Genomic DNA, 120,144 nt, shown 5'->3' with positions numbered 1-120,144 from the left:
CCCGCCCCCGCCACGCCCCACCACCCAGAGTTTTCCATTTCTTCCTCTTCTATTCATATACAAATATACACACACACACCAAGGACAACTGCAGGAGACGGCTGGGAGAAAGTTGCCAATCCTTTGTATAAAGCCTCAGTCTTTACCTTTTCATCCGTCCTTCCACTCTTCTTTCTCCTGCCCTGTCTTGCCATTCTTTCTTCCAATCCCTATTTTTCTCCTCTTGACCTCTATCTTTCAAGATTCCCTTTATTAATATACAAGAAACTGATATGGCTGAGAGATCCCATGGGAAGGTGATAAATACAGGACTGCCAAGTTACGCAACTCCAAGGCCACAATTGGTATCATATGTGATGCTGTTGTTTTGTACCTTTTGATTTTTCAACCACATAAATGTGTAGTAGCTTTAATATATATTTAATTATATATTTAATTATATATTTAATCTTTTTGAATCTGACCTTGGTCCCCAACGGTAGACCACTGTTTAATTTCATGGTTACACTAAATAATAAAATGAAGCAGTTCTAGACCCTGCCCAGTTATAAATCTCTTATTAAACAGTGTTTTAGGATCAATAGAATAAGTTCAAAAAATACTCCTATTGTGATTTAGATTTTTCTCTCTTATAGGAACTTCAGAAAGAATACCATAGAAAAACCTAATGTTGTCAGAACTAGTTTAGGATGGAAATTTTAACTTTTCTAAATACAATAGAACAGTTCCCTTTTGTAGATTTTGGTTACTTAATTGTACTAAATGTGTTACATTTCATTTGGTTTTTTGTTTTTGAGATGGAGTGCCCAAGCTGGAGTGCAGTGGGGCAATCTTGGCTCGCTGTAAACTCTGCCTCTCGGGTTCAAGCGATTCTACTGCCTTAGCCTCTCAAGTAGCTGGGAGTAGAAGTGCACACCACTATGCCAGGCTAATTTTTGTATTTTTAGTAGAGATGGGGTTTCACCATATTGGCCAGGCTGGTCTTGAACTCTTAACCTCAAGTGATCCGCCTGCCTCGGCCTCCCAAAGTGCTGGGATTACAGGTGTGAGCCACCGCACCTGGCTTAAATGTTTGCATTTATTAAAGAAGGTACAGGTTTGCACTGCAGGGAACTCTAAAGAAAAATGAAGTCTGTAAGGAAAGTCATGGTACTTGAAAATTAATTTGGGAATATTTCAAATCCTTAACATAAATTTTATGAAGTCAGGGAACTGGGAGAAAGCTAATGGATAGAAACCGACCATTTTCAGAAAAATAAAAATAACCTCATTTACATACATGGCTCTGAGCCATAAGTCATTTCTGAAATTTCTTTTCTGGACATGGTATCTTTGTCTTGGCTAGCTCCCAGGGTGCAGCCCCAGGCCACCGGCTGCTCCCACTCTTGGGACCACTCTTTTCCTATATCACCTGTTGAAACAAGTAAGAGGGAGGACTTAATTAAGATGTGCTTTATTCTTGTGTTCTTGTAGACTTGTTCATTGTAAAATAGGATTTTCTGCATTTCAAGTCTTGTTTATTTTACAATGTTGTGGCATTTCTCCTATTAACTGGTCAACTTTTCCTTATGACTTGAATTTGGCACGTTAAATGTTCTCACTCCTTTAAAGTAGAATTAAACTGAGTCCTACTTGAGAATGGCCATTATTCTGTTTTTGAAATGTACTGTCCTTTGTAACTACATACAGAAATCTGCAAACCAGAAAATGTTTGCCCTTATTCTTTTTTGTCCTTTACCTTATTCAGGGCAAACATTTTCTGGTTTGCAGATTTCTGGATGTAATTACCTTGGTGGTTTAGTGGGCTTGAGTTTGTTTCAGAAGCTAAGTCGAGCAATCCTGACCCCTAGTTCTCCCAAACTGCACAAATTATTTCTAGTAACCTTCTCCACTAGACATGTGTTTATTTTGTAATTAATAAAGGGTAAAGAAGGCCTTAAAGGCATTTGTGCTTCAGGGCACTCAATGTAAATGAATTACAGTGCTCTTTGTATAACATCTTGGTTGATGGTAGACTAATGATGCCCTTTAAAGAAAGAAATGTGGGAATCATGAATAAAAATACTTCCAGAAATTATCAAAAGCCACATTATAGAAAGAAATTTTGTGTCTCATAGAACACTGATGGATTACTACTCATTGGTCACTAGTTATTTGAATAAGGCGACCAAGGGATTTTCCCAAATTTAGAAGATTCCTATGACTTACATATATAGACCTTCAGAGGGACTGTTCCTGAGTCTTTGAGAGGCACAGCAATGTCCTCAGTGATGTGGCTTCAGTGAAACAGTCATACAACTTAGGAGACTCCAACACAAGCAATTCCACTTTTGGGTATAAACATCAGAGTAGTGGTCTTCAAACTGGAGAAATAAGGTTCTTAGTTTCAAGAGAATCAATTCTGGATCTTTAACTTCCATATATGCTTTCTTCTAAACCTGATGTGCCTGAGAACTACTGTAGTCAAGTGGACCTAGTAGTTCCATGTCCCCATCTCCCCTTTCGCAGTGCCCTTTATCCCACTTTAAAAGGGAAAGGAATACCCCTCTCCATCTGAACACTGAAATGATGTACTGCCTGAAAGTGTAAAAACCTTCAAGGAGCTAAAGAGATCATCTGCAATAATGATATTGCTGCTAAGTAGCTGAATAATGTATTAACAAACCCTTTTAAAAGTTAACCTGTTTAATATTAATTTTTTTTTCTGGTAAATTGAAAGAGAACCTATTCAAACTATTCATTGAAAAATCATTAAAACTAAGATCACTAAGTGATGTGTGACATATAATTTGGGAAGCTTTCAAATAAATGAGTAACATTGCTAAAACAATTCCTCTCACTCACCATCTACTTATGTGAATAATATTACTCAGTGTTTACAATATAAAAGCAAAAACTAGGGATAAATGATCTAATGCTGAACTTGTCTCCTTCTAGGAATATGTAAACTTCATTTATGGTATATAAACCATTTTTTTAAGCCCAGTTGATTTTTTTATGTTTAATAATTATCAAAATTTAAAAGTATTTACTTGATTATACAAAAATACTAATGATAATTTGGAATAATTTTTAACACTGAGAAGCATTATGGTCAAGAAAGTTTAACACAATTTAAATTTTTATATAAAATTTGTTGCACGGAAATATGATACAGTCATCATCAATAAAAGATATCCACACATAATATATGTTATATCCAAATAAAAATCTGTATCAGAATTGGAAAAAAAAATTCAAGTTCAAAGAGACAAAAGAATGATGTAAAATTTCCCATTGTAAAGAAAGCATGTTCATTTTTTAAATGTTTTGATGGATAATGGTAACAAATTACTATGGTATTTATGAATATTGGATACATTTAAGAATTCTACTTTAAATGCTACATAGGCCAGGCACAGTGGCTTACGCCTGTAATCCCAACACTTTGGGAGGCTGAGGCGGGTAGATCACCTGAGGTCAGGAGTTTGAGACCAGCCTGGCCAATATGGCGAAACCCTGTCTCTACTAAAAATACAGGTGAAACCCCGTCTCTACTGAAAATACAAAAAAATTAGCAGGGCATGGTGGCAGGTGTGTGTAATCCTAGCTACTCGGGAGACTGAGACAGGAGAGAATCGTTTGAACCCGGGAGGCAGAGGTTGCAGTGAGCCGAGATCGTGCCATTGCACTCCAGCCTGGGTAACAAGAGCAAAAACTCTGTCTCAAAAAAAAAAAAAAAAAAAATTACATAACTAGGAAATTACTTCCTTTGCACCTACTTAAACTTACAATAAAAAAGTTCAATTCTAACTCGACCATGTGTAAGGAGGAAAAGTTTTTCCAAATTGTTTGTGGGATAAGCTAACAAAAAAGTTTAAAGACCCTTACTCTAGCAAAACTGTCATATATTGAAAGCAGAAACACGTATAGGGAAATTCATGTAAATATTATTTAAAACAGCAAAAAATTAGAACCTAAATGTTCCATATAGATAAATCAAATGTGATATTTTCATATGATAAAACATTATACAGCAGGTTAAACAAATAAATTAGATGAATTTATCAACATGGAAATATTGCAAGCTTTATCAGATACTAGTTAAATCTGATTCTCAGAATTACATTGGGCTCATCCTTCTTTCATTTCTCATTCTTCTCATGACAGAGAAACCCATCCAGAAAGTAGAATAGGCGTGACATTGCCCAAACTTTGGCCCTGAAGCAGAGAACTCTGAGTGGGTATGTAACATGATCATATCGCAGTTCTAATCATGGAGACTTCATCATTATGTAAGGTATTTTAATGACTACACTTGCTGGGAGTGGAAGGGAGATTAAACGGCTCAAATAACCAATTAGGAGGAAAAGGATTTCCTCATCATCTAGTCTTGCGTGACATAATGACGTTTCTGTCAACAACAGCCCGCATATGCCAAGGCAGTCCCATGATTATAATGGAGCTGAAAAATTCCTATCGCCTTGTGAACCTAGCCATCCTAACGTCATGAAGTAAGCATTACTCGCAGTTTGTGGTGATGCTGGTGCAAGCAAACTTACTGCGCTGTCAGTCATATAAGAGTATGGCACATTCAATTATGTACACTATGTAATACTTGATAATGATAACAACTGTTACCAGTTTATGTATTTACTATACCATACTTTTAATTGTTCTTTTAGAGTGTACTCCTTCTACTTCAGCTCTATGTATGTTACTAACTCTGAAGAGCTTCCGGTGGACAAAATGTGGATGTGGAAGACAGTGATACTGATGATCCTCACCATGTGTAGGCCTGTGCTTACATGGGTTTTTGTGTCTTAGTTTTTAACAAAATAAGTTTAAAAAATTTTTTAAAAATTAATTTAAAAATAGAAAAAAGCTTATAGGATATAAAGAAAATATCATTGATATGTAATAATAACTTATTACTTTGTTATTATTTAATAACTTATTGAAGAAATTTTTTATAAATTATAGCCTAGTGTACAGTGTTTATGCAGTTTACAGTAGTGTACAATAATGTCCTAGGCCTTCACAGTGACTCACCACTCACTCATTGACTCACCCAGAGCAACTTCCAGTCCTGCAAGTCCCATTCATAGTAAATGCCTTATACAGGTATACCATTTATCTTTTATACCATATTTTTACTGTACCTTTTCTATATTTAGGTATATTTAGATACACAAATACTGACCATTATGTTACACTTGGCTACAGTACTCAGTATAGTAGCATGCTGTACAGGTTTGTAGCCTAGAAGCAACAGACTATACCACATAGCTTAGGTGTGTAGTGGGCTACACCATCTAGGTTTGTGCAAGTACACTTTATCATGTTTGCACAAAGACAAAATTGTCTATGGATTCATGTCAGAACAAATCCCTGTTATGTGACACATGGCTATATTTGGAACCACTGCTTGCCTGGAAAGAGGAAGTAAGGTACTTATTTACTTACATATGAATGATGGATAAAAGAAATATTAGTGATTTCACAAATATCCAATGGCGAGATAAGTGAAAATGACTCTTAGCAAGAAATTAATTATATACTAATAAAATCAGTTGTGGAGTTATTTTCTGTAGGAAAGCAAAATCCATACCATAATGCCCAGTAGTAACAATTAAATTGTTTGCTTATTCATATGAATTCTATTCTACTCTTTCTGTTTAGGGAAATCTGCTTAAACATTTGAGTATTATTTTATTGTCTTTTCTTTTTTTTTTAAATTAAAGGTCGCTTACTAGTCTGGTTTCCATTAGTGGCCATAACCAAGGGAGAGGAACCAGCTGGCGTGGGAAGGGGTCATCTCCATAACATTCCATTTATACACAGAACTAAACAGACAAGCACAGAGTCACTGTTGTGGTTAGAAGTTGTAGCATGGGAAGGGGGAGGAACAGGTGGAGAGCGGGGTTGTTTTTAAAATATATATATAGGCCTTCCCCAACTGGGGTTCCTGGGGGAAGTTGGTCTGCTTCAACCCAAGAGGAAGCAGAATATCCAAGCAGTTTGGGAAGGCCAGAACTGTCAGGGATGGAGAGAGGAGGAAAATCCAGGGAGTTGGGGGTCTGTTTGGCAATGGGGGTAAAGGGAGTGCCTTCCCTCTGCTGGGATTCCCCCAGCCCCTCCAGTCTGGCAGGAAGGGGGCAGCCTGCAATCCCTGAGGGCAGGTCTGGGACTACTAGATTCTCCAGGAAAGGGACTGGAGGGGATCACAAAGGTTTGTCCTCCAGGAAGATGAGGGTGCTGACCCCTAGCTTCTTCTTGATGGTGTCCTTGGAGCTGGCATAGATCATTTTGCTCTTAGTGGATGCAGACTCAGAGGCCCAGAAGACAAACACCAGGTCCTTCTTCTTGCTGTCCTTGGTGGCATCATAGGGGGCGTAGGGCAGTCCTTACCTGTCAGCATCTTGACAAAGGTGGTATAGGGATCATCAATGGTTTGGTCCACATTAATTACCAGGATCTTGTTGGCCTCTGCGAGAATGATGTTCTTCTTGTACTCACTCAGGCAGAAGAGCAGCAACTTCTTGCGCTTCTTCGCCTTTTCTAGTGTTGAAGACTTGCACACTTTCATGTCACTGAACAACTGGATGACATCATCAAAGACAGCCACATGGGAGCCCATGTTTCCAAAAGTGAAAAGGAAATGGCAAGGAGAGCCGCTGCAGCTGCTGCCAGGATCTGACTGGACATTTAAATATTTTGAAAATGAAGTCTTATTTTCTCAATGACCCTGTTAAAAAATCAGTAATAACATAAAATGGGGCTGTAATAAGAACAATAATGATAATAACTATATTTATTATTACTAACATTTGTTGATAACACTTAATGGAGTCATTAAAGGGTATGTATGGTCTTATGAAGCCCTCTGGCATGTTTGCATTTTCTCCCCAGGTCTCTGCAAATATGTTTCTATAAGGACAGTGTGGGGTAAGCACTGTCACACAAGTAATAATGAATATTTATTAATTGTATACTACTACTAAATGACCTACCGGCATGATCTACTTAAATACCTCTTATGTATCTCTTAAAATTTGCTGCTACACTGCTTCTCTACCAAAAGTACTAAAGCCATCCTTCTCTGATAGCAGCTGAGGCTATATTATAATTTCTGCAATTTTCTACCTTCAGGAGTTTTCTCCCTAAGGTTTCCAGTATTCTGAACATACTCTCCTGGCAAACTCCTCCCATCAGCTCACCAGACATGCCTAGACAAGTTCTAACCTCAACTGTGAATGCAGCCTTTATGTGAGTACTCTACCAGAGGAGGGAGAAAGGGAGAAAAGAAATGTTATCAGAATTATTGTATTCATTAACGTTCATAATATATATGTGAAAGGAGGATACAGTGGAATAAGGATTGTGGCCATGCACATAACATTAAACTAGATTGCTATCTGTTGATAAAGATTTCCAATTTCTTGCTACATTTATTTTTATTTACTTTTTATTATTTTTTTAAGAGACAGGGTCTCACTATGTTGCCCAGGCTGGTCTTGAACTCCTGGGCTCAAGTGATCCTCCCGTCTCAGCCTCCCAAAGTGCTGGGATTACAGGTGTGAGCTACTGCAGTGGCCTCTTGCTACATTTAATACTTCACATTACTCCATTCTTTTCTTTGGAGCAGACTGAAGCATTCCTTTTTTCCTCTTTTTCTTTTTTTGAGACAGAGTCCCACTCTATTGCCTAGGATGGAGTGCAGTGGCACGATCACAGCTCACTGCAGCCTCAACCTCCCAGGTCCAAGTGATTCTCCTACCTCTCAGCCTCGAGTAGCTGGAACTACAGGCATGTGCCACAACACCCAGCTAATTTTGGTATTTTTTGTAGAGAGGGTTTCGTCATGTTGTCCAGGCTGGTCTTGAACTTGGGCTCCAGTGATCCTCCTGCCTCAGCCTCCCAAAGTGCTGGGATTACAGGTGTGCACCCCCGGCCTCTGAAGCACTCCTTGAGTCAGATATGCCTGGTGTTGTTTTACTCAACCTGAGTCACCTTTTGGTTCCCTATTCACCACTACCTACTGCCTTACCCTTAAAGGGGAGGTACTTACTATGTATACTCAGATCATAAATTCCTCAGGAAGCTATTTATCATGAAGTTAAAAGTACAGTTTCTGGAACAAGATGGTTTGTTTTCAAATTTTGCTCTGCCATTTACCAGGTGTGAGATCTTCGGCAAGTTACTTAATCTCTGTGTACCCAGGTCCTCATCTGTAAAATGGAGATGATAATAGTAGCCATCTCTTTGGGTTTTTAATTTTTTTTTTTTTTTTTTTTTGAGATGGAGTCTCACTCTGTTGCTCAGGCTGGAGTGTAGTAGCACGATCTCAGCAAGCTGCAACATCCCCCTACCAGGTTCAAGCGATTTCCCTGTCTCAGCCTCTTGAGTAGCTAGGATTACAGGCACCTGCCACAATGCCCGGTTAATTTTTATATTTTTAGTAGAGATGGGGTTTCACCATGTTGGCCAGGGTGATCTCGAACTCCTGACCTCAAGTGATCTGCTCGCCTTACCCTCCCAAAGTTGCTGGGATTACAGGCATGAACCACCGCACCCGGCCTCTCATTGGGTTTTTATAAGGATTGAATGAGGGTGTATGCGTGTAAAATCACTTAGGACAAGCCTGGCACACAGAAAGCACTATATAAGTGTTAGTTGTTATTATTATTGAGTGCAGGTACTCTGTCTAACTCAATTGTACTCTCTTTGCTGCCCTCTCTGACACCTGGCATATTGTTTGATATATGATAAGCTTTCAGTAAAGGCTGAATGAGCGATGAATAACTATCATCAAATAAAAGATAGGAGATAAGAAAATAAAGATTTTCTTAGTCCTTTGAGATATCCCAGTAAAACAGTACTTTTGAAATAATTGTATATCTTTTATTATAATTCTATGTCACACCAATGTTTCGGTTGAGAGTCTAAGAAGGCTGCATTTGCCTCTGAATCGATCTATGGTCAAGGCTTTGTATTGTGGGAACAGCTCAATCATATTGACCTGGCACATGCTTCTCTGAAGTCACATGTCCAGCATTATGACATGAGCAAGAATGCACGTAACCTCTTGATTCCACTCATTCGAAGTTCTCTGTGGGGACTAGGTTCAGAAGATGTCAGCTCCCCCGTAGACCAGCTTCCCAGAGAATGTCGCCTGCAAACTAGAATGATGCTAGTCCCAGCTTAACTGTGCAAAGAGAAAACCAGAACGGGCTCCCCAAGAACCAGGTTCATTCATTCACAGTTGTCAGAAGGTACAGTAACATTTAGAATCAAAACTTCATATAGGCTCTAGTGTAAAGCTTGACAACTCCTAACTACATCTTAGCTTTCACTTCAGTGGAAGCATCTCATAATGCTAGCAGTATTTTTAAGTATCAGAGAGATGCTCAGTTAAGTTTGATACGCTCCATGACTAAAAGACTATATACTTTTTCAATTATAAACAAACATACAAATAAAACTTATCAGCTGGATATAATATAGCCCTGAGATAAAAATATCATCATATATTACTTTACATTATGATGTCATGTTATGTTCTTTCTACGCTTTCGTGTGGGACATTATGTATGTTCTTTCTACACTTTGGTACAGGACATTATCTGGAAAGACCTTAATCACTATTTATATTTTAAGTTTTCCAGAGGGAACATCAAGAGAGGAAATGTCAAACTTAAGAAATATTCTGTTCCCTGAAGCGGGGGAAAAAAGGGATATGAGGCCTTGTTAATTACAAATCAAACATAGTAATATACCTGTTTCCTCAGTTGCAGTAGAAATAACCAAAATTCCCTCAAATGTGCACTCCTAATTTTGTTCAAGAAACTAATGTTTCTCTTTCAAACAAGTTCTGATGAAATTATCATTTTCTTTTTTCTTTTTCAGAGACAGGGTCTCACTCTGTCACCTAGGCTGGAGTGTAATGGCGCAATCATGGTTCACTGCAGCCTCAACCTCCTGGGCTCAAGTGATCCTCCCACCTCAGCCTTCAAGTAGCTGGGACTACAGGGGCACACCACAACACCCGGCTAATTTTTTTACTTTTATTTTTAGAGACAGGGTCTCAGTATGTTGCCCAGGCTGGCCTCAAACCTTTGGCTTCAAGCAATCTTCCCACCTTGTCATCCCAAAGTGTTGGGATTATAGGCATTAGCCACTGCATCCAGCCTGAAATTATCATTTTCTAATATTTCTCTTTTAATATTCCCTAAGAAGGAAGTAGCCAAATCACAATTAAGGTTTAATTTCACAGAGTATCCTGATTAACTCTGGAACTATGTAATGTTTTAGTAAAATTATAGTGTGGGAGAGAAAAACCACAGTATTTTTATTCTAGAATTGAGGTCAGTAATAATCTTTTTATTCCTAAGTGACTCAAACAGAGTTAATTCATGTCTCTGGCCACTACTGGCAGGGCTAAAGCCTGGCCATGAAGTGAAGGACAACATGGAAAGGTGGAACAGGAACAGGAAGGCAGCATACAAGGAAAAGATGGGAGGTGTTGACAGATTTTTAAAAAGGATCAAGGATCAGCAGTTTCTTTAAATCCCACTACTTCTTTAAATCTACTGATTAATCTAGGTTCACAGATATAAAAACTGTGAGGAAGAGAAAAAGAAAAGGGAATAGATGAGATGGAAAAGATTACTGGGGTGTGGGGGAAGAAAGAAAGAAATCCATCTGGTGGAGAGCAATAGAGCATAACATGAAATTGCCTTAGGTACAAAGCTCACTGATCTATTCTAGAGTCTTCGTCCCACTTGAGACAATAGCCTAGTTCTAGTCCAGTTCCACTCCAATTATAAGGACTTGTCCTTCTCTTTTGATGGTCAAGAATTACTCATGTTCGGTTTATTATTAGGTAAAAATTTATTTAAAACTACTATCTGCAGCAGACAAGCAAATTGCTTTATCTTCCTTCTACTCATTTATATTTATTCAATACGATCCTCATTTCTTAGAGTTTAACAGGATGTATGTGAAAGAAATGGACTGTTGGCTCCTAACCAAAAGTTCTCTTTGAGGCAAGCTTCTCAGAGATAAAAATAAAAATAATTGGCCCAAACAGGACCTAGGTCACCTAGCCTTGAGATTATTTACAGAGAAACATCAGGCAAATTTAGTCAAGGTGACTGAAGACCAAACAATTAAGCAGTAAGTTAATTCAAAAAAGACATATCAAAATATATATATCTGAAGTGTTACAACTACATGACACAGAATTATTGGATCTCTAAAGCTACCCATCTAGTTTTGGGGGATTTGTTTCTCTTTCTGTCTAGAAATTCAGCTAAGTATAATTTGTTATAAATCTTGAAGAAAACATGTACAGGTAGAATTATGAGGAAAAGTAGTGATTGATTTGGAAAGAATGACGCAATATGTAGTACCAAGAATTTTTTCATAAATATGTTGGCAATTGTCTTCGTCTGCTCAAGGTGCCAAAACAAAATACCATAGACTGGATGGCGAAAACAGCAGAAATCTACTTTCTCACAGTTTGAGAGGCTGGGAAGTCCCGAATCAAGGTGCCAGCTGATTTAATTCCTGGTGAAGCCTCTCTTTCTGGCTTGCAGACAGCTGCCTTCTTTCTATGTCTTCACAAAAAGGAGGGGCAGGGGAGAGAGAGGGAGAGAGAGGGGGAGAAAGAGAGAGAGAGAGAGAGAGAATATGAATGAGCTCTCTGATGTCTCCTCTTATAAGGGCACTAATCCCATCATGATGCCCCACTCTCATGACCTCATCTAATCCTAATTACCTCCCAAAGGCCCCATTGCTAAATACCATTACATTCAGGGTTAGGGCTTCAACTTGTGCATTTTAAGGAGACAAAAACATTCAATCCATAACAGCCATTTAAAAACAATGTTCCATTCCAGCTCTAGGTAAGATGGAGTAAGCACACTCCATCCTGTCTTTTTTTTTTGAGACAGAGTCTCACTCTGTCACCCAGGTAGGACTGCAGTGGCACAATCTGAGGCTACAGGTGTGCACCATCGCACCCAGTTAATTGTTGTATTTTTAGTAGAGACTGGGTTTCACCATGTTGACCAGGCTAGTCTTGAACTTCTGACCTCAGGTGATCCGACCACCTCGGCCTTCTAAACTGTTGGGATTACAGGCGTGAGCCACTGTGCCCAGCCCACCCTGTCTTTATCATTAAATATAGTTATAAAACCTAGATAGAATGCATGAAGCAGCTACTTGAGGACACTGGAAGATAAAAAGTAGCAAGTGATTTGGGGAAAAAGACTAGAATTTAAAGTACTACTGAACAAGCAGTGAGTTTTCTGTTTTTGTTTTTTCCCTATCAGAACCTCAGTCTAGAAATAAGGCAGTGTGAAACTCAGAATAGGCACAGACAGACAGAGCCCCAGGAGAAGCCCTCTAGTTCTGGCTCAAGGAGCAGGAAAAGCATCTCCTAATACTCAGAGAGTGTGGGAGAAATCTGCTAATTTCTTTTCTTTTGTTCTCCATTCTCTAGTGCCCCAAGCCCCTAGAAATCCGGCTAACCAAGCAGTGGTAATGACTGCAATGTCAGCAGGTGGCCACAGGCTCCAATATCTCTGAGGGAGGGGAACCTTCTTCTGTGGAAAAGTTGGGGCCTCAGGAGGGTGGGATAAACACCAGTTGATTTTTTCCTCTCTGTCCTTCCACTGCTGAGCCCTGGACATAGTGTAGTCCCAGAAAGTACATACCACAGTAGGGTAACTAAAGCACTAGATTTCTGGCTGTGGGACTGAAAAAGGAAGTCCTAGGAATAAGAAAGTACTAGAGACCATGAAGAGGGAGGAACTCAGGGAAGTAGTAGTTAAGTTTATTATAACCTCCTAGACTCACCTTCAAGTTGCACAAGGATGGATCTGATTGCAAACAGCATAGGTACCAAAAAGACTTTGAGACTGAACTAAAGGACACACAATTCCATCACCCTACCACTACTGACTGGTAGTACACATAGAGGATAGATCTAAATAGCATGGAAAGCAAAATATTCTTTTTGAAAATGGAATTGACATTGAAACTACAACTGACAGAAGGTTGGTTGGAATTTTTGGCTTGAACCAAAACAGATCTATTACCTGCTAAAACAAAAATATCAGTATTCTCCATATGATTTAAACAAAACCCAGAGTCTTATAATATATTAAATGTCTGGGATACAATTCAAAACTATTCAGTGTAAGAGAACCAGGAAAATCTCAACTCACATAAGAAAAGACAATAGAGACAATGCCAGGATGCTACAGATGCTGGAATTAGCTGACTATAGCTTTAAAACAGTTATTAGACAAGTGTACCAGATCGTAAGATAAAAAAGTTCCTGAAAGAAATGCAAAAAATAATTTAAAAAAACAATGAAATTGAAATTCAGAACTAAAAAATATAATAACAAATAAAGAACTAATTGTATGGGCTCAATTACAGAATGGAGATGAGAGAGGAAATAGTCGGTGAATTTGAAGATGAGGCAACAGAAATTATCCAATGTGAACAATGGAGAGAAAAAATATTGAGGAAAAAAAGCTGTGCCTGAGGGACTGGTGGGACAATACCAAAAGATCTAACATTTATGATACTGGAGATCCAGAAGAAGAGAGGAAAGAATACAATGTAGTAACGAATATTTGAAAGAATAAAAATTTCTTGAATTTGGTGAAAAACATAACTTACAGATTCAAGAAACTCAGAGAACACCAAACAGGGTATAACCAAAGAAATTCATGCCCAAACACATCATAATCAAACTGCTAAAAACTGAAACAAGAAAAATTATTGAAAGCCAGTAGAAAAAAATGATACATTATTTACAGGGGAAAAGCAACGTGAATGTCTGTAGATTTCTCATCAGAAACCATGGAGGATGGAATGAAGTAGAACAACTTAAAGGGCTAAAAATAAAAACCTGTAAACCCAGAATTCTATATTTAGCACAAATATCCTTCATGATTAAATCAGAAATAAACACATTTTTAGGGGAGGAAAACAAAGATAATTTGTTGTCAGCATACCTGCTCTAAAGAATTACGAATGGAACTTCTTCAGACAGACGGAAATGACATCATAAGGTAACCTGAAACATCAAGAATAAAGGAGGAGCCAGACATGGTGGTAGTCTTAGCAACTTGGAAGCTGAGGTAGGAGGATCACTTCTAGTCCAGGAATTTGAGGTTACAGTGGGCTATGATTGTGCCACTGCTCTCCAGCCTTGGTGACAGAGCAAGACCCTGACTCTAAACAAAACAAAACAAAACAAAAACAAGGAATAAAGAAGGAAAAACAGAAATGGTAAATAAAATAAACAATTCACCTCTTAAGTTCCTTAAAATTTGTTTCATGTTTGAAAGCAGAACTGATAACATTAATGGGGTTTTCAGTGTATGTAAATGCAATACATAAGACAACTACAACATAAAGAGGGAAAGGTAATGGGAGCTAAATGATTATAACATTTCTATATCCCCCTTGAAGTGTTAAAATATTGATTCTAAGTAGGTTGTGTAAAATTAAATATTTATATTTTGATCTCAATTATTAAAAACTTTTTTAAAAAGAACATATAGTCAAAAACTAACAAAAATATGGAATTTTAAAACATATACAAACGCCCCAAAAGAAGGTAGGAAAGAGAAAACAGATACATGAAAGAAAATAAAAGGAAACAAATAGAAAACAAATAAATAAAATGGCAGGCCTAAATCTGAATATATCAATTATTACATTACGTGAGAAAAAACCTAAATATACCCACTAAAACAGACTGGTAAAATGTATGCAAAAACATGACTGAGCTATGTATGTGTTGTAAAAAAGAACTCAATTCAAAATACATTTATATAGGTATGTTAAAAATAGAAAAATATATGCCATGCGAACACTAACCAAAAGGAAGCGAGAATAGTTACATTAATATCAGAGAAAGTAGACTTCAGAGCAAAGAAAATTACTGGAGATAAAGAAGGACATTATAAGATGTGTGAATCATAACCTGATAGAACTGAAAAGAGAAACAGACAAATCCACAATTATATTTGGAAACACCAATACTCCTCTCTCAGGGATGGATGGAAGTAGTAAACAGAAAATCAGCAAAAATATAGAAAAATTGAACCATACCATCAACCCAACTGTACCTAATAGATATTTATAAAATACTCCATTCAACAATAGCAGAATACATGCTCTTTTAAATGTACATGGCACATTCATCAAAACATAATCCAGCCTAAAAAAGAATTGAAATCATATAAAATATGCTCTCCAGTCATAATACAATAAACTTAGAAGTAAAAGTAAAATCTCCAAACATTTATAAACATTATACTTCTAAGTAATCCATGGGTCAAAGAGGAAGCCAAAAGGAAAAAATATTTTGAACTGAATGAAAATGAAAACACAACATATGAAAATTTGTGGAATGGGATTCAGCTAAAGCAATGCTTAGAGGGAAATTTATATTTATAATATGAAATATTGACATTAAAAAAGAAGAAAGGTCTCATGTCACTGATCTTTAAGAAGCTAAAAAGTTAATAATAATAAAATAAACCCAAATCAAGCAGAAGGAAGAAAATTTTTAAAAGCTAGGAGCAGAAATGAATGAAATTGAAAACAGAAAATCAATAGAGAAAAATTAATGAAACTAAAAACTGGTTCTTTAAGACCAGTGAAATTCACAAATCTCTTGCAAGATTACAAAGAAAAGACACAACTTACCATATCAGGAATGAAAGAGAAGATATCACTACAAATGCAATGGTATTCTAAAAATAAGGAAATACTATGAACAACTCAACACACATAAATATGACAACCTATGTGAAATAGACTAATTCCTCAAAATCAAACCACCAAAGCTCACATAAGCAAATTTAAATAACCTGATGAATCCTATACCTGTAAAGAAATTGAATTTAGTTTAAAACCTTTCAAAAACTTTTTCCAAGCCCAGATGGTTACACTGTCAAATTCTATCAATCATTTAAAGGTGAATTAATACCAATTCTACACAAATTCTTTCCAGAAAATAGAGGAGGAGGGAACATTTACCAATTTATTTTTATAAAACCAGCATTATTCTGATACCAAAGACAGGACAAGAAAAAACTATACACCAATATCTGCCTTGGATTTTGACACAAAAATCTTCAACAAAATATTAACAAATTGAATCCAGCAGTATATAAAAATATTATATACCATGTCAAAATGAGGTTTATCTTGAAAATGCAAAGCTGGATCAATATTCTAAAGATCAATCAATGTAATCCACCGTATTACTAAAGAGGAAAAGCTACATGATCATGTCATTTGATACATAAAAAGCATTTAACAGGTCAGTCTTGGTGGCTCATGCCTGTAATCCCAGCACTTTGGGAGGCTAAGGCGGGCAGATCACCTGAGGTCAGGAGTTCGAGACCAGTCTGGCCAACATGGTGAAACCCCTCTCTCTACAAAAAATACAAAAATTAGCCAAGTGTGGTGGCGCATGCCTGTGGTCCCAGCTACTCAGAAGGATGAAGCAGAATTGCTTGAACCTCGGAGGTGGAGGGTGCAGTGAGCCAAGATTGTGCCACTGCACTCCAGCCTGGGCGACACAGTGAGACTCCATCAAAAAAAAAAAAAAAAAAAAAAAAAAGAAAGAAAGAAGGAAGAAAGGAAGGAAGGAGAGAGAAAGGAAAGAAAGGAAAGGAAGAAAATTTGACAGATTTCAACATCCATTCAGATTAAAAAAAAAAAAAAATTCTCAGCAGACGAGGGTAGAACGGGATTTCCACAACCTCATAAAGGTTATGTACAAAAAGCCAACATCTAATATCGTATTACATGTGGTGAAAGACTGAATTCTACCCCTTAAGGTCAGGAACAAGGTAAGAATGTCTTCACTCACCATTGCTATTTGATATTATATTGGAATTTTATTCAGTGTAATAAGGCAAGAAGATAAAAGACATACTGATAGGGAAGGAAGAAATAAAAATGTCTATTTGCAGATGACATGATTGTTTACATAGAAAACCAAACAAGTGATTTAAAAAAAACTCCTAGAACTGACTTTAGTAAAGTCATAGGACAAAAGGTAAACACACACACATTTTACATCCATATACCAGCAATGAACAACTAGAAACTAGTATTTTTTAAACAATACCATTTACAATAGCTCCAAAAATATTGAAATACTAAGGTACAAATTTAACAAAGCATTAATAGAATATGTATGCTGAAAACTACAAAACATTAATGAAAGCAATCAAAGAAGATCTAACTATAAATAAATGGAGAGATATACTATGTTCAGAACTGGAAAAATCCCAGGTACTCAGGAGTCTGAGGAAGAAGTGCTTGAGCCCAGGAGCTCTGGGCTGTAGTTCGCTATGCTGCTTGGGTGTTGGCACTAAGTTTGCCATCAATATGGTGACCTCCTGGGGGGGGTACTCCAGGTTGCCTAAGGAGGGGTGGACCAGCCCAGGTAAAAAAGGGAGCAGGTCACAATTCCCATGCTGATCAGTAGCAGGATCATGCCTGTGAATAGCCACTGCACTGCAGCCTGGGTAACATAGCAAGACTCCAATCTCTGGAAGGAAAGAAAACTGAAGACTCAACCCATCAAACTAATCTATGGTGTAATTCAATTCCACTAAATATCTCCACAGAACTCACAAAACAAAATTTTAAAATATAGCAAGCTATTCTAAAATTAATAAAATTTTAAATTGTATTTTAAAAATTTATACAAATTATAATTTTAAATTTTAAAATACAGCAAGCTTATTCTAAAATTAATATAGAAATCTAAAAATAATTAGAAAAATCAAAATGTTTGAAAAAGAAAAATAAGGTTGAAGAATGAAACTACCTGATTTTAAGTTGGACTATAAAGCTAGATTAATCAACATAATCTAGTATTGGTGAAACAATAGACACTTAAGATCAGTGGAACAGAATCAACAGCCTAGAAACAGACCCACACAAACACGGCCCACTGCAGCCATGTTTTTTTGTTTTTGTTTTTTTCTGAGATAGGATCTCACTCTGTTGCCCAGGCTGGAGTGCAATGATACAGTATGGCCCACTGCAGCCTCAAACTCCTGGGCTCAAGCGATCATTCCACCTCAGCTTCCCAAGTAGCTGGGACTACATGCATCGGTCACCATACCCTGACAATTCTTTTTTAATTTTTTGTAGAGATGGGGGTCTTGTTATGTTGCCTGGTGTGGGGGTGCTGAAGCAGGAGGATCGCTTGAGCCTGGGAGGTGGAGGTTGCAGTGGTCACTGTCACTGTACTCCAGCCTAGGTGAGAGAGCAAGACCCTGTCTAAAAAAAAAAAAAAAAAAAAAGCCACAACAATCTATGTAACAGAAAATTTTGGGAACAGGGCATAATGAGTATGAATACAGGTTCTAAAATTAGATAGCCCCGGTCTAATCCTGGCTTTAGTACTTACTATTTGACCTTGAAAGAGTTACTTAACTTCTCCGTGCCTCAATTTCCTTACCTGAGGATAATTATAGTACTTACTACACAGGTTTGTTATGAGAATTATATGAGTTGATATATGTAAAGCACCTAGAACAGTAGCTGGCATATATTAAATACTATATAAAGTGTTTGTTAAATAAAATGCACCAGGTTCTTAACCACCTGTCAGTCACATTAACTTATGGGTATGCCATATGACATTATAACTGATTAAAGAGCCAAATTATATTTGTTGTATCATAAGGAATTTAACATTTATTGATAAATATGACACAAATTAAATTGTAAGGCTCTACACTTGAGTCTCTCCCTCAAAATTGTGACTGGTACAGCATGCAGGACCCAAATTCTAGTGAAGAATAGGCTTTATGAACAACAAATTCAATAGTTATCAAAAGGGTGGTTACTAGCAAAAGGAAGATAGTTCGATCCTAAGTTGTGATGATAAATATATAGTATCTACACTGGTCACACCACTCTTGATGCATATATTCCATTCTAGTTTCACACTTAATTTAGTCACATAGACTTAATCTGTGTAGCCTCACTGGCAAGAATGAGAATAATGGATGAAAGTTCTAGGGGAAAATATTTAGGCTCAGTAAAGGGAAGACGTAACACTGAAGGGTTCTCTGAACATGAGATGGCAACTGGAGCAGTTCGTGAATCCTATGTCACCAGAATGTTTAAGTTAGTTCAGTGTCCACTTGGTGAGATAATTATGATGACAACAAACACAATCATTTCTAAAATGTTTATGGTGTCTGTCCTAGTTCCTTTATGTAGAGTATCTCCAATCTTCTCACCAACTCTATAACGTAGACACTATCCCTATTTTATAGATGAGAAAACCAAGGCTCAGAGAGGTTAAATAAGTCACCCAAAATGTGCAGTCATTAAGTGGTAAAGCTGTGATTTGATCCAGGACCTCTAATTCCACAGCAAACATTCTTTCTAATCCAAACTGCCTTTGGTTGAAGACTCAATAACATTCAGTATTCCTTTTAATCCTGAGAGTCTGTGATTTGTTGAAATTACATCTTTCTAGACATAGATATAGATTTTCCCTAGCCATTTCTATCCACTGGAACAGGTGTCTTTCTCAAGAAAAAAAGAGGCATGTACCTTATTCTTTTTTTTTTTTTTTTTTTTTTTGAGATGGAGTCTCGCTCTGTCACCCAGGCTGGAGTGCAGTGGTGTGATCTTGGCTCACTGCAAGCTCCGCCTCCCGGGTTCACGCTATTCTCCTGCCTCAGCCTCCCGAGTAGCTGGGACCACAGGCACCCGCCACCATGCCTGGCTAGTTTTTTTGTATTTTTAGTAGAGACAGGGTTTCACCATGTTAGCCAGGATGGTCTCAATCTCCTGACTTCGTGATCCACCCACCTCGGCCTCCCAAAGTGCTGGGATTACAGGTGTGAGCCACTGTGCCCAGCCTTGCCTTATTATTCTTAAGTTTGAGGTTGGTTTGTTACTTCTATGAGAGAAGTGTTACAAGCCAACACACTATTTACTATGTTAATAGACAATGAAATTAACAATAAATTGGATTATGCTGAATAGGTAAGGAGTTTATTATTCCTGAATTTACTTTCCAGAGAGTGGTATTTAAAAACCAACAAAAAAGAGGTAAAATGCTATTATTCTTGATAAAAGTAGTAAATGAAAACATAAATAGAGATAAATCTATGTCCTTACTGCTCTACTCTTCCCCTTAGCTAATTCTCAATTAAACATGATTCATTCAGCACCATAAGACAGGGGGAAAAAAACATAACATGATTCATAAGAATCTATGTAAGTGTTTCAGAATTTGTTACAGTAATTTCTCACCAATTGAGAGTGGGGATGATTACATTCCTAAAAGGTGCCATGTTAGGTAAAATCTCCATTGGCAAAATTCAAGAAAATGCGGAATTTGTAAGAGAATAAAGCAAGAAAGTTGGTAATAAAGCAGAAAAGAATCTTCTTCAGTTGTTCATGAGCTCATATTCTGAAAAATCATGATTGGTGTGAAAGATAGGATGTATTTATATTAACCATACTTCCTTTTTCAGCTTTTGATCTGGCCCTTACTTTACTGCTATTTCATGCTGCTTGCATTTGCTTTCTGACATTTGCAAGCCTTGGCAACATTCTTAATAGTCAGCCGATCCTTCCACAAATGAAGGGCATTATTTTTCTTTAGGCCCAGTGTCCTACTGTTATTCCCCACTCACCATATGTGGAGGGTTGGGGGTAGAGGCAACATTTGATCCTTCCTTTCAGAAAATATTTCTCTGCAGTATGTGATGCTGTTTGATAGCATTTCACCCACAGCAGAATTCTTTCAAGATTGCAGTAAATTTTCTCAACACTGCCACTGCTTTATCAACTAAGTTGATATAATATTCTAAATCCCTTGTTATTTCAACAATGTTCACATTATCTTCACCAGGTGTAGATTCCATCTCAAGGAACCACTTTCTTTGCTCATTCGTAAGAAGTAGCTCATCTGTTCAAGTTTTATCAGGGCATGGCAGCAATTCAGTCCCATCTTCAGACTCCACTTCTAATTTTAGTTTTCTTGCTATTTATACCACATCTGCAGTGACTTCTTCACTAAAGTCTTGAACTCCTAGAAATCATGTAGGAGGGTTGGACCAACTTCTTCCAAACACTTGTTAATGTTAATATTTTGACCTCCCATGAATTATGAATGTTCTCAATGGCATTTAGAATGATGAATCCGGGCCAGGAGAGGTGGCTCACGCCTGCAATCCCAGCACTTTGGGAAGCTGAGGCCAGTGGATCACGAGGTCAGAAGATCGAGACCATCTTGCCCAACATGGTGAAACCCCATCTCTACTAAAATACAAAAATTAGCTGGGCATGGTGGCAGATGCCTGTAGTCCCAGCTACTCGGGAGGCTGAGGCAGGAGACTTGCTTGAATCCGGGATGCAGAGGTTATAATGAGCCGAGATCACGCCACTACACTTCAGCCTGGGTGACAGAGTAAGACTCCGTCTCAAATAAATACATAAATAATAAATAAATAAAATAATGAATCCCTTCCAGAAGGTTCTCAATTTACTTTCCCCAGATTCCCCATCAGCAGAATCACTATCTATGGTAGCTATAGCCTTATAAAATGTATTTCTTAAATAGTAAGACTTGAAAATTGAAATTACTCTTTGATCCATGGACTGCAGAATGGATGGTGTGTTAGCAGCCATGTAAACAACATTCTGTTATACATCTCCATCAGAGCTCTTGAGTGACCAAGTGCATTGTCAATGAGCAGTTAACATTTTGAAATGAATCATTTATTTCTGAACAGTAGTTCTCAATAGTGAACTTAAAATATTCAGAAAACCATGCTGTAAAAAGATGTACTGTCATCCCAGTTTTGTTGTTCCATTTATAAAGCACAGGCAGAGTAGATACAGAGTAACTCTTAGGGCCCTAGGATTTTCAGAATGACCAATGAGCATTGGTTTCAACTTAAAGTCATCAGTTGTATTAGCTCCTAACAAGAGAGTCAGCCTGTTTCTGAAGCTTTAAAGCCAGGCATCAACTTTTCTTTGCTAGCTATAAAAGTTCCAGATGGCATTTTCTTCCAATAAGGCTGTTCTGTCTACACTGAAAGTCTGTGTTTAGTGTAGCCACCTTCATCAATGATCTTAGCTAGATCTTCTGAGTAAATTACTGCAGCTTCTCCATTAGCACTTGCTGCTTCACCTTGTACTTACATGTTATGAAGATAGCTTCCTTCCTTAAACCTCATGAACTAACTTCTGCTGGCTTCAAATCCTTCTGCAGCTTCCTTGCCTCTCTTAACCTTCACAGAACTGAAGAGAGGGACTTGCTCTGAATTAAGTTGTAGGAATGTGGTTGGTTAGATCTTCTACCCAGACCATTCAAAACTTTCTCCATGTCAGCCATTAGGCTGTTTTTGCTTTCTTATCATGCATGTATTCACTGGAGCAGCACTTTGAATTTCCTTTAAGAACTTTTCTAGGTCAGGAACAGTTGCTGATGCCTGTAATTCCAACATTTTGGGAGGCCAATATAGGAGGATGCTTGAGACCAGGAGTTTGAAACCAGCCTGGGCAATAAAATGAGATCCCATCTCTGCAAAAAACAAAAAAAAATTAGCCAGGCTCAGTGGTGTGAACCTGTAGTCCCAGCTACTTTGGAGGCTGAGGTGGGAGGATTGCTTGAGCCTGGGAGTTTGAGGCTGCAGTGAGCTATGATCATGCCACTGCCCTCAAGCCTGGGCAACAGAGTAAGACCCAGTCTCTTAAAACCAATAAACAAACAAACAAACAAAAAACCACTTTTCCTTTACATTCATCACTTGGCTAATTGTCTGACTCAAGAGACCTAGCTTTTGGTCTATTTCAGCTTTCAACAAACCTTTTTTCACTAAGCTTAATCATTTCTAGCTTTTGATTTAAAGTGAGAGATGTGTGACTCTTCCTTTTACTTAAACATTTAAAGGCCACTGTAGGGTTATTAACTGGTCTAATTTCAATATTGTTGTGTCTCAGGGAAAAGCAAGCCCTGAGGAGAAGGATAGGGATAGGAGACTGACTGGTTGGTAGAGCAGTCAGAACACAACATTTATTAATTTCACTGCCTTACATGGCTGTGGTCTGTGGTGCCCAGATGTTACAATAGTAACATCAAAGCTCCACTGATCACAGATCACCATAACAGATGTAATAATTTAAATGTTTGAAATATTGTAAGAATTACCAAAATGAGACACAGAGACACGAAGCGAGTACATGCTGTTGGAAAAATGGCACTGACACACTGGCTAGATGCAGGGTTGCCACACACCTGCCATTTGCAAAAATCATAATATCTGCAAAGCACAATAAAGGGGGAAGCATAATAAAATGAAGTATGCCTGTATTTTCATTTCAGAGGAGGAAACCCAGAAAGGCTACCTGACATGTGACAGGCCAAAGAGCTGGTACCTCTCATTGAGTACTGTCATAATTTAGAATTTCTCAAATACTGCATAAATACTGAAACATAATTTTATTAAATTATTAAATATTTAGCATTATGACATTATATAAACAGTATCATATTTAGTAACAGTAAATAATAGCATATTAAATACTGAATAAAACAGCCATAATCTGCATCCTGCATGCTTCAAACTACTTTGGCAGAGACTATATTTGTTCTTCACCTCCCTGGCACTCTATGCTTGATAAATTTCCTGTGTTGGGTTCAGAAACAGATTTTGAGAATGATCTTTAAAATGAAGTGTCATGGACCCCATCTTCCTGTAGAATGAGGAGGAAATGGGTACCACCAGAAAGACTTTTAGCTGTCTTCTCTTTTTGGCCTATGAGTGTGCGTTCAGGTGCTGCAAATCCTTATGATTGATTAAACTGAAGAAATATGATTAGTTATCAAAAACAAGACAAAATACAATCACTGTATTTCATGGCTTTAGACATCATTCATTTAAACTCCTTCACCTGTTTATTTCCAAGGGTCCCAAGAAGGCGTGAGAGAAGGACAGAAGAGGTTTCTTAAACACTAGCCTGTGAGGACACTATATATGGAAAGCTAGTTTATATAACATAAGTAGGATTAAGTGATGGAGGGACTGTAATGTGGAAGGTGGCACACGGTCCAGCCAGAGGTTCAACAATATCTGGACAGAATTCTAAAGCTGCTTTTAGCCAGCTAAGAATTATTAGCATTTCTTCAGCTTTTTACAAAACACTATAGAAGAAGAAAACATGACTAGGGAGTCAGTCTGTTTGTCTACTCTCCTTTACTCTCCCCTTTTCTGATCTCTCATTAACTTGAAAACTCAGAAGGCATAAAGAAATGGGTGGGGGCATGCCTCTAGCACTAGGCCTTACTTGGGCATTCAAAGGTTTCAGAATTGCTGGTATTTCAACTGAATAAGCAGCAGGCTAGAAAGTAGAAAGGTTTGTGAAAATCTATCAGGTATACTATTTTGAAGTTGAATGAGACTTTCATCCCTGCCAATTTAGTATACTTAGTTTCCTGTACTTCTGTAAAACAAGTTATTTGATTTTTTTCCCCTTTTGTTGTTGTTGTTGCTGCTGCTGTTTTCTGGTTCCAGAAACAATGACAATAAAAGAGGAAGAAGGGAGATTTTTAACATCAGATTGCCAGTGAACTGCTGCTGGACCCCTCTAGGTGAAAGAAGACCTAGTAGATATTTCAACCTAAAACACTTAAAATCAGCCAGCTTTGCCCTGGCCTTTGGAAAAAATACATTCAGTGTCTGAACAGGATATATCATTTCTTTTGCTCAGTAAAGCTCCTTCAACTTTGGGAATGTTTCTATGAATTACCCATAGTAAATTAAAAAAAAAAAAAAGTGTTGGTATTTGGCCGGGCATGGTGGCTCCTGCCTGTAATCCCAATGCTTTGGGAGGCCAAGTTGGGAGGATTGCTTAATAAGCCCAGGAGTTTGAGGCTGCAGTGAGCTATGATCCAGTCACTGCACTCCAACCTGGGCAACAGAGCAAGACCCCGTCTCTAAAAGTTAAAAAAAAAAGTGTTGTGCACAAATAAATAAATTTTATATGTAGAATAATAGCTCTGATGCTGTGGTTGTCCCTGAGGTTAATAGGAAGGTTGTGATTTGCAGAGAAAAGATAAGACATGCAAAGTATTGACTTCTCAAATCTCAAGGCTTGTTCAGCATCTCACTTTCATCTACTAAATTAACTTCTTTTTCTTGTGCAAAATCCACTCAGCAATCTAAGTAAGGAAAAGCAAGCAACAAATGAAGGAATGAAATATAGGGCAAACCTCTAACTTAAAATCAACAGCTATATGAGGACTTGCATTTTTATAAGATGTTTCAATCTTTAGAAATTCATAAAAGCAAAGAATGTACACTCAATAAATGGTTGTTACTTGACAGATGGGAATAACAGCTAATATTAATGATGGTCTTCAGTGAACTGAGAAATATCCATACAGTTATTTTCATGGATCGATAAGTATGTTAAACTTAATTATATTTGGGTCATAAGGATGAAATCTTACAGGTTTTATATAACTATCATAAATGTTTTATAGACTACTGATCAGTAAGACTCGGCCAGAGGGGTGTATTAAGAATAGGAACATGAGAACCAAGAGGTCAGCGGGACAGAGAGGCACAGCCTCTTCACAAGTCAGAGAAGGTAAACATTTCAGACAAGATGCCATGGTTGAAAACTGGAGAGGTAAGGTCCTCATGCAAACACAGGGGAGATATGAAAAGATCATTGTCCTTACAGAATCTAGGAATGAGAGAACATCACCTCGTCGTATAATGAAAATATCATCTGGGGTATTACACCAGCATGTTTACTGAGTACTTGCTAAGTGCCAGGCATTGAGCGCAGCACTTTGCACGTATTGTCTCATTTGTTTCTTAGTGCAAATCCATGGCATGTGTACTGTTACTGTTCCCACATTAAATATAAGGAAACTGAGGCTTGAGAGCATAAGTAATTTGTCCAAAGTAACAGAGTCGGTAAACAGCAGATCTTAAATTCAAACCCAGGTCTGTAAAAGTCCACATTTTTACACCCTATAGATACGAAGACTCCCCCGATTGGACAGTTTCTGATGAACACATCAGGATAGGGCAATCATAAAATTATCATCAGTAAAATGGTTTGAATCGTATGTCATACCTTTGGACCACTTGTCTTTCCTCTCCCTTCCCTTTTTTTTTTTCTCTTTAGTAAGGTTAAATCTATACCTCTCCTATGTCCTAGGCATCCTCTTTTCTCTCTGGTCAGGTTAAATCTTGTTAAGCCTCTCCTATGTCCTAGGCATCCTCTTTTTTCAAGATGATAATATCTTATAGGAGAATAAAGACTTCAGCTATAATTCTGTGAGCTGAGTACTATGGCAGTGCTAAACAAAGTGAATTACAGGAACTAAAAGAATGGACACAGAATTCAGTGTACTTGTGCTTAGAAGATAAAAGATCTCAAATTATTTTGTTCATTTTAGTTTCACATATTCTTCAAGGTTATCAGTTATTCTGGCTATTAGAGAAATGGGTGGGAGAAGGAAGGTTTTATGCAATCTTAATTTTTAAAACATTAAGTACTGGTACCTATTATTTTCCAAATACTTTCAAGGGCCTTTTCCTAGAATCAGGTAAATGAGAGCAGGCAAGTGACCTACTTACAGCAAAAATTGCTCTGGGTTAGAAAGGATGGGAAGCCAAGTGCATCCTGAAAACCATAGCATCTGGTCTTGTTTTATGCATCATCTATCAATCTGTTGTTACAGGAATTGAGAATTAACATTTCAACTATTGTTTCTTCTATTTTAACTAATGCATTTATATCTTTGTTATTCTTACCCAATCCTTCCCACCTCCTCCCCATTTAAAAAACCATAGGCAGGGGCATTATGAAGGTGCCAGTTGAATCCTAGGGAGATCACTCTTTCATCTATGCCTCAAAACTTCTGCTAATGAGGCTATATAGTAGGGTTAGATATCTGAAGCAATTCTGGTTTTGCTCAATTCCGATTTTTCACAGATAGTATCATTTGAACAGTACTTATTGAAGTTAAATAAAATATTGTGGATTGTAAATTTCCAAGTTCTAGAAAACATTTTGTGGTAGAAGTTTTTTAAAACTACACTTGGCAATGCTGTTTAAGAAAAAGGTTATGTAGAAATGCAGATTGTGGATTAGTACTACCCTGATAGCATAAGAAAATTATATATAACTTCTTTTTATAGATACTCATTTAAAATTATGTGTAAAGTTTAAAAACATAAAAGTATGGAAAGTAGATTTATAGCAATATGTTCTTTGAACTTTGCTGTTGTTTTTTTTTTTTTTCTAGTTCTCTCCTTTTTACAGAATGGAGTTATCAATTCATCTTTCTACTACTTCCAATCTTTTGAAATTTTAAATTTCCATTTTTTTTCCTTGATTCTATCTTATTTCTTCTTATTATTTTTTAGTTTAGCTTTTTTTAATTTTTAAAACAAGTTTATGGGTACACAGTAGGTGTGTGTATCTATGGGGTACATGATATATGTTGATACAGGCATACAATGCGTTGTAATCACATCAGAGTAAATGAGGTATCCATTACCTCAAACATTTATCATTTCTTTGTTACAAACATTCCAATTATACCCTTTTAGTTATTTAAAAATGCACACTAAATTATTGTTGACTATAGTCATCCTGTCATCAAATACTAGATCTTATTTGTTCCATCTAACTATATTTTTGTACCCATTACCATTCTCACTTCCCTCCTACCCACCACTATTCTTCCGAGCCCTCGATAACCATCATTCTACCCTCTATCTCCATGAGTTAAACTTTTTTAATTTTTAGCTCCCACAAATGAGTGAGAACACGCAAAGTTTGTCTTTCTGTGCCTGGCTTATTTCACTTAATGTAATCTCCTACAGTTCTGTCCATGTTGTTGCGAATGACAGGATCTCATTTTTTAAAATGGCTGAATAGTTACTCCATTGTGTTCTATATTATTCTGTCTATTGTAGCTTCAAGTACAGCTTCAGGTATAGCTTCATATTCTTGCTTTACTTTTCTTTCTCCACCCATTCTACTTCATTTACCTTATCAAAATAATGGTTCATATGATTCAGAAGACATGATTTAAAAACTTAAAAAATAATAATTGAAATTATCCTTTTATGATATTTTTAAAAGAACCAAGGTAACCAAGTGACTTATACTGGCATAATTACTGCTACAAAATTTTATGTATTTGTTGAAGTTCTATCCTTTCTAAATCACTGTCAAGTGAATTACTTCTAATGAGCAATGAATAGAGTCAGGTTTACTGTGTTTACTTATTCAAAGATTTCAGATTTGTTTTTCCTTCCAAAGGGGTTCTATCCTGAATCTCGTCATGAGGCTTCCTTGCCTTGATTTCTTGATGTATTCCAGTTGGGTTAAAGGTTCAGATGACCAGATAGGCCTTTTAGGTTGAGGTGATGGAGATTTTTGCAAAAATACATCTACAGTCTTCATTCACTAGGGCAGAGTTTCTCAAAATATGTTCTAAAACTACCTATATCCCAATCAGCTCAGATGTTTGTTTACTGATTTATTGATAGTCTTAAACAATAGAAATTTATTTCTCCCAGTTCTGGAGGCTGGGAAATCCAATATACTGGCATAAGCTGTGTCTGGTGAGGGTACCCTTCCTGGCTTGCAGACAGACACCTTCTTGCATCCTCACATGGCAGAGAGCCCAGATGCTTATTTTAAAATGCAGATTTCTAGGTCAAAACCTAGAACAGTTGAATGGGAGTCTCTGAAGACTGGGAGCCAGAAATCTGCATTTTGTCAAGTTGTACAAATTAATCCATATACAATGAAATTTGAGAACACCTAATTTTATTTTATTTATTTTTATTTATTTATTTACTTTTTGAGATGGAATCTCACTCTGTTGCCCAGGCTGGAGTGCAGTGGCATGATCTCAGCTCACTGCAACCTCTGCCTCCCAGGTTCAAGAGATTCTCCTGCCTCAGCCTCCCAAGTAATTGGGATTACAGGCACCTGCCAACACACCCAGCTAATTTTTGTTTTTTTTTTTTCAGTAGAAACAAGGTTTCACCATGTTGGCCAGGCTGGTCTTGAACTCCTGACCTCAGGTGATTCACCCACCTCGGCCTCCCAAAGTGCTGGGATTACAGGTGTGAGCCATTGAGCCCAGCCGAGAATACCTAATCTAAGGAATTATTTTTTCCCACCAAGTATCTGGTGCATTAACTTTGGTTGCAGAGCAAACTGGCTACACTCCATTTAATAACAAAAATGGAAAATTTAGTACCATTTTATGGCAGGGAAGAACTGCCATAACTATTTTAAGAGGTATTGATAAAGAAAACACACACACACAAAAAACCCAAAAACTTTCTACAATAAAGTAATAATTGTTTTTAATAGCTTGATTCTAACAAAGAGCAAAGGCCTAGAAAGTCTACAGTCTGCTCTAATTTCCTGATTAATATTATATATAATGAATTATTTATTGAGCCCCTACTGTGAGCCAAATATGGTATTTGTGTTGCCAGGGATTATATAAAGCTATCCCGGTATGAAAAGCATATGTTCACTCTGCTCTATTCTGGAAGAACCTCATTGATTTGATGATTGCTGAAAATGAATGTACTTCACGTCTTAGGCCCAGACATGGAAGCTTTCTTAAGGATTCGCTAAATGAAATTATTAGGTCCAAAACACACAGGTGTAGGCATTTGGTTTACAGCTGAACCACTGGAAAGGGAGTCAGTGAGGTGTAGCACTTTTCGAGCTTGTGGACTCTTTACTGTCAGCCTTGATGACTTTATTTAAGAGTTTCCTTTCCTGCGCAATCATCCCTCAGATATTAGGCAGATGAATTGAAACTAAATGTAACCATATTGGGAACTCCATTTCATTGTAGAATTCATTTAGGATGTCTTTAGTAAAGTGACTCATGATTTGCCTGAGACTTTCTCAGCCAGTCTTATATCCCAGCAAACCTTTTAGTCTCATGCAAACTGAAACTGGGTAGGCTGGTCACCCTGGTCCTTAGAGGAGGGCGGGTGAGGCTCTTAGTTGAACCAATTTCACTCAGCAAATGAATGAAAATCCATTACCACCTTGAATTTCTCAGCTCATTTTCCTTACCAGTAGGTATAATTACCCTATTGGGGCACAAAACCTGTTTCTTTCCTTTAGTGGCCATTCCCTTTTAGTCCTGTCAAACCATGTGCCCATGAGCCTCCCAAACAATGATTCAGCTTGGGATCATCCAACGACCCAGTGGAGAGTCTCTTGAAAGTCTGCCGAGCACTGATAGCCTCTGTTTTTGTTTTTGTTTTTTTTTCATTGTTGTTGTTTGTTTTTAATGAACATTGTCCTGGTCTCATAATCTTCCTGTTATTCTCAAAGGTCTATCTCTCTAAATAATTAGTCTAGCAATCCCAAACCTAGCTTCACATCAATTTTTTTTAAAATTAGGAATGTAGGCATGCACATACATAAAAGCCTTAAATACTAAAAAGGCATGGGTATAAAACATGAACCATTTACAGTATTAAATTCCATTCTGATTCCTGTCCATGAACTTAATCACAGTTTTCAACATTCATGCATCCCTTTCATCCCTTCCTTTAAAGCTTTGTGATTTTGGCATTTCATGGTCTTACTTTCAACTAGATTTTAAAGTTTAGCTCATATTAAATTACTATCTCAAAGAGAAAATGTAAAGTACAAGGTTTGAATTAGGCAAATCTGTGTCTCAATGAAATTGTTGCCTTTATTTCCTAAGTATATGAACTTAGAAAAGTTTCTCTAAGCTTTAAAATTTGCTCATTAGTAAAAACGGAGAAAATAATAGCTATTTTAGAGGATTTTGGGGTATTTAGGTTATGCATATAAAGCACATGGCAGCATATTGCCCCATCCCAGCAGACATTTACTAGGTATTATCTTTACCACATTATTACAAGTTTGTAACTAGTAACATTTGTTAACAATCAGGCTGCAAAACTGTTATTATTATTGAGACAGGGGCTTGCTCTCACCCCTAGGCTGGAGTGGAGTGGCTTGATCACTGCAGCCTTGATCTCCCGGGCTCAAGCGATTCTCCTACCTCAGCCTCCCAAGTAGCTAGGACTACAGACATGTGCCACCAAATCCAGCTAATTTTTAGGTTTTTGTTTGTTTGTTTGTTTTTTGTAGTGACGAATTCTCATTATGTTGTCCAGGCTGGTCTCGAATTCCTGACCTCAAGTGATCCTCTCGCCTCGGCCTCCCAAAGTGTTGGGATTACAGGCGTGAGCCACTGCGCTGGCCAAGTTGCAGAATTGTTTAGCCATCAAAGATGATGCCTCAAGTAGAAAGGCACAAACTGCCTTCCTGAGGAACACAGGGAGAACTCTCATTACATCATAGTCTCACCGACTCTATCTGAAGGAAGTGATGCTTCTTATATCTTCGGAGTGTCTAACATCATCTGGCCCCCTGGCAGTCTGTGTATTCAGGAGGTTCTGGCTTTCAGGTTTGCTCCCTTGGGACCTCTTATGTCACGTCGCTCGTTCTGGAAAGGGAAACGGGTAAAAGAAAAAGGGAAATCACCAAAATGCAAAATCTGTTGCCAGTTGCCCTATTCCGTCCCAACTACTGGGGCTGCTGGCGTGGGCTGCTAAATCTTTTCGCGGAAAGATTTCTCAGGCGCCACCCTCAGGTGTTTGTCAGCACAGAGATGGGGGAGGAGGGCGAGCTCACCCTAGAATTGAAAGGCAGGTGGTGAGGGATGAGGGGTGAGGTGTGGGAGGTGGCCATGAGCTTCTGCGTTTTGGCCAAAGTACAGACACAAAGCCGCGGCGTGAGGGTTTGCAGAGTGGTGGGAAGGAAAGAATGTCTTTGCTGGGTACGCAGAGCATTTCTGCACTCTCAAGAAGGCTGCCCGATTTGTGAGGGTTGCGCCCGGAGCCCGCGAGAAGGGCAGGGACTTTCTGTGATAAGCGCCTTCCCAAATGTGGTGTCTGTTACACTCAGAGCCTCAGCGAGTGCTGCTGGCAGACACGCCGGCTTCGCAGAAAGTCTCCGTCCGGCAGGTAGCAGGTTAAGCAAGCATCGGGTGCGCGAATTTGCTCTCGCTCACCATTTCTAACCCTGGGAGCACGCCGCATTCTCGCCGGCGACCGCGGGTCGCGCATGCTCCTTGCGAGCGAGTGGGTCGGGGCTCCCGCCGGAAGCGTTCTCTCCCAGGCTGCATTTCCTTCCTGTGCGAGGCCGGCTGAGGGCATTTGCTCCCGCTGTTTCTGCTCCTGGGTGAGTAGCGGGTTCCCGTGGGGCCTCATGGGATGGGTGTCGTATCCTGCTGAGGTCCTTTAAGGACCGTCTCAAACCTGGGAACCCCCGGAGGAAAGGTCACCCCGGTCTTCTGCCACGCCTCACCTCAGTGCCGCCCCCAAGCGCCCCGCAGCCCTTAGTCTCGAGAGGATTAACCTCCAAGGGCGTCCCGGGCCTCGCCTTGGCGTCCGGCCCGGCCTGAGTCCTTAGGGTCTGCTTAGCTCCTCCCCAAACTCGTGCCATTCCCGAGGGAATCTTTGTCGGCTTCCTGGTCACTGTGGGTGTTTGGGGTCGTCCCGGAAGACTTCAGAACCAGGCGAACCTAGACGAAGGCGGCTAGAATGAACCAGCTCTGATTGTCGCACGGGCGACAATCACCTTGTGCAGACTCGAAGGTGCTTCTTCAGGGCCGGGCACGCTTTCGCAGAAGATGGTGATGTTAATAATAACCTGCTCTCTGTGGATATTGGCAGGCCTTCATTGTCATAGCCTGTATCCGTAGGGCCTTTATGTCTGCAAAACCGGGACTTTTGAGTTTGAGAATCCATTTGTGAAATACTGCAATGAATTAGGAGAGAAATGCTACAGTGAATGCTATGCTATGAATGCTGTACATGTAAATAAATTGCTCATAGATGAGACAGTACGATTTCATAGTTTTCCACTCGGAAATGGAGAACTTAAAATGAAACGGCCTGATACCATATTTGCCTAGCAAATAACTCTAGGTTATAGTGTTTTAGGATGTTTCTTAGTTGCTTACAGCATTGTCATCGTATATGTACATATTTGTGTATTCATTTTGTTGAACTTAATGTTTATACAGGATTGAAATACACTCTCTGCTGTTGTATGCACATGCAGCTTTTATTGTATGTTCGCTCTAATGCTATTGTTGCTGTAACAGCCTTACATTGCAGGTATATCAATACCAAATGAATGGTACATGAGTGTACAATAAAGTATATAGTTACAGTCTACAAAACAAGTTTCAGTTTCATTGAAGGATTTTGAAGTAATTTAAAAAGATGGACTACTATTTTACAAGTGGCCTTAGTAGACCTAGGTCTTTACTACATTAAAAATTTCAGAATTGGGAAAGATATAAACGGGTTTTGTATCTTGAACTTTTATGGGATTAAAAGTTGTTACTATCTTGATGACTGGGATGTGTTCATAACAGCCCTAATTTGTTCATGTAGTTCAATGAATATCCAATAGATGACAGTTTTATCACTCTACCCACTCTAAACAAATGAAAATGTTTTACTGGAATGCCACCACTTTTCACATATCAAGTTAATAAAACCCTTATCTTGTCTAAATTATTTTCATCTGTGAGTATACCCCACGTAGTGATATAACACGTTTCAACTGCATTTTCAACTTTGTGGAATAAAGACTAGAAAAGTCAGTTTTTTACTTCCTATGAGAAGTGAAATATTGTGTAACCCATTTTTTTTGGAATCCATGCTGATTGAAGATAGCACACTTTGATTTGTTCCATGAGGAGAGATTTCAGTTAGGTGCCTTCTCCTGTTTGGCTTCTTTTGCTTTCTTTATAATTAATATAATAGCCGGACAATGTGTTCTTTGAATAAAGTGGTGATATCTTAACAATTATTGTATACTCAGTATATAGTGGGCGTCATATATAGATGTTCGGTAAGTGCTAATTGAATGAATTAAGTCACTTAACATCCCTAGGTCAAAGTTTCTTCCTCCAAAATGAACGCTTTCAATTATTTAGTTGTGAAGTTTAAATTAAATATAATTATTGTGAAGCGAATGGCTCCTAATAATGGAGAAATGTGGAACGTTTTGGAAATCCTTCAGAAGTCTGACAGTGACTCTGTTGGAATGATTGGGAGTTTTTCTTCAGTTGCAATTTATCGGTTGAACAGATAATTTTTGAATAGCCTCTGTGTGTGGCAATTATAAAGGCCTGTTTTGTGCATAACAGTTATAAAGGTACATAAGATATACATCTTGTTTAAAAGGATTTAAATTCTAGTTGAGTAGATATCTCATAAGGTCAATAATGATTAAAAGCAAGACTTTTTTAAGATATTATAATAGGGCAAAATGAATAATACAGAAAATTCATGTGATTTGAAAGGATTTATGGAGCAGATGAAGTTGATTTTTGAAGTTAGGATAGAATTTGACTAGTTTGAAGGTGAATGAGGGTAAATGGCCCATGCAGGGTACTAGACAGATATCCTGAAGGGAAAATATGTGTGGGATTTTCAGATACTAGTGACTACAGCTATTTAGAGTCCCTTTGAAAAGGGGTGAAAGATAAAATGCTTAAAATTGACCCTGGAGCTAGATTCTAGATTAGAATAGTTTTAAATGCTTGGGAATCCTGTAAAGGGAATACTTTGGAGTCTTTTGATTAGAGAGAAGAAGTATATATCCTTGAGTGGAGGTGAGGTGTATAAAAGGAAATAAAAAAATTTTGGAGCTATTCTAGAGGGAGGAAGGTGAAGAGGCTCTTTAATTTAGTAGTAGTGAGAGGAGAATTTTAGAGCTGGAAGGACTGTGGATATTTATGCAGTACCTAATTTTTATCTGTGCTGAGCCATACCAATTCTGTTTTTGTCATGTTTATGAGTGCAAATACATATTCTCTTTTTCTTATATATTCCATAGCATTCAGCACACTCCTGTACTGAAAGTATAATGGCATTATTTGAAGCTAAGATCCTATCTCCCAAAATGTGATAGTCATATCACCCCTAACAAGCTTATTCTTCTGAGTAGTTATTGCCGTTGACAGAGGAGTGTATGTCTTCTGTAAGCCTAGCTTTGATTGATGTAGCTGTTCAGGGATATATGCAAAAGTAGGCACATTTACCTCTTTTTTTTTCTCTTTAGCTTGGGTGAGTGCTGTATTCTTGTAGTAGTTGTCTCAGTTCAAGATTTTTCCAAGTTCTATTGCTTCCTACTTAGCTGGGTTGTTGGGAGCAATAGTGTGACTCAAAAAATTTAATGCCACTTATTAATTGAGAAAATGGCATGTTTAAATTTAAGCAGGCCTTGAAAACCTTTAAAAGTAGGTATGAGGAAAAAGTGAGTGAGTTCACAATTTGAATTTCACTCAGAAATTACCTGGTGTACATTACAGTTAATAGAAGAAATTCTTACCATCACATTAGTATTGTCGGGCCGCCTTTCTTCAGTGGGATTAGTGTTGTAGTCGATACTTTCCTAGACTCTGAAATAGTTCTTTAAAGCTGTTTGAGTAAATACCTTAAGATATTTACTGTATTTTTCAAATAAAATGATTAATTCTACCAAATAAATCTGAGTTTCTAGTCTACTTCTAGTTTGCAAGAGGAGCTTTAAATGTATTTGTTTACTTAACATTTAAAAATCCATTTCTCCTTAAAATGAAACACTTTGTTTAAGGTAGGTAATATTTTAATTTGACTAGAAGTTAGTTTTTCTTGCTTAGTTTAAGCTACTTTGTTAGTCTCCCAATTTTAATAAGTATAGTTATTACCTAGTGACATTTCTGTTTGTTTTTTTTAAGGTTAACAATCAAGATGGTACATGCTGAAGCCTTTTCTCGTCCTTTGAGTCGGAATGAAGTTGTTGGTTTAATTTTCCGTTTGACAATATTTGGTGCAGTGACATACTTTACTATCAAATGGATGGTAGATGCAATTGATCCAACCAGAAAGCAAAAAGTAGAAGCTCAGAAACAGGTATGATTGAAATGTCTGAAGATCACTTTTCTTGTGGCTAACAAATATTTTCCCCTCAAACTAAAAATTTGATAGAGTTAACAAATTAATGAGAAATGCTGTAAGACTCACATGAAAATGTATTGGTACTCGTAGTTAATTTTATTACTCTTACAAAGTACTAGTTTATTATGACATTATTTCAAGTCATTTTTACTATAGAAACAACTTATCAGAAGAAGAGAAATGAAGAATAAAAATATAATATTGTGAACATGTTCATTAGAATATTTTTGTCAGCTTTCAAGGTAGGATCTAGGTAAAATTTTTTAGGTTAACCCAAAATATTTATCTTCAGTAATGATATTCCTTTTGCTGTGTATGACTTCTGAAATGTGGATAGTACTGAAACATTCTCAGTCTTAAACTTATAAGCTACACTAAAATCTGATTAATAAATGGCTCTAAAAGTTGTTGATTGTTAATAATAAGCTGTAGTTTTGAACTTCTCATCTGCTGCCTCTTGTGGTCATTTCCTTTTAAAAGTGATATGTTTGGTTTCTGTTTGTCATCAAAACATAAAAACCTTAAAGGAGTCTTACACATTTTTTGTGCTGTTAGGTGGCTTTTCCCTCTGGCTCCTTTTTTTTAAAACAATAATTAATAGCTAAAATATTTATATCTTATTGAATATCTTATGGTATAATAACATAATTTATCTTAAAATAATTGAATAAGATATCCATGGATTTTTAGGTCTGTCATATGAGTTGTGACAGATTTCTTCAATAAACATTTATTGAGTTCCTAGCAACTGCTTGATACTGAAGAAAAAAGATTAATAAATCTTGTTCTTTCAAAATGCTATAGGCTAGTGTGGGAAATAGGGATGTAAATAAATGACTGTTTTACAATGTTATGCATAGCCCTTACATCAGCAAAAAGTGAAAACCACAATTTTATAAACACTGCAATAAGTGTATATCTGAAAGGCACTTTGGACAATTCTGAACTTTTTCCTTGAATTGTATTATAAAATAGTTGACTGAAGTTCTAGATTATATTATCAGCCTATTTGTAAATCTCTGGGAAGTCTGACCAGGGTAGATTTAAAACAAAACAAAACAAAAAAAAACTAATTTGAGTGTATCCATTTGTCAACCTAGGTGTAGAGTTTTCTTTCTCCCACCTGAATCATGAAAGTCAGTTTAAGTCTGATGTCAAAATACTGTAAGTTACATCATTTCAGCATTTTAAAAAGCAGAGGTGTGACTTTTAAAGATAATTTTGTCTTTTTTTCCCCTTGGCTTCTAAGAACTCCTGGAATACACATGTAGAAGACATACAGAAAGCTAAATATAGATGCTAAATACTACATGAATGAACCATCATTATTAAGCCTTCATTTAAAATTATGTGTATAGTATTCTAAATATCAGGTATATGAAGTATTAGACACTGTGTCCTTCGTAGTACCCATGGTAGGGAGAAAAGATTTGTTCATGATAATATAAATTATAATAGTAAGAAGCATATGCCAGTTTCTTATTGAGTAGTGTAGACAGAAACTGTGGATCTTAGGGAAAATAGTAGTCACCAGTGATTAAGGTAGTTGAAGGTGGCTTCATGAAAGAGCTTGGTCTCTAGGGTAGGCAAGGACAGTTTTAAATAGAATGCTCTACTTTTTCCTTCTTTGGTCCTTTTTGTTTTGTTGGGTGGACTGAGGCTGATAAAAAATACACAGCATTTTAGAAATCCATCATCAACTGAAAAGGAGGGATACTTTTTGCTTCTAGCATTATCCCATTCCACAGTAATTTACCAGTGTTTGAAACACTCAGGATGAAATGGGATTTGCTTGGCCAATGGCTATAGCCTCTTGGTTACCCCTCCTCTTCTCTTCCCTACATCTCTGGGCAACTATTAAACATGCTGTTGACTGGCCATGCGGTGGCTCATGCCTGTAATCCCACAACTTTGGGATGCCGAGACAGGCAGATCACTTGAGGTCAGGAGTTCGAGATCAGCCTGGCCAACATGGCAAAACCCCATCCCTAATAAAAATACAAAACATTAGCCGAATGTGATGTCACATGCCCAGCTGCTCGGGAGGTTGAGAATTGCTTGAACCCAGGAGGCAGAGGTTGCAGTGAGCCAAGATCACACCACTGCACTCCAGCCTGGGCAGCAGAGAGAGACTCCATCTCAAAAATAAATAAATAAATAAATAAATATGCTGTTGACCAATTGAAGACTTCTGTAGGCAGTCTTAACTCATTAAATATATTTGAATGGGTGGCTGATATACAATGTTTTAAGGATAATTCACCTTATAGCAGTACGTAGAAGGAATAGAAATCAAGAGGGACTAGAAGCAAGCTCTGTTGGTGATAGACTACAACAGTCCTGACACCCTCTTGGAATAAGAGGGTGACAAAAGAAATGAAATGAGTGAAATAGACTAACACAAATGAATGCAGGAAGGACTTTGTGATGATGTGGGAAAAGAAAAAGGACATCTTAAAAATGAATCAAAGATTTGTCTGGATACCTCAAAGACTCATAATATCTTTTATAGAGGTTTGGAAACTGGTCGGTAGGGCAAATTTATGAGAAGATGACATTTGATCCAGCCATGTTGGGTTTGTGTTGGTGGGAGGAATTCAGGAGGAAAAGTTCATACAGCAATTGAAGTTGCAGGTCTGAATCTCAGAAAAAAGGTCAATCTAGAGGTAAATTTCCTTGTCAGATGGTTATAAGTAGTTGGAGTTGTTAAAGCAGTGAGTCTCACCTAGGATAGAGTAGGTCATATGGTTATTCCTGTATGTGTATATATCATTTGTAGGACTTTTCCTAAACCATTCCCCATCTCCCCTCACCATCATCAAGATTTATACATATATTTTTTGAGAAATTCTAATGTAATTGTCACTATAATAAATGGTAATTACTATACAAAGAGTGATGAAGTCTCCAAAGGAGATGGTATAATGCACTATAATTGGTAAGCTGAAGAGTAAACTTTGATACATTTCCTTCATTTAGGGTGTAGAAAGATGATGTGCATCCAGTGAAAAATGAATAGGTCAATATGGGTAACAAGGTACCTGGCCTGGCTCCTGCTGAAAACAGCTAAACAAGCTTGATAATTTTTTAAAAATCTTGTTTTATTTATTTATTTTTGAGACAGAGTCTTGCTCTGTTGCACAGGCTGGAGTGCAGTGGCACAATCTCAGCTCACTGCGCCCTGCTCCTCCCTGGTTCAAGCAATTCTCCCACCTCAGCCTCTGGAGTAGCTGGGATTACAGATGCATGCCACCACACCCGGCTAATTTTTGTATTTTTAGTAGAGATGGGATTTCACCATGTTAACCAGGCTGGTCTCGAACTCCTGACCTCAAGTGATCTACCTGCCTTGGCCTCCCAAAGTGCTGAGATTACAGGTGTGGGCCACCGCACCTGGCCTAAAAATCTTAAAGGCATTCATGAACTATCAACAAAGTAAAGAATACGGGTTAAAAACTTAAGACAAAAATTTCAGAAAGATAAGGTGAGCTTGATTGCCAGCCTTTACCTTGAGGGAATTTGCTGAATTCTGTTTTTATGATTTCAGAGGGGCTCAGTATACAAAACACAGAGCCAGTCTAAGGTAGGTAGTCTCACAGATGATACTCCAATAAATCTAGAACCCCAAAAGGCTATCTGTAGTATTTTAACTAAAGATAAAGACATAATGTTTTAAAGATGAATAGTTTAAAGAGAGAAATTTAAGCCATATGCTGGGCGAGGTAACACATCTAAAATGTAGATACAGAAAGATTGAAAGTAAAAAGATGGAAAATGCATATACCACACAAATATAAGAAGAAAGCTGGCTGGGCAAAAAGAAATTGTGAGGCAAAGATACTGGAGAAAATGTTTGCTAAATAAATGATGAAAGATTTCAGTTCACCAATAAATATAACATTTCTATTTGTGTGTAACTATTGATGTAGCCTCAAAATATATAAAACAAAAATATGATAGAACTACATGGAAAAATAGACATCTCCATCAACATGGTGAGAGATTTTTAACACCTAATAATTGTTCAGATTTTTTTAAAATTAAGGATATAGAAGATTTAAATAAAAAATGGGCACATATAGTATATTGTGCCGAAATAAATGTAAAGTACATATGTGAAGCACATATGATTTGTGCAAATAAACCAAATACTAGATAATAAAGCAAATCTCAAGTTTCATAGTATCGCTACCAATACTATGTACCGCTATGGTACAGTACAGTAGAGATCATTAGAAAAATAAGTTTGGAAAGTAGGAAATATTTTAAAATGACTCCTGGGTAAAACACATAATAATGAAATGAATGGAAATAACAACATAGGTTAATGAAATAGAAAGTGAATATACAGTACAGAAAAATCAATAAAACCCCAAATTGGTTTTTTTGAAAAGATGTTAAATCAAGACTTGTCAAACTGACAAGAAAAAAGTTACCAATAAAATGCCACCTGGAACAAAAAAGGCCTAATATTGCTGTAGATGTTAAAAATAAGGGCCGGGCTTGGTGGCTTACACCTGTAATCCTAGCACTTTGAGATGCTGAGGTGGGTAGATCATCTGAGGTCAGGAGTTCGAGACCAGCCTGGCCAACATTGTGAAACCCTGTCTCTACTAAAAATAAAAAATTAGCGGGGCATGGTGACACGTGCCTGTAGTCCCAGCTACTTGGGAGGCTGAGACAGGAGAATCGCTTGAACCCAGGAGGCGGAGGTTGCAGTGAGCCAAGATTGCAAGTACAGCACCAGGCTGTACTCCAGCCTGGCAACAAGAGCGAAACTCCGCTTTTGGATTTATAAAGGACTGTTAATAACTATAGTTGGCCCTTGAACAACTAACAGCGTGTTTAAACTGTGTAGGTCCACTCATAAGCCGATTTTTTTTAATGAAAGTTAAAATGAGTGTGCCCGTCTCTCCTGCCACTCCCTCCACCTTCACCTCTTTTACCTCTGCCAACCTGAGACAGAAAGACCAACCTCTCTTCCTCACGCTACTCAACATGAAGACGACAAGGATGAAGTTAATGTAAATCCCTTTATGATTTTTTAAATAACATACTTTCTCTAGATTACTTTATTGCAAGAATACAGGATACAGACTATGTTATTAACTGTTTCTGTTAGTGATAAGGTCGACAAAAAGCTATTTTAGTAGTTCAGTTTTAGTAGTTCAGTTCAGTAGTTTTAGTAGCTTCACTTTTGGAGTCAAAAGTTCTATAGGGATTTTTGAGTGTGGTGGGATCAGCATCCCAGTCCCTGTGTTGTGTAAGGGTGAACTGTATATTGATAAATTTGAGAATTTAGGTATGGACAGAGCCTTAGAAAAATAGGCATTTCTAAAACTGACTTAAGAAGAAATAGAATACACGGTTAGTTCCATAACTATGAAATAATAGTGAAAATATCTTTTTATAAAGAAAATTTCAAGCCCATAGAACTTTATAGCAAATTCTGCCAGTATTTAAGGAACAAATTAATAATAACCAATTTATGCAAATTCTTCTAGAATATGGAAAGAATACAGAAAGGGAACACTTATAACCTTTGTGTGAGGCTAGCATAACTACAATTCCAAAACCTATAGTAGTCTGTAATTTCTCTCTCTCCCTTCTAAATTGGTGTAAGAATCTTAAGTGTTAGCAAGTTAAATTCAACAATATAGAAAAAATATAATGCAATCAGTTGAATTTATCCCAGGAGTTTAAGCCTGGCTTCATTATGGGATGGGAAATCAATATAATATGCAACATTAACAGATTAAAGAATAAAACATATGTGATTCTCTCAATCAATGCAGAAAAGGCCTTAAGCATTCGTTCATGGGTGTATAAAAGCTCTTAATAAAATGGGAACAGAAGATAGTGTTATTTTTCTTTTGTTTTTGTTTTTTGTGTTTTTTTTTGATGGAGCCTTGCTCTGTTCCCCAGGCTGAAGTGCAGTGGCATGATCTCAGCTCACTACAACCTCTGCCTCCTGGGTTCAGGCGACCTTTAACTTGATAAAATGAATTTACTAAAACAAATGTATTTTATAGTGAAAAATTGGAAACATTTTCTTTATGATTAGGAGCAAGCCTGTTGTCTTTCATTACTTTTCGTTACTTTTTTTTTTTTTTTTGGCTTTTCTTTGTTGCCATTACTTCTGTCGTTAACATTTTACTGAGTTACTAGCCACTGCCTAAGTCAAAAAGGTAGAGATTGGAAAAGAAAAACTAAGCAGTCATTATTCATGGATAATATGATGATCTCCATAGAAAGCCAAAGAATGTCTACAAGCTATCAGGATTAATGAGAGTTTGATGGGTTTGCTGGATTTAAAATCAGTATACAAAATCAGCTGTTTCTGTATATCCACCATATTTTAAAATGTCATTTAAAAAAAGATTATATAGTAGCATCAAAAATAAAAAACAATGGACAAACATAAGACATACAATACATTATAAAACTATTGAAAGTTTAGTTAAATTCAACATCAGTTAAAAAAATACTGGCAGATTTTCGTTTTGTTGTATTTTTTCCTGAAATTCATGTGGAAGAACAAAAGTCTATAAATAGGGAAGGTAATCCTAAAACACAAAGTTTTATTTAACTACTTTGTGACTTGAGTTTTCTTATCTGTAAAAGAAGTAGTAATAGCACTTACCTTGTTGGGTTGCTATTGGAATTAAATATGTAATGTAAAATATAACAGTACTGCATAAGTGTTTCCTATTATAACTTAAAAGATTTGTACTGAGGACATATACATAGGATACATATGAATCAGTAAGAAAAAAATAACAGAAAAATGGGCAAAGAAATTTAAATAGGCACATTAAAAAAGAACACTCTCCAGGGATCAATAAACATATGAATAGTTGCACAAACTGATTAGGAATCAAAGAAATGCAAATTAAAGTCAAATTGAGATACCTTTTCACCCCTGCCAAGTTGTAAAATTTTAAGTCTGTCAATAACATGTGCTTCAGAGAATGTGAAACAGTAGGAACAAAAGTATTGCTGTTGGGAATATGAATTAGTATAACCATTTTGGGAGATAGTTTGGCATTATCTAGCAAAGTTGAAAATGTGCATAGTCAATGACTCAAAAGTTTTATTGTGGGCGTATATCCAAGAACCAGGAGATATATGCAAGAGTGCTCATAGCAGCTCTGCTTGTAATAGAAAAAAGCAGGAACCAATCGGAATATTAGTATAAATGTTGGTATATGCACATATAGGAGAAGAAAAACACTTTTCCTTCTACCCTTCTGAATTATCATTTGGGCCTCTATAACAAAAGATAGATAAACAAAAACAAACAAGTTTATTAACATGCATCAAACTTGCAACCTATAGGAGTACCAGAGATGCGTAATTCAAAAGTTTAGTTAGAACTTGAGTGTATATAGTATCTTGGCAAAGAAACAAATTTTTAAAGAAGTGATCAGACAAAAGAAAAGGACCTTGAGTCTCTAGGGGCAGCAAACTGTGGGAAACTAATGGTAGATGAAGACTAGTTATTAAAATTTGTTATGTAGATTTTAAACTTCAGACAACCTCTGGCTGTCTAAAGTTGTTTCCTTTGATTAACTTTTGTCCTTCCTGGTAAAGAGAAGAGGGACACCTTTGTGAATTTACTGCTTTTAGGCAAGAAGGGGTAGGGCAGACAGCTTTTCTTGTATCTGTTTTTTTCTAAATTTCCCTCAACTCAAAATAATTCTTATGCCAAAGTGACATACTTCGGACTACACATGCCAGAGTATAATATTAAGCAGAGAAAAGTGAATGAAATACAGATGCTCAACAACTCTAAGAAATAATGAGATGAAAATGTCACAGAAGAGTACATAGAGTGTGAACCCATGTAGACATTCTGAAACATGTAAAACTAAACCGTAGAGAATCAAACGTATGGTTAAGTTAAAGAAAAGCACGAGATGATTTCAATTTAGGATTGTGATTTTTTTCCTGAAAGACAAGAGGAGATATGTATTTGAAGAGGGCCTCACAGAAGGGCTTGAAAAAGATTATGATAATGTTCTCGTTCTTAAACCTGGATTGGTGTTGATTATATTGTGTTTCTTTATACCTCATCTAAATAGTCTAAGATATTATTTTATCTACCTAGTTATTAGTAAAAGCACTGTAAGAACTTTAAAAATAAAAAGACCAGAGGAGTGAGAATAAAACCAAGATAATGTTTAGGGTACTGGTTATAGTCTTTTCTACCTGAATACACCTGAAGTATACAGAGTACTACAGACAGTCATAGTGGTTCACTGTGGCAGTGATTGTCAACTGAAACACTGTGTTCTGCAAAGAAATAATCAAAATTTGGGGAAGTTGGTGGGGTGGCAAATAAAATTTTTTGAAACCTCAAAGATTGTTCGGTTATACTTCTTCTCACTTTTTTCCCACTGTCTGGGGAATCACTTGCATAAAGTCACCATAGCCAAAGAAGGAGAAGGTTGCAAAAGAGAATTGATTGTAAACGTGTTATAGAATGGTCAAGGAGAAGAAGAAGTCATGAGGAATATGATCTAAGAAAGTGATCAGGAAATTTAGTGAAATCATTAAGCTTGGAGAGAGTAATTTCCATTTGCTCGAGGCAGCAAGTATAATTTGAAGTAAAAGAATATGGTCATTCTAGAGTTGGGGAAAAAGAAGAAAAAAAAAGGGGAAAGGTTAGCGGAGAAGGAGGAGGTAGAGAGGGGCTGCCTAAGAGGATATGTAATAGATGGAGGAAGGTCCCAGAAGAATCAGTAGGGGTTGGGGTAAGTAGTTAAGGGAACATTTTTAGGGTTAGAGTTGTTTTATTTTTAGTATCATGAAGAGGAGAGATTGTGACTAAAAGTGAGTGAGTGGAGGAGGTTGGGGGCCTATTTAGATAAATACGTGATCAGTATTTAATGAGATTGAATCATTGTGGATTTTGAAACATTAGGGCATGGTTGAAGAAAGTATGAATTTATTGGGAACTCAATTGTTTTGTTACTATTCTGAAGCGTTACTCAGCAACTTGGTGGCAGATAGAGTGATGGTAGTGTTAAATCCGCATTGGGGATGGAGCTGACTAGTATAACAAGAAGTGTAAGGATTTCTAAGGAGCACATCATTGAAATAATGACTGTGTGATTCAGGCCATTTAGAAAGTTAGGTATTACCAGATGGGGGATAATTTAGTTGGAGAATAGAAAAGAATTAAGGAATTAGTATACACATTAAGGACAAGGATCAGATGTGAATGTGGGAGGAGGAAGGTGTGACTTCTATGGTCAGAATGACAGAGCATTGAATCTAAAAGCTTAGATGTAGAACACTTTGAGTTTACCAGATAATCAGTGGGCCCCATGTGATTTTAAAGGCATTAGGGTTTTGAGATGAGAGGTAGAAGATGACATAGTTGCATCAAATCAGAAACATATCCTGGAAGTATACTGTTATGTTGGATTAAACAATATATTTGTAAATTTTTAGACTTGAAGCCAGGAAAACCTTCAGCTTATGAAAGGTAGGAGATTTAATTGGTAATGAGAGAGGAGATGGTTTCAATGTGGTGTTGTACAGGGACTGGGATTGTTCTGGGCACATACTGCTGCTTGGATCATATTTAGATGTAGTAGAAGAGTTTTGATAAGCTATGTTTTTGATGAAAGGGTAGGTTAATTGAGATGTGTACTCTAATAGATTTAAAGTGCAGGATGAACATGTGTTAACCGTCTTGGGAATTTATAAATACAGTATTTTGTTTAGCACGTTAATTAGACTATATAGGCTGGGCGTGGTGGCTCACACCTGTAATCCCAGCACTTTGGGAAGCTGAGGCAGGTGGATCACCTGAGGTCAGGAGTTCAAGACCAGCCTGACCAAGATGGCAAAACCTTGTCTCTACTAAAAATACAAAAATTAGCTGGACACGGTAGTGGGTGCCTGTAGTCCCATGTACCTGGGAGGCTAAGGCAGGAGAATCGCTTGAACCCTAGTGGTGGAGGTTGCAGTGAGCTGAGATCTCACCATTGCATTCCAACCTGGGCGACAGAGTAAGACCCTATCTCAAAATAATAATAATTAGACTATATACTTTTCTTGAAATTGAGGTTTAGTAGTCAAGGGCCAGGAAAGATTTCATACACAGAGTTATACACAGAAAGTGACATATTATGACCTTAATTATTTAACTTAATGTCTTTCTATTTTTAGTCCTATCATTACACTGCAGTCTTGAAAACTATTTCTGTTATTTTGAGAGAAGTAAGAGCTGAAGTATTTTGTGAAGGAGTAGTATACTGAAAAAACTTTAAAAACTTGGAACTCTCAATGGCCAGGAATTTTAAGAGCGTCTATCACAGAATGCCAACTTGGAAAAGCTAACATTTGTTAACCCCAGAAAGCTGTTGTGAACTCCATTGCCAGTCAAGTGGCTTTTAAACCCAAGATTTACTGGAGCTGAGTCTTATAAGACTGAGAAGCTGAAGTAAATAAAATTGAGATAGGAGTCAGTAAGGAACAAGCAGTTAGTGTTGTCTAGGTAGGTAAGGGAGTAGATAGAAGTGATGAGGAAAGAAGAGCAATAGAAGCTGGAAATCAGAGGAGAAAAAACTCTGCAGTGTTGTTTTCAACACAAGCATAATAGAAGAGCACCACAGTACTGGGAACCCCAAATGTTTGAGACAGGTCTCAGTTAACTTAGAAAGTTTATTTGCCAAGGTTGAGGACATGCACCCACGACACAGCCTCAGGAGGTCCTGATGACATCTGCCCAAGGTGTTCAGATCACAGTTTGGTTTTATACATTTTAGGGAGACATGAGATATCAGTCAGCATATGTAAAATGAATATTGGTTCGGTCTAGCTCGAAGCAAGGGTGAGGCAACCTGAAGCAGGGAGGAGACTTCCAGATCATAGGTAGATAAGAGACCAATGGTTGCATTCTTTTGAGTTTCTGATTAGCCTCTCCAAAAGAGGCAATCAGATATGCATTTATCTCAGCAGAGGGGTGACTTTGAATAGAATGGAAGGCAGGTTTGCCCTAAGCAATTCCCAGCTTGACTTTTCCCTTTGGCTTAGTGATTTGGGGTCTGCAAGATTTATTTTCCTTTCATATTTCCTCCCTTTTCTTTTTAAAAATCTTTTGGAGAAAGCATATTTAGAAGAAAATGAGTCTCTAGTCTCAAGTTTCATCTGAGCTCTCATGGCTAGGATGGTTTATTCCTTGACGGGTAGGTCTGAGTTATTAGGAAAGCTCATTTTAGCAGGTTGTGAAGTCTCATGTCCTGTGAAGAGAAAATAGGGGGAAGAAGGGAGAAAAACAACAATAAACGATAAACAAATCCTGGAAAATGTATATATAGGCCACATTACCTGAAGTCCATGCATCCCTAGGCAGGTATGAAAGTGGTTTATGTGTGTAAGTGAGTTGCTGTTCTTTTCTTCTGAAGTTTAACAGTCTAGCTTCAGTTCTTAGGGCATTAAGAAAGCACAGCTTAGTTTTCAGTGACTCCAAATTAGGAAAAATGGTGGAAAAAAGAAGGGAAGGAAACTGAAAACATTATTTTGAAGACTTGTAGCCAAGAGAAGTTTGAATTCAGTCTAAACTATAGAAAATAATAAAAATTGAAAAACATTAGGCGGGACTAGAATCTAACAACAGGTATACTATAGTTTTTGAAACATAATTTTTCTGTCTCCAGTGTCTCGTTTTCACTAAAGACAAATTATGGTAGGACTGATTTGCTTTCTTATGCTTGGCCTGATTATTTGTATATAGTGCAGCAAGAATAATTATTTTGTTACATAGGCTTTTTTTTTTTTTTTCTTTCGAGACATAGTCTTGCTCTATCACCCAGGCTGGAGTGTGGTGGTGGGATCTCGGGGTTGATCTGCCTGTCTTGGCCTCCCAAAATGCTGGGATTACAGGCATGAGCCACCGTGCCCTGCCTACATAGGCTTTTAAATTTGGCTTTGATGGGACTTTGTTCCATAGAAATAATCTCAGGTAAGACTTTTTTAAAGCCAAGCCCAGCCATGGATTTGTACCATCAGATACCTGTGAATTGGGTGAATTCTTCTCCTCTTGATTCCAAGATAAACTTGGGGCTCCTGGGCCTGTCAGAAAGTGATATTCTTTACTTACCACAGGTCAGAAACCCTGTACAGGGACTGTGTAGACAAGGTATGAGGCCAGTTTTCCCAAGGGGCTTTTATTGGCTATGTAGGTCAAGTTTGATTACTTAAAGGAAAGCACACCATTCCAGTCAAAGCCTTGGTAAAATAACTAGTTTCTTCAATTGTGTCCTGTTACAAATGAAAACAGATTCTTACTGCACTTATGCAAATAACTGTATTGCCATAAGTTAAGAATACTCACAAATAGTTTCCAATCTGGAGAAATCAGATAGAAACAAATATGTTCCAAATTTTGTTCATAGGAGTCTACTGCATTGTTAGAAGCTGTCAATAGTGCAAAAGAAAAGTTTCTTTGAAAAAAACAAAACAAAGGATCAGCAACATTTTAAGCAAAAAGTCAAAAAGATAACTTCAGTCTTCTGTTAGTTCAGTCCATGCAGTTAATTCCTGTACTGCTTCATATTCATGGACCTTTCAGCTCTCTGTGAGTCCTGAAAGTTTTTCTTCTATTCTGATGTCACAGTCTTCAATCAGAAACATGCATTCAAGAGCACTCATTAGAGTTTTATAGGTGGTTATAAAACCACCTTCTAAAGAGGACCAAAAGAAGGTAACAATTGTCCATGGATGACAAAAGTTTTAGGGTAGCCATAGTCAGAGACACAATTGACAAGGAAATTTGTTACCTCTGTGGCACACAATAATTAAAATTATTATTGATGATGTACATTAAGTCATATCAGAATTATAGGAGTTTCTCATAATTTTGGAACATATACTAATAACATCTCTACAAATACAGACTAGGAAAACCAAATACTATTTCTTATTTGACAATGTTTGCTGTATGGTTTTTTTTACTAAATAAGCCAGATTATGTCATTTTTGGGACTTTATGGAACCTAATGTCTTAAGGGATTAATTAGGTCAAAAAAAGACATAATTTATCATTTGATTTTGGAAAGTTTGTCAAATATCAAAGGTTTAAAAAACTTGATATTACATACAGGTCATTGTAAAATAAGTCATTCATTTCAAAGTGATAACTCAAAAAAAGGTGAAAAACTTCTTTCTTTGAGAGAGGAGACTTACTTCTCCAAACAATAAGCCCTAATATAAACAGCATGAAGCCAATTCAATTTGTTTTTAAACGTTTATAAACAGTCTCCAAAATTTTAATCTTGACCGTAAGATATAACTTCCATAAGCCTTTCACAACTTTTATAACCTTTATTAAGGAGTCAGTTAATGCTTCAACAAAAACCTTCTTAATCCGACACGGGACCCACACATTTTGCATTAGTGTGCCTTTGATATGAATGGTTATAGAGAAATTGAACTTATTTTCTTTCTCAAAATTGGCCCTTCCAATTTCACATGCCTGCCTCCTCTATGATAGTCCCTGGGCCTTGAGGAGTTGAATAGCTTTAATTTCTGGCCTTGTGTTTCAGAAATGCAGTTTATTTTGATTGGCATTTTCTACAGAGCCTGAAGATGAGGCTTTAATTGCTGTCAGTGTTTACGATTTAGCAGGACTTGGGTGTCCTTTTTAGACCCAGAAGTCAAAGCCATGTGACTCAATGGCACAGGTACTTTGAACATATAGAAAGATATATGAATGTTAATAACCTTAATTTAAAAAATTTTTTAAATTTCAGTTTTTTTCCCAAGCAAACCAAGCTTAATCATAATGGCATAGAATTGTTTAGATAAACTGTAAAATCTGTTAGACCAGTTACTAAAAGGCAACAGAAAAGACCTGCAGTGCCAGAATATTATGTTGGAAGAAAACATTTCCTTTGGACGTTCGTGAAAACATTGTTAGCATCAGGCCATAACAAACAGAACTCAAGGAAAAAAACTTGTATGAGTTGAAAATAAGTTGAAAGAGAGAGTTACAATTTCACAGCCTTTAAAAGGGGAGAGAAAACTGAAAATGGCGAGATGCAATAAAAGTTGAAGTTTGGGTTAGAAAAAAATTAAAATCTCTTGTAATTTATTAAGAGTAAATCAGTCCCTTAAGAAAATTTCATTGTTTTAACCAGTGATTTAATGTTTCTATCTATCTATATATATATTTACATCAAGTCCAATCATCTCTAGAAAGACCATTTTAATTTCCCTTTAATTATACAAAAGTTTTTTTGTTTGTTTTTTAAATAAATCCTTTTATTGTGACTTAGACCATTCATGACATGCTTGGATTCTATGGTTTGTCCTGACCATCCTCTTTCTTAACCAGTCATTTTATTGTAGGACTAAATTTACCATATAAGATACTTCTTTTTAAGCTTTCTTACCAAAACAACCCTCTTTATTTTTACAACTTTCTTTACATGCCTCTTACTTCCTGGTTCCTTTTACCTTCTTTTATACATGACCTAAATAAGCTTTGAATTAGACAAAAATTGTTCACCTTTTTAAAAAGGGCACACTTTTTTTTAGAAAGAATGTTTTTCTATAATATATTTTATTGAAATATCTATTATTTAATTTAGTTTAACTTTAGACTCTAAATTATGATGAGTTTGTCTACAATTATCCCATTGCATTTACCTAATTATTTTAATTGTTTACCTAGATTATTTATGAAAACTGCAATAGTCATCATTTAAAGTTACAGAACCACATTGCAAAATTATAACTGAGACAGTGAAAAAGATCTGACCTCACTCACTCCATCTCGCGTCTAACCTCCAAGCTGTCCTCGTTCATTCCTGGGCATAGGCGGAACTAACTTTGGGAGGAACTTCGTTTATAGTTTAGCTTTGAAACAAAGGCAATAACAACCTTTTCCCAGAACAAACCTTACTGCCTATGGACTAGATCACCTAAAGCCACAAGATTAGAAGTTATGATAATCTTACTAACTTCAAGATGTAGCTATTTTCATTAAACTAATATCAATGTCTTATTTATTAACAATTACACAAGAGGAGATCATTCTGTTTGGGGCTGGGTTTATGGTTTTTAATCCCTCTGCCAAATTTTGACACTTTGATAGTATTTTGCAGGGATAAATATGAAATTGCTTGATTAATAAATGTGAACAAAAATATATGTTGGCAATTCTTAAGACATTTCTAATATTACTTTACCAGTAATTTTAAAGCTAGCTTATTTATTAAAGATTTTATTAAATTACGTAAACTTGAAAAGCATTTGACTAGTCTTCTCTTTTTTCCTGATAAAGTATTTGATTCAAGCACTTTTATTTTCTTAAGCCAATTAGTTAGTGCTCTTTTATATATTTTCAGTAGTGTAACATTGTGTATATAACACATAAGTACGTAGACATATTAGGCATACTGGTAGAAGTACATATTATAGATTCATAAAAACTTCTATTTTCCTACCTTAGACTTTCAAATTCTAATAACCTTTTTCACTATCCTAGGCAGTTGTCAGCTAAATAGCCTTTAGTTTGCATATTAAAGGAAACAACTCAGGTGAACATCAAATAGCAAAGTTTACACCATAAAGTATGGAAAGGAAAAGTCTAGTGTGCTAGAGGGAAATTTAAATGGATTTAATTGCCAGTTAAACATAGGGCTATGGAAATTTTATAAAGGCCTTTTAAATACACACTCACACACACACACACACACACACACACACACAGAGAGATCCTACAGCTTTTACTTTGGAACTTTAGCCATGACATAAATACAAATTCACTGGCTTGCAAAAACACCACCACCAACAACAACAAAAAAAAACCTGTTAGATCCAAACAGTGCTTTTTATCTTAGTAGAAAAGTAACAGCAGATTTAAAGCAGCCAGAAAAGAAAGACAGAAAAAGAGAACGTAGGAACTTTGTAGTTTGTTGGTCGACCTGAGGGTTCTTTTTCCTTAATGTAAATGTGCACAAAGATCATGTTACTTCCATTTTACATAAACTCTGGCAAGTAGTGGTGCCATAAAACCTATGGAGTGCTTGAAAGGGGATCATTCTCCTCATTCTTGGATCGTTTCCCACTTTTTCTTAAAAGGAGGAACTGAGCTGTGGCCTAGGGTTTTTATGTGTGGATCAGTGTGCGCTGCTTGTGGGCAGGACTCCACAGTGTGTCACCACTGAGTTGTTTCCGCCATTTTATGTGTCTCGGTTTCTCTCTCCAGAGGTCTATGACCTCTGGGAGGGCTCAAAACGTGGGATGATCAGGCCTTATATGCGTTTCCTGGATGAGCCATTTTAAAAATTAATTTTTGTTGGGGATTTTCTTGTAAGGCTACTGCATGTCAAGGGATGTTAACCCCCTATAACACTCCCATTAGGCTCCCAGTCACCCAGGGGCACCTTTTGGCTGGGGGGAGCAAAACACTGTTTCTCTTTGGAGCTGAGAAAACTCAATCTCTCATTTACCTGCGAAAACAGCAGTCCAGTTCCTCATGCAAATGTGCACAGAAAAGCCAAATCGAGATTAATTTTGGGAGAAAAGGCAATAGAGAAGACCCTTTAGAATGCATCTCTGAGGTAGAATCAGGATCCTTAAATAACAACTTCCTGGGAGAAAAAACAACCAAGACCACTTCCTGTAAACCGTGCTCAGCCACCCCTAACTTTGTAGCTCTCATTCACCATTACACACATCAAGGTCAGATCCTGTCATGGCACAAGATAATCTCTTGTCAGGTTATGGAATACAGGAAGCCAAAAAAGTCAGGTTATGGAATACAGGAAGACAGAGGTTTAGACTTAAGAAGAATCTGCCCATGACTCTTGAAACTCCACAAGGAAAATAGAACCCTCTAAAAGGGGTGAGTGGCACCTTTGTTCTGAATTCTTTAAATGGATTCAAGTCATTGGAAACCTTCTCTAGATTTTTTGGTACTGCAGATAGCAAAAGGGGAAAGAGGTACAGGGTGGAAGAAAAGTAAATGAAAGGACATTTGTTTTTTGAGACAGTAAGCAAACACAGAAACCAAACGCATGGAATTTTTGTTTTTGTTTTTTTCCTTTCCTCTTTTGCAACTGCGAGGAATTTTAGCCAAATTAGGGAGGCTTTGTTACCCATAATTTGGAATTCTCACTCGGATTTGACCAAGTCAAGTAGAGTTTGTCAAATCTGATGGGAGAAAGACCAGAACAAACAAACAACAAAAGACCCAACAGTATGATCACTGAGTGCGCTAATGGTAAGGAGAAATTAAGATCAGCTAGTTGTTAAACTTTAGCCAAGACAAAACCCCAATTCAGCTACTTACCTATGGATAGGTATCAGGCTGAAGACTGCTCTCTACATCCTAGAAGCACGAAAAAAGTCAAACGCATCTTCCCTGCTAGGAGTGAGCTCAAATTCCGTAAAGGAGTTACCTGCCCTCCATCGTCATGGAAGCAGGAAATCTTGCTTTCCTTGTTGGAAGCAAGTGAAACTCCAAAAAAAGGGAGTTGTATAGCAAAATAAACTTTAGGTCTCCACCAAATTTGGGGAGATCAGGTGTTATCTGGAGGGGGCACTCATAGACATCAGCAAATAGTACTATTGGTTTGAGCCATAAAGTTAGCTCATGTTGGTATCAAGCACCGGTAGATTTGTCAAAGTTCAGGGGCACCTCCACTCAGAATCTCTTCACGGTCACCAAAATGTGAACCCCACATATCTGAGACAGGTCTCAGTTAATTTAGAAAGTTTATTTTGCCAAGGTTGAGTACACGGGCCAATGACACAGCCTCAGGAGGTTCTGATGACATGTGCCCAAAGTGGTCAGAGCACAGTTTGGTTTTATACATTTTAGGGAGACATGAAACATCAGTCAACATGTGTAAGGTGAACATTGGGTTCTGTCTGGAATTCGAAACAAAGGCTGGACAACTTGAAGCAAGGAGGGGGCTTCCGGTTCATAGGTAGATAAAAGACAAATGGTTGCATTCTTTTGAATTTCTTATTAGCTGCTCCAAAGGAGGCAGTAAGATAGCATTTATCCCAGTGAGCCAGAGGGGTGACTTTGAGTAGAATGGGAGGCAGGTTTGCCCTAAACAGTTTCCAGCTTTACTTTTCCCTTTGGCTTAGTGATTTGGGGTCCCCAAGATTTATTTTCCTTTTACAGTACAATGCCATCTTACCCAAGAACTTTCAGAATATATAATGGTAAAATGAGAGGAAAGAGATATAAGTACATTAACCCTAAAAGAGGATCACTGTTTCCGCATGTGTAGAAGAAGAAAGATGTTAATGTAAGTTTGTGATAAGTGATTATACCTATTATATAACAATAATTATGTACTCAGAATCCTTGCTAGTTCCCATTTAAATGCATTTTTAAAAAGCCTTATATCAGTGATTTGTCTGCACACACTTAAATTGGAACACTTCAGCTGTGACCTCGGTAAAAAGATCAGAGGTTGTCCTTGTTTCTAACTTAAGTTTAATTCATTCATCTCTGATTTTTCACTCTTGTTAATGACATGTCCAACTTTCTAAACTGATTCTTCCAAAAGGACAATTTTATGAATCTTTTAGAACCTGAATGAAGTGAGTGTTAGCTCATAAGTATTTTCTTTGCTGCTGTTTTTCCCCTTTTCTGCCTTCCCCACTCCAGGCAAAAATATTAGTTTAATATATCCTATTCCACTTAATCTTTTTGAAAAAATAATACTTTACATGGAGAAAAAATGAAATAGCTTGAAAAGGTAAAAAATAGTGTGAAAGGGTAGAAAATCTTATGGAACAGTCAAATAAATATGGGTATACAGTAAAAGGTAAGTTTTCCTCCTTCTTTTGGCCCCCACCCACTCCCCATCTAACTCATTTTCCCTCCACAGAAACAACAACCACTTGGAGATACCTACTTTAAAAAAAAAACAAGCAAACCACGGTGACCAGAAAAGATAACTTTCATTAAGCTATAAACAAGAAAGCATGCATAAACATAAGCCATTTTTACAGTAGTCCAATGATAATTTTGTTTTTCTGCTTATCTAGTGGCTCACTTGAAAGTTAAAACTAGACAATTGTATAACTTCTTCCTGGGACACAGTTTGTTTGGTGGCAGTTTTGGTGTGTTTTTTGGTGCTTTTCATTTATTCACTAGCCATGTTCTGCTCTCCCAAATGAGGATTCTTAGTATTTCAGCAGAATATGGGATTCGAAATTAGACAAATCAGTATTCGAACTCTGTTAATGTCACTTCCTAGCTGTATAATCCTGACATTTTTTTTAATTTCTCTGACCTGTAAATTCCTCATCTAAATAATAGAGATAATAATAGTTACTTCTCAGGTTAATTTTAAGGGTTGATTGTAAATTACCTAGCACAGTGCTAGATGTGGTAGGTGCTCAATAAAACCATTAATTCCTTTTCCCTTTTCTTTCAATGATATATTGTGAATACAACCTGAAGAGATTGTTAAAGTGGGACTGCTGTTGCAGGAAAGAGATGTTAGGTAAACTTGACAAGATAACATTTTCTATCTCTATATAAACTAAACATTATTCTTTTGTCATTTTTATTTAGGAAGTTCCAGATAGAAATAAAGGCTATTCTTTAAATCAAGAGGCAGTTGTGGCATAGAGTAAAATTTTCAGGGCAACTAGCTAATAGGGGAAAAAACAGGGTTTCCCAGATCAGGCATTGTTGACATTTTGGGCCAGTAGTTCTTTGGGATGGGGAGAGGGAGGCTGTCCTGTGCCTTGTAGAATGTTCAGTGGCATCTCTACCTCTACCGACTAGATGCTGGTATCACCCTACCCCCAAGTGTGACAACCAGAAGTATTTCCAGAGTTTGCTAAATGTCCCCTGGGAAAACCACTGTCTTCGAGCGTTGCTTAAAAAGAACACATGTGGGAGGGTTTCACATTTACTGTAGCATAATGAAAATGAAGAGTAAATGTTATTCAGTTGCTAAAATAGGATACTTTTATAACTGACATGTAAATGACTTATGGCAGTAAAAGAGAAGTTATTTACAAGAGATAAAGGAATCTACAAAAGATTATCTATTGATTCAGTGATTTTGCAGGGGCAAGATAAATAACAGATTTATTCTATTTGGTTGTGTGATGTGGTTCATAGCACTTTTTAAAAATTCTTATGAGACAGGATTTCTCTCTTGTCTAGGCTGGAATGCAGTGCCATGATTATGGCTCACTGCAGCCTTGATCTCCAAGGCTCAAGTAATCCTCCTCCCTCAGCCTCCAGAGTAGCTAGGACTACGGGCGTGTGCTACCACATCCAGCTAAGTTTTGATTTTTTGTAGAGATGGCGTCTATGTTGCCCACGCTGGTCTCGAACTCCTGGGCTCAAGCAGTCCTCCCAACTCAGCCTCCCAAAGTGCTGGGATTACAAGTGTGTGCCCCCATTCCTGGCCCCCATAGTACTTTTTTTTAAAGCTATTAAATACATTTATCCTAACCTCCTAGCCATTCTATAACTAAAATGCTGTGTGATGCAAATTTCCTTTCAGAGCAGTCATAACCCTGGACAGACAGCAAGATTCTATATAATCAAAAGCATTTTAGGATAATGTAATAACCAAAACTTAGGTAAACCTGATTTACCAGAGTCCCTTCATTTCTAAAATGTTCACTTGATTGAAATTTGAATTTGTTATGTATAGATTTTTAAAGATTCTTTCGTGGTTATAAACTCCAATCTTAAAATTGAAGAAATCAGGGCAAATATGTGTGGTAGTTAAGTATGGACTCTAGTGTCAGACTCCTTGAATTCATATCTTGTTTCTTCTCTTTGCTAACTTTTAGCCAAAGGCAAATTACTTAATCATGCTAAACTTCAGTTTTTTTTTCTGTGATTGGGAAAATATTATGCCTATCTCATAGTATTGACTCTGAGGATTCAGTAAGTTAATCCTTTTACTGTATTTTGGCATAATACTTGGCACACTCAGTAAATGTTTTTCATTATCTTTATTTTAATTGAAAGCTTTGCTGTGTTGCTAGAACTCATAGGTTTAATGCTGGTTGTGGCCTGCTTTGAGAATATATGCAAATATACTTCTAATGTAGAGTTATTTTTATTATAACTCTGGTTGCCTAGTCCCAGGAATTGACTTCTACCTAAAAGGGACAGCATATCAGAGCAATTTCATATGGGATGTGTATGGCCATCTATTGTAGATACCTGGATTAATTTGAAGGAAGTTGGACATCCGCTTCAGATACTCAGTTTAAAGAAACTTCAGTTATACATTTCTTGCCCTCCTTAACTCCTGTGTCTTTCATCTTGAGATTTTACCCTTACCTGTCATGATAGTCCTATTAGGAATGAGAAACTGAGCTGTATCCTAGAGTCTGATTGAAACAATGGGAGCCTCTCTTGGAAGTGCAAGATCTCTTCAGTCACATACCCTGTTTTCTCATTTCCTGAAAGGTAGTTAAATTTCCCTGATTTCTGTAAAATAGAGCCTCAAATCTTTACCTGAGGGCTCACAATGGAGAAGGCTAAGATCAAGGGACCTAGAATATCCTTGGAAATTTCCTGTGTATCTGTTCATTGCTCTTTAGACTTCACATATATCTATTTCGAAGTGCCAGTATCTAAATATCAAGTCAAAGGAGGTTGTTTGTTCTTTTCATTCTAGGCAGAAAAACTAATGAAGCAAATTGGTGTGAAAAATGTGAAGCTCTCAGAATATGAAATGAGTATTGCTGCTCATCTAGTAGACCCTCTTAATATGCATGTATGTATCTTTAATCTTATTTAAGATTTTTTTGGAGGTGGGGGTGGGTTCTAGCATTTTGTGTCAGGGGTCCTAAAGATCATGGCTGGGTTCATTGATTCTCTAGGCTGAATCATAAGACTTGGCATATAGTTGTATTCCTGTATATGATTTATTACACTGAAAAGATACAAAGCAAAATCAGCAAAGGGAAGGTGGCATGGGATGAAGTCTAAAGGAAGCCAGGCACAAGATTCGAACTGGAGTCACCCAGTGCTTAATTAGTGCATCAAGTTGTGACAACACATGTGCAATATTGTCACCAGGAAAGCTCACTGGAGACTCAGTCTTCAACATATTTATTGGGGGCTGGTTATATAGATTCCCTCTTCCCTTAAATGTACCAAAATTCTAGACTCCCAGAAGGAAAATGGGTGTTTCACCATAAACCATATTGTTTGCACAAACAGTTTAGGCACAGTGAGCTGTTCTTGTCAAGGAATGATGGGACTCTCCTGAAATCTAAGTTCCCACATGCCAGCCAAGGGCCAGTCTTGCAAGTATGCCTTCCCAAAGGATAACAGTAACAGTCTCAGGCTTACTTTGTTAACTCTTTTTCTGTACACGTTTGTTTAGTAAAACTTTTATGTATTTGCCTTTGTGGTATATAAAGCATACTGCTTTAAGTCATGTGGATGTTTGTTTTATGGAGTTTAAACCTAGATTTTCATAATATGGTATGATAACACAGGATACTGAATCCCAGGTTTTCCGTTAATGGCCTTGGCAAATAATTTCCTCTTTGAGTCTCAGTTCCCTCATGTATAATCTAGAGATAATAAACCTGCTTTACCTACTTCATAAGGATTATTTTGAGGATGAGCTTGATGTAATGTATAAGATCCTATATATTTTGTAATGATAGTTCTACATTTATAAATTCTATAAATAGAATATATTTCCCTAATACATTAATGATATATTGCTATAAATAAATGGAATGAAATAGCCCCATCTCCAAATCTAGAAAATAAAAGTCTGCAGTGTCTTAATATCTGTGTATATAGAGACATGCACACACCCTAGAATTAAGCCTGCATTTGAATTTGATTTATAGATTTACAATGGTACCTTCTTGGAACCCTACCTATGTTAATTTCTGAATAAATCTGTACTAGCAGACTTAGTTTTTTGTTGCAGTTACAATGAAAGTTATTTTTTTTTCGGATCTGGCTGCTGGTTTGCACCTTTTCTTTCTATCTTTTTTTTTTTTTTTTTTAACATTATGAAGGAAATGAATCTATTGTAAAGTATTGCTTCTGATTGGCCCCAACTCCACTGTGCCATTCCTTTCAGGACAAGTTGAATCAGGTTTTTCTTGTCTATTTTGAAAATATGTATGCCCTGTTTTTATTTATAGAGATACTTCCTTAAGTTTCAACATAGATTTAAACTTTTTTTTTTTTTTCCCCGAGAGGGAGTCTCGCTCTGTCACCCAGGCTGGAGTGCAGTGGCGTGATCTTGGCTCACTGCAACCTCCACCTCCTGGCTTCAGGCGATTCTCCTGCCTCAGCCTCCCAAGTAGCTGGGACTGCAGGCACACACCACCACACCCGGTTTATTTATTTATTTATTTATTTATTTATTTATTTATTTTGTATTTTTAGTAGAGACGGGGTTCACCATGTTGGCCAGGCTGGTCCCGAACTCCTGACCTTGAGTGATCCGCTCACTTGGCCTCCCATAGTGCTGGGATTACAAGCGTGAGTGACCACGCCTGGCCCATAGGTTTACTTTTGATGGATAAAATTCAGAAGTCATGTTTTGTAAGACTTTATTTCTAAAATTAATTTTCGTGGTGCTTGACAACATCCTGTATAAAATAGGTACATTCCTGATGAGCTCTTTCCCATTAGCCAGTGCTAAATTATGTCTCAACTGGTTCTCAATATTCTTGTGGCAGAGTATTTCCTCCTTATAAATGCAATGAATTTAGCTTATTAGACCCTTGCAGATTTTTGAGTACCTGACTTACAGATTTTTTTTTTTTGGAGACGGAGTCTCGCTCTCTCCCCCTGGCTGGAGTGCAGTGACACGATCTCGGCTCACTGCAAGCTCCGCCTCCTGGGTTCCTGCCATTCTCCTGCCTCAGCCTCCCAAGTAGCTGGGACTACAGGTGTCCGGCTAGTTTTTTGTATTTTTTTTAGTAGAGGCGGGATTTCACCGTGGTCTCGATCTCCTGACCTTGTGATCCGCCCGCCTCGGCCTCCCAAAGTGCTGGGATTACAGGCGTGAGCCACCACGCCCAGATTTTTAATAGTAGATAGTTGACTATTAAATTCCTTTTTCCATTTTCATAGCAGTTTATTTCATTATTGCTTGGAAAAGTCTTTACTCATGTTAATATATGATTTTAACTTATTTATGTATAAATTATCACATTAACATTTGCTATTTTGGGAGGGTTCTTTTTTACTTTAGTGAGTGTACATTTGTAGTAAAATTCATGTTGACCTTAACTTTTGCCAGGTTACTTGGAGTGATATAGCAGGTTTAGATGATGTCATTACAGATCTGAAAGACACAGTCATCTTACCTATCAAAAAGAAACATTTGTTTGAGAATTCCAGGCTTCTGCAACCTCCAAAAGGTATGGTAAAGGTATATATTCGCTGAAAGCATTAAAATCCTAGAAAACATTGAAACTTCCTGCATTGTAGAACTAGTTTTTGTGAAATAAGATTCTCAAGAAGATGCAGAGATCTAGGTGAACAATTTCTTAAAATAATTGCTCATTCTTTAGCATCTGAAATTGAGATAAACTTTTTCCCTGTATTTACATGTTAAAATACTTGTTAAAATAATCTCCTTCAATTTCATTTCTCTTATTTCCAGGTAAATTAAAATTTGGAAAATCAAGATTAAAGAAAAATTCAAAGTCATAATAAAAGGTTTTTGTTTTGTTTTGTTTTCAAGCCAAGACCTTTTTTTCTTGTTTCACAACTCCAACGATCTTATTTTTAGAATGTAATGATTCTTTTTCAGGAAATATTGATCTGCAGATGAACTAGAAATTAAATATTTCACTTTGATGGAGATGTTTGCTTATTCAGAATCACTTTGAAAGTCTTGGAACACAAGAATTGAATGTGCTCATAACTGCATCATTAAGTGTAATTCTTGTTCATTCAAATATTCTTTTCTTTTCCTTTTTCTTTTTCTTTTTCTTTTTCTTTTTCTTTTTCTTCTTCTTTTTCTTTTTCTTTTTCTTTTTCTTTTTCTTTTTCTTTTTCTTTTTCTTCTTCTTTTTCTTTTTCTTTTTCTTTTTCTTTTTCTTTTTCTTTTCGAGATGGGGTCTCACCCTGTCACCCGAGTTGAAATGCAGTGGCATAATCTTGGCTCACTTCAACTTCACCTCCCAGGCTCAAGTGATCCTCCCACCTGAGCCTCCTGAGTAGCTGGGACCACAGGCATGGGCCAGCACGCCTGGCTCTTTTTTTATATTTTTGGTAATGACGGGGTTTCACCATGTTGCTCAGGCTGGTCTTGAACTCCTGAGTTCAAGTTCTTCACCTGCCTTGGCCTCCCCGTGTGTTGGGATTACAGGCGTGAGCCATCGTGCCCAGCTTGTACAAATATTTCTGTCATGCTTAACGCTTGTTAAAGGTGATTAGCTCCTGTCTAATGTATTGCCAAAACTATATGGGTTTGATATATGTTGTTAGTCAAGACTGAACTCAAATTATTAGTCACATTGATTTTTCAAAAAAGTGGATCTTAAAAAATATCGCAATAGCATTATGTATGTTTAAATTATAATGCTTATAATCTATCTAAATTTACAGCTATATCAATAAAATGCATTAATTTACATATCAAAGGTAACTGAAGCCTATACTTGTGAATTTTTATGCACTACATAATTTTTGTTTCTGTTTAGTGGAGGATGACAGTTAACAGCAAAAATGACATGTTCTTTTATTATTAAAACAACAAAGCTATTAGGTATTTCTTTTTGTTTTCTGAAATAACAACACTGCTTATAGTTTTTCCTAACAAAACACTTTTAGTTTATTGTGATTCCCCCTCCAAAAAAAATTTTTGCATGATTATTTGAGCCCAGATCAAAAATGTATGGCCATAGTTGGATTATTTAGTTAAGTCTTTATTACCCTTTTCCAGGTTATTTGTAGTTTGAACAAAAAGTAACTTTTCTGCATTTTTAGTTCTCAATTTGACAATGCTAGTGAATTTAGGAAAGTAAAATACTCTTTATATGCTGTTAGAGAAAGCTTCTTTTCTTCATAAGTGACATCTTAAATCAGGTAATTGGGTGATTTCTCCAGTTGGACTTGGTTTAAAGACCCAGTTAGCAGAGTGGATACCAAATTATGGAGGGAATACTTCAAAAGTTATATGTAAATTTGCTTCTTATTTGAAAGCATTGTCCAATTTAAAAGTTACATGAATATTTTCTGATTATATAAAGTTTTGCTATTTGAACTTTTTCACGTTTATGTTTTTGGACAATTTTTAATCAAGAAAAACAGTTTTGAAGATCATTAATTTATGTTTTGACCCTCAACATAAATTGGATATTAGTGTATAGAATCAGAGTGTAAAATCAGATGCATCCTTATTTGTTCCATTTTGGGACTGGAAATAGGTTACCTAGGTTGGAATTATTGACAATTTTATGTTATACAGTTTATTGCTATCTGAGCTGAAAGTGATCACTGCTTCACATAGACTACAAAAAGATAATTGGAGCGTGACTGCAGTATCTATGCAGTGCATGAGGTCATATGTAACTATTGTGTATAGATGTAAAGTTGAAGCTAGTGCACACCATCATGCCACTAATTGATAACAGGGAAATTGGGGCACACATAAGATACTGATGGTTATATTAAAAAAAAATGATTTTCCCCCCAAACGTTTAAAAATTTACAACAGTTAAAATTCCAACAAAATCCATCTGAATACCATATGGCTTCCTCTGTAAACTTTCTGAATTCTGTATTGTTATTTTGGTATATAAATTTTATTATATTTGTGAATGTTATACTTCATGTTTTGGTGCATTCTTTAAAATGTGAATAACCTAAGGAAAAAAATAATTTTAAAAATAGATTTTCTGAGGTTATAAAGACCCATATTCTTCTCAAGTACTTTATATTTAAGCAGATCTAATTTATATAGATGTATATTTTTGCACCATTTGGACAATTTTTATATTAAAGCCGATAAACTGTTGTCCAAAAAAGAAAAATAGTCACTATTAAGGTGGAATATTAGTCACAAATGAGGATTATCTCAAATTTGGATTTGTTTGTCCCAGTACTTTTTTTCTTCCTTATCCTTTTTTTTTTTTTTGAGACAGAGTCTTACTCTCTCTCCCAGGCTGGAGTGCAGTGGTGTAACCATAGCCCATTGCTGCAGCCTCCTGGGCTCAAATGATCCTCCTGCCTCTCGGTCCTGAATAGCTGGAACTGCAAGGCATGTACCAACCATGTCTGCCTAATGTTTTAATTTTTTGTAGAGACAGGGTCTCACTTTGTGGCCCAGGCTAGTCTTGAACTCCTGGGCTCAAGTTATCCTCCTGCCTTGGCATCCCAAAGTGTTGGGATTACAGGTGTGAGCCACTATGCCCAGCCTCTTCCTAAATCTTTTATTTGCATGTAGCACTTACTAAGTAAAGCCATTACCAAATACATCCATCTTAAAAAGGGATTTAAATTTTTAAGCCTCTATAAAGCATAAGATAATAAACACAGTTTTTATTTGTTGAAATTGGTTATAAAACTATGAGATTAAGCTCAAAGAACTAATTTAAAGGTTGCAAAGCTAGTAATTAAAGCCAAATGCCTCACATTCATTTGCAGTACTCGTTTGTCACCCATCATAAATATTATCACTGTGGAGACCATTTTAGGAAAGTATGTAGAAAAGGTGCCACTCGAAATAATGTTATCTCTAGACTGACTGATAATGTGTCAAACAAGCCAACGTGAATTTTAGTGTAACTTTTTTTTTTTTTTTTGAGACGGAGTCTCGCTCTGTTGCCCACGCTGGAGTGCAATAGCGCAGTCTTGGCTCACTGCAAACTCTGCCTCTGTTCAAACTCTGTTCAAGAGATTCTTCTAACTCAACCTCCCGAATAGCTGGGAATACAGGCGTGCACCACCATGCCTAGCTAATTTTTGGTATTTTAATAGAGTCAGGGTTTCACCGTATTACCTAGGATGGTCTCAATCTCCTCACCTCGTGATCTGCCCGCCTCAGCCTCCCAAAGTGCTGGGATTATAGGCGTGAGCCACAGGAGTGGGGATAAAGCAGTTTACTGAATAACTATAAGGCTAACACTTATGTAACTACTACATAGGTCAAGAAGGGGATATTGACAGCTCCTGTACGTTATTTGTTACAGCCTATCCCCAGAAAGTTAGGATAGCCAAAAGCTTTCTTTGCATATTGTATCTTTAGGCACTCCAGACACTCGTAACGGCTCAGTTAATAACACTAATTGTAATCCTTGAAGAGGAATATTTGGAAAAACTTCATCCTGCTAAGGCCGGGCGCGGTGGCTCAAGCCTGTAATCCCAGCACTTTGGGAGGCCGAGACGGGCGGATCACGAGGTCAGGAGATCGAGACCATCCTGGCTAACCCGGTGAAACCCCGTCTCTACTAAAAAATACAAAAAACTAGCCGGGCGAGGTGGCGGGCGCCTGTAGTCCCACTTACTTGGGAGGCTGAGGCAGGAGAATGGCGTGAACCCGGGAGGCAGAGCTTGCAGTGAGTTGAGATCCGGCCACTGCACTCCAGCCCCGGCGACAGAGCAAGACTCCGTCTCAAAAAAAAAAAAAAAAAAAAAGAAGTAACAAAACCAAACTACTAGAAAGGAAATATTCCAAGTGATAAATGAATAATTTGAAACAAACACAACATTCTAAAAGCTCTGAATATGTTTATGAAGTGGTAGAGTAGCTACAAAGTCAACAAAATATGGAGGCTTTTGCATAAATACTTTGTTCTAAAACCCTGAAATTTAATTTAGTTTTTAAGAAAGTACTAAGTGTAACAGTATAAAAACCCAGAGATTTAAGTAACATGTGTATAAAAGTTTTCTAATGGATATGTATTCTATATTAAATTATGTGATCAAAATGATGAAATTAATGATAATTCCAAGTATCTGCAAACAAGTGGTTTTAGATTACTATTCTGTATGGTTTCATATGAGCCATCCAAAAGAAAAGTGTCAGTAGAAGATTCAGATTATAACTGACTTAACCAAATTTTAAGCACCTAAGTGAACTTAGCTAAAATTTGCAGAATGCTTGAAAATACAATTAACATGTATTGGTAAAGCTTATGGATTTAAATTTAAACGTCAGCTTTGGAAAAGTTTAGTATGATTAAACTTGGATTAGTTGCTGTTAGAACTTGAATCTTCAAGAATTATGAAGACGAGTAGAAAATTCTATGTATGCTTGAGGAAGAGCTTGAACATTATTTTGAAGTGTTTGATGTGAAAAATAAAATTGCAAGAGTTATGGAATCAGGTGCAGATTTCTTATTTTTTAAAAAAAATGGAGATTTTTTGGGAAATTTCATACAAAATTATTTTTCTTCTCATTTTGAATTTTATTTTTATTATATATAAGAAAATTTTGGACTCCTCCAGATTGCTTCCAGTTTACCCTAGCATGCCATCTATATAGGTGGCATTTTAAAAAATACTGTTTCATAGGAAAAGTTGAGTTCTTAATTAAGCAAGTATTTTGAGAGGTCTGCCTGTTACAGTTTTTGTTAGGGCTGTCTGTAGATGGTTTATTTTCATAACCATCGTAGTACTAAGTTTAGGTACCAAATCATACAGTACTGAATTTAGTAATTTAGTAAAATTATAATTTTAGTGTTATATATTTAATATTATTAAATTTAGAAAATACTATCTCATTTTAGTTGAGAAATAGTTGGTGGTGGTTCCCAAAATGTTCAAGTGTTACCTTAAATTGTATTTAGCAGCAAAATGCTGTTAATGGAGACCATAGGTTAATAATATAGTTTTATTCTTTGGAAATTAAAACAGGAGTGACTGATAATTTCTGTTTCTTTTAGGAAAAGATTATCAGTTTGGAAAAAGGCCCATGTCCTTTGGCTAAAACTTAATCTGTGAGCAACAGCAAAACAGTGTTTGCCACAATCTGTTTTGAAGTTGTTTACCTTCTGTAGGCTAATATCAAAGCACTGTGGTGCTTTGTTTGCTTGTGAAGGTGGAGGGCCTTAGATGATTTTGCTTATCAACTGTTAATAAAGTGGTATGAATTTGGATGTCAAGGTGAGCATTTAAACTGAACCTTTTCGTGAAGGGAGAGGGCACAGGATGCTGTCATCACCAAATATATGCTCTTAACTGACACTGAACTTAGAACATGGCATCTTGCTTTCTCCTATCTTAACTACTATAAACAAGGTTAAATAAAAGCAAGATTGAATATTGGGAAAGTTTTTTGTGGAAAGAGTTAATATTCTATTGATTGTCATATAAATTAACGCAAAGATCCCCTTAACGGCAATAAATAACATATTCATTTCCAGGTGTTCTTCTCTATGGGCCTCCAGGCTGTGGTAAAACGTTGATTGCCAAGGCCACTGCCAAAGAAGCAGGCTGTCGATTTATTAACCTTCAGCCTTCGACACTGACCGACAAGTGGTATGGAGAATCTCAAAAATTGGCTGCTGCTGTCTTCTCCCTTGCCATAAAGCTACAACCATCCATCATCTTTATAGATGAAATAGGTATGCTATGTTTTCTATATGAGTATTTTTAAAGGCCATTTTTAAAGATATTTAGATAATCAGACTTAGTTTTTAACATTTATTAGGCCATATTAATAAAACAAAGAACGTAACCAACATCATAATATGCTATGTATAATTTCTGTGTTGTAGAATGAACTATAGACTATATATTCCCTTACTTGATAGACAGGTTTTTCTGTCTTTTCTCTGTTACAAACAGTATGCAGTGGACATCCATGTACATGTTTTCTCATGAATATATGTTTGCCCGAGAAAGATAGCTAGAAGTTGAATCATTTGGTTGTGTGGATGTATCTGTCTTCAACCTCATTAGGATTACCAGTTCTTTAAAGTTATTATACCTATTTATGTTTTCCTGCTTGGTGGTAAATTTGGGCATCTTTTAGCATGTCAGTTAGTCATTTGGGTTTTCTTATTTGTGAATTCTCAGTATTTCTTTGGAGTTATTTGTAGTTTTATTTTGTTGATGTTTATTATGATTACACCTATTTTCTAGTTTGTTTATCTTTGTTTCTGATATTTTTTATTTTTTTACAGTTGTCTGTAGTCAGTATTTTTCCTTTGTGGTTTATACTTTTTGTATCTGGTTTACAAATACCTTCACTATCCCCATAAATGTTCTCTTTTTAAAAATTATATGTAGCATGAGATAGGAATCTAATTTCATTCTTTTCCAAAAAGACAGCAAACTAGACTGTCCTTTGCTGTATGTCATGACTTTTATATTAATGGACTCTTGCTACATTTTATGGATTTATTTTTGTTTTGTTCCTGGTATGTATATTATAAATGTGTATAGTTATACAGTATTATCAGTATTGGGATATATATTTATATAACTTTATTACTGTACTTTTGAATTGTATTTTATTGTAGTTACATTTAGTATGATAGGGTATGTAAACATGTAGAGAGAAAAACAGATACAGATATATAGTATAGCTTTGTTTTGGTTACTGTTTGCTTTATGTATCTTTTCTCATCAGTTTACTCCAGTTATTTTGGTGTTTTGGTGTGCATCTTGAACAGAGGAGTATATAGCCGGTTTTTTGTCTTTGTTTTTGTTTGTTTTTAAGACAGCATCTCACTCTGTTACCCAGGCTAGAATGCAGTGGCATGATTATGGCTCACTGCAGCTCAACCTCCCCAGGCTCAAGTGAACCTTCCACCTCAGCCTCCTGAGTAGCTGGGACCACAGGTGTGTGCTACCACACCCCACTAATTTTTGTAGAGTCAGGGTTTCTCCATGTTGCCCAGGATGGTCTAAAACTCTTGGGGCCAAGTGATCTGCCCCGCCTTGGCCTCCCAAAGCATTGGGATTACAGGTGTGATCTACCACACCTGGCCTATTAGCTATATTTTCTACAAATTGTAATCTAAGCTTTCCTTTAACTGGGAAGTGTGATTAGTTTGATTTTATTATGATAGCTGAGATAATTCAGATTTCTTTTTAAAATTTTTTTTTCACACTCTGTCACCCAGGCTGGATTGCAGTGGCACAATCATGGCTCTCTGCAGCCTTGACCTCCCCAGCTCAAGTAATCCTCCCACCTCAGCCTTCCAAGTAGCTAAGAATATAGGCGTGTGGCACCATGCCCTGCTAATGTTTTAATTTTTTTGTAGAGATGAGGTCTTACAATGTTGCCTAGATTGGCCCCAAACTTCTGAGCTCAAGTGATCCTCCTGCCTCGGCCTCCTAAAGTGCAGGGATTATGCCACCTAGCTGATTTATTTCTGCTATATTATTTTTTGCTTTTAATTTACCAGTCTAGTAGACTTTTTTGCTTTATTCCCTTTTTCTTGCTACAGGTTTAGAAGTTATACATTCTTTTACTTTAGTGAAATGTTTAGAATATTAACTTAAAAGTCAAAGGTAATCTCTACCCTCCTCCCAAATAATTCACAGAGAACTTAGAACTCTTAGGTAATAATAATATCTCATCTCTTACATGTTATTGTTAAACATTTTATTTTTCTTATACCTTCTATATTGTTTTATACTGGCATTGCTTGTTTAGTGCCACGTTTGCTAGGTTTTTGGCTCACCATTGCTTCTTTGATCTTGTCTTTTCTAGATTTAACTTTGTTTTTACTGAAGTCTTTCAAAGTTCTTTCAGCAAAGGTTGTATAAAGAGGAGATTCTTTCTGCGTGTGAAAATGTGTTAATTCTACCTTCTCTCTTAAATGATACAGAGTAACTTTCAGCATCTTAAAGCTACAATTCCATTGCATTCTAATCTTTCTAATCTTGTTGCTTTTGAGAATTCTCCTTATTGCCCTATATTTGTAAGTAATCTATCCTTTCTTTCTAGTTGCTATTAGATTTTTATGTCATTCTGCTATTTAAGTATGGTTTTCTTCTAGGTCTGCATTTATTTTCATTTAGCCTGCTAAGCCTTACGGTGGTTTATCTGAGGATGTGTGACTTTCATTAATTCTGGAAGATTTCTCAGCCATTGTATATCTTTGCATGTTGCAATGCTCCCATTAAAAAAAAAAAAAAATTCTCAGGCCAGGTGTGGTGGCTCACATCTGTAATCCCACCACTTGGAGAGGCCAAGGCAGGAGGTTTCCTTGAGTCCAGTAATTTGAGACCAACCTGGACAACACGTGAGACCCCATATCTACAAAAAAATACAAAAATTAGCCGGGTATGGTAATGCATGCCTCTAGTCCCAGCTACTTGGGAGGCTGAGGTGAGAGGATCACTTGAGCCCAGGAGATTGAGGATATTCAGTGAGCCAAGGTCATGCCACTGCACTGCAGCCTGGGCAACAGAGCAAGACCCCATCTTAAAAAAAAAATTCTTAATCTCTTTCATTTTGAGTCATTTCTACAGTTTGTCATTTAGTTGTGTACTATATTTAATCAATTCTAAAACATACTTTTTTTTTTTTTTTTACATTTTAGCATCTTCAAAATTCGGAGAGCATGTTACAATTGAGTTGGCAGCATTTTAAGTTTCTTGTTGGTACATAAAATAATGGTACAACTTAAAAATAATTCAATTTTTGAGTAGGTTATAAAAAGCAATTCTTTCCTTGGCTATATTTAATCTTTCAACCATTGGGTTTGTTTTTTGTTTATTATATTTGAACTTTAGAAGTTCTGTTTGGTTCTTTATAAAATGTTTCCCTTTTTTATTGTAGCTTGCTCCTTTAGAATTTCAATCCCTTTTATATCTTTAGAATTTTAAGCATATTATTTTTGTACAGTTTTTGAATTGCTCTTTTCTGAAATTCTAATTTTACTTTATGTTGACTCTTTTTTTATATAGTGGTTTGTTTCCTTGTGTCATTTGTAACATTAGATGGCTTTAGGCTTGTTTTTATATGAGAATTATTTGTTGCCTAAGAAGATCTAGAATACTTTTTCTGTCCTCTGCTTAGAACTTCAGGGGTCTGATCGTTCAAAACCAATTTTAGATAATTTCTCAGTTTGTGTGTTCCCGGACTGAATGGTGGTACAAATTTAGACTTCATACCTGAAAGAGACTCCCCATGGTCCTAGTTTTTTATGTGTAAGGAGGACATTTTATCCCTCAGAGCCCAGGCAAAGATGGACAAGTTTCCTTGTACAGTGATGAGCAGAATTTTTTTTTCTTGTCTATCCTTTCTGTGAGTGTTAATCCTTCCAAGCATCTTGGCTTCAGCTTGTATGTGGATGTTAACAACAAAGCAGAACCTTTTGATGCTATGTATGTCTATATGCATACCTGCAGTGTTTACAAACACACAGTGGCATAATCACGTCAAGGTTTTCCAACTCTTATGTTAAGTTCCACTTTTTTCTGAACTCTGGGATTTTTTTTCTTTGTTTCTTGCAACCTCATATCTTCATTAACCTTTTCTAAAATACATTAATAGTGTTTCTTTTTAATAATGGTTTTAAGTTTGCAGAATTGAGCAGAAATCATATAGAGAGTTCCCATATGCCCCCCAGATATATAGTTTCTCCTAGTATTAATACTAGCATAAGACATTTATTAATGAACTAGTATTGATACATTATAGTTAACCAAAGTCCATGGTTTAAGGTTCATTCTTTGTGTTGTACAGTTCTTTGGGCTTTGACAAAGCATAATGTTTTTTATTTATCATTACAGTCTCATACACAATAGTATCAAATATTTGTCCTTCCCTTTTCGTCCCAAACTGCTGGCATCTGCTGATCTTTTTTACTGTCTCTATGGTTGTACCTTTTCTGTAATGTTACAGTTGGAATCATACAATATATAATCTTTTCAGACTGACTTCTTTCCCTTAGCAATATGCATTTAAGTTTCCTCCACATCTTTTCATGATTTGATAGCTTATTTTTATTGCTAAATAATATTCTATTATGTAGATGAACCACAGTTAGTTTTTTCATTCATCTATTAAATGACACCTTGTTTTGGGCAGTTAGTAGTAATGCTGCTGACAGCATCATGTGTAGGTTTTCCTGTGGAAACAGGTTGCATCTCAATTGGGTAGAATACCTAGGAGTACAACAGCTGGATCATATGGTAAAATAATGTTTAGCTTTGTAAGAAACTAGCAAGCGGTCTTCCAAAGGGGCTGTACCATTTTGCATTTCCACCAGCAATAACTGAGGTTCCTGTTGCTATACATCTTCTCTAGCATTTGGTTTTATTAATTTGGGGGATTTTAGCTATTGTAATAGGTATATAGGTATCTAATAGTTTACCATTTTTTAAATTTGCATTTTCATAATGACATGATGTTGAGCATTGTTTCATATGCTTATTTGTCATTTGTGTATCTTTGTTGAGGTGTCTGTTCAAATCTTTTGCCCGTTTTAAAACAACTAATATTTTTTATTGTCTGACTTTTTAATTTCTTAATTGGTACATAGTAATTGTACATATGTATGAGGTACCTATGCAATGAGTGAATCAGGCTAATTGGAATATCTATCACCTCAAAGATGTATCATTTATTTGTATTGGGAACAACAATTAGGTTATTATCTTATTGTTGAACTTTAAGAATTCTTTTTATATTTTGGGTCCAAGTCCTCTACCAGGTATGTGTTTGCAAATATTTTTTGCCAGTCTGTGACTTGTCATTTCATTTCCTTAGCAGTATCTTTCACATAGCAGGAATTTTATTTTATTTTTATTTTTATTTTATTTTGTTTTATTTTATTTTGTTTATTTTATATATTTTTTTGAGACAGAGTTTCACTCTTGTTGCCCAGGCTGGAGTGCAGTGGTGTGATCTCAGCTTACTGCAATCTCTGTCTCCTGGATTCAAGTGATTCTCCTGCCTCAGTCTCCCAAGTAGCTGGGATCACTGGCATTTGCCACCATGCCCAGCCAATTTTGTATTTTTAATAGAGATGAGGTTTCACCATATTGGTCAGGCTGGTCTCAAACTTCTGACTTTAAGTGATCCACCTGCCTCAGCCTCCCAAAGTGCTGGGATTACAGGTGTGAGCCACTGTGCCCAGCCAGGAATTTTAAGTTCAACTTACACATTTATTTTTGATGGATCATGCTTTTGGTGTTACATATAAAAATTAATCATCAAGTCCAAGGTCACCTAGATTTTCTTCCATATTATTTCCTAGAAGTTTTAGAATTTTGTGTTCTACATGCACATTTGTGATCCATTTTGTGTTAATTTTTGTGAAAACTACAAAGTCTGTGTCGATTTTTTTGCTTATGAGTCCAGTTGCTCCAGCACCATTTGTCAGATGTGCATTTACTTTTTTAAAAAAAATAGCACCTTTCAATCTTATAAAAGAAAATTGTTTTCCCCTTTTTAAAAAAAATCATTTCGTGTTCATTGTAGATAATTTGGAAGACAGAAAATAAAAGAGAAGTTAAACTTGTCCTTAAATCCATCCCTGAGCTATAACACAACGTAATTAGCATTTTTGTATATTTCCATAAAAGCTTTTTTACCATGTATAACATTTGTATGTGCATTCCAGCATATATGTTTTAAATCATTTTCTGTCCTACATTTTTCTGCTTAATAGTGTTTTACGCATTTTTCCGTGTCGTTTTTGTTTATTACCAGGAAACTGCATGAGAAAAAAGTATGCGACCCTATAACTAAGAACACAGTGGGTTCAGGTGACTTAGAAAGTTAAGAGGCAAGATGCACAGGCTTTCCTCTGAGATTCCACATAACTCTTCCAGCCTCTCAGTACTAGATCCTTCATTTTTCTTACGTATGTTGTCATGAATGTATTTTTAGAGAAGAAACGAAAATTATGAATGATCATGTTTTAATTTGCCTAATAATTTACCAAGTTTATTGTATCAGAATAATGTCTAAAACATGTAGCCCAATTTCTTTGTAATCTTTCATAAAGTTTTCAGCTTTAAAACAATTTTTTCTTTTATTTTCATTTTTCTTAATTGACATAATTACACATATTTATGGGGTACAGAGTGACATTTCAATGATCACTATAGTATATAGTGATCGGATCAGGGTAATTAGAATACCCATCATCTCAAACGTTTTTCATTTCCGTGTGTTAGGAACATTTGAAATTACATAAAGAGTAAATAAAATAAGGCTAGGCATGGGGGCTTATGCCTGTAATCCCAGCACTTTAAGAGGCCGAGGCAGGAGAATCACTTGAGGCCAGGAGTTCAAGACCAGCCTTGGCAACATAGTGAGACCTGTCTCTACAGAAAATAAAAAAAAGTTAGCTAGGCATGGTGGCACGTACCTGTAGTGCTAGCTACTCGAGAGGCTGAGGCAGGAGTATCACTTAAGCCTGGGAGTTTGAGGTTGCAGTGTGCTGTAATTGCACCATTGCACCCCACCTGGGCAACAGAGTGAGACCCTGTCTCAAAAAAAAATGGGGGGGGTAAATAATTAATTCTTAATTTCTAAGGTTAAGGACCTTTTACTTCTAGATTATTCTTAATTTCTAAGGTTAAGGACCTTTTGCTTCTAGACTCCTTTCTACGAAACCGTTCAAGTTCTGACCATGAAGCTACAGCCATGATGAAAGCTCAGTTTATGAGTCTCTGGGATGGATTGGATACTGATCACAGCTGCCAGGTATTTGAATAAAATCTGCCCTCAACTTGTGTTGGTTTTTTTGTTCTTAGTAGAAAATTTGCTGGACTACTTCTTATGCTTTTGTACAAACTTTTTTTCATAATTATGTACACTTATGACTAAGTGATAAGGATCCAAAAGAATATGTTTTGTATAAACTTTATCCAATTTGAGGACTTCATGTTTACCAAAACATTAGTAGATTGACTAAATGCCTGAAACAGACGCAACAGAAGAGAAAACACCAGAGTAAAGCCTGTCCTTGGAATTTTCAGAACCTACAGTGCTAAGGAGAGGAAGTGACTAGTGTCTGTGGGTATTGTGTACATTTTTTAAAAAACTGTTCTTTTTCTTTTCCTTGACTCTTACTTGAGTTTTACTGTAATTCCTTATAGTCTTTACTCTCAATTCTTAGTCACTTCCCTGATTTTCATTTGACAGAGTTCATTAGTATCTGAAACTGACAACACTTTCTCACTTCTTGTCACCTAAGCCTATCTTTAGGATCCCAATTTTATACAAGACAGACTTGTATCCTAGGCTTTGTCTCTTCCTCCTGTATGGCTGTGAAACCATAACTTGTTCCCTTGTTATGTGACCAAAGAGAAAGAGCTTTATTTTTCAGTTTTCCTCTTTAGGTTCCCAGTTTTCATTTATTTTTTGACCTCTGAATATTCCATGCTTTCTTGTCAGCTCAGTGGTTTAAAAGAAGGTTAAAAAGAAGTTAATCTGGCATGTTTGTTTTTTTAGCCAGATTGCTGGAAATAAACATCCTAGAACCATTTTCCTTTTTTTTTTTTCTTTTTTTTAAATGAATCACGTATATCTCATGGAATAGTTAACAGTGTTCTTTTTGTTTTTTTAACTTTAGTATTTTCTCTTTTTTTTTTTTTTTTGAGACGGAGTCTCGCTGTTGCCCAGGCTGGAGTACCGTGGTGCGATCTCGGCTCACTGCAACCTCCACCTTCCAGGTTCAAGCAATTCTCCTGCTTCAGCCTCCCAAGTAGCTAGGGTTACAAGACGCGCACCACCATGCCCAACTAATTTTTGTATTTTTAGTAGAGACTGAGTTTCACTATGTTGGCTAGGCTGGTCTCGAACTCCTGACCTCAGGTGATCCACCCACCTCACCTTCCCGAAGTGCTGGGATTATAGGCATGACCCACTGCGCCCAGCCAACTTTAGTATTTCCTATTTTGTAATCTGTTTTTGCCTTTTTTAAAAAAAGTATTATATTTAGAATTACTTCTTTAAAATTCAGTTATTATTTCTTCAATTATTGTTTATTCTCCGTGTTTTATCTCCTTCTGGAATGCCAGTTGGATATATGTAGGACCTTATTTCTATTTCATGTTTTGTTTTGTTTTGTTGAGACAGGGTCTCGCTCTGTTGCCCAAGTTGGAATGCAGTGGCGTGAACATGGCTGTCACTGCAACCTCAACCTCCTGGGCTCGAGTGATTCTCCTGCCTCAGCACCCCAAGTCTCTGGGACTACAGGTGCACGCCACTGCACCTGGCTAATTTTGGTTTTTTTTTTTGTAGAGACAGAGTTTCATTAATTTGCTCAGGCTGGTCTTGAACTCCTGAGCTCAAACAGTCTGCCCACTTTGGCTTCCCAAATTTAGCTGGCATTACAGGCTAAACCACTGTGCGTGGCCTATTTCATGTCTTTTTTAACATCTCTTTCATATTTTCTGTCTTCTTGTGCTATGTCCTGGATAATTTCTTTTCCTTTCTTCTGGTTCATTTGAAGTTCTTCTACTATCTGACTCTTTCATTGAGCTTATTATTTCAAGTATTATATTTTTCAGTTTTAGAAATTCTTCCAGATTGTTTTTCAAATCTATCAGGTCAGTTTTGATAGGCTCTTGCTTATTATTCATGTTTCTAATTGGATTAGAAAATCAGAACCCTGGCATCAACAAGCTGTGTGACCTTGGCCAAATTTTATAATCACTCCGTATCTGTATAGAGGGAATAATATCTATAAAAAGGGAGGATAGTACCTACCTCAGAATTGTTATGAGGAATTAATCTGAGGAAGTACATAGGCTTTACCGCCAGCCTTAGCTTAATTCCTTTACTTCTTTGCAAAATTGTAGGTTAATTTATTTGAGTCTTTTAAATATTTTCTTTTTGTGGCCAGAGGGCTTCAGGATCCCTTAAGCCCACCGCATTAGCATAAGTCAAAAGTCTAAACAACATCATTCTCAAGAAGAAAATTAAGCCATATGTCCTCCTTCTACATTATGTTTGTGAAGGTATAGTTTTATTACAAGGAACACATCCTTTAGTTTTTGTTGAATGGTTAGAGAAAAAACATAACATAGATAAATTTAGGTAACATTAATAGAAACATTTTTCATTAATAATTGGTTTTGATAAATCTGTGGGGTTTATCGGTTGCCAAAAACTAATTATTCTCCCTGAGAAATAATATTTAAAGCACCTAGACAATTGGATAGTTAGCCCATGTAAGAGAAAATATCTTAATATTATGTACCCTGTCAGAGCATAGTGTTCAGTTATTTTCAGCAGGGGATACAGCAGCAATTGGATGAAGTATTCTCCAGAGCCACTTCATCCAGAGCTCCACAGTGTGATTCTGGTACAGCATAACTTACAACAGAGTTTTCAGAACCAAAATTCCTTACTGCACTAATAGCAATTACAGTTTTCATTATGATGAGTTTTGATTTGAGAGAGCAAATGAAGATGCTGCTTTTTTATTAAACTGCAGTCACTTTTTAACCTTTATTGTATTTTGGGGGGGTTAAAATTGATATTACTAATTTTGAGTAATAGTTTTAGACATATTCTACTTTCATATGAACCAGTTAGCTCTTCTCTAGAATTGTCTTTTCTATGATTATGGATAGAGCCCAGTACCCTAGCTAGCTTTCTTGTAATATGGTCACCAAGGAAATAGAAATAGAGAACGGCTCAATGAAACCCGTCACTGTTTCTGGAAACCTTAGTAACTGATGACATATTTTTCATCTTGAGAGACATGAGACATAAAAGATAGGGTTTTTAGGGTATTCACTGATGAAGTTAAAAGTTTTGAGATGTAAATTTAAGTCTGATTATTTTAAATGTGGAATGATAAAATTATCTTCATGTGTTAAGATTTTTTTAAAATTTCTATGTTAAATTCAGGGGTACATGTGCAGGTTTGTTACATAGATAAACTTGTGCCTTGGGAGTTTGTTGTACAGATTCTTTCATACCTAGGTATTAAGCCTAGTACCCATTAGTTATTTTTCCTGATCTTCTCCCTCTTCCAGATGAAGCTGGAGACCATGATTCTTAGCAAATGAATGCAGGAACAGAAAATAAAGATTTTTTTTTAAAGTTTGAACAACTAACACCTAAAAGGAGCATTGCTTTTGTTTCTTAAGTAGTAAAAAATTACTGTCGCTTCCTGTTTTAAATTTTAGCTCATTTCTATTGAATTAATATATATGAAAAGGTTCTCTGCTTTTGCTGCTTAAAATCACTCCTTAAAATTTGCTTCTTTATGTGAAACTACAAGTGATTTCAATCACTTTTGTTTTTTCATGAGTATCTGTTATATATAGTCAATGTTCCAAGTTTTACTAGTTTTATTTGGATTCCTTGATTGTTTTTTAGTATTCCATCCTCTCTACTGGCTTTTAAATTTTGTTTTGCTTTGTCCTGTGTTTCTTCAAATGCTGCCCATTTCCCTTTTTTTTTCCCGAAATATTGACTTAACCACAGTGCCTTTTGTGATTTTTTTTTCCTTATACTCATTCATTATCTTATGCTTTTAGTTCATTCACCCACTTTTAAGATTTGTTTATTTTAAATTTGGAAGAAATTTTTTCTTTTCTATTAATTTTATTGAGTTGGAAAAAGTCAATAAAGAGGCCGGGCATGGTATTTCACATCTGTAATCCCAGCACTTTGGGAGGCTGAGCGGAGAGGATCACTTGAGCCCAGAGGTTTCAGACCAGCATAGGCAACATAGTGAGACCTCGTCTCTACTAAAGACAGAAAAATCAGCTAGGCACAGTGGCATGTGCCTGTAGTCCCAGCTACTCAGAAGGCAGGAGGATTGCTTGAGCCCAGGAGATTGAGGCTATAGTGAGCCATGTGGGTGGCACTGCACTCCTACCTGGGATACAGAGTAAGACTCTGTCTTCAAAAAAAAGAAAGAAAGAAAATAAAGAAAAATAGGTATGAGCATTAATATTTTGATTTTAGGACCACTTAACACAAATACAAACTTGCATTATGTTGTGTTGTGAAAGTAACATTTTTCAAATTTGTGTTTATATTTTCTTCCTCTAGGTGGCAAACTCTCACAGTTAATTGAAAGTAATTGGGCTCTGAGGCTCCTGAATGTCATTCAATGTAGAGTAGAAGTAGAATATAAGATTTGGATTATTTCAGAAATGTAAAACCTCTTAGGGAGAAATAAGATAATGTTAGAGAAATGTATTTCCATGGAATACCAATAAATTTCACTTTGGATAGCAGATGTGTATTGTTACTGGGTTATACTGAAGTATCAACAGTAAAGGTAATATTGACGTCTTTCAGAAATTAACTTGTTTTATATATCTTTGTTTTTATTCATGTTTATTTTTAAAGTTCCTTTTTTTTTTTTTTTAAATCTCTACGTCCTTTATAAGTAAGTGACGTAGACCTAGAAGTTGGCAGGGCTGCCAGCATTTTTAAAAAGAGTTCTTCCCAGCATTTTGATGTTTGGTTATACTCTGTTATCTTTGTTTAAAGTTGGATTACTTGATACTTTATTTCGCATTAAGAAGATACTATCTGCAGTGGGGATAGTACCATGATACGATGGTGTGAAATACAAGAAAAAGTACACAGTATCTATTACAGTTACCAGAATCTTCAGACTTATTAAGGGGAAATGATTCTTTCCATATAATATTATTTAAGGACTTGAATTATCCCCCCATACTCCCAAAATGTATACCCAAGCTATAACATAATGGCTTTCAGTCATTCAATATGTGTTCATTAAACAACCATATTTTGCAAAATACAATAGTTTTTTAAAGCAAATTTTAATAATTCTTTAGTAGCTATTTGCAACTGAACATTACATATTTTAATTACTAGAAAGACATGAAGTGAAATGCATTAGTTTTCCAGTTTCGCTATTATTTGATTTATTTAGGATTAACTTAAATTTATACCTGTAAATAGTTGAATAATAGTAAATTAAAATCAGATTTCTTACAAAGGATTTAGTTAAAATACCACTTAATTTTTAAAACTAAGCCCTAGTAATAACATTCTTAGAGGAATATAATTGGTAGGTTTAACACCTTCTGCTTTCTTTATACACTTAGGTCATAGTAATGGGAGCTACCAATCGTCCTCAGGACCTTGACTCTGCTATAATGAGAAGAATGCCTACAAGATTTCACATCAACCAGCCTGTAGGTGGTCTTGATTGATATTATGAAGAGTTAAATATTCACCTTTTTTATAGGTCTTTACCTTTAATTTTAAGAAGGGAATATTTTGTCATATAGGGCTACTTATGACAGGGAAGGAATGGGGCAAAAACCCTGACAGTAGCTTCTTTGTCCTTTCCACTCTCTTTATTTCTATCCTAAGATTAGTGTTACTTGCTTCTCTTCAAAGTATATATATATATATATAGTTATCTTAAGTTTGCCTGGCTATTTTAGTGATTTACTTTAGGATGTAGGAAGTTATCTTTATAGGAAGATACATAAGAAAATCTAAATTACAGTTTTGGTTTGGCATAGAATAGAATTGGAGAAATTTGGCTCAAATAATTATTCTATTCAGAAGGCCTGGCATGAACAACTGGGATTTATTTGATTGAGTATTGGCAGATGTAGTCAGTGCTTCCCTAATAGGATTAATGATGCCAGTAGATATCATAGTTTACCTTAAGAATACAAATGCTTAGATGGTGTTAAACCAGTTCTGCCTTCTTTCTAGCATTTTTTGTTAGTTAAGAAGTACCCTCTAGTAGATGATTATGACTTACCAGCGCACTATAATTTTGGCACAGATCTTCAAATCTTGAATTCTGTCTGCCTTCAGATTGCAAAGGAAAGAAAAAACAGATTTTACTAGTAGAAAATATGTTCCATACAATCAGCATGTTACATGTGTTGCCATTTAGTGGAACTAACTCTTAATTCCATTTATAATCTGGCTAAAAACCATTTGTCACATTCATATTCTGTAATTTGTCAGATTGGTTTTTGGTAGTAAACATGATCTCTGAAAGATCGATGGTTATGGACTCTATAAAATTACTCTGATCAACTCTTTACTATAGCTACCACTCTAATACAGTGGTTAAGTGTGTGCATATCCTTAGAAAATTTACCCAGTGAATCAATGAAAAGATTTTTAAACTTAATTTAGGAGACTATGAGATTTATTTAGTATGACGGTTTTTTTTTTTTTTTTCAAGACAGAGTCTTGCTGTGTCGCCCAGGCTGGAGTGCAGTGACGCGATCTTGGCTCACTGCAATCTCTGCCTCCCAGGTTCAAGTGAGCCTGCCTCAGCCTTCCAGTAAGCTGGGATTACAGGCGCCCACCACCATCAGCTAGTTTTTGTATTATTAGTAGAGATGGGGTTTCACCATGTTGGCCAGGCTGGTCTCGAACTCCTGACCTCAGGTGATCTGCCTGCCTCAGCCTCCCAAAGTGGGATTACAGGCATGAGCCACCACACCTGGCCTAGTATGACTAATATTTATTGAGCATTAATATGTGTCAGAGACCTGCTAAGGTCTGGTGAATGGGACATGGGCCTGGTCCTCGAAGAACTCTGTTTTGGAGAGGCAGACACAGAAATAAATAATGTAAAATATGCTTTATGAAGGTATTTTTAAAGAACTATGAGAGCCTGAGATGATGATGAAAACTAATATTCTGTCAGGGAAGTCCATGGAATTTCCAGAATCCAGCTGGACCTTGAAGGATGGTAGGAATTTGATAGGCAAATGAGACAAGGAAGGGCTTTCCTGCCAGAATGAACAAAGTCAAGAAGCTGTGGAAGCACTGTTTAATGGTGAGTTCTAAGGGTAGTTTGGTGAGTGTACCAAGGAATATAGATGGAGAGGAGGCTGGAAAGGTAGACTGCTTCTGGGTTTAGGTGAACTTTATATGCTTTGCACAAGAGTTTAGATTTTATTTTGTAAGCGAGACTTCAGAACATTTTTTTAAAAATTTGTTTACTTCATTGATTCTGAAGATCATTTATAGAATCTCTATCACTAACCCAATAGTTAGTACAATGGACAATTAAGGTTTTTTATTTTTATTATTATTTTTTAAAGACAGAATCTTGCTCTGTCAGCCATACAATTATAGCCCACTGCAGCTTTGACTCGTGGGCTCAAACAATCTTTCCACCTGAGCCTCCTGAGTAGTTAGGACTATAGGCATGCACCACCACGTTTGACTAATTTTTGAATTTTTTTATAGATGGGGGTCTCACTGTTGCCCAGGCTAGTCTTAACTCCTGGCCTCAAGGGACCCTCCTACCTTCGCCTCCCAGTGTGTTAGGATTACTGGCATGAGCCACTGTGCCTGGCCAGCTAAGGTTTTTGATGTACAGTAGAATAGAACATAGGATACAGTAGCATGGAAAGTAGCCAGTATTAAAGTTGTAAATTTAATATGTCCTGTGAGTAATCAAAATGGGTTGTAACAGGTTCTATCAAATTTATTATAAATTTGTATAGTGTTAACAAGAAATGGAAACTTTGTAACCTTCATTTTATTCCATTGTTAGTGAATATACTTTATAGGTTAGTTTTTTTCTTATGTAACTTACGATGTGAAGTGTATGGTTAATCTTAAAACTTTTCTCCAAGTGAAATGTTTAACAAAAAGTATTTATTGGTGATCATATAACATATCAAATTAACCTTCCTACTTGACATACTTGAATTGCAAAAAGAGCAGGGTTTGGTTTGTTTTTCAGGTAATTTGATTTGGTAGTCATTGTAACTAGCTCTGTTTTGTGATGTTTGTGGGACTAGGGGTAAGTTCAGCCATGCTAGTTTTAAAAAGCATCTATATTGACTATATAGCTGAGGGATTCTATAAAAGGTGCTAAATGTAGTTTGTATTTATTGTATGGTGTAAAAATAGGAATTGTCACTGGGGGAAAGCATACAGACATGTAAACAAATGTATCATCACTAAATTAAAATTCACTAATATAAATTAGTGGTCAAAGAAGGAGGAGGAAATGGAGGAACTGAGAAGTTACTGTTGCTATCTCTTTAAATTACTGATAATAAATTTTATAATGAGTTTTCATGAGTTTACTACATGAAGGGAAAAAAATGAAGATTGCTGAAGTATAGAGGGAAGACATTATAGTCGTAGATATTCATTTACTCATTGAAGATTATAGGTGTGTTATTTCCCAAACGTTGTACTAGGCACTGGGGATGAGAGTAAGAAGAGACAGTTCAGTAGGAGAACCAGAGATGATTACTCTAGAGTCTTGAATCTAGTTGCTTTGACCTCTTCAAAGTTTCTGTTACCTCCTGTAAGTATTGAGAGAGACTTTAGAAGGGACAAAATATTAGGAACACTAATTGATCTTCTTTAAAAAATAAAAATGCTAACCAGAAATTATCCTGCTTTTAGGCTTTAAAACAGAGAGAAGCAATCCTGAAACTCATCTTGAAAAATGAAAATGTAAGTAGAAAATAAAATTTTTTTCCCCATCCTATAAATATGATGTTCATAAAGTTATTTTAGAGAAAAATGAGGAAGGAATCTGAGAATTATATACTCCAGGGATCCCCAGCCTCTGCAGCCACAGACTGGTACTGGTCCATGGCCTGTTAGGAACTGGGCCACACAGCAGGGGGTGAGCTGTGGGCTAGAGCTCCACTTCCTGTCACATCAGCAGCGGCACTGGATTCTCATAGGATTGCAAACCCTATTGTGAACTGTGCGTGTGAGGGATCTAGGTTGCTCGCTTCTTATGAGAGTCTAATAATAAATGTAATGCACTTGAATCATCCCCAAACCATGCTCTGCTCCTCCACTTCTCCAGGTCTGTGGAAAAATTGTCTTCCATGAAATCGGTCCCTGATGCCAAAAAGGCTGGGGTACTGATACACCTTTGAACTTGACCTGAATCCTTTTGGTTGCTTATGTAACTCAGTAACTATGGTATATGTGAGTTAAAGATACTTTTCTCATGTTTTTAGAGCCATGTGCTTTTGTATATGTGCATTAAAATGCTCTGATAATTTTCAGACTAGTCTCTGATTTTATGTGAGATACATTTGTGAAAACAGAATTTTTTTGTTGTTTTTTACTTAATTGCATTTTTTTAACCTTTCCTGTGGTGATGAAAATTGCAGTATTTTTTGAAGTTGAAATTTAAATTTAAGAAGTGATAATCAAAATCTTCAATAGCTTTTGTATTTAATGTTTTTTTGGTCTCATGGTTCAAAAATTAAAGTATTTATATTTAATAATATACAGAGAAAATCTTCTTCCCTTTTTTCCTGTATATATTTCTTTTCTTTTCTTTTCTTTTTTTTTTTTTTTTTTTTTGAGGCGGAGTGTCACTCTATAGCCCCGGCTGGATTGCAGTGGCGCAGTCTCCACTCACTGCAACCTCTGCCTCCCAGGTTCATGCAATTCTCGTGTCTCAGCCTCCCGAGTAGCTGGGATTGCAGGCATGTGTCACCACACCTGGCTAATTTTTGTATTTTTACCATATTTTGTTTGTATTTTACCATGTATTTTTACCATGGTTTCACCATGTTGGCCAGGCTGGTCTCGAACTCCTGGCTTCATATGTTATTTCTCTCTCCTTTTATTTACTTATTTTTTACATAAACTATCAATAACACATGCACACTGTTCTGTGCGTTACTTTTTTTACTTATATTTGAGATCTTTCCATATTAGCATCTAGTATCCTTATTCTGTTGTCTCTCTTTGTTTTTGCACTACATAGGATTCCATTGTATGGACATTCTGGAATTTAGTTAATGCCACATTGAAGGACGTTTGGATTGAGTCTGGTCTTTCACTATTATAAAAATTCTACATTTAATAGCCTTGTGTGCATGTGATTTCATACTTGTGCAGGAATATTAGTAAAGTAAATTATCCAGGAGCAGAATTGCTAGATCAAAGGTTAGAGTGTTTATAATTTTGGTAGCTACTGCCAAATTGTTCTGGTTTACTCATATTCCTGTAATAAAGAGTGCCTCTTTTCCTGTAGTTTTGCCAACAGAATGTTATGGAACTTCATGCCAACTTGATAGGTAGAAAATGGTTCTCTCTCTGTTTTTTTGTTTTTGTGTTTTTTTTTTTCTTTTTTGAGATAGGGTCTCTCTCTGTTGCCTAGCCTGGAGTGCAGTGGTGTGATCAGGGCTCACTGCACCCTTAAACTCCTGGGCCCAAGTAATCCTCCCGCCTCACTCTCCCAAGCAGATTACAGGCATGTACCACCAAGCCTGGCTAATTCTTTTTATTTATTTATTTATTTATTTTGTTGAGACAGGATCTTGCTCTGTTACCCAGGCTGGTGTTGAACTCCTGGGCTCAAGCAGTCCTCCCCGCTTGGCCTCCCAAGGCTGGAATTATAGGCATGAGCCACCACACCTGGTCAAAGGTGGTTATCTCATTAAAGTTTTAATTTGCATTCTTTAGGGATGGAATGAATAGTGTATGTTTAAGAATCATTTGAATTTTTTTTCTGCGAACTGTATATTCATATATTTTGCCCATTTTTCTATTGCAGTGCTCCTTTTCATAATAAACCTGTAGGAACTCTGTGCGTTATGAAGATTTGCCCTTTGTGTGATTTGAAAATATTTTTTTCCAAGTTGTCTTTCAATTTTATTGGAGTTTTCTCTCCCCCACCCGCCCCCAACTTTATGGCTTCTTGATTTTGAAAGGCCTTTCCCACTCCCAAGTTTATAAAAGAATTTTCTACACTTTCCAAACTCTTGCTACCTGTTTTCCCAAAACTTGATAACTGCATATAATTGAGTAACATGATATTCCTTTTTATCCCAAACTTAACATCTAAACTCACTGTTAGAACTCACTATATAAACTAATAAATCAAATAGATTCTGATAGTGAATGAGCCTTAGTAGAGATGCTACTTTTATCAAAATACTTGTGTTTGTATGGCTTCCCTCCTTCCTTGAATTACCGTAAACCCCATGGCTAATTCTTCTCTAGCCATGCCCTACTTCCACACTTCTATTTTTTCCCATTATATCTCACCTGTAAATGTTTTAGTTGTATCTCTAAAAGAAAAGGATTCTTTTTTTTACCCTAGCCTAATTGCCATGTTATACCTATCAAACAATTGACAGTAAGTCATTATTTTCATTATCCTAGTCTATGTACAAGTCTCTGATTATCTCTTTTTAAATACCTTTTTTTAACCATGTATTTGTTTGACTCAAGATCCATATGAATTTCCTAATTTGCAATTCTTTGATAGTTTTTATGTCTCTCTTAATTTGTGGGTTATAGGTTCTTCCCTCATCTTGCTTCCTCCCCCGCACCCACGCTTTTAAAATTATTTACTGGAGAAACTAGGTTGTGTTTGTCCTGAGTTGTCCACAGTCTGGGTTTTGCCGATTGCAGAGGAGTAGTTGTTCCTCTAAAATTGGTAGTTGGAGCAAGAGACCAGATGAAGTTCAGGTTGGTGGGGAGGAGACACAGGACAGGATAGCACAGCTTCATAGGCAGAATTATATTCTTCCATCAGGAGAAACATAATATCTCGGTGGCTTGTATGTTTTACATTTAAATCTTTAATATATTTGGAATTTAGGTAGATGATATGCAGTATGAATCCAACTTTGGTTTTGTTTTTCTGGATGGATACCTACTTGTCCAACACCCTTTTTTCTTTCTTTTATTTTTTTGTGACAGAGTCTTGCTTTGTCACCCAGGCTGGAGTATGGTGGCGTGATCTCTGCTCACTGCAACCTCTGCCTTCCAGGTTCAAGTGATTCTTGTGCCTCAGCTTCCCAAGTAGCTGGGATTACAGGCACGTGCCACCACGCCTGGCCAATTTTTTGTATTTTTTCATAGAGACAGGGTTTCATCATATTGGCCAGGCTGGTCTTGAAGTACTGAGCTTAAGTGATCCACGTGCATCAGCCTCCCATAGCACTGGGATTCCAGGCGTGAGCCACTGCGCTCAGCCCATTTTTTTTTTTTTTTATAGCCACTAGAGATGCCACTTTTACCAAATTCTCATATGTATTGACTGTTTCTGGACTTTAAATTCAGGTCTTGGTCTTTTGTATGTTTATGCCCTAGCATCATACTGTTTTAATTATTGAGGCTTTGTAAGTTTTAATATCTGGTAGAACTGTATATCCCTTGTTGTCCCCGAGTCCCAAGGTTATTTTAATTCTTTTTCTCTGCATAAATTTTAGAATCAAATTGTCTTATGTAGGAAAAAAACAAACATTAATATTTTTGGTGGAATCTCATTAAAGAGTATCTTTTTGATGTTGAATTTTTCTGCCCAATGGCATATATGTCTTTCTGAGTGTTTACCTTTGTGTTTTTCAGTAGTGTTCTAATGATTTATTTATTTATTTTTTAAAGAGATAGGCTATCTTATCAAGCAGAGTTCAATGGAACTTACAAAAAAAAAAAACAGAAAGAGATAGGGTCTCACTTTGTTCTCACTCTGTTTACCCAGGCTGATGTGTTGTTTTTTTAGGGTCTCACTGTATTATCCAGGCTAAAGTGCTGTGATGTGATCATAGTACACTGCAACCTTGACCTCCGGGGCTCAAGTGATCTTCCCACCTCGGTCTCCCAAGTAGCTAGGACTACACGCATGCTTCACCATACACAGCTAGTTGTTTTTTGTTCTTTAAAAATTTTTTTGTAGAGAAAGGGTCTCACTATGTTACCCAGAAGGCAGGTCTTGAACTCCTGGCCTCAAGCTCTCCTCCTGCCCTGGCCTCCCAACGTGCTAGGATTATAGGCGTGAACCACCATTCTCAGCCTGTTTCCTTAAAAACATATCAAAATAACATATAGTGTATGCAAGAGTTTAAAGAACCTAGCAAATTACAAAGATTGGGATCAGTGGTTATGAATCATTTTGAAGGAAGCGTGTCATAGGGCCCTTTAAGAATGAGATAAAAGTAGTCTTTTCTAAGAAAACTACATATGTACATGAAATGTGTACACTTTCAGGGAAATTCCTAAAATCCTTCATGTTTTTTAGGTAAGGAACTTTGGTCCTAGACAAGAAATCAGTAAAGAAATCAGCAACCTCCGCCTCCTGGGTTCAAGCAATTCTCCTGCCTCAACCACCTGAGTGACTGGGATTATAGGTGCGCGCCACCACACCCAGCTAATTTTTATGTATATACATATATTCTTAGTAGAGACGAGGTTTCACCATGTTGGTCAGGCTGGTCTCAAACTCCTGACCTCATGATCCGCCCGCCTCAGCCTCCCAAAGTACTGGGATTACAGGCATGAGCCACCACGCCCGGCCGTCTTTTAATTGAATTTTTGGTAGCTGCTTTCAAAAAGACATTGTGTAATCCTGTCACTTTGAGAGGCCAAGGGAGGCGGATCACCTGAGGTCAGCAGTTTGAAACCAGCCTGGCCAACATGGTGAAACCCTGTCTCTACTAAAAATACAAACAAATTAGCTGGGCATGGTGGCTGGCACCTGTAACCCCAGCTACTTGGGAGGCTGAGGCAGGAAAATGACTTGAACCCCGGAGTCGGAGGTTACAGTGACCCGAGATCGTGCCACTACACTCCAGCCTGGGTGACAGAGTAAGACTCTGTCTCAAAAAAAATAAATAAAAAGTGTAGTTGTAGTACTGTTTAGATAAAACACAATTGGTAAACCTTTAGCAGTGATAGACACCAGTGAAAAGTTTAGAGAAGAAAATAAAGGGGATAGTTAACAAGTTCCTTTGAATTAGGATGGCTATGGTGTGGCTAGAAATTTAACAGATATTAGAAGGTAGTTACTGATAGTTTTGGAGACTTCAAGTTAACCAGTACAGTTATTTAATTTAAACCATTTTGATGAAGGATCATATTGCATGACTGGAAGTTTATAACATTTTTGAAATATAATGTGGTCTAGTGTAGCTGGAGATGATGCAGATGCTTTACATATAGCTGATTAATATGAGTATAAGTGATGAAATTTAAGCCCTTTTTCTTGTAACATAGCCATAAATTACACAGGTTATTTAGTTTCACATTTAAACTTAAGAAGTTACTCATGTCAGTGCTGGGCTTGATGACTCATGCCTCTAATCCTAGCACTTCTGAAGGCCATGGTGGGAGAATCACTTGAGGCCAGGAGTTTGAGACAGGTCTGGGCAACATGATGAGACCTCACATCTGCAAAGAAATTTTAAAATTTAACTGGGTGTGCCTAGCTACTCGGGAGACTGAGGCAGGAGGATCACTTGAGCTTAGAAGTTCAAGGCTTCAGTGAATGCACCACTGCATTCTAGCCTGGGTGACAGAGCAAGACCCTGTCTCTAAAAAAATAAATAAGAGGAAGAAATTATACATGTCTCTAAAGTTTAGTATTTAGTATTCTGCTTTCTGAAATAGTACTGTCTTTTCTTTTAGGATTATGTTTTTCATAGCTACAGGGAATTTTTTTTTTTTTAAACGGTCTCTGCTCTGTCACCCAGGCTGGAGTATGGTGGCACGATCTCAGCTCACTCTAGCCTTCCTGGGCTCAAGTGATCCTCCTACCTCAGCCCCCTAAGTAGCTGGGACTATAGGTGCATGCCACCACACCCAGCTAATTTTTTGTGTTTTTTAGAAGTGGGATTTCGCCATGTTGCCCGGGCCAGTCTAGAACTCCTGAGCTCAAGAGATCCACCCATCTCAGCCTCCCAAAGTGCTAGGATTACAAGCATGAGCCATCCTGCCCAGCAGATACAGGGAATTTTTAGCAATTCTGTTTCTTATTCATGAAACCACAAAGTATAGTTTCTAATCAGTTTTATGTTGCAAAATATGAATGCTCCCTGGGTAACTGCTGACATGAGAACATCTTGTCATTTCCCACTGGTTGGTATTTGTATGCTGAAGGATTACTGCTACTTCAATAAAATCTGAAGAAAATTCATTTAATTTTGTTAAAGATGCCTCAAATCAGTAGCACATATATTTATTTGGTAAACTGAGCACCGTCATGCTTATACATTGTGGAGCTGAATGAGGGTTGTTTGTTTTTTAATTCACATGAACTTCCAGAGTTTGAATTCTTCTTCTCTGAATAAAAGATTGAAACTTTTGAAATGATACCGTGTTCTACTCTTTTACAATTCTTTTATTGATAGGTACTCCTTAACATGATTCACTTATTTTAAAAAGATAGTGTAGTGATTTTGGCTTAAGGTTTTAAGTATAAAAAGAATTAGCACTGATAAAATGTATACCCTATGAAAGTATTTTGTCTGAGTTTAAGGAGGTAGCTTTTTTCCCTATACAAACTGACCTGAATTTACTTTTATATGATATAGCAGCAATAGTTGTTTGTTTTTTTTTGTTTTGTTTTGAGACAGAACGGAGGGTCTCCTACATTGTAGCTGACCAGCCTCGTCATTCTAGCCAGACTGGAATGCAGTGGTGTAATCGTAGCTCACTGCAGCCTTGAACTCCTTGGCTCAGGTGATCCTCCTGCCTTAGCCTCCTGAGTAACTAGACACCCAGCTAGTTAACAAAAATTTTTTTTGTTGAGATGGGGTCTGTATTAGCCCGTTCACAAACCACTATAAAGAACTACTTGAGACTGGAAAACTTATGAAGAAAAGAGGTTTAATTGACTCACAGTTCCATAGGCTGTACAGGAAGTATGGCTGGGAGGCCTCAGGAAACTTACAATTATGGTGGAAGGCGAAAGGGAAGCAAGCACGTCTTACCATGGCAGAGCAGGAGAGGGAGAGATTGAAGGGGGAGGTGCCACACACTTTTAAACCATAAGATCTTGAGAGAACTCACTATCATGAGAACAGGGGGAAATGTGCCCCTATAATCCAGTCACTTCCCAACAGGTCCCTCCCCTAGCATTGGGAATTAAATTCAACATGAGACTTGGGTGGGGACACAGAGCCAGACCATATCAGGGCCTCATAAGCATTTGCCCCAGCTGGTCTTGAAATAAAATTATAAGTGTAAAATGCTTAGAATACAGAGATGTTATTTACAAATATACTATTAATGGTGGATATAATAATAAACAACTGCACATAAGTAAGTATCATTCTTTCAAGCTATTTTCGAAGTCTGTTAACTTATTCTGCTGTTGCTGCCTATATTCAAAATCTTTTTAACTTGGGAATTGCTTTCAGAGTTGCCTAATGAAAAGGTTCTCATTATTTCATGGTTTATCTAAAAGCTATTTTACAACAAAATGAGCTACTTTTAGAGTGCTTGCCATGTGCCAAGCATTTTGGTGAGCTATACATTGTTTTATTTAATCCTCATTTCTCTAAGGAGTACATATTAGTCCTATTTTTACAGCTGAGGAAACTGAAACCCAGAGAAGTTATGTAGTAACTTGCCCAGGATTACACAAAGAAGTGATGGAGCCTACTCTTAACCATTAGGGTATGGTACCTCTTAATTAAATTTTGCTTCCCCAGTGACGGGAATCTTCTTTTCTTTGTTTTCTTATACTTGGTTGGTTCATCTTTCTAACTGTATCATCTTGTCAGGCACAAGATTTGTGAGTGGTTAGAACATAGGGTGGCCCAACAACAGACTGGTCAAAAGACAGGAGGAAGTGTTGGATGTTTAATTTTTAACATCTCATAGTATAGTTTGGAAAGCTCTGTAAAGTAGTTTGTTAAATGTATGAAATATTTCAAACATATAAACAAATAGCCCTATTATCTTCCACCCATATTTAACAGGCAATTTTAATGTATTTCCACATTTGCTTTATATATTTTTTTTTAATTAAGTACAACCTTAAGCAACCACTGACCATCTCCCATTGTCACCATCATGGTAAACTGCTGTCCAGGAGTTGATAGAGTGTATCAATCCCATGAATATATGTGAACAGATACCTAATACATCTGTATAGGTATATGTTATTTTTATTCTTTTTACCAACAGTAGAAAAATTAGATCCTTGTATGTGTCTGTCTCTTAAGGACACATGAGAAGAGTTTCTCAATTCACAAAAAATTAAAAACTACAAAGGAAAGAGAATAGAGAAGTCTGACTGTAATCAGACTTAAAGCTTCTGTATCACAGGATAACATGAACAAAGTGAAAAAACAAGCCGCAACCAAAATATTTGCAACCCTATAACCATCAAAGGACTAAGATCTAAATTATATACATGTATGTACATTAGATCACAGGTGCTGTCACCAGTCCTAAGAACTCACTGATGTGGCAGTACATGAGACATAAGTTAAAAATCTTCCAGTATTGTGAATTTGCCCATTTTTATATGTAATTAAATAAATTTTTGCTGTATGTTTTGAGGCCATGTTACATGTATGTCTACAAGTGCAGAATTGTTATATTTTTCTGGTGAAATTTTTTAATCATTATATAATGGCTTCTCAGTTATTCATTTTGAGTAAAAATCTGATGTAACTAGAACTACATTAGCTTTCTTTTTATTAAAAGCTGATATCTTTCAGCCTTCTACTTCCTGCTTTTCTTTGTTTTTATTTCAAATGTAACACAAAGCCTGTTTTTTTCCTTTCAGCATCAGTATGTCTTTTATAAACTTCAAACAGCTACATTTTGGGTTCTTCTGTATAAAATCTTTTACCAGCCAAGTTTAGTCTATTTGCATTTATGGTGATTACTCATAAATTTGGATTCATTCATTATTATTTTAATACTTTCCATTTATGCTTTTTCTTTGCTTATTTGTCCCCCTCTAGTCCTGAGTTTGTTAATACTGCTCTTGTATTCTTTATTCTGTTTTTCTCCTTTCCTCTGTTGGTTTGGAAATTACACATTCTCTTTCTTTCCTTTAGTGTTACCCTTTCTGTCCTTTAGTGGTACCTATGTATTTTGACATACATAAATAAAGTCTAAGTTAATAATATCTGTATCCTCTTTTTAATGCTTTAATTGTAACACTTTAGAATACCTTAATGTAGATGTCTCCTCCGTTTTACATGTTCTTATTATATAGCATTTTAGCTCCACTTTGTTTTTGTACTCCAAATGATTATGACTACTATAATAATTATTACTACTATTTATATAGCTAAAGTTTATTTAGATTTATCCATGTATTTACCATTTGCTTTGCTTACCATTGCTGCTTGCACTCTTGCCCTCTGGGTTCAGTTTTCTTTTTATCAAAAAACATGATTTATCTTCATGTAACCCTTACGTTTAGGAATGAGAGCACTGTTATGTGAGGTCACAATTGCAGAGCTGGCAGTGTTGTCTCACCTTCAAGTCTCTTGTCCTTGTGTGGAGTTGCTATTCTTCCTAAAACACTGTGTCTTCCACAAATACAAAGGGAATTTAGTAAATATAATACAAATACAAATGGGAATTTAGTAACTATAAGGTGGCATTTCACATCAGTGGGGGAAAGTAAATGTTGCTGTAACAAGTGATGAGCTAAATGGGGGAAAAATACAGCTGGACCTCACTATATTGTGTTCAAATCCTGGCTCTGACTATGTTTACCTGTCCAGGTCTCATGATTCTTATCTGAAAATGAAATTGATAAGTTTCTGAGAAGATTAAATGAGAATAATACATACAAAGTGCTTACCCCAGTGAATGAGACATAAGAATCATTTACTAGATGGTAGTCATAGGTTTTTTTCTTGCTTATTTTCTCTTCTTAATCTGTACATAAGTTTAGTATGATTAGACTATCTCAAGTCTATTATGTGGCTAGGACAGTCACTTAATTGGCTTGACTATAAGCTTAGCTTGAGGAGCAGAAGTTTAGGTGCTAAATTCATGTTGAGATAATAGAATACCAAGCATTACAATTAAAAGGAATGTTAAGAGTTTTTTTCTGTAATGGACTCTGGAGTTAATTACATTTGCCAAGTACTGTATGTTGAATATATTACAGAAAAATGTCACCTTGGTACCTTCTTGAGAGATATCAAAGCAAGTCCAATATCTGTTCTTCCCCATCACTCTACAGTGTATCTAGTAATAATTATTTGTCTTAATCATAAGGACAAATAATGAAAATTATATTTCAAATTTCTAAGCTTTTGTGGTTAAAAAAAGCTTCTAGAAACTATTGTTTCTCCTCCCATGCTGTTATAATATGCTTAACTTTCTTTAAGATAGGTGTTTGGTAGTATTTGCAATATATTTATTTTTGTTTTTTAAGCATGTTTTTATATTTGTTTAAGGTGGATAGGCATGTAGACCTGCTAGAAGTTGCCCAGGAAACTGATGGCTTTTCAGGAAGTGACCTAAAAGAGATGTGTCGAGATGCTGCCCTCCTCTGTGTTAGAGAATATGTTAATTCTACATCAGAAGAAAGGTATATTATTTTGACTTGATTTTTAATACTTGTTAAAACCTTTTAGAGCTTTTAGGTTAGTTTCTTTTATTTTGCTTTATATTAGAAACACCACTTATGAAATAAAAGGTAAATTTGGATTATCACCCCCTGCAACTTTATTTATTACCATTTTTCCAAAGCAGAATTCTGAAAATGAAGGAGGGCAGAATTGTGGGAAGGGTCTAGAATGAAGGAGAAAAAAAGTTGAATTCCTTCTGATGATCCATGGAAATTTCACATGTAAATGTGAGGGGAGTTGGAGGTATTGAAGACTAGACCTCAATTTGTTAATGAATATGTATTTACTAAACAAAGAAACCATTTATCACTGCAGCAAATTTTACTTGGAACCAGTTCCAAAGTATAGTGAAGTTGAGAATCCAATTTTTTACCAGCCTTATTTCAGCAAAGATACTAGTGAACTGGGATAATTCAGCCCTAGTGAAGCATGTCCTTTAAGGAAGTTTTCTAAAAGGCTACTTGCCTATTATACTGCATTTCTTTTCAGAATATCAACCTTCTAACAATTTCTGTGATTCTTGGTCAACCCCAGTGTACTTTTTGGGGTTATATTAAAGGAATTCTCCAACTCTTGTCCCTTTGTTTCTTGGTCTCCCTTCCTCACCTTCCTAGTGTTTTCACTTGCCTGTGGTATTCATATATATAGTTGCAGTGTGTTGCCGTAGCAAACTTCAGCAAAAAAATATTTTGCGGGCTTTGATATAGAAAGGTCTACATGAAAGCTACTCTGTCAACTGGTAGCTGTGTATGCAGTGGCTCTGGACCCATCATCATTAGTGTACCCTCAGAATCTACCGTCCAAAGGTTTTTATTCTCTTCTCTTTTTTTGAGACGGAGTTTCGCTCTTTTGCCCAGGCTGGAGTGAAGTGGCGCAATCTCAGCTCACTGCAACCTCTGCCCCCAGGTTCAAGCAGTTCTCCTGTCTCAGTCTCCCAAGTAGCTGGGATTATAGGCACCCATCACCATGCCCAGCTACTTTTTGTGTTTTTTGTAGAGACGGGATTTCGCCATGTTGGCCAGGCTGATCTCGAACTCCTGACCTCAGGTGATCCACTCACCTCAGCCTCCCAAAGTGCTAGGATTACAGGTGTGAGCCACCACTCCTGGCCAGGTTTTTATTCTTATATATAAGATTAAGAGGAGAAATAACCAACCAGTTAGTAAATTTTCTTAGGCAGATTACACTAATAATGAAAGATCTATTTTTTTGCTGCCTCAAAGCCCTGAAAACTATATTTCAGTATGAGAAGTCTGGCTAATTTTATATTTCCTACTGAATTTCATATTTTATAATTTTATATTTCAGTATGAAAAATCTGGATGGACTTGGGTTATCATAACTTTCCTGAATGTTTTTCCTTGAATATCTGTAAATTACAAAGGAGCCATAATATTCTGGATTTTGTTTCTCATTGAAGTAGGGAGGATTTGGATTAGTTGGTTTTTGTTGATAGTGAAGAATTTTACTCTCAATTTGTAAAAAGCAAAACATGCATGTAAGTATATACCTAGCAATGATAGTTTTTAAATTATAGTTTTCATGGGAATTACATGGTTTTTTTAATTGGAATTACATTCCCATTTCAATAAACTATATAACATTTTTTACCTTATGGTAATATTGTGTACTTATATTCTAGATGTGAAGTCTTTGATTGTAGCTATTTTAGCTTCCTACTTCTTAGCAGTCAGTGCTTTTAAAAAATTCCTTATGATTTCTCTATGTGTAGATAATTCCTGGAAGCATTTACATGAAACTGTTCATTGTGGTTGTCTTTGGGTGTCTTGAATGGTAAAGAGATTTCATTTTTATACTCTTTTCTACAGTTGAAAACAATTTTTTTTTTTTTTTTACCACATGCATCTCTTTTAAATCTTGGTAAAATATTTTAGGGAGGTGTATTCTAAAATTATTTGAGTATTTGATGGTTTTATTTGCATTTTAGCCATGATGAAGATGAAATTCGGCCTGTTCAACAGCAGGACCTGCATCGGGCAATTGAAAAGATGAAGAAATCAAAGGATGCAGCATTTCAGAATGTTTTAACACATGTTTGTTTAGATTAAGAGTAAAGATCATTTGTACAGTTCAGTGATCTAGTTTGGTGTGTCCTCTTATCAGTCAGTGGAAATAGAATGGAAAGAATGCTCTTGAAACAATGAGGGAGCTCAATGTTTATGGTTTTATACTCTGAATTCTAAGTTATTGAGATATAGTTGTTACATAAGTGGTATTACTGTTTATCAAAAATCATGAGGAGGAACAGTTGAATCCAGCCTGAATGTGGGTGCTTGTGTTTGACCTCTTCAGCCATATATTGTACAGCCTTATAGAATCTAAGCTGGTCTTACAGTCATAAATGATTCATTGGGTCATTAGTGAGAAATGGGGATGTGGTTAGGTGCTGGTTCCTAGACATGTGAGTATGCATTTGTGTGTGTGCGCGTGTGTGTGTATATTAAATGTATATATCCACACATTTTATATTGACATTCTGTAGATACGTTTGAATACAGAAACCTTTTTTACCCCAACTACTGAATCCAGGAGTACCAAATAATATATAGTAAAACTAAGATTTAAGGTTGTGTCAAAAAGGTACAGTGATTCAGCCATTTCCATTTGTCATTTGTTTCAACCTTTTTTAAGTTGAGTGTTTTTCTTTCTGCAGTTGATTAGTTGGATCCTCCACATCTTGCATATATACATGGGCTTAATTATTATGTTTGTCAGGATAATCAAATAAAAATACTAGTTTGTGATCAGCATTGAATGGTTGTTAGGCAGTCATGTGCTCAACACTGATTTCACCTCTTTCTGTAAGTATACTGAGTATAAACTTTTTAAGTAAGTTTAAATTGATGTACATGGAAGTGGATTAAAAGACTTTTCAAAAGAAAAGGTTTGAAAAACCTCAGTGCCCTTTAATACATGTACATTTCTTTCCTTTCTTCATTTAATGTAACATATGTCTGTTGTAACTATGTTTCTTAAATATTATTTTAAGGTTATGTGTTCTTTAATTATGGTCAAATACAATTTGGTCACCAAAAATGAAATAATAGTTTAAAACAAGTAGCTGTTACTAAGTGTGCTAAAAATACTCATTTTGTAATTAATTTTAGTTTTCTTAGTATATTATAAATTGTGCCCTGGTCAGGTACAAATGGACACATCAAAATGCCCATATTGTATCTATCTGTAGTCATTTAATGTGAATTATATGTGAAATTTTTTTCAATATTTTACTAACCAGAATTCTGTTACAGGCACCTAAACACGCAGCATGAGGAAAACGTTACAACACAATCTTGAGGTGCTCTGAATCATCAGATTAAATTATGCTTCATATGTTTTTGCTTTTACTGTATTTCTTTTAAAACTCTCAATCTCTTTTCTTGTGTTACTGGATTAATTTATCTGATAATGTCTCACAACAATCTATTAGATCATTTATTCTTCGGTTGTACTTTGAATGGTGGGGTAGAAGTTTCAGGTGAACACTGGATAACAAAAAGCAAGTTATGGAAGATTGTGAAGAGGATGGAAAAATTGAATACAAGATACCAAAAATGGAAAAAAGTGTCCCATTTTTAATAACTATATTATACTATTATTTTATAAATGTGTAATAAAGGGGTCCCTCTTTATTGGTTGTTCTTCACTTAATCTTTGGTCTTTTTCAGTAATTTTAAATTTTCTGGGACTTTTTTGGTTTATAAAACTTGTGTTTAGACTTTATCTTGCTATGGAGTTTTCACACTACAGTAGCATCTATCCTAGTGTGTAGTCATTTCTGTTTTAATGTGAATTTCAGAAATTTAATTTTAATCTGGTGACATACTAATCGAAAATAAGGAGTAATGTATAACTCCACGTGTCCTTTCTTTTTGTCTTCTCTTAAATTCACAATATCCAGTAGGAGTGGTTATTCAATTTCTTTGTGGTTTTAATCATCAAATGAAGTTAGAGAAGTATACTAATCCCAGCAACTATGACTCATCTAGGCATGTTAAGACCATAAAGTAATTCAGGAAACTATTTTCCTGATTTTTAAATAACTTTTAGTGTTATGTAACATCTATCCTTCTGTTTTAGACATGCATTTCACATATGTAGTTGAATTCTAGATTCTAAGATAATTCGTTTCGGATAATACTTAAGAGTACTGGATCTAGAATCAGGCTTCCTGAGTATAAACTCAGGCTCCCCATTAACTAACTGTGTGTCTGTGAGACCCCGTTTCTCATCTGTAAAATGGGGCAACAGTGGCACTCATCTTAAAGGGTTGGATAATAAAATAATGCATGTAATGCCCTCAGCATAGTGCCTGGCACAGAATTTCTGCTCAAATGTTAGCTGTCATATTAATATTGTCAGTTTTGCACACTGATATACATATCCTGTTGACCAGGCTCAATCTTTAAGCATTCTCCATACTTAAACCAGTTCCATAATCCCTAGGCCTGTACTCTAGGGATTGAGACTGAAAGGATCACTTACGCCATGTTTCTCTAAAAGCATCATTGCCGGAAGACTTTTGATAAGTCTGATGTGTCTCAAGCTATTCCCAGGCCTTTTATGTAGAGTTTAGAAATGAAGTAGTTGAATCAGTTTAGTATCTCCTTTACTATGTCTCTCCTTTCGATCTCAGCCAACCCCCCACGTGCAGGTAAACCCAGCACTCATGATATTAAGAGCTGGGTTGGGGTAATCTATTCTGTATGCATTATAATAGCCTAACAGTATTTAGTAGCTGTAACTTACAGGTTTAATGCTAGATGAGGATGTTTCAAGCCTTGAGTGTGCTTGTGTAAAAATGGCGGCAACATCATCTCGGTAGGAATTTTTTACTTGAATTGTTATTGTGGGAAAATGTTAACAGATTTCTTCTGGATAAAGAAAATAAATTGGATGATGTATATTTTATGTTTCTTTTTAGCTTCTCTTAACATCAGAATATTGAACAGAATTCTGATATGCTAAATATATCTAGTGCACGGCTGAAACTCCAGCACCAACTGGGTGCTTCAAATTAAGTCATACAATAATTCTATCTAGAACTGACAGAAATCTTTACAGAGCCTTCATTATTAAATTTGTTATAGATTTAGTTATCAAAGATAGAGTTCTCTAGTCTTTTTTTTAAAGCTAAAGCTCTCTTTATTTACATGTATAGGAAAACATTCTGCCTAAATCATGATGTTAATGAAAATCATATTGAGGAGAACTTGAACCTTATTAAATATGGGCTTCTAACCTAATTAAAATATGATTGTCATGTATGACACAGATGCTGTGTGCAGATAAACCTAAAACCACTTAGCAATGTGAGTAGACACAGAAAACATCCCAGTTACATTGGTGTAAAGTTTATACTATTAATGGCCTATAAGGGTCTCATTACTAAAACACTGAAGTGGGATTATATTTTTGTAATTGTCTAATATTTACAGTCATAAACCTGCATGAGACTACTTTCAGATACTAGCTTTTGTGCTTTTTAAATAGGTTACAGTGAGAGTATTGGGTGTGGAATGCATCAAGGACACAGGTTTGTTAACCATGACAACTCAGTTGTAAAACTAAAGCCAAATGCACCTGTAGTCTCAGCTGCTGGGAAGGATCACTTGAGCCTAGGAGGTGAAAATTGCAGTGAGCCGAGATTGCACCATTGCCTCCAGACTGGGTGACATAGTGAGACCGTCTCTACAAAAAATAAAAAATAATAAAAATAAACTAAACCCAGACATTGAAATAGTTACTGACATGCAGATTTGGAACTGAAACTAGAACACAGTGGTGTATATCCCACTGTTCTGAAAATGCACAGCTTCCAGGAATTCTAAGAATGGCCAGGATAACTCAGATAGGGGATTGGCTATATCCAGTAAAGCAAAATCACTTGCAATCATGTCTAAGGGAGATGAGGGTCATCTGTTAGGCCACAGTCATAGACTTATAAAGAATATCAGTTAGGATTCTGTTTGTAGCAACCAACTCTAGCTAACCTAAGCAATAAAGAATTTATTTGACGGATATAAGATCAAGCGGAAGCTAAAGAACCAGACTCGGGATAGAAACTTAGCTCCCAAATATTTTTCTAAGCAGAAATTGCTCAATAATCTTGCTTTTATTCCTCATGGATTAAATGAACTCCAGCTGCTTAAAATGCCCATTCAGAATTTAAATGCCTGGACATGAGTGTGCAAAGCCAGGTCAAAAATCACCCCTGGCAGTCTTGGAGCTTTGACGACTCTCCAGGAACTACTTTGGCTTAAATGGTTTGAGGCAAAGCAGCTGGGTTTACTGATTGATCTAACTGTGAAAGGAGAGGTAACTTATTCAAAGAAAATTGTGGGGAACACTGTTAGACAAAATCTGACAAATGACCAGGCGGTTACTTGATGCCATAAGATTGAAATATGTTGGGTGTTGGGTATATACTAAATGAAGGGTATTATTATAACAAGTGGACATGCTGGAAGTATGAGCAACTTACATATGTAGTTTGTGTGGACGGGCCTTCAGGGACTGCTTCTTCGGATCCCATAAGCTCCACTTCCACTTGATGATGAATGCTACTTGGCCTGCCCAACTCTGCCTAGATGGATGGTGAGCAACTTTGCGTGGTAAGCAAAGGCTGTTTTGTGCAAATGAAATCTCTTAGGCAACAGCTATCAGAAGAATAGGTGACTGCCTGTGGTAGTCTCTGTTTTAGGGAGGTGTCAGAGCTTTATCTGTCTTTAGGCAGATAAAGGGGCTTCAGAGGGAAACCTCTGCTTGCATCCTCTGTTTACCTTAGTAAGGTAGATGTAAATTTCCTTTAGAAATGGACAGCTTTTCAGAGCTATTCCTGCCTGCAGTTCTCAGAAAATCAACTCAAAATTTGCCAAAGAAATATATTCTGGGGTGGTATATTCTGGCTTCCTCTCATTCCATCAAATCTTTAGACATGAGAACAATTGACTGACCTGGTGCCTATTCAGTTTGCTGGTTTCCTGCCTATAAGGAGAGTTATGTTGAAGATCAGTGGTAGACCTGAAAGTCACATACTGGAAAAAAAGGAGGATAAGGAGAAAATGAATTGCTGTTCCCAAGTAATCGAGATTTGTTTCTTGTAGGGAAGATGATAGGGAAAAATATTGTGACCTGATAAAAGTGTTGATAAATTTAATAAGAGTTTGCCATCATCTGACTAAATGATATCATATGCCTTTCAGGATCTTTTCTGAAAAAGATCCTGAAACAGTTTGGCATACTCCCTCAGCAACACTGACATCTTCATGTGTTTACATAGACATTTCCTGCCCACTTTACCCTACTAATTGGCGCTAGGAGCCACCAAGTAATGTGGGGAGAAAAAAGGGGGCTACAAATGGCAGCTTTGAATTGGCTATATACACCAGTTTTATTTGGGGTGAGGATCAGTAGCAAAAAATGCATGACGCCTTCAGGATAGAAGGGAAGGAGGGGTTCATGGAAAAAAGCTGCAGGCCTGAAGGCTGCTGAAAGTTTTGGTAGGAACAGGTAACCTTTTCTGCATTAGTAGAGGTACGGGGGTTGCTGAGAGAAAAACCCAACTGCTTCCAGCCCTACTGGTGAAACTCCTTAGGGGCACTTAATAAGATCTGTTCCTTTGAGGAAAAGGAAACAAAGTAGCTTCATCTCAAAAAACAAACAAACAAACAAAAAAAAACTGCGATGAAGTTCTGGGCTGAGGAGGTGGCTGAGCAACCCAGCAACTACCGAAAATGTCATTAAGTGCTTGGCTGAGACCATGTGTCTTACACATCTAGAACACAATTTAGAAGATGAAAAGAATAGGCCGGGTGTGGTGGCTCACACTTGTAATCCCAGCACTTTGGGAGGCTGAGGCAGGCAGATTGCTTGAGCTCAGGAGTTCAAGACCAGCCTGGGCCACGTGGTGAAACCCCATGTCTGCCTATATATATATATACACACACACACAAAAATTAGCCGGGTGTGGTGGCACACACCTGTAATCCCAGGTACTCTTTAAAAAAAAAAAATTCTTCGAAAAAAAAAACGAATACATGTGCAGAACATGCAGGTTTGTTTCATAGGTATATGTGTGCCATCGTGGTTTATTGTACCTATTGACCCGTCCTCTAAGTTCCCTCCCCTCACCACCCCGCAACAGACCCCAGTGTGTGATGTTCCCCTCTGTGTGTCCATGTGTTCTCATTGTTCAACTCCCACTTATGGGTGAGAACATGCAGTGTTTGGTTTTCTGTTACTGTGTTAGTTTGCTGAGGATGATGGCTTCCAGCTTCATTCATGTCCCTGCAAAGGACATGATGTCATTCCCTTTTATGGCTGCATAGTATTCCATGGTGCAAATGTGCCACATTTTCTTTATCCAGTCTGTCATTGATGGGCATTTGGGTCGGTTCCATGTCTTTGCTATTGTAAATAGTGCTGCAGTAAACATGTGTACATGTGTCATTATAGCAGAATGATTTATATTCCTTTGGGCATATACCCAGTAATGAATCCCAGCTACTCTTGCTTAAACCCAGGAGGCAGAGGTTGCAGTGAGCCAAGATTGTGCCACTGCACTCCAGCCTGGGTGACAGAGTGAGATTGTCTCAAAAAAAAAAAGGGTGTGGTGGGCCTGTAATCCCAGCACTTTGGGAGGCTGAGGCAGGTGGATCACAAGGTCAGAAGTTCAAGAACAGCCTGGCCAACATGGTGAAACCCTGTCTCTACTAAAAATACAAAAATTAGCTGGGCGTGGTGGTGTGCACCTGTAATCCCAGCTACTCAGGAGGCTGAGGCAGGTGAATTGCTTGAATCCAGGAGGTGGAGGTTGCAGTGAGCCGAGATCGTGCCACTGCACTCCAGCCTGGGAGACAGAGCAAGACTCAGTTTAAAAAAAAAAAAAGAAAGAAAAGACATGAGTAAGGGTAAATAGTCTCAATTATGATGTTCAAGAGAGTTGCTGCTGTCTCACTCCAGTTATACAAAGTCACAAAGCCCTTAAGTTGTGTGATCAACCCACACCCAATGTTACAGGCGGAAAAAACTCAGCCTTCACTCTGATAAATTTATTAAAATAAGAACAAGCATCAGTTGTACATAGAAATAATCATTTGCACTAAGCATGGTACTAGAGCAGAAGAGCAGTTTTAAATATATATATTTTTAATCACAAAATATATCGGTTAAGGCACTATAATCCTGTCTCATGTTTTCAATAAATATGCTGGATTGTTTTTAAAGGCAGTAGTGAGTAACTGATTACATAAGTATAGGCACTATCCTATTAAAGACAAACTGCTGTGACCATTGCGTGTAACTTATTCTCAAAAGAACTGTTAGTTAAGATTAGCGTTTTTTAAAAAATGAGAATATGAAAATTATCACAGTTTTCTCTTTCCAATTTAGGTCTCTTCCAGAGAGACCTATATATTAAAAGGTGCTGTTTCTTCACATATTCCTTGGCAACAATGAATTATGCATAAAGTAAAAACATTGCCTCTTAGGAAGTAAAGTCATCAGAAGATGTTCGCAGAACAGCTTGAAATCTTTGGAATAGCTTTTTTTTTTTTTTTTTTTTTCTTCAACTGCAATAAAATCAGTGGAGTTCAGAAAACTCGACCTTTCAGCATCCAAGAAGGCAGCTTTGTAAGCACTTTCTGTTCAAGGAACTTTGTTAAGCAGCTGAGGGGAATCTGACCCAGCTCCTGTGTTGTCTAGTGTAGACAGGGCACCAGACTGGGAGTCAAGTGGCCTGGGTACTCCTTCACTGCCACCAGCATTTCCTAATAATGGCAAATTTACATTTTGTTACAGTGCTCAGCAGCTTACAAAGCACATACATGTGCATCATCACAGTTTGTTCACCTGTAAGATGAAAGGGCTGGATTCTTTGTTTTCTGTGGTCTTTCCAGTTCTAGTGCCTTGCTAGTCTGATAGTGTGAATTATTTTTTGTTATAGCTGACGCTGCTGCTGCAGTCAGGGCCATCCTTTCTGCAGGACACAGTGACCACAGCAAAGAGCGGGAAAGATAACTTTCCACAACATCGCCACATTGACCTCCTTTCATCAAAGCGCTGTACGCTATTAAAAGTCACCGTTTAACTGGAGTTACATTACTCACAGAGGCCATTAAGACGTCTCTTCTTATTAGACAATATAACTTTTGTGACAGAAATAGGCTGCACAGATCTCTAAGATTAAATTCATGTTATTGCACATTTTGTTTCTCCAGTCAGGTCTTCAACACGTAAGATATGATTACAACATTAAGGCTTTGTACAGCATGAAGTAAAACATCAGGAAGAATCTTGATGTGAGCCACACCTCTTTTAGAGTGAGAAAAAAAATTTTTTTTGTTTTGGTCAGTTGTACAGAAGAGGATGCTTAATCTGATATGTTTTATAACTGATAAATGACATTGTTAAGAGTGCAGGTTGGCAAGACATGCTGGAAAATATATTCACTTTTCATCAAGTAACTAGACACATGGTCAAAGCTTTAAGAAATCTGGGACCTGCCTGCTCAGATGCAGTAGAAAATACATAGAGCTAATTTTATTCTGAAATGTATAAGAATATTGCTTTCACCTGCTAAGAGTTGGTCTTCAGTTTGACTTTGTGTGTGTGTGTGTATGTATGTATATTTAAATTATAGACACAACTTTTACTTCATTATAAAAGATTAAAATGCATCATTGAGAAGCAATTTAATACAAAGCATCTAATCATAAAAATAGAAAAGGTAATCAAAGAGCACTTCAGAAAGAAACTCTGGAGCCCAAGGCATTAGTTCTTCTCCAGGGACCTGTAATAATCTGTCAGGACCTTCCATGCTTTGGGGGCCATGAAGCCGTCTGGGGGATTCTCTCCTTCCCGGGCGAGCTTCCTCATACGAGTTCCTGAGATGAAGTCAAACTCATTGTGCCTGTTACAGGGTGGCAACAAAGAACTCAGTGTAGGTAAATGATATCTGCCTTAAGGATTCCTGGAGTAGGTTATGGTTTTTGAGACCCACGTTCTTTCTGTAAAATGCTGCATCTTTGAAAGTGGGCACTCCTCTAAATCTTCAGGAACTTGCAGAAGAAAAGGGAAATAATGGCAGCTATCCATTCAGTATTTACCATGCACCTATACTGTTCCTGGGAAGTGTCTTGAGACCAGAGACTGTCTTCTATTTATCTGCCTACTTCTGTGAGCCCTCAGCATGGGGAGCAAGTGCGCCATAAATATTCATTGCAATCTCTGTGTTGCTTCTTTTCACTTAGTGTGCCAGGCACTCCGCGCATGCTCAAGAATGCATGTTGAAAGAGAAATATTTATGGATCATCTACTATATGCAAAAGACTGTAGTACAACTTTAGGGGACAAAATGTATAAGACCACATCCTGACTCTCAAGGGACTCAGTCCACTTGGGAGCATGTGGCAGTGCACTGGAGAGTTTTTCAAAGGGCCCAAATTCTGCCTCATCATTTCTATTATACAGATGTTGATAAAAGAATTTTCCCCTGAAAACCTACCTTGCTGGATCATAGAAGTCCATGGCTTTTTTGGCTTTGTTGTAGGCAGCCACTCGGAATGGAATGATTTCCACAGAGGTGAGGCCAGGGGCCATGCTCAAGACCTTGCCCCCATGAGTGGGTTCATACAGATCCTTCTTGGTTTCAGGATGGGGCATTCCTGCAGGGTCCCTGCCCACAATGTAGAAATTGGCCCCTGCAATCATCCGGGACCTGCAGTGCCACTGGACCTAGGAAATGTCACATAAGGGGCATGCTGGTCATTATGGGTTAAATCTGTGGGTCATGGTTTATGGAGACACCTTTATTCTGCTTTAAAAGTAATTCAGTAATGTGAGTCAACTAAGAATTGCAAGAAAATCACTGAGGTTCTAAGACTCCATCCACTCGTCATGCTTTGTTATGTTAGGTAGGGTAGGAGCTCTAAAGGTAGGCTTCCTCCCTCATAACTCAAGGTTGTATTTCTTCATCTCTTCTCCAAACAGGCTAGCAGGACAAGAACACTCAAATCTTAGTATTCTACAGAACTGTACGGATTTTACTTTCCAGTGCCTCCCTATTCACAATAAATTGCAGTTTAAAGGAAATTACAAACTCCAATATCTCATTATCTGACTGCCGTTAATGAGCTAATTACCTTCCACATGCAGATGCTGATTTCAGTGCAACGGAACACTTGCCCTCTTTAAAGTCCAGATAGCAACACAAAGGATGGAAAGGAGAGGTAGGGGCCTGGAACTTTGATCTGATTGAAGAGAATTAATTCATTAAACTCAGTTTGGGGCATTCCAAAGGGTTGAGACCCTTTCTATTCATCATACTTGCGGCAAACTCATTCAGATCCACTACAGTGGTGGTGCAGTGGGACAAAGAAAATCTGTTTGATAAGCTCACTGTGTTATGATAAAAGGGAGACATTTATCTTTTAAAGATATCCTCTCCTAATGAAGCTCACAGGGCATGGTGAGTAACTGGAACTTCTGAAATTGAATATTAGGTTAGATACAACTTGCCCTATAACCCAGTTAAGTTTCATTAGCCACCTCTTTCACTGGCCAACTTCCATATTCTCAAAGGCAATGTAAAACAGGTTTGATTTGATGTTTCTAGCATTTTTCTTTTTTTCTTTTTTTTTTTTTTTGAGACGGAGTCTTGCTCTGTTGCCCAGGCTGGAGTGCAGTGGTGTGATCTCGGTTCACTGCAACCTCTGCCACCCAGGTTGAAGTGATTCTCCTGCCTCAGCTTTCCGAGTAGCTGGGATTACAGGGGCACACCACCACACCTGGCTAATTGTATTTTTAGTAGATGGGGTTTCATCATGTTGGTCAGGCTGGTCTCGAACTCCTGACCTTGTGATCTGCCCACCTCGGCCTCTCAAAGTGCTGGGATTATAGGTGTGAGCCACTGTGCCCGGCCTTCTAGCATTTTTCAAATACTGAGTGGAAACATAATGAAGCTGGATAAAGAAGAGACACCAGAACATTCCAGAATCTGCTTATGAGGAAGCAGAAAGGATCCCAGAGACTCATTTACTCTTCTATGTAAAGTTTGAGTCTGAATTTCTGACTCTCAAAGCCCAGCTCTGGGAATTACTCACCTCTGTAGGGCCAGCATATAACATGGGAGATGGAAAGATGGCAACAATGGTTGACTTGGGATCCAGGACCCCTTCCTCGAGCACAGCCGCGTGCTGCTTCATCCGCCAGTCCAGAGGCACATCGTCATCTTTGGTCCAGCCCCCCAGAGGGTGTAGCAGGAGGACCGGGTGCTTGTAGCCCCTCTCTAGGAGCCTGCGGCGAGTGTCCTGCATCAACAAAGCATGGCCATTGTGGACAGGATTGCGCAACTGGAATGCAAACACCGCATCTGGGAAAGGAAAGCAGAAGAAGGAAGGTCACAGAAGCACATGGTATCATTTCTCCACAAGAACAGAAAGGACACAACCATATTTATTGTTTCGTGCATTCATTATCCACTGGCTTTTTTTTTTTTTTTTTTTTTTAGAAACAGTCTCACTCTGTCGCCCAGGCTTGGAGTGCAGTGAGCAATCTCGGGTCACTGCAACCTCCGCCTCCAGGATTCAAGTGATTCTCCTGCCTCAGCCTCCCGAGTAGCTGGGATTACAGGCGTGTGCCACCACACGCATCTAATTTTTGTATTTTTAGTAGACTCAGAGTTTCACCATGTTGGCCAGACTCATCTCGAACTCCTGACCTCAAGTGATCCACCTGCCTCAGCCTCCCAAAGTGCTGGGATTACAGGCGTGAGCCACTGCACCCAGCCTATCCACTGGCTTTTGATAATCAGCTGGAGAATACAGGTGGGTCTTTAAGAGGTGTTAATCCAATGCTAACCAACACCAGATGGCTGAGACAGGGATGAGACGCAGAGGCAGGAAGCTGCTTAGGGGGAGCCTAACTCAGGAATGAAAAGATGTGTTGCCAGGACCTTTCCTGTACACCAAGGCTCAGGCAGGGCGGGTGTTAATTAGTCCTCTTCTACCAGGGAGCCTAGAGGGAGGTGAGTAATTGTGAGGAACGTTTTCTGGGGCCTGTGCAAAGGGCAACAATCTAAAGATAGAAAAAAAATTTGCCTTCACTTTAAAGAAATCTCCAAAACTACTCCATTTAGTGATGGACTCCTGAGAACCTTAATTTTTTTATCTGGCAATGATATAATTTTTATGTCTATAATATGAAAAACTTGAGAAATACAGAAGAGCCCAAAATAGAATATAAAAATCACCAATAATCCTATTATTACTTTTTCTCCCTCTTTTTCAAAGTGTATACAATAAATAATAAAAATATTTTCATCCAAACTCCATCCCCAAGAGGATGTAACCTGCAGTTTGGGGCATGTGCTGCCAGACACTTTTCTGCCTCTATACACAGAAGTAGGTTAGGGATTTTAGAATTATGATGATATTTTGTTTTTTTTTTCCAAAATATGATTATGCTGCACATATTGTTCTGCAATTTGCTTTTTCACTTAATAAATACACTTTAGGTATCTCTATCAGTGAATATTTTAAACTGTTGAACAGTGTTCTAATATATGGTTCTAATATATAGTACAACTTTATAAAACTGTTTCCATATTATAGACATACCAACAGAAGATGTTTTCAGGTTATTTTTAACTATAAAAATACTGAAGCCAAGCATGATCCCAGCACTTTGGGAGGCTGAGGCAGGGGGATTGCTTGAGCTCAGGAGTTTAAGACCAGCCTAGGAAACATAGTGAAACCCATTTCTGCAAAAAAAATTTAAAAATTAGCAGAGTATGGTGACATGTGCCTTGTAGTCCCAGCTACTTGTGAGGTTAAGATGGGAGCATTACTTGAGCCCAAGCGGTTGAGGCTGCAGTGAGCTATGGTCATGCCATGGCACTCCAGCCTGGGTGACAGGGTGAGACCTGTCTTTTAAAGAAAATGCTGATTCCTGGTATCCTTAATTCTTTAATCAGAGGGTGGTTAGGAGTATTAATAAATGCAGTAGGGGCCGGGTGTGGTGGCTCACACCTGTAATCCCAGTACTTTGGGAGGCCGAGGTAGGTGGATCACCTGAGGTCAGGAATTTGAGACCAGCCTGACCAACATGTTGAAACCCTATCTCTACTAAAAATAAAAAAATTAGCTGGGTGTGGTAGCGGGCGCCTGTAATCTGAGCTACTCAGGAGGCTGAGGCAGGAGAATTACTTGAACCTGGGAGGCAGAGGTTGCAGTGAGCTGAGATCACGCCATTGCACTCCAGCCTGGGTGACAGAGCAAGACACCATCTCAATAAATAAATAAATAAATAAATAAATAAATAAAATGCACTAAGACCAACTTACATACCAGCATTCATTTCTTTACATTTCTGTTTGAGCTCCAGAGGTGTCAGACGGTATTGGTCCAGCCCATCATTCCACCTTATTTTCTCCAGCACCTGAAGGTCTCCACCAACCAACCAGTCCCCACTTTCCATCACCATCTAGAAAGAATATTGTTGTGATTGCTAATGATTAATCGTGATTTCTATTTTATCTGAAAAATTTTCTCCTTTTAGACCAATCTCAGGTTACAGTTAAAGAACTGCCTTCAGTTCTTCAGTATTTCTGGCACAGTATTTCTCAAACTTTTTGGTCTCTAGAACCGTTTATGCTCTTAAAAAATTATTGAGTACCCCCCTCCACCATGAGCTTTTGTTTACGTGGGTTATAGCTATCATTACTTTTCATATTAGAAATTTAAACTGAGAACATTTAAAAATATTTACCAATACATCTAAAGCTAACATTAATCAACCTACTGCCTGTTAACATATAAAACATTTTTAGTGAAAAATAAGCATTTTCCTCCCCGAATGTAGGAAGTATGGTATTGTTTTACATATTTGCAATCTTTTTAATATCTGACTTAATAGAAGACAGCTGGATTCTCATATCTATGTCTACGTTTAATCTGTAGTAATATATTGTTTTGGCTGAAGTATAAAAAGGAAGTCCAACTATAGGTAGGTAGCTAGAAAAGGGAAGAGGATTTGGATAGCCTTTTTGCACAATTGTGGATATTCTTATTTGATACTACACCAAAACTCAACAAGTGTCAATTTCTTAAAGGTTTAAGTTGCACTGTGGAATCTGAAGTCATATTAATGCACTTTTCATACTCTGTTACATTAAAAATCCATTGTGCTTTGGATTAATCATTTACCCATGAATGATTTTGCAATATTATATATTGGAATTAGAAACTATTAGTTCACTGAGTTCGTAAGTCTTCCAAATGTTGACATATTTTATTACAGGATTTTTAAACACACAAGTGTTAATATCATTACTAGTCTCATCAAAAAGTTTTCTAAGTACTAGGAATCTGCCAACCTTATGGTGGTGAATAAAAATTTTCCAAAAATTTTTTGCTTGAAATTTCAAGATTTATCATTGGCAATGAATACTCTCAGCTGTTTTCCTTGAATTATCAGGTTCACTTTGTTCAGTTTGAAAAATATCTACCAAATAGTCATACCTGAATAACCATAGTTTATCACTCATGCTTTCAAGTAAACATGATGATCCATGAAAAAAAAAATAGTGGCCAGTATTGCTTGTAGCACAAACCATCGTACAAGTACTTTTCCTTAAGACAACCATTGTACATTGGTATATGTAGCAGAAGTACTTTAATGTGTACTTCCTCTTTTGTAATGGAATATTAAAAAGATGTGGACTCAAGGGCCAAGATTTAATCATCACTTTTACAGCTTCATCAAGAACAGTCTTAGGTGAAGCTAGCATTGCTTTTATTGCAAGTGCATGATGATGAATAGTACAGTGACTATGGATATAGTTGTCATTGTCTCGAGTCTAAAGTGACAGCAGTTTTAGCCACTATTGCTTTTGTACCAGCAACTCAAATGTCAATACAGAGAAAAAGGCAAAGAATGTCTTAGTATTATGAACACAGTTTTGAGCTTGGGGATTCTCTAGAAAGATCTTGGGAACCCTCAGTTTTGTAAACCGTACTTGAGAACTGCTGCTAGTACATTCCTAATACAGTCTGATGTATCTTAGACTATTTCCAATAAAGACCTAAATTAGAGACCCTGGGGGAAAAAATCAGACAGCTTGTTTTCTACTGGTTAATTAGTGTTGAGCACAATTTCTATGGAAATTCTCAAAAGCAGCAGCCTTCTTCAATTACATCGCATTTTAAAACAAAAGGAAATCTCCAAAGAGCAGCAAAATGTAGCTAAATTCACTTCTAAGGCTAAACGTAGACTATTAGCTAAACCCTATTTTTTAAAAATAATCTTTGACAAGGGTACCAGGACCACTGAATGGGGGAAAGAACAGTCTCTTCAACAAATAATGTTGGCAAAACTGGATATCCACATGCAAAGGAATGAAGTTGGACCCTTACCTTACATCATATACAAAATTTAACTCAAAATGGATGAAAGACCTAAAAGTAAGACCTAAAGCTTTTAAACTCTTACAAAAAATAGAAGGGAAAAAGCTTTATGATATTGGAGTTGGAAATGATTTATTAGACATGACATCAAAAACATGAGCAAAAAAAGCAAAAAAAAATTGCAACTACTTCAAACATATGTGCATCAAAGAACACAACAGTGAAAAAGCAACCTATAGAAAGTGAGAAAATATTTGAAAATCATATTTTCTGATAAGGGGTTAATATCCAGAATATATAAAAACTCCTACAACTCAATGACAAAAAAATTAACCCAATTAAGAAATAGGCAAAAGACTTGAATAGACATACCTTGAGATGATCTACAAATGGTCAAAAGCATGTAAGATGCTCAGCATCATTAATTATGAGAACTACAAATCAAAACCACAATGAGATATCATCTCCCATCCATTAGGATGGCTACTATTAAAAAAACAGAAAATGTCTGGGCACAGTGGCTCACACCTGTAATCATGAGCCACTGTGGATTGGCTCACGGCAGGTGGATTGTTTAAGCCCAGAGTTTGAGACCAGCCTGGGCAACATGGTAAAGCCCCATCTCTGCATAAAATATAAAAATTAGCCTGGCGTGGTCGTGCATGCCTGTAGTCCCAGCTCCTCGGGAGGGTGAGGTGGGAGGATCACCTGAGCCTGGGAAGGTTGAGGCTGCAGTGAGCCATGATTGTGTCACTGCATTTCAGCCTGGGTGACAGAGACCCTGTCTGTCTCTCTCACACACACACATACAGAAAAGAGAAAAATAAAAAGTGTTGGTGTTGGCGAGGATATAGAAAAATAAAAATTGGAACCCTTGTACACTGTTAGTGGGATTGTAAAAGGTGCAACCACTATCAAAAACAGTATGGAGGTTCCTCAGTGAATTAAAAATGGAACTACCGTATGATCCAGCAATCCTACTTACGGGTATATATTTAAAGGAAATGAAAGGGTCTTGAAGAAATACTTGTATACTCATGTTTATAGCAGCACTATTCAAATAGCCAAGAGGTGGAAGCAACCCAAATGTCCATAGATGGATGAATGGGTAAATAAAATGTGGTATACACATACAAGGGAATATCATTCATCCTTTAAAAGGAAGGAAATCCTGTCACATGCTATAACGTGGCTGAACCTTGAGGACATTATGCTAAGTGAAATAAGCCAGTCGCAAAAAAGCAAATATTACATGATTCCACTTATATGAGGTATCTAAAGTAGTCGAATTCATAGAGACAGAGAGTGGAATGGTAGTTACCAGGGGCTGGAGGAAGGAAGAATAGGGGAGTTGCTTTTATTTTTGTTTTGGTTTGAGACAGATCTCGCTCTGTCACCCAGGCTGGCATGCAGTAGCTCACTGCAGCCTCTACCTCTGGGGCTTATGCAGTTCTCCCACCTCAACCTCCCAAGTAGCTGGGACTACAAGCATGCCACCACACCTGGCTAATTTTTAAATTTTTTTTGTAGAGACAGGGTCTCACTATGATAACTAGGTAGGTCTCAAACTCCTCCTAGGGAGGAGGGCTCAAGCAATCCTCCAACTTCGGCCTTCCAAAGTGTTGGGATTACAAGTGTGAGCCACCATGGCTGACCGGGGAGTTGTTTAATGGGTATAGAGCTTCCATTTTGCAAGATGACAAAGTTCTGGAGATTTGGTTCACAACTATGTGAATACACTTAACATTACTGAGTTGCACATTTACAAAAGGTTAAGATGATAAATTTTATGTTCTGTTTTTACCCTAATTTTTTTTTTTTTTAGAGGAACCACCATTTCTTTAACTCACTGAGGATTTCACTGAGGTTGCTAGCAATCACTTTTCTAGTCCCAGTCTCAGCTGAAAATGTGACTTCAGGAAAGGTGGGTGTGAAGAGCACCTGGAGACCTCTAGGAGAACCACCTTCATAGTGTCCCACACATTAGATGGCCCAATTCTGGCCCCCTTTTGTTGTGTCCATCCCATAAAGGCAAGAAGACCCTTGGTGGGAAGACCCACCCAGAGTCATCACCTACTCTTTTGATCACAATCTGCGTACCCAGAACTCTAGAATTTCCTGCCCAATCAATTCTGAGCTTGCTGCTAGGGCCTGGAAGAGCTTCATCTCCCAACCTGTCTTTCTAGGGTGGACCACACACTCAGAGCAGCCCTAGTTCTGAAGGCGGGCCAAGCAGGGAGGGTCTGTGGAGGTTGTGGAGAGAGCTCAGCCATGCAGCCCAGGGTACCCACAAATCAGTCCAGAGGACCCACATAGCACAGGAAGAGGCCTAGCATAGAAGGAGAAGGGAGAGTTGGTGAAAGGCCAAGGGCCAACTCTCCACACACTACCATATTCTGATGCAGAGCCCAGAAGTCTATATTTGAACCTGGCTTTCCAGTTTGTGATCAAGGCACAGTTGTCAAAGTAGAAGGATCGACCATATTTTATTTAGCAGTTTGTTAGTTATACATGTAACTTTTAAATATGATGTATGGCTCTCCATTTGTATTCTTGCTCTGGACCCCACAAATATTAGGGGTGAGCCAGGGTTGAAGAATGGTTAAACCAATGAAAAAGAAAAATATGGCTGCGCACGGTGGCTCACTCCCATAATCCCAGTACTTTGAGAGGCTGAGGTGGGCGGATCACGAAGTCAGGAGTTCAGACCAGCCTGGCCAATATAGTGAAACCCTGTCTCTACTAAAAATACAAAAAATAGCCGGGTGTGGTGGCAGGCACCTGTAATCCCAGCTACTCAGGAGGCTGAGGCAGGAGGATCACTTGAACCTGGGAGGTGGAGGGTTGCAGTGAGCTGGGATTGTGCCACTGCACTCCAGCCTTGGCAACAGAGCGAGACTCTGTCTCAAAAAAAAAAAGGAAAAGGAAAGAAAAAAGAAAAGGAAAACATAGCAACCTTTGTTTTTTCCTATAAGTTTAAATATTTTCCATCTGGTATTGAAGTATAATCAGTTACAGAGGTGTGTCTCTCATAGTCACTGACACAAATACATACTTACAGCCAATCTTACTCCTCAAACATGTAATGGTTCTACAATCCTTCCCCTAATCAAACCCCATAGACCTTTCACCACTTTCCAAACACAACTTGGTTACCTGAAATGTTACAGAGAAGAGGGAGGCAAGAATGAGTGAGAGAAAGCTGATTTGAAACACCTAGTAGGAAGACACGAAGATAGTGATGGTGGACCTGGTTCACATCCCCGTTATGACCAGATATTGGGGTTTACGATGACCTGCATTCCAGAGAGGTTCAGGGAGTGGAGTATTGGGATAGAGCAGTGGTTCTAAACAGAGGCTGATTTAGTCACTCCTGGTAACATTTGACATCTGAAGATAATTTTGACTGTGACAATTGAAGTGCTATTGGCATCTAGTGAACAGAGGCTAGAGATGCCACTAAATACCCTACATTGCACAGAACTGCCCTCTCAATGAAGAATTATCTAGTCCAAACTGTCAACAGTGCTGAGGCTGAGAAACCCTGGGGTAGACAGAAGGCAATTATGCGAGGTTTTTGTATGTGTTTTCATGGCCTCTTGAAATAATTCAAGAATATTTTCAAATATCCATACCTATACATATACTTTCTCCTCATTGCTTAGAGTTGAACACAACACAATTTTGAGAGTTGACCACCAACCCCCCTGAGGATGCAGTAATTTATTCTGGACACTAGGGGTCCACCCTGTATTGCTCTATCTACTGGTGAAGAGGGCATCAAACCAAATTCATCCAGCATCCAGCCTAAAAACCTTTCTGTTTGAAGAGAAACATTAAAACTATGAGTTTGGCATTTCTGGGATGGGGAGGGACAAGGTGCATCTCTATCCCTAAGGTGGCCCAATTATCACCAGAACTGTGTACAGGTGTCAGGAAGGGAGATCCAGAGGCTCTGCTTAATTTCCCAGGGCTTTGTGGCCTAGAAGTTCCCAGCCCCTTTCAAGCTTCCTGCCAAAGACAGCAGCAGGGCCGCAGCTAGAGGATTTGCAGAACTGGATGCATGAAAAGGAATGAGGAGCAGGTTTCAGCAGCCCAGTGAAGTAGCAAATAGGGAACTGGGCTCAAAATTACACACAAGAATGCATAAAGGAGAGGATAAGCTCAACCACTGAGGTAAAGACTAAGAAAGCTATTATAAATAGGCTCAAAGAGGCCAAGAAGAGGAAGACTCAAAAGCAAATCTGGAGATGAGGGAATGCACTATTTGGAAAAGGAGGAGCAGCTGAGGGTGGGAAGGTGACAAAGAATGCAAAAAGGGAGCAGAGAGAAGTGAAAGTAACCAGAAAGAAGGAAGGAAATGGTGGGTTCAGGAAGATAAGGTCATGATGAAAGAGTGCAGAGAACAGAATCAAAGAGAAGAAAAACTAATGCATACAAGAGGAGAATATATATACACACACACACACACACACACATATACTCCTCGTGTATATATATATACACACACACACACATTCATATCTATGATATCAATCCTAGTCACAGAATCTGGGGCTTTAAGGAATCTGGAGGTGATGTAGATTTAATGTCCTCATTTTCAGAAGAGAAGGCAGTTTTACAGAGGGGAAGTGGCAGAGTTCAAATGCACAGAGCTTTCATATCAAAGCCAAGACCCAAATCTCAGACTCCTGCAAACCAGATTCTTCTCACCACTGCACTCACTGCCTCTCATCAGTGGCCCCCATGTTGATGTTTCAGTTTCACCTATCACAGGTATGAAAGCGGCAAGTCCAAATTACTCTGGGAGGACAAAGAAGGGGCACTCAGTCATGCTCACGTGTCATGGGAGTCAGCGCTGACTTCTGAAAGGAGGTAATAAGGGCTGGAGGCAGAGGTGGAAGAAACAGTGTGCCAGGTTGAAGGATGAGTATGTGCAAAAGTCAGAGAGAGCATGATCGAATGACCAGCTCTGGAAGGACTGGACGAGGGAATGTATTGGCTGGTGGTGGCAAGAGGCTTTGCGGTAAATTGTATCTTAATAAAGGGGTTTCCAAAGAAAGGTTGAATAATTCACTCTAGCTAAAGAGTGGGAGATTAGGGGGGAGTAAGAAAAGAGAAAGGGAAGAATTGAAATGTACTGACCCAAGATGAAATAGAAGAGGAGTGAATGAATTCAAGCAATACCTGAAAGCTACATTTGGCAGGACTTGGTGACTGAATGGACAAGGGGAGAAGAGAGAAGCAAGAATGGCATCCAGGTTTTGGTCACAGGCCACCATTTGGATGGTGAAGCTATCACTAAGGTAGGAGACATAGTAGGGGGAACAGGCTTGGGGGGAGGTTAAACATGTTGAGTTTGAGGCACTTGCAGGATATATGCAGGGGGAGCCATAAAGAAAATAGCTCCAAACAATTATTTAACTCAATAGTTTCAACCTTCACAGCACATTAGAATCATGGGCAGCTTTAACTACCTACCCCTCAATAATCAGATGTGACTCAAAGCCAATTAAATGAGAAATCTGTGAGGATGGGATCCAGTCACGGGTGATTCGTAAAGCTCCTCAGGTGATTCTGTTGATGTAACTTACCATATGGTTTTCATTATGGAGCTAAAGGCTATAAACTCTCCTTCCTGTCTTTCATTGAGAAGTCACATTCTGTTCTCTTGGTTTGTACAAGAAAATGTACAGTGCAAAACAGGAGTGATGATTCTTAGTTACCTCACCAAGAGCACTGTGAAAAATAATTACTACTTGACAAATATTTGGGAGCCATGGATGAAAGGCAACAAAGCCCCAGCAAGCATTAGTTTTACAAGTTTCACCTGCTCCTCGTGATAATTTCATCTGAACGCATGGCACATGGTTCTATATTTAGTGACACCAAACAGAGGGTTGGATGCCTTGAATGGAAGGTCAAGAATGACGTTGGTGATAAGCTCTGTAACGAAGGCCGACCATTTCTTAGTGACTCTATTTTCCTTGCAAATATCATTCCCAGTGCCACATGGAAATAGAATAAGGCCCAGGATTATACTTTTGGAAGTAATTACTTTTGGAAGCTGTGGGGTTCTAAAAACCAATGTTAAAGTGTTTTTGTGGGTTTCAGAGTGCTAAAAAAAAGGACACAACGAAAAGAATTATTTTGCCAATAAAACTTGTGTGTTTGGTACATGTAACAATCTTCAACAATCTTCATCAATCTCTCTCACTTTTGCACAAAATGTCTACAGAGTGAGTGGCTTTCTCTCTCTGGTTATCCAAAGCTCATTTCTCACCATTAGCTCCCTGGGAATGTTTATTGAGTCCCTCTAATAACCTGAAGGTACAGAGTCACTGAAAATATTGTCAAAGCCACAAGTCATGCCACCATTCTCCCTGGCTTCTAAGAAATTCTAAAATTCTGAGTTCCATCTGCCAGCATACATTGTAAGGAATGATGAAAAAAATACGGGCATACCTGAGAGACACTGCAGGTTCAGTTCCAGACTACTGCAATAAAGTGGATATTGTAATAAAGGAAGTCACACAAATTTTTTGGTTTCCCAGTGCATTTTAAAAGTTATGTTTACACGATACCATAGTCTATTAAGTGTGCAATGGCATTGTCTTTAAAATGTAATACATCTAAACTTTCTTTTTTTTTTTTTTTTTTTTTTTGAGAAAGGGTCTCACTCCTATAAGCCAGGTTGGAGTGCACTGATGCAATCACAGCTCACTGCAGCCTTGACTTCCCAGGCTCAGGTGATCCTCCCACCTCAGCCTCCTGAGTAGCTGGTACTACAGGTGCGCACCACCATGCCCTGCTAGTTTTTTGTATTTTTAGTAGGGAGAGGGTTTCGCCATGTTGCCAAGGCTGATCTCAAACTCCTGGGCTGAAACAATCGGCCTCCCAAAGTGTTGGGATTACAGGGTGAGCCACCACGCCCAGCCTATCTTAATTTAAAAATACCTTTTTGCTAAAAATATTAATGATCCTCTGAGCCTTCAAAGAGTTGTAATCGTTCTCCTGGTGGAGGATCTTACCTTGTGTTAATGGCTGCTGACAAATAAGGGTGATAGTTGCTGAAGTCTGGGGTGGCTGTGGCAATTTATTAAAATAAGACAACAATGAAGTTTGTCAGATCAACTGACTCTCTGTAGCATGAGATGCTGTTTGATAGCATTTTACCCATGGTAGAAATTCCTTCAAAATTGGAGTCAATCCTCTCAAAGGTTGCCACTATTTTATCAACTAAGCTTACATAATATTCTAAATACTTTATTGCCATTTCAAAAGCATCTTCACCAGGAGTAGATTCCATCTCAAAAAAACAATTTATTTGCTCATCCATAGGAAGCAACTCCTCATCCTTTCAAGTTCTATCATGAGATTGCAACAATTCAGTCACTTCTTCAGGCTCCACTTCTAATTCTAGTTATCTTGCTATTTCCACCACATCTGCAGTTACTTCCTCCACTGAAGTCTTGAACCCCTCAAAGTCATCCATGAAGGATGAAATCAACTTCTTTCAAACTCCCATTAACGTCAATAGTTTAACCTCTTCCCACGAATCGCAAATGTTCTTAATGGCATCCAGAAAGGTGAATCCCTTCCAGGAGTTTTTCAGTTTACTCTGCCCACATCCATCTGAGAAATCACCATCTAGAGCAGCTATACCCTTACAAAATGTATTTCTTAAACAATAAGACCTGAAAGTTGAAATTACTATTTGATCCGTGGGCTGCAGAATGGATGGTGTTATGCATGAAAACAAATTAATCTCCTTGTACATCTTCCTCAGAGTTCTTGGGTAACTAGGTGCACTGTCAATTAGCAGTGATATTTTGAAATGAACCTTTTTTTGAGCAGTTGGTCTCAATAGTGGGCTTAAAATAGTCAGTAAATCATGCTATAAACAGATGTGCTATCATCCAGGCCTTGTTTTTCCATTTATAGAGCACAAGAAGAGTAAATTCAGCATAATCCTTAAGGACCCTAGGATTTTCAGAATGGCCAATGAGCACTGGCTTCAACTTAAAGTCACCAGCTATACTAGCTCCTAACAGGAGAGTTAGCCTGTCCTTTGAAGTTTTGAAGCCAGGCATTGACTTCTCTTCTCTAGCTCTGAAAATCCTAGGTGGCATCTTCTTCCAATAGAAGGCTGTTTCTTCTACACTGAAAATCTGTTGTTAGTGTAGCCACCTTCATCAATGATCTTAGCTAGATTTTCTGGGTAACCTGCTGCTGCAGCTCCTACATCAGCACTTGCTGCTTCACCTTGTACTTTTACGTTATGGAGATGGATTTTTTCCTTAAACTCCTTGAACCAACCTCTGCTAGCGTCCAACTTTTCTTCTGCAGCTTTCTCACCTCTCTCAACCTTCATAGAACTGAAGAGAGTTAGGGCTTTGCTCTGAATTAGGTGTTTTGGCTTAAGGGAATGTTGTAGCTAGTTGGGCAAGACCACTCAAACGTTCTCCATATCTGTTAAGGAAACCAAAATACTTTACCTCAAAATATATTTCCTTGACATAGTTTAAGATGGCTATTCAGAAGGGCTGGAAAATACAAAAATAGCTAAAAATCTGCCTTTTGTAGGGGACATTTGCATTTGAAGAGAAAATCTACATTGATACAGCCAGGCTCTCTCTAAGAGCCTTCCCTTGCTGGGTCTAGGAAACATTAACTGAGACTCTGACACATTTAAAGGTCTGAAAGAAACATTTACCTTTAAAATTTCATGTCATCTATATAACAAGACCATCTTTGCTACCCAGGCCTTCTCTTCTCTCCCTCCCATAACCTGTCTTACCAGCATAACCTAATTTACTGCCATAACCTGGTTTTGGCCATCCTCTGAGCCCTGATTTTTTCTATAATCTCAGGATGGTATACAAGCTTCTCTACCCCATCAGGGGTAAGGAGTAATCACTCTGCGATTTTCCCCCTGTGTGCACTAATAAATCTGCATGCCTTTTCTTATTAACCTGCCTTTTGTCGGTTGCCTTTTCAGCAAAACTTCAGGGGGCGAAGAGGAAGTTTTCCCGTGACCCCTACATTGGCAATAAGGTTGCTTTGCTTCCTTATCATTTGCTTGCTCACTGTGTGTAATTTTCTCCAATAACTTTTCCTTTGCATTTACAACTTGGCTAACTGGCCCAGGAGGCCTATTTCAAATTTCTTTCTTTTTTTTTTTTTTGAGATGGAGTATCACTCTTGTTGCCAGGCTGGAGTGCAATGGCGCTCTCTCGGCCCACGGCAACCTCCGCCTCCTGAGTTCAAGCGATTCGCCTGCCTCAAGCTCCCGAGTAGCTGGGATTACATGCATGCACCACCATGCCCAGCTAATTTTGTATTTTTAGTAGAGATGGGGTTTCTCCATGTTGGTCAGGCTGGTCTCGAACTCCCGACTTCAGGTGATCTGCCAGCCTTGGCCTCCCAAAGTGCTGGGATTACAAGTGTGAGCCACCATGCCTGAGCCCTATTT

At 37.3% G+C, this 120,144-nt stretch overlaps 2 protein-coding genes and 1 pseudogene across 6 annotated transcripts in view; 1 reads left to right on the top strand and 2 right to left on the bottom strand.

The window, feature by feature from the left end:
* Positions 1-4,889: 4,889 nt before the first annotated feature.
* LOC105546958 lies at positions 4,890-31,576 on the bottom strand (annotated as a pseudogene). Its single transcript, XR_001007163.1, has 3 exons — positions 31,438-31,576; positions 18,164-18,317; positions 4,890-6,679 (listed from the first exon to the last, which is right to left on the bottom strand). The product of XR_001007163.1 is annotated as a cofilin-1 pseudogene (transcript).
* A 626-nt stretch (positions 31,577-32,202) lies between these two features.
* Positions 32,203-98,368, top strand: ATAD1 (ATPase family, AAA domain containing 1). The gene is made up of 10 exons (XM_011990295.1): positions 32,203-32,313; positions 35,873-36,047; positions 57,740-57,838; positions 60,347-60,467; positions 66,423-66,623; positions 73,572-73,678; positions 79,027-79,116; positions 82,334-82,384; positions 93,070-93,203; positions 95,192-98,368. Exons 2-10 carry the CDS (start codon positions 35,886-35,888, stop codon positions 95,310-95,312), a joined length of 1,086 nt encoding a protein of 361 aa, XP_011845685.1. The 5' UTR covers positions 32,203-32,313; positions 35,873-35,885; the 3' UTR covers positions 95,313-98,368.
* A 3,934-nt stretch (positions 98,369-102,302) lies between these two features.
* Positions 102,303-120,144, bottom strand: part of PAPSS2 (3'-phosphoadenosine 5'-phosphosulfate synthase 2) — a 97,966-nt gene continuing 80,124 nt past the window's right edge. For all 4 annotated transcript variants that reach the window (XM_011990293.1, XM_011990291.1, XM_011990294.1 and 1 more), the window contains 4 exons: positions 108,612-108,747; positions 106,368-106,636; positions 104,771-105,000; positions 102,303-104,176 (listed from right to left, as the gene is read on the bottom strand). In XM_011990293.1, coding sequence (XP_011845683.1) covers positions 104,038-104,176; positions 104,771-105,000; positions 106,368-106,636; positions 108,612-108,747 — 774 coding nt within the window. In that variant the 3' untranslated portion in view covers positions 102,303-104,037. The remainder of the gene's footprint in view (positions 104,177-104,770; positions 105,001-106,367; positions 106,637-108,611; positions 108,748-120,144) is intronic.

This window comes from Mandrillus leucophaeus, unplaced genomic scaffold (assembly GCF_000951045.1).
Source record: "Mandrillus leucophaeus isolate KB7577 unplaced genomic scaffold, Mleu.le_1.0 Scaffold376, whole genome shotgun sequence".
Classification (NCBI taxonomy): domain Eukaryota; kingdom Metazoa; phylum Chordata; class Mammalia; order Primates; family Cercopithecidae; genus Mandrillus; species Mandrillus leucophaeus.
This window is presented reverse-complemented; position numbering and strand designations above follow the sequence as displayed.

What these genes read in the sequence shown, in the direction of transcription:
- ATAD1 (XM_011990295.1), top strand. Translation starts at nt 35,886, where the DNA reads ATGGTACATGCTGAAGCCTTTTCTCGTCCTTTGAGTCGGAATGAAGTT. An exon ending in TAGACCCTCTTAATATGCAT is followed by an intron (nt 57,839 to 60,346) that starts GTATGTATCTTT and finishes AACTTTTGCCAG; the next exon opens with GTTACTTGGAGTGATATAGC. An exon ending in GATTTCACATCAACCAGCCT is followed by an intron (nt 79,117 to 82,333) that starts GTAGGTGGTCTT and finishes TCCTGCTTTTAG; the next exon opens with GCTTTAAAACAGAGAGAAGC.